The sequence below is a fragment of the Conger conger genome, chromosome 8 (assembly GCF_963514075.1).
Source record: "Conger conger chromosome 8, fConCon1.1, whole genome shotgun sequence".
Classification (NCBI taxonomy): Eukaryota; Metazoa; Chordata; class Actinopteri; order Anguilliformes; family Congridae; genus Conger; species Conger conger.
The window spans coordinates 16688538-16803891 of NC_083767.1; the positions used below are offsets into that span (position 1 = coordinate 16688538).

General features: G+C 44.2%; 1 protein-coding gene across 5 annotated transcripts; it reads right to left on the reverse strand.

The window, feature by feature from the left end:
* Positions 1–25778: 25778 nt before the first annotated feature.
* On the reverse strand, positions 25779–98981 carry tmtc2b (transmembrane O-mannosyltransferase targeting cadherins 2b). 5 transcript variants are annotated; one of them, XR_009709447.1, is made up of 13 exons: positions 98612–98981; positions 63714–64317; positions 51810–52644; positions 49162–49276; positions 48400–48485; positions 47077–47261; positions 46286–46364; positions 44525–44646; positions 41093–41174; positions 40125–40239; positions 35143–35206; positions 28750–29148; positions 25779–27961 (listed from the first exon to the last, which is right to left on the reverse strand). XR_009709447.1 is itself a non-coding variant. In XM_061253118.1 (12 exons), the coding sequence occupies exons 1-12, from the start codon at positions 98692–98694 to the stop codon at positions 28969–28971; spliced, it is 2550 nt and encodes an 849-aa protein (XP_061109102.1). In that variant the 5' UTR covers positions 98695–98981; the 3' UTR covers positions 25779–28968. The 5 variants fall into 5 exon arrangements, 1 of the variants encoding a protein (XP_061109102.1); XR_009709445.1 differs by having other exon boundaries at positions 28708–29148; XR_009709446.1 differs by having other exon boundaries at positions 25779–27581; positions 27774–29148.
* Positions 98982–115354: the final 16373 nt, after the last annotated feature.

Sequence of the window (115354 nt, forward strand, 5' to 3'; positions counted from 1 at the left end):
GAATGTCACAGCTAGACTATCCTCTAATGAGTTGCAGTTCTGACCCAGAGACGAAATGCCAGGGTATATTTTGGTTTGGGTTTGCCAGCAGACCTCTAAAAAGACATATTTTATTCCACATTAATAGAAAAAGAAAAGTAATGATCTGTTTTAGAATACCAGTCCACGAGAATTCAGAAGAAGACCCGACAAAACCGTGTGCTAATGTAGCATCAATAATGGATTAGCTGACGACACATTGCACAGCAGTGTATCTGAGCACTTAGCAATGCATAAATGTTTATAGATGTTTTTCAGAGTTCCTAATAAATCACTATCTATTCAGCTTGAGAAAGGAAGTAAATATCTGGAAATAGGGAGATAAGTGAGAAATGTATTTGCTGGGGATCAAGAAAATTTAAAGAGTGTATTCTCCCTGTTAAAAATTTAGCTTTCCAATGTTGGGGCACTTGCCAGTTTGAAAAGCACTGAAGAGAAAATGTTAATGTGCTTAATCATCAAAGTCAGGCCGTAGAGCAGTCTTGAGCCAAAATGGATGATCACTGCCAGATGAAAAAAAAACATTTCCAGCATGTTAAACACTACCCTTCCATGATCATCCATTTTGGGTCTTTCATATAATCATAATAAATCATTCGTTTCCCCTGAGAATTGTTGGGCACATTATAGAAAACGGTTAAATTACGATTCTGTTGTAATACTGGAGTATAAATTATAACATACATTTCTGGTTGATTTACAGTAATTGAAAGTTGATTTCACTCAAAAGGAGATGACATACAGAGCTCCAATGGTCAAAACAATAAGAAACATTTACACACAAGCAAATATTTATCACTTTCACACTTTCACGGTCTCTGTTTCTCTCTCTTTCTGCGGCACAACCAGAGAATACAGTAACTGCTGGTCTGCCTACGGAGACACATTACCACAAAACGGCACTTACAGTAGTGATGTTAAAAGTCAGTCATACCGTCCTCGGGATAAACTTTGGGGTAAAAGGCTTATGGGGCATCCCATGCTCCACAGTGTGTCCCCTTCATTACGCTCCCAGTGGCTGTAAGATTAATGAGGGGAGAGTGGCAGCAGGGTTTTACCCGCTTGGCATCACTGCACAGCCTCACAGAGAGGAAACAGAAATAAACCCTTTCTCTACAGCACCAGACCACACACGGATCGCACTGAGAATAGCGCACCAAAAAGGTCTGCACTCTGTTTGAGCAGTCCATTCATTATGAGCGGGTGTTTGTGAAGTGTGTGTGTGTGTGTGTGTGTGTTGTACGTGAGCGTGTGCATGTGTGTGCGTAAATGTGTGTGCTTTAGCCAGGATTGTGAAAAATATGGACACTTAAATTCAACTGTTAGTCAAAGTGGAACATTTTGACTGTATCCAGGTCTTATAAAAACACATTGAAATGTGTCATACTGGGTAAAATAGTCATACATATTAATCTGGGCACAATTAAAGCATGGTTACATGTCGCTGAGTTATCCTACATTATTGTCTAGGCACACGCATATGAAAGTATACACGTCTGTATGCTCTGATATCCAATTATTATTCTCATAAATCATTTCCTAAGTAATAATGGCCTTGCCCAATGACAATAACATTCCTGTCAGATCCCAACTGTCGGGTCTGCAAAAACATTAACGATAATTTTGACTTCTGACAGTGTCACTTGTTTTTAATATGCCAGACGAGGTTAATTTACACACAATTTCCTGTGATGTTGTATTTCCATGAAAGTGTTCTATTGAATTAAAACACGACGGCCAAACGGCTGAACGTGCTGTTTGCAGTAATGTGGTGCGTCACCCAGGCGGATCGCTCAGATTTAGGGAGGATTTATTGCTTTATTCTCCTGGACGGAGGCCTGAGGCGGATCCTGCTGAGCAGGCCGAGGGATTACGGAAGAGAACCGGAGATGAGGAGGAGGAGGAGGAGGAAGGAGGAGAGGAAGAGCCTGTGCCAGGCTTTAGCCCTTTCCTGGGACCGCGCCCGGTTTTGTTTTTGTTTGTTTAAATGTGAATTTCGCAGAGCGGGTCCAGCTGGCTGCGTCCTGCCGTACGGCGGGAGAGACGTGTGAGAGGAGGGCAGGGGAGCTGGCAGCCGATCATATGGAGGAACAGTCACCGTGACGACCCCGAAGCTGCGAGCGCCAATCCGGTGAGCGCCATACGGTGCCCGCTGCCTGGCTTCCAAATCCACCGCGGGCTCTGGTCTTTGTTTAGAGAAAGAGCAACAGATGATCCCGGCATCTCTGACTGATCAGAAGTTTTAAAATGGGAGCAGAATTACTGTAGCATGCAGTGTTAATCCGTCTTCTGTTTTATGCAGTGTCTCACTGGCCTTCAACCCTGCAGATGCTTAGATGTGGATTCAATCAATTCCAATTTTACTAAGAACTAAATGAGTATATGAAGCTTAGAATTTGAGCTGGTCAAGATGGTCATAAGCTCGTCAAGCTGGGTATGAGCTGGTCAACTAGCTTGGTCAAGCTGGTCATAAAGCTGTTCTAGCTGGGTATGAGCTAGTCAACCAGATAGTGATGGTAGCCTGGTTTCAAAACATTCAAGCGGTTTCAAGATAGAGGTCAAACCATGTCAAGCTGGGAGCTGGTCTGACCTGGTCAACCAGGTACCAGCGGTTTCAAGCCCTAGCTTGAACTGTTTTTTTCAGCAGGGTTGATTGCCTGGACATCACGTCTCTGAGCAGCTTGGCGCAACTAGGCCAGAGATCACTCTGCAGTTCTGCGCAACTAAGACAGGCCTGCTCACCCAGGAGAAGGCTTCAACTACATAAAGGCTGATTACTTTACAGCCATAACACATTTTACATTACATGACATTATTGGCATTTGGCAGACACTCTTATCCAGAGCGACGTACAGTTGGTTAGACTAAGCAGGAGACAATCCTCCCCTGGAGCAATGCAGGGTTAAGGGCCTTGCTCAAGGGCCCAACGGCTGTGCAGATCTTACCTTAACCACTACGCTACAGGCCACCCACATTTAATGTGTATAGATGGGCTTCACTGAGTACCCCATGGAAAACACAAACATTCTGCCTGAGATTAGCATGACAAAATCAGTCAAATGCATGTTGCACATGACATTGTTTTGCTTCACCGATTCAGGCATTTGACGAATGTCATATGAAAAAGAATCAACTCCTCTGAATCCTGTTTATTCAAAATAAAAGACGAACTGGATATAGTGAAGGAGGTTTCAAATCTGGCCATGATTTACCAGAACATCCATTCGAAAGCATTTGGGTCACCAGATGGGACCTCTGGAACTGAAGTAAATTCTATTCCGCTTTAATTAGCCTTCCAAATAGAAATAAATGTAAATGATTATTTTCAGGCCGGGAGAAGGTCTGGGATATGGGCACAGCCAGCAGATGATGGATCAGGCAGTTGAATTACCTGTGGCAGGCATTGGTTAGATCCTGCTTGAGGAAGAGACATCAGCCTTAAAATGGATGGGCTCAGGAATGTTCTGTTGCCAGGAGACTGTCTGCTGCACACGTAACCTTATTAATCTTTTCCCAGATAAATCTGATCGTATTTCGCTCCGCTGCTGCTCCAAGCCAGCAACAGGATCTAACTCATTCAGAGGTTCATTACAGCTGACGTGACCAACACTACCTGCAGATGCACAGAAGACATTATTGCTGTATCGGGAATCTTAACCATTAAATTTAAAAGGAGTATCAAGAAGATCAATTAATTCCTTGGTTTATTTGTCACTGTCCAGACAGAGCGAATTAAGTATATTTCAGTAGCGATAGGGATGCATCTGATTAAATGCTTATCGCAGTGCTTGACAACGGAAATTGACAAGTTCCTTTAATTCAAAAGGAAGTTCAAACCGTTTTATGCCTTTTCTTTCTTCTTACGTTTACTTCTATTTTCCCCTTTGCTGTAACAGAAACTACATGCTGCCCTGCGGAAAAAAAACAGCTGGTAGCTGGTTGGCCAGTTAAGACCCACTCCACACAAGGTTTAACAAGCTCAAACTACATTTTAAAACAGCTAGCAGCTGGTTATTTCAAGCTGGTCAGAGCTGAACTTTACACCAGGGTGTACTTTCAAAAGCTGTTTGAGGGGGGCTGAGTGTGGGTGAGGAGCAGCGGGTGGCCCTGGCATATGTTAGGGAGCGGGGAGCCGGCTCTGGAGAACAGCGTGAGCTGTGCTGGGGCAGACTGGGCTACCCTCCGCACAGTTTAGCCCAGCGTGAGCTCTGCTGGGACACTGCGAGTAACCCCTCAGCAGTCTAACAGCTCAAACTATGGAGTGCATGTTTAGGGTCACACATGCTTGTGATTGGGATAAGTGAGTTTAGGCATGTAAACAGTGGGCAGATTACAGCTTCAGATGCCACTCCCAGCGGTTACTGTACATAATAAATATTTAGGCTCGGTTCTATCCATCACTGGGGCCCACTGCAGCATAATGAGCACCAGAGCCTTTATATATCACTGCAAACTGCCATCAATGCTAGAGGCCCAGAGAAGGAGCAGGTATAGATCATACACCCACCTTATGGCCCTTTACCCTGAGCCAGGCAGTCATATGAGAGAAACCAAAGAGAGCAAGACCTATCCCCCCGCCCCCCATCTACTCTAAGTACTGAGTACTCTGTACAATGTGGGCACCCCTGGTAAAAAAGCCTTTTGTAATTAATATCCAAGTGAACAGAAGCGATCCTGACCTCTAAATGGTACAACATGCTTCAACATGACACATTTCTTCAAAATTGAAAGCAAGATTATTTTTCATTTTTCATTTTTTAGTTTCAAAATAATACAAAAAGGAAAAAGGCCCTCTGTAAAAGTTTGGGAACCCTGTCAGTTAGTACTTCCCCCTCGGGCAACTATAACAGATTGTAAACGCTTTCTGTGGTCAGCTATGAGTCTTTCAATTCTCGCTTTTGGAATTTTTCCCCATTCTTCCTGGCAGAACACCTCTAGCTCAGAAATATTCTTTGGCCTCCTTGCATGAACGGCCTGTTTGAGATCTCTCCACAGATTTTCAATAATATTATGGGGACTGTGGTGGCCATTCCAAAACCTTCATCCGTCTTTCCTGGAGGTATTTCATGGTTCATTTTGAGGTATGCTTTGGATCATTGTCTTGTGGGAATACCCAACCTCTCTTCAACGTCAATATCTAGCCTCTAGAAATTCTTTATATTTGGTGGAATCAATTCTTCCTTCCACTCGCACAATATTTCCTGTGCCTCCAGCTGCCATATAACCCCAAAGCATAATGGACCCACCTCCATGCTTCATAGTTGGCAAGGTGTTGTTCTCTACAAAAGCTTCACCCTTTTTTTCACAAACATACCTCCTTTTGGCGGTGGCCAAAATGTTCTGTCAGTCCAAAGCACAATGTTCCAAAAGGCTTCAGGCTTCTGAAGGTTTTCTTTTGCATACTTCAGACACCTAATTTTGTGTTGAGGTCATTCCTTCTGGAAACTGTGCCATGATGGTCTTTTTTTGCTTAAAGTAAGTTGTATTGTTGTCCTGTGAACAGCTAGACCCGTGTTTGCTACTTTTTTTTCAGCTTTTTTGCGGTGATGTGCAGGTTCTTCTGAGCATTTCTCACCAGGTCTTCCAGACCCAGACTTGACTTCAACTGTTCCATTTATCTTCGATTTCTAATAATGTTTCTGACAGTGGAAATATTTTTAAACATTGAGAGTTTTTGTAGCCTTCTCCTTCTTGGCGGAAATGAACCATCTTCATTGAAATCCTAAAAATCCTAAAAAGAACAGCAACTGCAGTCGGATACTTTAGAAGGCATGGAGTTACTTCAGAATAAAAAGCTCAGCCCTGGAATTATACTCACATGACTTATTGAAGCCCTAACAAGTAAATCACTGGGGTCTGGGCCTTAGTGATCATATTTTTTACAAGGAACAAAGAATGGGATACATAAGCGTTCCCAAACTTTTGCACAGGGCCTGTTCCTTGTCTTATAATCTATTATAAACAGTAAAAAATGAAAATAAAAAGCAATCTTGCTTTCAAATTTGCAGAAAGGTCTCCTGTTTAACTCAACCATTTACAGTTCAGGTTTTCTTTCGATCACGTACAGATTCATTGTAACATTTAAAGCAGGGGTTTGCACCCCATTTGCACCCCACAGCATTCTACCAGTACTGAGTCTATATTCAGTCAGTACTCAATCAGTGCTGAATCTCTGGCAGGACTCTACTAGTATTCAATGTGTACTCAGTAAGTATTCTACCAGCACTGAGTCAGTACTCAGTAAGTATTCTACCAGTACTGAGTCAGTACTCAGTAAGTATTCTACCAGCACTGAGTCAGTACTCAGTAAGTATTCTACCAGCACTGAGTCTGTACTGTGCCAGTACTCAGCCTCGTTTACAGCACATGTCTCTGGCTTACCCACAATGCTCACATCGGCGGCCAACTCTGGATGCTGCCAACCAGCATCAGGCCATCCAACCACCTCTCAACACCAGAGTAATGAATCGCTTTACAAATACCCGCTTTCGCTTACGCCCAAATCCTAACATATTTTCTGTCCGCCAGTCTTGTGTTCCCTTGGAATACAAAATCCAAAAATTAAAGAAAGCTGAAACTTTGCTTTGAAAAAAGATTGGTTTATAAAAAAATTACCCGCATTAGATCATTTCTGGTCTTTTTTTTTGAAGGACTGAAACATGTGGCTTTGCTGTTGAGTCTAAGAGACTGAGAATCGCTGGCGAACTGCACCCATCGAATGACGAAGAACAAGCATGAACACACAAACTGACGTGTGGTCCACAGCAGATTAAAAACCGTCGCTGATTGGTTTATAAAAATGAGTGGTTAATGAGGCAGAGTGTCAGCAAAGCTTGGAAACAGGTTGGAAACGAGATCACACAGGAAATTTAATTTTTCTGCCCCATTAATGTGACGAATTTATATGGAGAAGTGTGCATGTACATGTATAGTTCTGTTTATATATAATCATGTACACAGATGTGTATAGTTGTGTATGTAAATGTATATGTACGGATTATATTTTTTTTAGATCCCCATTTTCTTTCCAAAAAACCTGAATCAGTTAAGATAATGTAGTCTAGTTTTTCTCAAGCTGCGGTTTGCTTGAGTCCAGGCCCTGTGATTATCTTCCACTTACAAATAAACCTAAGTGCTGGTTTTACTTTTTCCACAAACTCAGTTTGGCAAGTTAAACTTGGTGATCACTGAACTCACCAAAACTGTGTTTGTGGGGGGGAAACCCTACATATTATTGTGAGGATAAAGTTAAGGCTCTGTTTTCGTTGAATCTAGGGCTACGTTCCAGTGAAATGGGGTTGTGAACGAGCTGACCTGGAAAACTTGGTTTACCAAAGCATGGCACGTTGCTTGTGTACATAATCAAGAAGATGCAGAAGTCAGTAGTGTGAAAATATGAACTGCAATAGACTCAGAACTGCCAGCACGACTAATTATATTTCTCTTTGTGTGGTCGTTGGTAAAATAACAATTCATAAATGCGTGCACTTTTTCCGGAAGGGTTGCACTGCGGAAGAGAGGTCACTGAAATATGCAACTCCGAACTCTGTTCTGTACATTTCCAACAGGATGTTGGTTCAGGTCACGTTTTGCTCAGTTTAAATATTTGGAGTGTGTGGGGGGACCTGTGTACAGATATCAGCTTTTGTGTTACTGCTGAATAAACAGAGATCAGACATTCCGGCTCTTTCTCCCACAGGCGCTGTTCTACTGTAAATATATCGGAGCACAATATTAATCAAAATGACCCTGCGCTGGGTTTGTATGAGTGCTGTATTCATCAGTCTGACCCTGTGCTGTGGGTTTGCATGACATGCCCACAGAGCTCAGTTTTAAGTACCAGGATGACCAACATTGGGTGGCGGAAGTTTCCGGAACTCATTCATCTTGATTGATAAGATCACTCTAATCATTTTTTCCTTCAAACTACTGTGACATATGGAAACCTATTTGTGCTTTTGACATACGGTATGGATTACATCTCCACACAGACCCGTGTGTGTGTAATTTACATCAGCTTTAAGCTTTCTTTACTCCTGGTGATATCTGCATGTACTATACATTACCCATCACTTGTGATGAATCTGGTGTGGCCATGTTAGAGATCTGTGCCTACAATATGTGAACTGTAGAACAGTGGAGCCAAGAAGCCTCAGATTCATCAGACATGTGTGGGTTTGAAGGATTATGGGCTGAACAAAGCCCATGATTTATCGTCTCTGGGGAATTCTGGGAAACTGGAAACACAACACACATGGGAGTGCTCTGTGAACACCCTACAGGGGGAGAAGAGAACAAAAATAGCATCTTTGTTTCAATTTAAAGTAAGCTTAAAGCCAAAGGTAAGCACTGTCCTTTGTCAGCACAGTAAAACTATAATTTCTCATTTTGTATGCGTTACACCATGAATTGTCCCCACTGTATAAAGCATAGAACTAAAGGGACACCTGGCATTCCAAAGCGAATTACCTGGAGCCCTGTTTTTTTCACGGCAGTGCCATGGGAGCCCTGTGTTTTCCCTCGGACGGAGTGTCCGTTTTCGGACACGCGTGTGCGCATGTGTGATGAATGAGGGTCTGTGTCCGGCGTGTGCACTTCCTCAGTCATTACACCTGGGAGTTCCATGTGTGTAGGGAGGAGGAGGAAGAGGAAGAGGAGGGGGAGAGGAGGAAGGAGGCCTTTCATCTGCTCAGCAAGAGTAGGCTAGCCCCCTTTGATCTGTTCAAACGAGACTACTGCTTCTATTATCTGACAGTGCAGTTTGTCTGGCTCTGCTGGCTCAGTGTTTGGCTGTGCTGGCTCAATGTGTTTGGCTGTGCTGGGAACAGTGTGTTTCGCTGTGCTGGCTCAGTGTGTTTCGCTGTGCTGGCTCACTGTGTTTGACTGTGCTGGCTCAGTTTGTCTGGCTGTGCTGGCTCACTGTGTTTGGCTGTGCTGACTCAGTGTGTTTGGCTGTGCTGGCTCAGTGTGTTAGACTGTGCTGGCTCAGTGTGTTTGACTGTGCTGGCTCAGTGTGTTAGACTGTGCTGGCTCAGTGTGTTTGGCTGTGCTGGCTCAGTGTGTTAGACTGTGCTGGCTCAGTGTGTTTGGCTGTGCTGGCTCAGTGTGTTTGACTGTGCTGGCTCAGTGTGTTCGGCTGTGCTGGCTCAGTGTGTTTGGCTGTGCTGGCTCAGTGTGTTTGGCTGTGCTGGCTCAGTGTGTTAGACTGTGCTGGCTCAGTGTGTTTGGCTGTGCTGGCTCAGTGTGTTTGGCTGTGTTGGTTCAGTGTCAGTGTCAGCGGGGTCTGAAATGACAGTTTGATTGCTGTGTTGTTGCCTTGGTTACATGGCAGTGAGAGGAAGGTAACAGAAGCCTCTCGGTGAGCGGTCAGCGTCCCGGTCTCGGGTCCCCCTCCCCACTCCCACAGGGTCAAAGGGCACAATTGGAGAGGGGAGCAAATCAAAGTCCTGTGCATATCTCTATGTCCCTGCCTGTGCCATTCTGAGCCCACATTACTGAGTTTGCATGCTGCAGCAAACATGTAAAGAACCACTGATTGCAACACACTGCACAGCACTGACCACAACACACTGGGGGAATCTGCATGTACCCATTTCCTCTCTGCAGGGGATGATGGGATAGATCAGTAGCTCTCATTGGCCTTCCTTTGAAGTGTCCAGATTTATATCCTTGTTTTCAATTTTCCTGGGATAAAATCTACTGGTCTTCTATAAATAAAAACGTGTACTACAAAAAGAGAAATCTAAAATTAAATTCACATCTTGCTTGAAGCAAGTGTTTTAATGTTCACAGAGAAGCACTATGCTATTATAAATTGGATTCATCTGATTCAAGTTTGTGGCATTATGCGTTTCCCTTTGCTGCACTGATTTTTAAAAATTGCCTGTCTCCGAACAAAGCAAACTGCAGAGATAATTTAGCACAGATTATTTATAAGAGCTGGCTAATACAGTATCTGAGAAATGTAGACACTCAGTTAAACCTCTTTGATTGGTGGCGTTCATACCAGAGGTGTCTATGAAGGTTGATATTAAATCAGGTGAATAATTCAGACCAAGTCATTTGGTTATATGTTGGATTTGAATTCATGAGCCATACAACAGAACTGAAGACTTCTGCATGAAAGGTTTTCACTAATACAGTAATAGGAACTGGGAAATGGACCTTTAGCTCACAGAGAACATGTGTGCCTGCTAAGTAAACAATACTTTTTTCACAGAAAACGTGGTTCATTGACAGTTTTTTACTTTGCTGCAGTGGAGATTAAACTCGCAAGTTACAAGAAACTGAAATGTTATGAAATTGAAGCTGTAAGAGTGGTAGTAAGTGTGAAAAATATATATCTGCATGTAATATGCTGTATAAATATAAATATAACAAAGATGTATTTAATACGTTGTAGACACTCATAGGTTTACACACTGCTTGCATACAATTGTGTGAAAGAACGTGTTGTTCTATGATAGAATCATCCAAGTATGTGATCTAAATGAACCGATATCCAACAAGATTGCCTACACTGTATGGAATAACCGCAGGTAGTGCTGTAGCCATACGCCGTGTGTATCAGGGGCATCATAATCATCAGTGTGTCAGAGTGCGTTGTAAGTGCAGTGTGTCAGAGTGCGTTATAATCATCAGTGTGTCAGAGTGCGTTGTAAGTGCAGTGTGTCAGGGGGGCGTTGTGACCGCCAGCGTGTCGGGGGGGCGTTGTAAGCGTCACGGTCGAGAACGCGTAACGGGTCTTTAGAGAAGTGACACGCTGCCCCTGACAGAGACGGATGAGGGGGGTCAGTCAGCCACGCATTCGCCCTGCGTGTGGCGTATTCAGGTCCCATTAGACGCGCCCGTGACAGGCATGCCCGACGCGTCCGCCGCGTAGCAACGGCGCATTCCGCAGGGGCCCCCGCATGCCAGCGACGCTGCGTCACCCGATGAGGTCGTGCGTGAGATCGGGACCGGGCGGTCCCGATGAGGTCATGCAGAAGATTTAGATGAGACGCGCGGGGGATTCTGATGCGTATGAAGTGGACCTGCTCACTCAGGTTTCCTCAGAAAGCGTCACAGTACGCTGACCACAAGCAACGCGAGGAATCATTTTTTGTTGCCATTCGACCAAAATTTTTCTCACAGCCAGAACTGCCAGTACCGTGGTTGTGTAATAAAATCATTGCCACTTTTCCCAGAATGCACATTGATTTTACCCCTTTCACTGGTGTCTTAATGTGCCTAATATCTAAATGGCCAAAAACACTCGTTTTTATTTGACATATGGATTTAATAAATATTAATAACTTACTTGACTGAATCTCCCCATGAGAGTTATGAGCTACAAGTCTAATTTCTGTGAACAGTTTCCTGTGAAATGCTTTACTATGAGCTGAAAACTGTCAAAACTTAGGACAAATCCAGGGCCACACTTCACTGAAACAGTTTAACTCCCTGCTTTATGAATAAAGTTAAACACCTCCCTAAATTTACCAGTCTAACATTACAACTTTCCGTCATGTCCAAGATAAATGGTGGTCTGGCTACAAATGAGACCGATAGCCTTCAAGCTATTTAGGTTGTGCAGTACAGAAAATTAGTTTGTGACCCCTAAAATTATCCGAAAGGTCTCACGACACAAAAGGCCCATAATGAGCCACTAATTATATTTCCAGATTACACAAATTATTTATGTTACAATCAAAGCAGGTCAGCAAATGTGCAGCCAAACACCTGCAAGCGTGCGTACAATGAATTCCTAATTTCACCAAGGACAGAGCCATGCACTTTGACTTGAGATAGATAATGACAGAGGACATTCTCGCTTTAATCTAAACATGGACTGGGAGACTGTTGACTGCCAGGCAGTCATATAACATTAAAAAAAGTTTGTCATTTACGGCTGGATGGAAAGATGTAATATGTTTACATTGTGAAATACAAGATATTTATAACCAAAAGTTAAGAAAGAAACTCAGAATTAAGGCTCAAGTAAATGGCTTACCTGTATTACAAATGCAATCAGTAAAACCATGTGTCAACCTGCGTCTCTCCGATTCATCTTCCCCTAACCTGAGTTAGGATCAGGCTGCCAAACATGACTTCCGCTGTGAAAAACAGTGTCAACAAACACTAAGAACTATACCTAAATAAATAAATAAATAAATAAATACCAACGTCTATTTCCTGACAACTAAGCAAATAATTATGTCACCTGCTAGCTTGCATCCGGCATCCTGCTTTTCAAACCAGCTATAGGTTCGCTTGCTAATTACGTAACAAAAGAAAATCTTAACTCACAACATATTATACAGTACAAACTACGCTAAATAATAATGTAGTTAGCGAACTGCTTACCTTTAAGGTTCAACATGTTTTTGATCTGTGTTGCATCGGAAAGAACCTGTTTCATTGCCTAGGAGGTGTGACAGAAGGGTGATGGAAAATACCACCGTCAGATGGTGTTAATTAGCTACCTGCTGGGGCCCAGGGTTTATAACATAGGAGTTGGCTGCTTTTGAATAACGTATGCGAGGCCTACTAGCCGGCTATTATAGTAATTGTGATTTTAAAAAATATATTTAAAAAAACGTATCATGCTGTAAGTAAGAATTCCGAATTTACATGCTCTTAGGATGGGATGGGTCTTGTTTCTTGTTCTTAATAATGTAGGCTATGTCTTCTGCATCTATCAGGGTGTCAGAACCGCCATATCAGTCAGCAAACCAGCGATGCCAACCCTTCTTTCAGGCCGATCAGATCACTGGCACCGGAATGTAACCGCGCAGAAAAAAGAAAAAAGAAAAAAGAGCACAGTTAAAACAAAGCTCACCGACCATGTATGCCATTAAGTTGTGAACTTGTAAAAAACAATTATACAATGTACAAATATTTTAAAATATTTAAAGAACTCCATATGTTTGGTAAGTTTTAATTGTCTCTCTAAACAACTGCTGTTTTTTATTATTATTCGTAAGGTCTGCGCGGTTACATTCCGGTGCCAATGATCTGATTGGCCTGGAAGATCGGGTTGGCACCGTTGGTTTGCTGGAGGACCCTCTCAATGCACTGAAAGTTTGTTCTGGTTCTTTTCTCAGTGCAGCGCAGCAGACTGTTGATTTACTAAGTAATGTACATTAAATACTACACATTTCTCCCACCCTGGGATTATCCTGAATGTAGCTACTAAAATGCAGTCGAGGGAGACTCATTTAAATCATATTTTGGCCTCAAGTATCATCTGCATGTTTGCCTCCAGAACAAACTGTGACTAAATACAATCAAAATGCTGTTAGAACACATTTATAAGAGCTCAAAAACAATGGCACATCTGGTACATCATTTATACATTAATGGGAAAAATTGCCTGCTGAAGATGCCTTTGAGAACCAAACTTCTGGCCTGGGTTCAACATTTATCCTTAAAATTGACTCAAGTGCAAACATTAGAACTGTAAAGGCAAACAATTTGTCAAATTATATCAAGCTCACCACAAATCATTTGCAAAGACAAAAACAAACCCTTTTGTATATATATATGACACCATGCCCTCGTGAATTAACGCATTGTAGGTGTTCACCATAAAGCCTTTCCTGAGAATACCTGTGTGTTTGTGAAAAACCAAGAATCACAGAGTGCTTGCCTGTGTTTTTATCTTTTATTTCAGTTCAAGAAACCTGCTGTTAAGGTTACTTATGCTAATGGTACATTTGCTGTGCAATTCTGACCCACAGCATTGGGTTGGTCTACTTTAGCCATAAAATGGATACTATCTGGCACTAGTTACCTCTGTTTCTGTTGAATTACTTTATCAAACTCACCCATAATAATCTATAAATGGGTAAATAACCAGTGAAACCCTAAGGCTCAGTATATCAGCACCCCTACCTTGCTTTACTGGTTGGAGTAATTAGTGCTCTTTTCCTGAGAATGCAGCTCTTTGTTCTCTGCTTCTGAAAGTCTGAAAGTGTCTCTGCAGTGTTTAAATAATCACAAAAGCTAAATTTGTGCATCCTGAATTTACCTCCCTTCCTCACAAGACTGTACATTTTCAGCACCTCCCTTTTTCACTAGTCTGGAGTCCATTGACCTCTTTTGGTAATTCTGTTTCTGCTACTGATAGTACTCACCTACTTCTGATACTCATAGACACAAGTGCTGAAAATAGAGCTTTATAACAGGAAGGTCCTTTACCATTTAATAAACCAGCTGTCGACACGTCAGAATCTCAGCATTAAGTTAGCACATCAAGGCATATCCGCCATTCCAAACCGAGTACTGCACATTGGTGAATGAAAGTTGGCTTTTTTTCCAGTCGATCCTCCCCCATTCCTTAATGAACTCATTACCACCCCAGACAAGTGTCTGCAGGTGTCAGGAGTGGACTACCGACGGAGTGTGAGAATAGCGCAATTCACGACTGAAAATGTAAAAATCGAAAAATAAAAGTTGGGCGCAACTGACCCCGAGTTCACCGTTCATTGCTCTTAACCGTCTGGTCGGGTTCACGTGGCACTAACTCTGAAACCTACAATCAAACCTCCAGTTTAAACCCAAACATTCTTTCAAACTGGAATGTTGTTTGCTGGAGATTACAGTTCACTGTAATGTTTTTTTCCAGAAGATTCTCTGCATACTGTATTCTCTCCTTCTCTTCTCAGGCATGCTTTATCAAATGAATGGCTATTACGAAGCAATTTGGTTTACTTTGGATTTTCATTATTCGTAACCATAGCTGACTGTAATTAAAGACTGACAACCCAGACGACCACTTATAAAAACATACCTACCAGCTGCAGGGATAAGAAAATGCGTACATAAATATATACAGCACATACACTTCCAGATTCTCTGAGTGGAACAGTGCACTGGTGTGGATGTATGGGCATGTATTAACGAAAGTAGCATGACATTTACAGCTGTTCCAATGCCCATAGGCCTGGAACAGGTAGCGGTCATGTGTGGATATGTGCGAGTGTTTAATGTTCCAGGGCCCTGTTCTGTTTTGGTGGAAGGGGGGTGTTACCTGTTCCCCAGACTCTACTTGCATATAATTTATCTAATTAGTTAACAATACTAATTGAATTCAGGCTTAACAGAACATCTTAGCCAGCTTGCATGCAGTTAAATAGACGTCTCTTCTTAACAGTTTCTTGTGTTTAATAAAGACCCTCGAGCCTAATAAAGCAAATTAAGAAATATGAGTAGTGCCATTGAAATCAGGCCTCGGGCCACCTACAGTACACTGCCATGCAAGCACACACACACACATACACACATACATGCAAGCACACACACACACACACACACATACACACATACATTCAAGCACACACACACACACACATACACACATACATGCAAGCACACACACACACATATATGCATGCACGCACACACACATGCATGCAAGCACACACACACATACATGCATGCAAGCACACACACACATACATGCAAGCACACACACACACATACATGCAGGCACACACACACACACATACATGCAAGCACACACACACACACACATACATGCATGCACGCACACAAGAAATTAGAGACAGAAGACTTACAGAAGCTTATATTGCTTCAGGTCATGTTAAAGCAGTTTGTCTGTCTGTAGACATGTATTTGACCACTTCCTGCACTTTCAGGATTTCATCCAGAGGCTTAGATTTCAAAGATTCCCAGGAATGTTTATTTTGTTCCCTGATTTGATTACATTAATATTCTACACACTAGAAAAATGATAATATTGGTCTAAGGGAGAGGAGGGGGTAGCTATTTGTGTTCTTGCTAAATACTGCAAAATAATAAAAAAGCATTTATCCCAAGGGGCATGATTTAATTACAGTGATCCTGATCCAGGAATAACTGATGCTGATTTCTGATTTCTCAGTCCGAGCTGCATAATAGTCCAATCGTTCAACTGAAAAATGTCAATTTTGCTCTATTCCTGTTCTATGATTACAAATATTTAGCAACGCTACATTTGAAAACAGCTGACCATGTGATGGTGTAGTGTGAATACAATACAATACAATATACAATAATCTAATGTTAGACAGTATTTTGCCTGTTCATTCTATGTTGGACAGGTCCCTCCCCTATCATATTATCCTCCCCATGGTTTTTGTATGTGGCTATCACGCACTTTCCCCAGGAAGGTGATTGAGCTTGAAGTGAAAGTTTCTCAGCGCTGGTGTCCGGTGGAGGGTTTGAAAGCAGCCTTTGTATGCAGTGGACCTGTGTGGTGATTCCACATGACAGGCCGGAGCGCATTTCAGTGCCGTAGGTGGAGAGGTGAGTCCGCCTTGTGCCCGCCAATATAGAGTTTCACCCACAGAACGGACCTCCTTTCCCCCTCTCTCCTCAGGGCGAGGCTCCGGCCCCAGACGGATTGATTTGGCTCTCGGTGTAACTTTCTGAAGGTCCGGGAAACAAAGCAGAGACTCAGAGGAAGTTCAGCCATCGGAGAAGACGTCTGATACTTCAGGGCTGCCGAACGACTGCGTCTGCTGGCTCCATCCTGCGGACCCGAAGCCATTAATCACCGTCGTTCGCAGTAAATATTACTGTCTGTTACGGCAAAATGGCTTTTTCGCTGTCCGTTGCAATCACTCGCTGGGAAGGCGTGATGCGTGACAAAAGGCATTTAAGTTTGTGAATCGGGAGTCCACATGTTTGTTACGGTTGAAATCAGCCTTCCATATTTCTGCTGAGAATGAATCAATACAGATATACTATAAACAGTCACATGCTTTTCACCCCATGGACAGAAAGGATTTATGGCCTAGCCTATTTCACCCAAATTAAGGGCCTAATCAACATCAAAAAACCAAAAGTAGCGCTGCACTCTTTCAGCACGACTCATGTTTTGAAAGGAAAATAGTTTACACATGCTCACATGAAACATTTTTGAAAAGATCCGGATGTTTCTTGGGCCTATCAGGGGTCCCGGTATTGAACTGTTGCCAGAAGAAAAAGGCTGAGCTGGGGTGCTCCTAATACTCTAACAATATATTACATTACATTACATTACATTTATCCTTACATTACATTACATTACATATATCCTCCTTTCCCCCACTACACCCTACTGAAAACAACCTGCTAGGTTTTGAAATAGCTGGTAGCTGGTTCACCAGTGTAGACCAGCTCCACGCTCAACATGGTTTGACCAGCTCATGCTATGTTTTGAAACAGCTGGTAGCTGGTTGACCTGTTCAGACCAGCTCCACACGCAACATGGTTTGACCAGCTCATGTTTTCTATGTTTTCAGCTGGTAGCTGGTGATTCCAAGCTGGTCATAGCTGGAACCTCATCTCCTATCCTGAAGCATGTGGGGGGAAGGAGGGAAAGTGATGAGAGGAGGAAAGAAGGATACATTTTTCAAATACTGAGAAGCACCCCTGGGAAAAGGAATGCAGTAAGGATGGTTCTGATTGGCTACTGAAATAGGCCATTTAGCACAGACAGAGCTAATTAGCTTGAGCGCCTTTGACACGTTTCATAATGAACTTAGTGAAGCAAAAACCATTTCATTAGGGGAAGGACTGTTATTCACTGAGCCAACTGCTCATTCCGATCATTTATATTAATCAGCATTAACGAGGCGGTGTGCTGAGCCTTGCTAACGACGCGGGGGTTATTCTGCTTATTAAAAGAATCCCTGGAATGCTACTGCTCTTTTCAAAAGAACAAGGCCTATTTTCCAGACCACGCCTCCAGCAGAACTCCCATTAGTATTGTTCGGAACCTTATGAAGAGAAATAAAGAGGCAGCTCGTTTTTTAAAGCTGACTACCGAATGGCATTCCTCTAGGAGAGTGTAGAATAGTTTAGCGCCAACCCTCAGAGAAAGAGTATCTGGGCCAGCCGCCTACGGAGGGCAGAGGGCACTGAGGAAAGCAGGGGGGCTGAGGCAGTGGGGTAATATGACCCCCCGATACAGGGAACGGGGCACCTCTACTAAGCTATCAGCTCCATATTTGTGGTTTTTATCATTCCGTCTAATCTCGTCAGTCGTCCTCTCCCTCTTTTCTGATAGACAGCAGTAATGTGATAGCAGCGTGGTTGGGGGTATGGGAGTGTGGGTTTAGGAGTATGGGCGGTTTGTATTCTGGGGTACTGGCGTGTGTGTTTTGGGGGTGAGGGGGTGTCAGTGTCCCACATTCGCGTGATGGATGATGGTAGATGCTGGCAAAGGCAGGTTGACGTGGCAACGGGTTTCCCAGCTGCATCTCAGAGCGAGGCGGTGCAGCTCTGCTCCTGGGTAGGTGCCCAGTTGCATGCTGGGAAATGTGCAAGTCTCTTTCAGCGAGGCTGTGATGTAATGGAGACTGTGAGACCCGCTGGCAGCCACCATCTGGTGCGGGGGTCAGGGTGAGCAGGGTATGCTTTCCCTCCTAAACCTGAGGGGGCTCTAGGGTAGGGGGAAGAACCGTGTTGTTCAGCAGGTATGCGGTTTCCTCAGCAGGCTTGTCCCAATGTTGACTTTAGGTAATTACAGTATGTGTGTTTGGTGGGCCTTTGGATGGGTTGTTCCAGTGTGATTCACCCTCACAAAATCTTTCAGTTATTTACAGTATTTTAAATAGACATCAATATGCTACCATCTCTGATAATGCACAGTATTTTAGAGGGACACTAATGTCTAGTCTGTGTAATTTACAGTGTTTTAAATGGACATTGGTATCTAGTCTGTGTAATTTACAGTGTTGTAGAGAGATACTGGTGTGTAGTCTGTGTAATTTGCAGTGTTGTAGAGAGATACTGGTGTGTAGTCTGTGTAATTTGCAGTGTTGTAGAGAGACACCGGTGTCTCTGATTGCACACGCTTTCTATGTTTTCCTGATAGAATTCATATTTTGGACAGAAGACAGACTTGTGGCGTCTGGAAGCCAAATCAGCTCTCCTCCGCCAAATCATGTTCTTTTTTTTGTGCCCTGTCCTGTTTAACAGCCGGTTTCTGTTTGCTAAAATTTCACAACTACATGATCTGTAATCGGCTTCATCAATGTGACCTGAGGCTTTTATATTACGATACACAATGTGTTTTGTATCAACATGCATATTCACACCAAATGTAAAATGGGTGAAAGTTAAAGAGTATCTTCTTTCTGTTTGCTGTAGTGTTTATTTCATATGCCTAAAAATAGTTGGGGTATAATCTGTTTAACCGATGGTAAAGTTTGAACCGTGCTTTTTCCCTGACCAAAATAAAACTTTCTAATTAACATTTCAAGTATTTTCTTTGTCTCGCACTTTCAGTTCAGCGAAGACAAAAGCAGCCACAACACTAACGTGATTAGTTTCCTCTGTGATTAGTTTCCTTACAGAACAACATAGTGATAAGAGTGATAGTAGATATTATTCTACAGCCGTCAGCTCTGCCAGCAGGAGAGGAGTAAGAACTTCAAGAGTGGTACAAAGCGATTTATTTCGCCTGAAGAAATATGTTGGCCACACATGGCTGCACGAGGCACTACGGTGAAGGTGCGTGCTTGTGGTGCAGATTTAAAATGTTCGCAGGTTCTTTGCTTGGAGCCCCTTAGCACAGAATCAAAAGCATTTGAATGTTTTAATATTGAGATTATGAAGCTCTGCCTCGCATGCCGTACGCTAAGCGCCGGTCTATGCGGGATAAGCTAATAATCAGCAGCAGGACGGCTGTGTGAGAAAAACATATAAAAATGTTAAAGCCGATAAATCTCCGCCATCTCTTTCATCAGACGGCGAAATTCCCTCCAGCCCCGTGTCCTGGTATAACTCACGAAACTACCGTCACATGTTCCAGAATATTCTAGCTCTGCACATGTTGTGGTCTATCACAACTCCGACCCATCCTTTGTTTGTTGATATGATTTCAGGACATTAGTCACCAAAACAAAACAGGGGAAAATGTGGCATGAGAATGTTGGCTTTGATTATGAGTGCCTGCAGATTGTCCAGATGAAACAACTCTGCTCTCTTCTCTGTGTGCGGGAGACCGTCGGTTTCATACGCAGCTTTCTAACAGAGAGATACGACGCAACAGATTTTGTTGCCTATAAAACAGTCCTGAAGCCTGCCTGCTTGGTCCCTGGATATTAAGCTGTAACAATTGTGGTGTTAAATCTTGGGTCACAAAAATGGTTGGGACAGTTAAGAACAGAGAAATCTTGAGAGCAGGGATGCTGATAGCATATCAACAGTGAGAGAGTTACTGCCATGCTATCAGCATCCCTGAAAGTTATGGATAATTTATGTCCTTGCCAAGCAACATTCTTTGAAACATCTGAATGGCACAATTTTTTGGGGGGAAACTAGAGGAAGTGAGACACGAACAGGGATCAAATGAAGGTTCTCCTCTTTGTCACTACCTGGCTTTTACCCAGTGCATATTGCTGCTGTGCAGTAGTGTTCCTGTGAAGTGCAAAGCTGATCAAAGACCTATTTAGTGATGAGATAATGATAATTTACGAAACCACATACACTGAAGTATTTAAGTGTTCTTTGGCTCATCTCCATAGTTTTTTTATTTAACCCTATAGAAAGTGTGAAAGCTCACAGACTGAACCATTTTTCCTGACAAAAGACCCTTGAACTAGATAGTGGAGCATTTTGGAACTATTTCTTCTGAGAGCAGAATTTCTTACTGAAATAACGAGGAATCAATTAATCCAATGGAAAAATACATGTGTGCAACTCAAGCTTTTTAAATCTGAAGTGACATGGGTGCCAACAGTGATTTTAGGCCCTGTAAAAATGTTTTACATCCCCCCACAATTACAGCAGCGCTTCTGAAGGTCCGTGTCAGTCAGGGTCCATGGAATCTGGATTCAGTGTCAATGCTGGAGTAAGTGCTGGAGTTAATGCTGGAGTCTGTGCTGGAGTCAGTGCAGGAGTTAGTACAGGAGTTAGTGCAGGAGTTAGAGTGGGTGTCAGTATACAAGTCTATAATGTAGTCAGTGCAGGAGTTAGTGAAGGAGTCAGAGCAGGTGTTAGTGCAGGAGTTAGCACAGGAGTCAGGGCAGGTGTTAGTACAGGAGGCAGTGCAGGTGTCTGTGCTGGAGTCAGTGCAGGTGTTAGTACAGGAGGCAGTGGTGGAGTAAGTGCAGGAGTCCGTGCCGGAGTTAGTGAAGGAGTCCGAGCAGAAGTTAGTGCAGGAGGCAGTGCAGGTGTCTGTGCTGGAGTCAGTGCAGGTGTTAGTACAGGAGGCAGTGGTGGAGTTAGCACAGGAGTCAGTGCAGGTATCTGTGCTGGAGTCAGGGCAGGAGTTAGTACAGGAGGCAGTGCAGGTGTCTGTGCTGGAGTCAGTGCAGGTGTTAGTACAGGAGTCAGTGGTGGTGTAAGTGCAGGAGTTAGTCCTGGATTCAGTCCTGGAGTTAGTCCTGGAGTTAGTCCTGGAGTCAGTCCTGGAGTTAGTCCTGGAGTTAGTCCTGGAGTCAGTGCAGGAGTTAGTCCTGGAGTTAGTCCTGGAGTCAGTGCAGGATTTAGTGCAGGTGTCAGCACAGGAGCATATGCGTGACCGCAAAGTTCACATGGAATCTGGAGGAATTCTGCCGGGGCGTTCCATATGGGTCGACAAAATGAGCGGGACTCTCACGCCGATCCGGCACGCTCCACCGCCCCACCCAACGCTTCTGTGGACGCACCGGCCCGGCTGCGCCGTATCCTGATGATATAGGTCAGCCAATGGAACACACATGTTATTTGTTTCCTGTAGCCATGTGCATCGGGGATCCAAGTCTCAGGGCTTAAGCCCTCATAAAGCTCTTCGTTCTCTGATAGCGAAGAAGAGGAAGGAAAAAAGAAAAGCAGATTGCATGCGACGTGGATATGTGTTCACGTGTGTGGGTGTGTTTGTGTGTGTGTGTGCGTGTGTTTCTATGTGCAGTTGTATAAACAGTGTTCTGCTCCCCTGAGTATGAGTGAGAATTTTAACTGCAGGCAGAAGAGACATATCAATCATCGTCTGTATTTTTATGTATTTGACATAACCTTGACCATCTTGGATGCATGTTTTTGTTGTTATTTAATTCAATTATGTTGAAATTAGGTCATTTTGTTTCAAAAAAGAAAATACAGTTTTTACATGAATGTCGTCTCCCAGTAAATATTGAACAATATGGAAATATCAGTTTGGGATACTATTTCTGGCTTTAAAAAATAGCTAAGCTCGTGACATAAAATTATTTTTTCATCCCTCAACAAAGCTTATACCTCATACTCTCAGTGGTAATAACACTTCATCATTCCCTTTCCAGTATTAATTTATTCATTGCAGAACACAATGACATCTGCAACACTTAGACATTATACACAGACTGTAAACATTTATATATTGGCTGTAATGAACTGAATATTCAAGCAACTGATTAATAGCTTTCCTCTGGGGTCCCATGCCGTTTGTGTGAGTCCCACACTTCGAGAAGTGTGAGACGCTGTTAAATCTCGCGTACGGAATTGCCGCTAATTGATTGCCGTCGTTCCGCAGTAAATCACGGCAGACGTAGAAATGAGTTCGCAGCTGTGAAAACATCTGGAGGACAGCGTTTCGGTGCGTCCGCCATTCGTCTGCGTCATCCGGTGCGCGTGACTTTTACAGGGCGTGCTGTCACAATCAGCTGGATTCATATCATAAATACTGACATCTTGTCTGTTTGCAATGTGCATCTCTATAGATGTTCATCTCTATAGCTGATGTAATGTGGAAAGGCAAGTGGCTATGCTGAAGCAGCTGTCAAACTGGAGATGTTTCAGAACCAGTGTGCTGTGGACCAGACAGCCCTGTTGCCTGACTGAAGAGTTGAGACACTGGAGAGGACGGTGACATGCGGGAAAACAGGCGTTGTTGGTGTTTATTAAATTGCGTTCATTAAAAGAAAGAAAAAAACAAATACTTTGCGACTATGAATTGTGCAGGAATTGCATTATTTCCTGTGTTTCCTGTATTTTATGTGTACAATCCCTGAGTGAATTATTTGATTTAAATTTATTTAGAATGTTTAAATGGGTGAAAATTAACTTTAACATAAACATCTGAGTGCTTGACACAGAACACTAGGAGGTTCTCTCATGATGACCTGCTGAAGTCGCAATCCAGAACTCTGGCTGCATTTTTCCCTTTTATTTTTTTCTATTAGACATTGTCCGGAACGATTTAGAAGTGGTGAATAAACACTTAGCATGTTGAAAGGTATACATGCAGTTTTATGATCTGCAAAATGGCTGAGTAAATACCCTGAACATTTGCAGAGATTGCATTTGAAAATGATTGCACAACCGTTAGCTGCTCTGGCAGCTTTAGCACAGCTCAAAAATAACATGTAAGAAGCTTTATTTTTCAATATGAACTTTAATGCACTGTAAACGCATGAAAGTATATACAGTATAAAAGAGTAAAAGGAATGACCATATATGTAGATGAGGTAAAACGTTATGACCACCTGCCTAATACGCTGTTGGTCCTCTGTGTGCCTTCAAAATAGCTCTGACCCATGAGGCATGGACTCTATATACCTCTGAAGGTGCTCTGTGGTATCTGGCCCCAAGATGTTAGTAGCAGATTCCTTCAAGTGCTGTAAGTTGCAAGACGGAGCCCCGTATCCCACAGATGCTTGATCGGATTGAGATCTGGGGAATATGGAGGCCAGGGCAACAACATGAACTCTTCGTCATGTTCCTCAAACCATTCCTGTACAATTTGTGCAGTGTGGCAGGGAGCTTTAACCTGCTGAAAGAGGTCATCGTGGAATACTGTAGCCAGAGGTGTACCTGGTCCACAACAATGTTTAGGTAAAGGAAGGATGTTTAGCAAAGGAACATATTGGTTTTATTATCCTGCCACAATAATGTAAAAACAATCTTCATCTTTTAATTTAGAATTGACCAAATTCTGAATCTATACTAGGCTACACCTATATATTTCTTATTTACCTTTATATTTAACATTTTCACACTGGGGTTGGTAAAGTATTGTAGTTATAAAAATACTGACTAGGTACAGCTCCCTAACAGAGTAGCACAGTCAGTCATATTTGAAACATATTTTAGAACCAGAACTCACAATGCCTATACAAACATGATGGGAACGTTCTGCTGACTGGCTCACAGCAGTCGTTCTTTGTTGCTGCTAGCTCAGAGCTCATTGTACAAAAGACAAAGCTGTTCTTAGGATCACTGTGTGCGGATTTGAACCCGCAGCTCTGCGTTATTCTCCCCCCCATGACCTCCAGTGCCCACAATGTCTCAATTCATTTCTAATTGCTTTGTGCAGAACTCAGTGTCTGGATTATAGAAACTTTGAATAATTAATCTTTTCTGGTTTTGCAGGAGGGAAACTTTCAATCGCATTGGGAGAACAAACTAAACAAGGCGAAGATTGGCAGACACACACAGAGAGTCTCAAAGGTCATTGCCATGGACTTCCCAGAATTACAATTTGATTGAAATAAACCAGCATAGAATATGTGTATATCTAATTAAGATGTATTAGACATAAGGTCTTTCCTTAACAAGCTGCCCAATACTGCAGAAATTTTATTACTCAGAGGATTAAAATTTAACAATGTACATTAACTATTTTTAGAGGCCTTGTAGTTCTTCTGCCGTATTTCAGATTAGAATTATGATTTCCCTTTTTTTTTTTTTACCACTGATCACATTCTACAGCTGTAAGATAAGATGTACAGCTGGAAACACAGAAAAGCTTTATGCAGTCAGACTGTCTAATGAACTCTACTAATACCTCATCCAAGGATTATAACAGGAAACAGACATTCTTGTGTCAGCGTTTACAGATGACACAGCTCCATTCTGTATGGATTGTTCACCCCTGTGTCTCCATCAGTTTGATTGTTTTTGATTAATCATTTTTATATTTAGAATTTGTAAATATAACATTATTGTCCAAAGTCATATGGTGGGCTGGACTGATGGGACCTACCAAGTGAGTGTGCTTCCGTGATGATGATGACTCACTCGCAAAAACCAGGTTTTGCTTCCATCTCCTGACTTTCGTACACAGCTTACACCCTTCCATTTTTACATACAAACCATTAAACCACGGCCGGATAGTTTACTGAAGAACTTCAGGATAAATACATACGGACAATTCATGTGTTACATCTACACAATTTATGTGTATCTTTTACATATATTGTGCTGGAACTGTTAAAATGGCTTTACACACTATAATGTGCATATCCAGATGCCACAGAGAGTTTTTTTTCTCCACCACTTGTGTTGTCTGATAATGAATAATGTGTTGATACTGTACATTTTACACATATTGTGTTAATCCATTTGACACCATTCCAGTGGAAACTTCATTGACACATTGAATATGTTGAATTATACACAGTATGTGTTATCTCAGAACACACATATTTGTGTGCAAGACTTTGATATGGTTTGTGCGATTTTTAACACAAACTTTCTAAGAGTTTGTGTTTTGTGTTAAAAATCGCACAAACCATATCAAAGTCTTGCACACAAATGAGTTTATCGTGCTCAAGTGTCCCTCCTACAGGCAAGCCATCGACTAACAGGCTGAGGTCTATTAGCATTATGCCCCAGATAGCATGTGAATGAGTAGGCAGAGAGAAAACTGGATTATTTAACTGATAGCGCTACAGTTCTTTTGATAACAAAGAGTTCTAGTACTCGAGCCCTGTTCTGATAATGTAATTTAGTAGAAAAGCACAGTATCAGTGGACCATGCAAACATAAACAAACAATGAAACAGAACACAGGAAAATAGTCAGTTTAGGCACAGAGACATGTCACCATGAATTTATTGTGGAAAAAGCAACATTTTGGGGAAGCCTAGTCTGGCGTATGTGTTATTATAATACAAAAAACGGAAATGCTACAAATTTTGATAATTTATTCAAATACAACAGTTTTCAAAAAATAAAACTTTTAATTTAGTAAAATCTCCAACCGCTGCGTGAGCACAAACCTGCAATAGCCCACTGTTTGAAATCCCTGAGCGGAGACACTAAACGAAAGGCTCGCTTCCCTCTGGAACAGAACCTTTACAGAATGCGGTGAGTTCTCTGCAGGGCGAGTGTGGCCCGCTATGACGTCACCCCAGACCAAGCACAGCGGCGCGCAACCATAGTAACCGCACATCCTGCTGAGCTTATGGGAAAACAAAGTACAGATGAGGTCGCACACAGACCACAGGTAAACAGATAATAATGGAACAAAACACAAACGCGTCACACAGTAATCATGGCTTACAGTACTACCAATGACCTTCTGAGGGCTGAGATTAGACTTAGTTCGTTGGCAACATGATATTTTTTTCTTTCTCCCACTCGTTTTCTATCTTCAGGGTAATTAAATGATTGCATGTAAGCATAAAGTCACTTTATTTGCAAATTATTTGTGACAACAGAACTGCAGTTGAGCCAGAAACATTCAGGAACTGTTCCTGGGTACTTTTTGTCCATATGAATCTAAAGGGACAAATCTCAATCCATATATATTATATATGATTGATTTTCATCCACAGCTGAATGTGTTGTTTGTATATTAAACCCATATTTTCTCTCTGATGGTGAGGCAGAAAGAGACAGGGTTAGACCCATACTGAAGCTGGTGACAAAGTAAACTTCAACTTCAAATTATATTCATAATTTCCACACATTCGACAAAAGGGAATATTTCATAAACCAGTTTGCACTGGAGCCATGTTATAGATTCTCTTTTGTAAATATTTCGAAACTCATCACAGTGCCAGCTGTTTTGTTAGCCACATTAACACACAGAAATAAGTTAAGAGTCAAATTAAATCAATTGATTTTAAAAGAATTAAAAATACAAGTAATATACAACATTACTCTTATCTTAAGAAATAGCTTTCTTACTTCCAAACGGAGATTCCTGATACTGTACTGCTGGGCAGTGTTCAGTCCATGCTTAATGTGGCTAAATACTGGAAAATACTCACACCCTACAGTACAACAGTAAGATATACAAATGAAAACACACACGCGCTAAGACTTGGGAGAGGATCGGATATAATAGGGTTATTATCGAACATCTTCTCAGATCACACGGTGGGCCAGTAAAGGGCTTGCGTGTGTACTTCCGTTTCAAACCTGGGCTTGTCTTTCCCATAATGCGATGTTTAAAATATATATTAAAGTTTCTTTATACACGCCAATACAAATGAAATAAAGTATTAAACAAACAAACCGATACACATTTAAAGAATCCCTCACAGATGGAAAACAATGTCTGTGGTTGTGCAGAGTATGAAGGAAGGCAGGTGTTGTAGGCGTGTACATTTGGCTTCTGTTAAACATCCTTGCGCTTCTGGAACATTCTGCAAAATTAACAGGAGATAAGTCCTTGTTACTCATCAAAACCAGCTGAGCAGCTTTCTCATGTTCACTGGACAGGAAGTCGTACCTTAGATTTACTGTATTGAGCTTTCAGAGAGTACAGCTGTTGCTAGGACACAGAAGCAGGGGTGTATGGTGTTCAGATCACTCCCGGGAAGTGAAGGTCTGCGTTTAACCGCCTACCGGACCTACCGTGACGGTGTTCAGCGTTTTCTGGTGAAACGATAAGGCAGAGTGGAGTTCGGACATCTAACCTTTCTGCGCAAAAATAAACAGCCACTCTAAGTAATTTCTTTACCGCAGTAAACACATATTTGGTAAAAACTTCAATGACTTACACATCATTCATAACAGAACATGTAGGTGCACTTGGGCAGGTGAAACATTTCCTACCCGGTACTGTACCTTAAATAGAAAGAGCTACAGATATCAGTCAGAGGAAGTCTGAATGTTTTGATATTGCGTACAGTGTTCGGGGATGAAGGTGTCAGTCCATTACAGCAGAATACACAAACTCAGTTCATCAAGTTCTTTTCTAAATCCACTGTTTTATCCACAGACAAGTCTAGCAGCCTGCTCCCTCCATGTGGAACCTAAGCAGTGAAAAGTAAGAACATATCCACATTAGTCCTCACAGACTCCAGAAGTACCAACACTGGACCATTTTCCTGTTCTGAACGCCTTCCTGGGAATAATGCATATGATAGTGGATGTGTGTGCGTTTTTAATTCTGTAGTTAGGTAGGTAGGTTGGTATACATGTTGGTATACATGAAAGGCTAGGAATGACATCATGAAATCTGTCAACATTTTCATTGGAAACCCTAAAGAGAATGGTGCATGCTCACATCTATGCTGTCAAACGCAACAACACTGTATGAGTGATACACCAACCTAACAACACTGCATGAGTGATACTCCAACCCACCAGCACTGTATGAGAGAACCAAACAGCACTGCATCGGTCTGACACCTACCCAAAGGCACTGTATGAGTGAGACACCAACCCAACAGCACACAATGAGTGAGACACCAAACCAACAGCACAGTATGAGTGAGACACCAACCCAACAGCACATTATGAGACACAAACCCAAATTTCAGTCTGCTGTTCTCACACTGGCCCAGAACACCCGAAATATGCTCTAAACACAGAAAACAGGTTGAAATGTATTTTACTGCCAGACTTCCAGAATGCAGCTGTGGCCCAGGTTCAGGCCTGTGGCAATAATGAAGAGGTCCTTTTGCTTCACTTTTGGACTGGTTCTAAAAAGTGTTCATAGTCTTTCAGAAAGTGGCTAAATTCTAGTGTCTTTGACCTCTGCACTATAAGGAGAGACCTCTGCACTGGAAGTGTAGACCTCCGCACTGTAAGGGCTGACCTCAGCATGTAGGAGCTAGGAGCCAGAGAGATTCACAAAGGGTCGGACACAGACTCCAGGGATCCATCTTGTTTAGAGTCAGGGGCCCCATAGAGTTCAGATTCGAGGCCTCGTAGTGTTCAGTCGCAGGGCTCCATAGTGCTGAGACTTGGGAGCCATGTGGTGTTCTGTCCCGGGACCCCCATAGTGTTCCGATTTGGGCCCCTATGGTGTTCTCACTCAGGGCCCCATGGTCTTTAGGCCCTGCTTCTCCATGATGTTCCACAGCTTGCGCAGGTTGGACTGGGTGATGACATCATCGGGTTTGAGTTGTAGCGCTCGCAGGTAATTGGCTTCGGCCCTTGGTAGCTTTCCGTTCAGGTGAAGGATGGCCCCCAGGTTCATCAGAGCAGCAGGGTACTGAAACACACAAATAAATAAATAGGCAATAAGTAGGCAATTTAGGCAATTAGACACAAATACAGTAATACACAAACAACTACACCCACATATACAAACACATAATACAGAACATAGATACTGTACACACACAATTACACACAAATACAGTAATACACAAACAACTACACCCACATATACAAACACATAATACAGAACATAGATACAGTACACACACAATTACACACAAATACAGTTAAACACAAACAACTACACCCACAAATATACACACACACACACATAATACAGAACACAGATACTGTACACACACAACCGCACACACAGTCACAAACACACATACAACACAGTTATCCACAAACAACTACACCCACGCACACACACATATAATACAGAACATAGATACCGTAGACAACTGCACACGCACACATACAGTCATACACACAGCTACACACACACACAAAAAACTATTATACACAGAAACAGGGATTAACTTGAACACAAACAGTTATACACAGTATATACATAGACATAAAACAGGTATGCTGTGATACACACACAACCACACAGTTACAGACACACAGAATTGTACACGTTATATGAACACAACTACAGTAACAAATAAACACAGTTATAACCGCACACAGTTATACACACAGCATCAAACAGCACGGTGAGAGCAGTAAGAATAATTCTTATTGAAAGTGGACGTAGTTCACTATGGCTGTATACTGTCTGTGCAGTCACAAATTGCAAAGACTACTTCACCTACACTCACACAACAGTATGCAAATACTGTGTATTACTATGTCATGAGTGCTGAAAGGATGAATCCATCTACTGCATTTCTTCATCAATAATTCATAGAAAGAAAATATTTTCAGAGGAACAAACCATAAGCAGATAAGTAAATAATCGCCTCCCCTTCACTCTTAACTCTGCCTCTCTGAATAAAACATTGTTTAAACATTTACTCATTTAACCATTTATATATATGTAATGTACTGTGTGTATGTACAGTATGTATGTATGTATGTATTATTACATTATACTTTATTTACAATATAATAAACGTTAAATATTATAATGACATGCTATGCTGGTGTGATGTTATGTTAGGATGCCAATACCATGTTAGTGTGAGGTTACATTGACATGGTGCTGCTATATTATATTATACACTATATACACTAAGGTAAGGTAGGCCTGTACACCAGCGTGTTAATGAAAACATGTAATCAGCCAATCATGTGGCAGCAACTAAATGTATAAAAGCATGCAGATGTGGTCAAGAGGTTCAGCTGTTTTTCAGACCAAATGTCTGAATGGGAAAGAAATGTGATCTAAGTGACTTTGACTGTGAAATGATTGTTGGTGCCAGACAGGGTGGTTTGAGTATCTCAGAAATTGCTGATCTCCTGGGATTTTCATGCACAATAGATTTTGCAGAGAATGGTGAAAAACATCCAGTGAGCAGCAGTTCTGCAGGCAGAAACCCATTGTTAATAAGAGAGGTCAGAGGAGAAGGACCAGACTGGTCAAAGCTAATATGACAGTAACGTGAATAACCATGTATTACAACAGTGGTATGAAGAAGAGCATCTCTGACCACACAACATGTCAAATAGTGGATAGGCTACAGCAGCAAAATGTTAGTTTATCATTGTTTATTATTGTTATTCTTGTTATTTATTATTTTTCATATTCATGTCTGGTGTTCTGTTTATAGTCATTAGTCTTTGCACTCGTCTTCCCCTGTGATGTCTGAGTCTGAATGTTTACTTGCCCAGCCACTCCCTTGTCTGCGTGCCCCACTATTCGGGTGTTTACGGTAGTTCCGGGGTTCAACCTTCCTCCCAATCTTGCATTCCTTACTTCCTGCTTTCTCTCCATTTCATGTTTGTACATAGCACTAATATACTAATCCCAACTAACATAGAATTTGTACTGTACTAATTATACTAACACACTAATATGTTTGTCAAACTAACAAACTAACATTCACTAGTTTTGGGTATTTGTAATTTAAATCACTTCACTAACTTAATAACGCATCTCCAGCTTCAATTCTGTTCTGTAACTCCGCCTCCCTATTCTATCACTGATTACTTGCTTAGTTTCAGCGAAGTATTCGCACCTGTCTCTCCTTATCTCTGCATCTCCTGATTCTCTGCAATTGTCTACTCTCTTGTCCGGAGCCGTTTGTATTACATGTGTCTTTGTGAATCCAGTCCGCGTTTTCGTTTCCCCCTCGTTATTGTCCTATTACCCTTTCATGTGTCTCACCTGATGTCTATTTGTTAGACCGCCCTCACTCCCATGCCCCGCCTAGTTTGTCTCATTCCCCAGTGTATTTATACCTGTCCTTTTCTGTTGCACGCTGCTAGTTTGTCTTGTCCTGTTTTCTTGTCTGAGCCCTTGATTCCTTCCCCCAGTTCTAGCCTCCTTGCCCTTGCCCTTGCCCTTGCCCTTGCCCTTGCCCTTGCCCTTGCCCTTGCTCTTGCTCTTGCTCTTGCCCTTGCCCTTGCCCTTGCCTATCTGGATTTCCGGTTCTGACGCCTGCCTGCTTCCCTGGACTCTTCTTTGCTTTGTGGATATCTGTACCTCTTCTTTGTTGGACTGACCCCCTGGTTTTTGACCCTGGCCTGTTTTTTGACTCTGTCCCCCCCAGTGACATAATAAGTCTAAAAAATAAGTTTGAATACCTAATGAAGTGCTCACTGAGTGTATGTGGTGTTATTAGCATGATGGAACAAGATCGGTGTGGTATTGTTAGCATGCTGGCGCTAGGTTACTGTGGTGCTGTTAACATGGTGCTGCTATATTAGTGTGGTGTTGCTAGCATGGTGGCACTAGATTAGTGTGATGCTGTTAGCATGGTGGAGCTAGGGTAGTTGTTGTTAGCACGGTGGCAAAGTGCTTCTCTGAGTTCTGCTTTGCATGCGAGTTCACACATGCCGCTGGACTCTTTGAAGAGGGACTCAGGGTTTTATTAGTTTCCTCGGCTTTGGGAAAGGTTGTTTGTTTTTCAGTCAGTAAATGTGAGCTTTGGGAAAGGTTGTTTTTCAGTCAGTAAATGTGAGTGAAAGCCTCACAGTGTCAGGGTAGATGACTCGTGTGTGAGACTTGATGCAGAAAATGAGCTGGCGACTGAGTGTCAGCACACCACGTCCCTGAGACTGAATCACACAGCATAAAGGCAGCTACTGTTGAGACGACAGAAAAGAGTTCAGCCAGCACTGTGCTATGTGTTAGCATTTATCCTGTGAGATCAGTAAAGCCAAGCTCTGTTTGAGAGGAACTTAATAAAGGTTTTATTTTATTTTTATTTTATTTTTTGTAGTTATACATATACTGTATGTGGAATGAATGCAGCCCGAAGCATTATCTAATAACTTAAGTATACTTAGATAAGTACATGGCATAAACATAACATGGAATAGTGCTGGCTTCGTTTAGATGCCCTCCACACACCTATTAAATGAAAATATAGTCTGCTCCATTAAACAAATGAACAAACATAAAAATGAGTTGAAGCGTAGATTAAAGGCTAACTGACCGGTGAAATCATCGTAATTAGTGGTTCTCTATCAGTCACAGGGCCTAATGGGATGATGATATTGCATCTGTTTACGTTTGACATTTGAGGATCGAGTGGCGAGGCTGAATCTGAGCTAATGTGTTCCCACAGGACTGTGGGTAACGCCCGCAGCAGTCCGTACATGCGAGCCCTGCAGGAGGAACCGTGTCAGCGGACATGCATTAGCGCAGAAAGCTCGGTCAGTGTGTAAAGGTCGCCGTCCGTACTAATGTGACGCGGATGACTAGCATCGTATTAGCACATACGAACAGCCAATAACGAAGGCACATAAATCCGTTTCCAGATGGGTATATTAACATATTCTTTACATATCTCTGTATTAATAGTGCTTATATTAGTCTGACTAATTTTAATAAATGTAAAGTTGTTCAGCTCAGGTCAAACTGAAGTGTGTGAACATAATTAAATATTGAAATGCTAATGCTAGGTATGTGTGTGAGTGTAGTCATCGATAACCTTTACCTTTTTACCCCTATGCACTGTTCTAGCATCTTCCATACAGTAAGTGTGTTGTTCTTACTGTCTGGCTCATAAGTGCACATATTCATTATAGGAGTGGTGGCCAAAATGACAGCTGGCACTCAACGCCCAACACTCAGCCCCGAGCACTCAGCCCCCAGCACTCAGCCCCCAGCACTCAACCCACAGCACTCAACCCTCAGTACTGAACCTTGTCCTTCGCCATCTCTTTCTCTCTCTCTCCCTCTCATATTCACTTCCAACACCACAAACTTTCACTCAAATTAGTAAAACTAAATTACATTATCTTGTTTTTTAACCTTCCACTACACTGTAGGTCAAACATCTGAGTGATGTTCAGGGACCAATTTATCATCTCTCAGGAGCCTGACATATGCATTACTTTCAAGCACAGGAGCAAAACCTTGAACAAAACAGTCCTTTAAGATTGAAGAGCGGTTAAATAAGCAAGTGTTCGTATAACATGTTAATATCAAGGGAGGATTTGGCCCAATATGTGAGAACATTAATTAATTATGAACATGAATGAATTAGTTATGATTAACAGCACTTTGCATATTATTGTTTTATGATATTATTATTAGTAGTAGTATTGTTATTGGGGGAGAAATCTGACCAGGGGGGACAAATGTGGCAGGCTGTGTATGGAACGCCAACAGGTTCATAATTCAACAGGTTTTCTCCATGGTCCCTTTGCTCAGATGGCTCGCACACTTAAATAAGAACTTAGTAAGTCTCTTATTTGTGGATCATGTTACGCGCATTTGTGAATAATATTGAGACTAATCTCTCTCCATAAATTTTCTTTTATTTAAATGAGACACCTGGACAGTTTAGTGCCTGACTTGTTCACACATCTGCAGTTATAATGTGAGAACCCTCTCCTCAGAGTAAGTGCCTCTTTTAAACTGCACGTATACAAACATTTTTTATGACTGCACAGAGCTATTCTGCCCAATGAGATCATTATTCACCGACTAAAATCTCAAAGGAAAACAGTCACGATGTCCATAAAATGAATGTCTCCGTTTTGGATCATTGAGCTCTTCCACAATTAGTCCAAGTAGCTTTGCATTTTCATAGTCTTGGTTAACTGGGTTCATAAATCCGGCTGGGAAAAGGCACGTTTCATCATTCGCAGATGACTGAATTTAACCTCTTACACCGAGACGTTGGGCTTCGTCCTTCCGTAGAAACACCAAGGATAGGACCTCAACGAAGGGCAGAATGAGACATCGCAGGGCCGAGTCTACCATCATAAATGGGCAAGGCGCTTTCAATTACAGCAGGGCCCATCCGAAAAGCATTAGATGTTGACGGCAGTGGGAGAGTTGCCAGGCTTGTATCGCCTGTTAAATGAATAATGGCAACCTCTCCCTCTTCACCAGGAAGTCAAATAGGGCAGGTCGCCAGACCCACTCGATTTTCAAACCAAGGGCAAGCGTCATTACTGCAGCTCTCTTTATAAATAGCCCGCCACATAATTGTTCACACCTTTCCTTTGAAGACTTTGACAGATGCTTCGCAAACATGTGGATTTCTTTCGTAGCCAACAATATCATTTTCTACACTTTTTCCTACACAATTTCTCTCGCCGATGAAAGTCTGGGGCAGTGTCAAACACAGCTGCACAGACAATAATTGTGTAGACAGTAATTGTGCAGACAGTAATTGCACAGACGGTAATTCACAGATAGAGTCACGCAGACAGAGATATGCAGACAGACATGTACAGACAGTAATTTGCAGACAGAAATTCACAGTCACACAGACGGAGATGCACAGACAGATACACGCAGACAGATGAGCAGACAGAGTCACACAGACAGAGATACGCAGACAGTAATTGCACAGACGGTAATTCACAGACAGAGTCACGCAGACGGATACACGCAGACAGTCTGCGCTGTACTTACATCAGGCCGCAGGCTCGCTGCTACCCCATAGTACTTCTCAGCGGCGTCGTTGAGACCAGCTTGTCTGAAAAAGAGAAAGCACCAAAAAAACTCACATTTCACAGAGCAGCATTCAACAGAGTGTTTAACAGAGTCGCCGGTTTTAGTCACATGCAATTTTCTGCTCTACTGCGGGGACAGCTAGTGAAAAAAGCCAATTTCTCCACAGAATCATAGTTCTGCCCCAGGCTAAGCAAGGCCTGGCAATACTAACACTTCCTAGGTCGCGACCCTTGGCTCCCGCTGTCAACATGAATGCCCTTTTACTGCCGCCACCGTCGTTAGGGAAACACCCCTTCAGCGGCGTGTGACTTTCCCACTCTGGCCTAAACAAAACGGCAGCTGGGGGAAGCCAGAGATGAGAACCAGGGAAAGGAGGAAACAGGAACACACAGACAGGAAGTGTGTTTCCGTTTGTTTACAGTAATTAAGCTCCGTGATTTACAGCCCTGCTCAAACAGCCTCAACTCCCCCACACACAGACAGCACATGCTTACAGACGCATGTTATGTGCACACGCTTACAGACGTGAGCAATGTGAACTCACTTACAGATGTGTAATATTTACCCATACTTACAGGCTTGTGTACTTAAAGAACACGCTTAGAGAAGTGTGCAATATGTGCACAAGCATTACAGTGTGTGTAATGTGAACATGGTTGCAGATGTGTGTAATATGAACATGCTTACAGACGTTGTGTAATGTCAACATGCTTACAGACATGTCATTTGAACATACTTACAGACCTGTGAAATGTAAACATACTCACAGACATGTGTCATTTGAACACGCTTAAGAGATGTGTGTAATGTGAACATCTGTTTTCTTTGATACAGGAACAAAACAGCAAATGTAAACTGCATACAGATTTAGAGACCCATCGGGATATGCTTATTGAAATGAATGCTAATTTCCTGGATGGCTGATTAAAAAGGAGAGCACGCTACTTTCAGTCAGATCAATTTGCATTTTATTCATAACAGTAACGACTGTATGAGCTCCCATTATGAAGCAGTTAAAACCCCACTGAAACTACAGGCAGAAAAAGACAGAAAAATAAAACCAGTTACGAGTCGTAATTGCAGGAGTATTTCAGTGAGGGGGAGAGGACCACCTGCTATACACTGAGGCTGAACATGAGCACTTACAGTGAAGCAGCACAAAATACATTTTAATTACCAATTTACAAAGAGAATCATTCACTTGTTCAATAACGTACCTTTGTATTCCAGAAACCATAAAACAACTAGAGTCCATGCCACTGTGGAAATGTAAGTATCTTATAATAAATGACCCAGACTCAGCTCACATCTGTTTCATACAGCTAGTATTACATACTGTATGCAGAATTTGCTAATCCCATCCCTGATTAAGAGATTCTAGTTTCATCCCCAGAAGGTAAGTTAATTACTTTCATGGTTATGTTATAGAAATTAAACAAGCGAATAAGTGGCTTCCACAAATGTCTAAAAACTCAACAACACCTTAATATCAACCCTTTCCGTAGCTTTATCGTATAGGCCTTCAATACACGTAAAGGATGGATAAAATATACCTACTTACATTTTAATTTCTTCTTTATATTTGTCATTCATTCATTTTTTGCATTCATGTGGGAGCAAGCGTTCCAGTGTACTAGTTACATGCACCAATAAAAATCTTGACTCTTGAATATGGAATTAATACGGAGTTTGACTTTGAGACACAATTTATGTAAAGCCAACAGTGTAAAGTCACGCTCAGGAGATCTTCAGAGCAGACGAAAGACCTCCAAAATTTGCTGAAGGGAAGTGACTCCTCCTTCATGATGGATGAGAAGCGGTTTGTTTGCTGAAACTCCGGGTGTAAATTTAGACATCTCCTCTGGCTGCATGTTCCCTGTTCCAGTGAAGTCACAGATTCAGGCCAGCAGGATTTACAGTTGAACAAAAGGTGAGCAAGTAGGTTATGGAGACCAAAAGGTGATAGTATATGCAGTATATAAGTATGTGCTCTAACATACTATACATGGGTGCTCTAACATACAGATGTTTATGGTCTGCAAAATGTAGGTATGAATGTGCTCTAACATATCAAGATGCGTGCTATAACTTCCATACTGAATTTCCATACTCCAAATTCCACATTTAAATGACCCAACCTCCACACTAAACTTACACTCTAGACATACACAACTTCCACACTTAACTTCCACACTTGTCTGGCCTTTGTAACTAATAATTACAGAATTTCTTACAGAATGCTTTGAGATGAAGTGCTCTTGGCTGAATTGTATTTTCCAGATGTGTAAAGTGGAACAAAAAGAATGAACGGGCCCGGGGATATTAGGATATTTTCCTCCTGGAACGGGCTGAAGGAAAGGCCATCCGACCGGGAGCCCTGGACGTTAATCCCGCTCTCCTGACGGCATCGCGGAACGTTGCTCACGATAAAACTCACACTGCTGTTCTTGGCTTGCGCTTACGACCTGGTCACACAGCTTTTTCCTAAACATTTATTAAACGGACATTGTGTCAACATCTTCCCTTTGCGGTATTTGCATAACGCACACAGAAAAAAGTGTCGCGAAAATAGAGTTATGGGGTGTACGCACGACATTCGCGGGAGCAGAAACCGCGAGGAAGAGCAGCGACGCGCCAACTCGACACCCGGTCTCGCAGGAGGGGTTGTGTTTCAGAGAGAGCAGTCAGCCTCGCTCCCTGGAAACGGGACACTGGAGCGCGGAGCGCAGCGAGCTGCGCGATACGGACAGCCGTCAGAGGAACTTCCACTTTCACGCCAAATCCGACTCTCTCTCTCTGCCCGCGCCGCTTGGAGGATTGCTGAATGATAAAACGCAAAACCGCCACATTTCCCGTAATCACGTCATTATCGTTTAGTTTAAAACGTCCTCTGAAAGAGAAAAGCGCTGGAAAGCAATGCGACGTGATTCCGCAGCAGTTCCAGGTGCCTCATGCGGGAACTGTAAAGGAAGAGGGAGAGATCCTGTGGGAATCACCTGCGCGTTCTGCGCGGATCGCACAGCTAACATGCTCTTGCATTATGTGCAGCGACAGTTTTGTGTAACTATCACACGCAGCAGGTCGTCCAGCCACAGCTGCGTTTGGACCTGCTGGCTCCGGGCGACGCTAATGGCCAGGGCATTCCCAGAATTCCCCCGAGCTATCAATCATGCGGCTTTCATATCCCGCGGAGCAGCTCTGCGGCGCGGGTGGGGGTGGGAATAATGGGGCGTTTGTATACAGAAGACGAGGAGCGGGAGAGGGAGGGGAAGGGAACCTGTCTAAAGGAGCGTCCTGTGGGAACGCTAAGATCTGAGAGAGCTGGCGTTCATTACTCCTGTGCGCCCAGGACCTCAAGAGTCCCCTTCCAAAATAAACACGCGCGAAGAGCCTGCTGCGATCTGAGACTCCGCCCGCCAGGACTGCAGGGGAACGAGCCTTGAGTCCCGCCCCCGAGAGAGCCATGCTCCACCCCCAATACAGGCCAATAAGGCAGCCTCTACCCGCAATACAGGCCAATAAGGCAGCCTCCACCCACAATACAGGCCAATAAGGCAACCTCCACCCGTAATAAAGGCCAATAAGGCAGCCTCCACCCGCAATACCGGCCTAGAAAGCAGCCTCCACCCGCAATACCGACCTACAAGGCAGCCTCCACCCGCAATACAGGCCAATAAGGCAGCCTCTACCCGCAATACCGGCCTAGAAAGCAGCCTCCACACACAATACAGACCTATAAGGCAGCCTCCACCCACAATACAGGCCAATAAGGCAGCCTCCACCCACAATACAGGCCAATAAGGCAACCTCCACCCGTAATAAAGGCCAATAAGGCAGCCTCCACCCGCAATACCGGCCTAGAAAGCAGCCTCCACCCGCAATACCGACCTACAAGGCAGCCTCCACCCGCAATACAGGCCAATAAGGCAGCCTCTACCCGCAATACCGGCCTAGAAAGCAGCCTCCACACACAATACAGACCTATAAGGCAGCCTCCACCCGCAATACCGGCCTAGAAAGCAGCCTCCACCCGCAATACCGACCTACAAGGCAGCCTCCACCCGCAATACAGGCCAATAAGGCAGCCTCTACCCGCAATACCGGCCTAGAAAGCAGCCTCCACACACAATACAGACCTATAAGGCAGCCTCCACCCACAATACAGACCTATAAGGCAGCCTCCACCCACAATACAGGCCAATAAGGCAGCCTCCACCCATAATACAGGCCAATAAGGCAGCCTCCACCCACAATACAGGCCAATAAGGCAGCCTCCACCCACAATACAGGCCAATAAGGCAGCCTCCACCCACAATACAGGCCAATAAGGCAGCCTCCACCCACAATACAGGCCAATAAGGCAGCCTCCACCCACATTACAGGCCAATAAGGCAGCCTCCACCCACAATACAAGCCTGGAAGCGCTGTGGGTGGACCAGCAGGGGATTGTCTTCTCTCTGGATAAATTACCACCAGCACACAGCACAGTGATGGGAATGCATCTGTTGGAGCCGGTATCTTCTGGATGAGACGTTAAACTGAGGTCATGACTCACTGTGGTCATTAAGGATCCCATGATGATCCCGTCATCGTAAAAGAGTCGGGGGTTCCCTGTTGTCCTGGCTAAATTCCCAACCTGGCTCTTTCAACCTGCCCCCTAATCATCCCCTGATTCAATTGGCAAAAATATTGTTCTCTCGCTCTCCACCTCAGCTGGTGTTTGGAAAATGGTAGCTGTCCATCACCCAGGTGGGTGCTACACATTGGTGATGGTTCGAGGTGAGCTTCCCCCTCATCACTGTAAAGCGCGCTGGATGCCTAGAAAAGCACTAAAAAAAATGCAGTCATCTATCTATCTAATAAAGGCCTGGCTCCACCACCAATACAGAACTGTTGGCCAGGTTCCCCACACACACACACACGTGCAAACACAGGCTCACCTGAGCATGTGTGCGGCATTGAAGACCACGTCAAACTCCCCACTCTCCAGCCTGGCCGCTTTCTCCGCCATCTCGGCTGCTTCCTGTAAGCGGGAGTCTTCCAACAGGAACTGACCTGGAGAGAGGACACAAAACAGATTTAACACTGAGAGGGAAACCAATTTAACAGGGAGACAGGAGGTTGAACACGGACAGAGAGCAAGTTTTACACTAGGTGATGGCAGGTTTAATGCTTGGAGAGGTGTTGGGGGGTGAGTCACAGGCATATGCAGGGGACAGTGAGTCATAGTTCCTGGCAACGGAAGCCCTTATGCTGGACAGATAGGGAGACTGTCCGTATGTGACCGTGGGCAGGAGTGACGCACCAGGAAGGTCCACCGTGCACGACCGTATGCATTTAACTGGCAGTTTGATGTGTGACACCCCCCCAACACACACACACACACACACACACACACACACGTACACACTTCAGTATGTGTGAAAAGGAACAATCCCTGGAAGAAGGTTCATTTCCAGGGCGAATCTCTGCCCCCGCGATCTGCGCTCAGACACGTACTTCCACGCGCTACGCAGCGCAGGGTCACGCCAGGTCGGGAACATGAGAGGCGTGTGTTTGCGCGAACGCACGAGCAGGAGTGCGGTGAACAGTGACGGGAGCCGTCACAAAACCTTCAGGGCGGATTACCCATAACACCTCACTACAGGAAACCCTCAGCAGCCTGTCAGTCTGTCATGACCAATAACCCCAGGAATACATCTGTGACCAGGTGCATGGATGACTAAACTCCTAAACCAACCAATCAGAGAGCTTCACTCCTCAAACATGCAACATGGCACACATCAACTGTACAGCATAGTTCAAAAAATCTAAGCCAGATCACGCAAATAACTGGAAGTGACACACTGGGATGAAAACAGGCACTTACTGTAATACAAATGTAATAATATTTCCATTTTCCACTTACCGTAATGCATGTAGCAGCTCCCCTTGGTAGGATCCAGGCTGATGGCCTTCAGAAAGTACTGTTCTGCTTCAGTTTTCTGTCCCTATAGAAGGAAATGGGGTTTGGCTGTTTTAACATTTACCGTAAGACTTCCACAACACTTGTCATTATCCAAGCAATTTAGAACCGTCATTTATAAATGTCAGGATCGATTGCAAACCAGATGGTCAGAGAAACTGTGTAATGGCACAGGGCTCTTAGTGTAACTGGTTCTAATGGAACTTTAGTGCTCACTAATTCTTGTTTGTAGGTCCCTGTTGGTTTTACCCACATATTGGACACAATACCACAAGGACATTATTTCAGCATATAAATTACATTGGCGCTGATGGTGCTCTTGATAATAATTTTGGCCCCTGTCCTCTGGTGAAAAAAGAACATACATTTACTGGTAATATTGCATTTATTGCAAATTAACCTTGACACAAAATGGAGTGTTATTGGACACTGCCTTATTGGAGTGCTGATGCTGCACCTGCGACTCTGACTAATGAACAGGTAAAAAGGCTCCCTGTGGGCTTACTGTCACAGCTAGCACAAGCAGTCAGATAGACAGCCAGCGTGATTCCTAACTCAAACCGCTATTCACACACGGGTACACGGGCTGGCGTGACCGCAGGGTCATGTTCGAGGCGTGTTCGGCTGTGAGGCACATATGAGCAGCAGGAGACTGCTGTGATGTCACAGGGGGGAGTAGCTGGGTTCACCTACACGCCAGCCTCTAGCCCCAGAACAGTGGCTATGGCAACCGAGGCATCCATCATCCACTGAGGCCATGGTGACCGGGGCATCAATCATCCCCTGTGACCATGGCGACCTGGGCATCAATCATCCCATGACCATGGTGACCGGGGTATCCATCACACCCCGTCTCCTCAGGACCAGCATGGCTGTACATGCTAGAGGCAGAGTTGCAATGCGCAGTGACTGGGACCAGAGATGGCAGTAGCAAACAGCGCCACCCACAGGCCCGGGAGAGCTTACAGAGATAGGGCAGGACCAGGGGGAGGCAGAGCCAGCAGCAGGACATATGAGCCACTGTAGCTTCAATTAAATTCATCAAGGAAAAAGGCAACTAAGCTTAAATAAACCACTCATCTGGCAGATCACTGGAATTACAAGCGGTTGGAAAACCTACCCCCTGTTACTCAAAACCAGCAAGAGAGAAAGAGAGCAAGAGAAAGAGAAATGAGAAAAAAAGAAACCTTGAGGTTTTTTTTTACCGTTTCTATTGTTAAATAATTTAATCGTTTAATACACATAGTCCCATTGTAAATATGCAAGGGAGACTATTGACAGTGCAGCGCTAGTTAACTCATTTAGTGTAAATGTTTAATGTAGCCGTAGGCATGAGTGTAATTGCAAAAGCTGGAAACTGTGGTACATTATTCTTATAAGCTTTCGCTTGACTTGACATATGGCAGCAACAGTGCAGTAAAAAAATAAGATTGAAAAGCCAAACCTGTGCTTCACTTTTAAACAAACGAAACCAGACAGTAACAAAAACACATCACAACCAGCCTGCAACAAAATAACACCATATCAGACTGCCACAGATGCCCATCAGCCAGACTCCAACAAAATCACATCATAACCAGATTGCAACAAAAGCACATCACAACCAGGTCAACAAAAATGAGAGTTCTGTGGAGAATCTCCATTCAAAATTGAATTTAGTCCAGAGGTTTCGGCTTAATTTGTGTCTGTGGAACTGGCCCTAACAGTTCTCTACCTACAAATGGTTATGGGTACATGACTTTGCCTTCTCTTTATGCCCTTGCCTGGAACTGTGGGTAGATGGGCTGGGGTTTCAGGGCAGATTAGTGCCCACTCCTTTAAGGAGCTTATCTTTCTGCAGCCTAACGCAAGATCTCCTCAGCCATAGATCTGACGTTATTCTGCTACACGGACGAGAACTTAAACCCAGTTTCTGCAGTTTTCCATCTCCGGTTAAGCAGTTTAGCCGAGGAAAGACTAAGCCGCAGGACTGAGAAGCGACTGCAGCAGGACTAGAAGAGGGTGGCAGTTAAGAGGCAGCAGCTGCTGAAGATGAAAATCTCCAACCAGCCTCCAATGCTAACGACTGCAGCAATATTCAGGACTCCTCCAGCACAGATAAACAAATCAATTCAACCCTGCACTCTCATACAGAAGCCAATCTAAATCCAACACGCAGCCAATATCGGCCATTTCGCTCCAGGTAAAGCAAACGGCAGCTTTAACACGCTGTCGGTCTGAGCTTCAGGGAGAAAACACTCAGGAGACAGAGAAATCGACACGGCAATCGGGCCTCCATTATAAGGTCTGTGTTTTACGGAGAAGAAAGCAGTAAGCGGGTAATATAACTGCGAAGAAGATTGAACACATCTGCAGACCTCGCCTAAATCCCTTACAGATATAAATATATATGGATTTTGTGTCGTTAATATATGGTTACACAGTATATGATCCCTTTGCTTTATTGCACCGCATAAAGTATCTTTCTCCCGGTGAGCAGTGTCTGTGGGAGGATTAATTACTCATGTTGCAGGTGTTGAGGGCCAGTACAGAGAGCTAACCCTTGCAGTTCGAACAGTAGAGCAGTGCATATTCATATCGGCCATATGGATTAGTCCCTGTGTTTTGACACCTCAGAAACAAAGACAATCCAACCACATTAAACGCTGCGGGGGGAGAAAGCGAGTATTGGGTGGGAGAGAAAGAGCGAGGGAGAGGGAGAGTAAGAAAGGAAGGGAGAACAGGATAGAAAGGGGGAAAGGAGGAGGGAATGGATTTTTCATGGGCTTAATTGTGCTGCTGCTAACCATGTGTCCTCAAACCCAGCTGCAGCTGAATGCTGAACATTCTCAATCTCCCTTTGCACCAGCTGTGGGCCTTTGACTTCACTGGGTTTCCACTCGTTCCAGTGTCCTGCGTTGCTCTGCCTGCTGAATGCCTAAGTGCACATGTAAATGTAGTGGAAGGGAAGGGAAGAACAGGAGCAAGATGGAGAGAAAGGAGAGATGGAGAGAGAAGGGAGAAGAGAGAGAGGGAGAGAGGAAGGAAGGAGCCTATAGCCTAGTGGGTAAGTTGCTTGACTGAGACCCAGAAGGTTGGTTCAAACCCCAGTGTTACCACAATAGGATCCGAGCAGCTGTGGGCGCTTGAACGATGTCCTTAACCCCACATGGCTCCAGGGAAATTGGCCCATGCTTAGTCAAATGAACTGTAATTCGCTTTGGATAAAAGCATCAGCTAAATAACTGTAATGTAATGTAATGATGGAGAGAGAAAAGGGTAGAGAGAGGAGGAAGCTGAGGGAGAGGGAAAGAGAGAGGAGGGAGAGGGAAATGGAGAAATGAGAAGGAGGGAAGGAGAGGAGGGAGAAAGAAGAGGGGGAGGAGCTATGCCCACCATCATAGCCAGGAGTTTTCCGTAGGTGAGGTGGGCGGGGATGTGATCAGGTTTGGCACGCAGAGACTCTCTGTACCAGTGCCCCGCCTCCTGCAGTCTGTTCAGCCTTATATACGCCTCACCTGCGGGGTCAAAGGTCATTACACACAGTTGAAAAATACATCATAATCTGTCAGAGTGGGCTACCCCAACCTAGCCACCTAAACATCCCCACCACAACTAAACCCTGTCACACATGGCACACATTACCTCCTGCAACCAAAATGGCCTCTCTTTGATGTCAGCTTTGAGACTTATGTTTGGTCAGTGTTCCAACTGAAGTCCACCCCTTCTGTCAAGCTTCACTTAGCTCAGTGAATTAATTAGAGGGTTCGGTTTAACAGGAAACAGCAGGAGTTTAATGAATTAGAGGGTTCAGTTTAACAGGAAACAGAGCAGAAGTTTAGAGAGTTTGAGGGTTCGGTTTAACAGGAAACAGCAGAGGTCTAGTGAATTAAAGGGTTCAGTTTAACAGCAAACAGCAGGAGTTTAATGAATTAGAGGGTTCGGTTTAACAGGAAACAGAGCAGAAGTTTAGAGAGTTTGAGGGTTCTGTTTAACAGGAAACAGCAGAGGTTTAGTGGATTAAAGGATTCAGTTTAACAGGAAACAGAGGAGTTTAGTGAATTAAAGGTTTCAGTTTAATAGGAAACAAAGCAGGAGTTTAACGGGTTAGAGCATTCAGTTTAGCATGAAACAAAGCAGGAAACAAAGCAAATGTTCTGTGAATTAAAGTTTTCAGTTTAACAGGAAACAGAGCAGGAGTTTAATGAGTTAGAGGGTTCAGTTTAGCAGAAAACAAAGCAGGAGTTTCATTTGTTAGATGGTTCAGTTTAACATGAAACAAAGTAGGGGTTTAGTGAATGAAAGAGTTCAGTTTAACATGAAACAAAGCAGGTGTTTAGTGAATTAAAGAGTTCAGTTTAACATGAAACAAAGCAGGTGTTTAGTGAATTAAAGAGTTCAGCCCAGAGAGACACCAGCATGTCGAGATCAGCATGACATCAGGACTGTAAACATCTCTCAGAGAACAACACCCTACTGTCTCTGGATTTATTTTAGCTTTTTAAAACACCTGCCTGAAGAACTTTCCTTCAGACTCACAGATCATTTGTAATGTTGCTAATGTTAAGACATCCTCTACTGGCTGCCATGTCGCAGTGCCAGAGTCAGGTGATTAATGGCACTCTGGAAATTGGATCAAGGTGTTATGCTGGATAAGCTACACCTGCATGAATGTTTGCTTTGATTTGGGCACAAGCACATTACCGACAAACACAGCCAGAAGGTCAAAGGTCATTCTATTATTACATTTTGTTTTGTTCTAGCCCAAAACTAAAACACCTGATCTCAGCAACTAGTCATTGTGTTTAATCAACACCCTGATTGATTGAACAAAAGCCATTGGGTAAGTTTGCACACCCCTGCTTGTGTGTGTGTGTGTGTGTGTGTGTGTTGGGGTGCGGGTTTCCATTGTGCAAGCAAATAAAACTAAATAAATGAATCATCTGTTTCTGATGCAAGTTCCTATTTATTAATAAAATAAAATAAAATACATTCTTCGTGAATCGGCACAGGTGCATTCATATAATATTAAGCTGACATATTTTCATTTGTAAGTTTAGCTCCTGAGTGAAGCATCCCCTGAATGGACTACATTACCCACCAGCCAGATATGCTCTCTTAGTGCTGTTCGATCAGTCCCACAGATCACACACTCACCCATCATGTTGTAGAGGCTCTGAGGAGCGAACTGTCTGGGCATTTTCTGCATGGCTTCCTTATATACTGACAGAGCTTCCTGTGAAAGAGAGAGGGGCGGGCCTTAATGAGGAGGGCAGGTCTAAGAGCAGACTGACTGAGTGAATAAGGTCACTGCAGTACCGGCTTATACTGCACATTACTCAACATTCATAATCATCACAGTATGACGTATACCCCAGCTGTCTTGCACCACTAACAAAATAACCAGGCTTCAGTTTTGGCAAAACACTATTCCCATCAAAAGACTATCCCTAGCCTCCGTCTCTACCTTCTATCTAGTCCTCTAATAATATCATCTATTTATTCTCTGTTTTAGCCTTCATATTAAACCAGCTTTATGCTCTGTGTCTTACACCAGTCTCTAGCCTGTACCTGTATCCACCTCTGGGAGAAAACCACCTCCTTATGGCCCTCCCCTATTTGAGACCAGCTCTGTGCCCTGTATCTTAGACCAGCTGTGTCCTGTATCTTAGACCAGCTCTGTGTCCGGTATCTTAGACCAGCTCTGTGTCCTGTATCTGAGACCAGCTCTGTGTCCTGTATCTTAGACCAGCTCTATATCCTGTATCTTAGACAAGCTCTGTATCATAGACCAGCTCTGTGTCCTGTATCTTAGACCAGCTCCGTATATTAGACCAGCTCTGTGTCCTGTATCTTAGACCAGCTCTGTGTCCTGTATCTTAGACCAGCTCTGTGTACTGTATCTTAGACCAGCTCTGTGTCTTGTATCTTAGACCAGCTCTACCCACCTCCTGATGCCCCTGCTCGTGCAGCAGTTTCCCCAGGTTGTAGAGGCAGCTGGTCACGGAGCTCCGGTGGGCGTGGGGGTCCTTCAGGTTCTCGTCGGGGATGTTGGCACAAGTGAGGAACGTCCTCTTGGCCTCGTCCAGCCGGCCCTGGTTCATCAGGATGATGCCCGTGTTCAAGTATGCAGCTACAGAGAGAGATTAATCAGTTCTGGGGCCTGGGGAACAGGCAGCATAAACCAACACGCAACACCAGGCATTTTAAACACCCCCGCTCATCTCTCTGTGGAGTTCGGTACTGTTCCTCCATGTCGCATTTCCATTAGTTATAATGGGTATGACTGATGGAATCTCCCAGGACAACGGCCACACCACAGAGTCCTATTGTTCTTGGAACTCTATTAAAACTTTTCCCATCTTATTGAACATTACTAATATATGCATTATAAAGACGACAGTTTCTTCTCTGGAGACTGTGAAATTGAAAAACATTCAACAGTAGCACATTTACAGTTTCACATTTGAAACTGAGTTATACACCTTTTCAGGATCAATAGCAATACAGGCTTTAAAAATGCTGACTGGAGTTTCGTGTCCCTATTAATCTGTCAAATATAAGCCTATTTGTATGGCTGCCCACATATGAAGCAGATATTCTTGTGAAGTATAATTTATAATGAAAAGCAATGGAATTTCTTACATATCCTACAGTCTTTAAAATAACCTTATCAAGCAGGACAAAATAAGATTCCATACTTAATGGGTGCTGTGCTTACATGTACCAACACCTTCACACTTACTGCACCAACATCTATACACTCAAACCTCCACATACACCATCATAGTGCACCTCTACACATCTATGCCTTAACCTGCGCCGTTACCTGCAAAATGTTTTTTTAATTCTTTTGAATAGAATCTCAAGTATATAGCTTTTCAGTCCAGGAAAGTGATGGATGATAATTTAGTGCAAAATCACATCTGATGTTTTAATAATACGTGCCATTAATACACTAGCTAACTTGTCACTGCTTGTTATGTAAAGTCTCTTAGCATCTGGATTTTAGAGACATCCTCACACCTGCAGACTCGGTGCTGCTAAACCGACAGCGGAACAGAACGGGGGGGAGAGCGTCGGAGAGAAAGGTAATGAAGGATTTCAATTCAGAGCGCAGGAGTGATTCATAATCGGAATGAGTAATAGAGGGTTTAAACGAGTGAAATGACTGGGCTTTGACAATGATTCAGAATTGCCCTTTCATGTGGTTGATTTACTGTGGTAGATGAGGGGGTGAAATGGCCTTTAAAAGAAGCGGCCATACTTACAGGCTAACGTCGGTCTGCTCCCGATGGCCAGCTTATAGTAGTGCAGGGCTTCAGAGAGTTGGCTGCCTTCTTGCAGTAGCAGCCCGCTGGAACAGAGACGAACATTAAAAAACGAGAGAAAGCAGAGGAAAGCGGAGACATGCAGTATCGAGAGACGCGCGGACATTTCATATGGACAACAGCAGACTGAGTCGACTTCACGTCACCTGCTTGCCATATTCCACAGGGCCTCGTAAAATAAAGATATACAGTGAGGAACGTTGTCGGCAATGTTGACAGGGGAGCTACAAGATTCAGAGCCGCCTTTTAGACACCTGTAAAATCCCTGTAGATAACTGGCACATTTAAAAGAAACATCTGTGCAGTTATCTGCTGGAGAAGCGATGTGCATTTAAAATGGGTTCCTTGCAACAAGGTCTCAATCTACCTTTTGGTATCTACTGTAGATGAGTTGAAATTGGTTATTTTTGCACAGAAAAAGCTTTCGATCCAATAAGCTGTAAGCGTTAGCTAAGGTGGGGGACGTGTTGCCATAGGAACTAAGAGTAAGTTGTGGATGATTGGCGGTCAGGGCTAATGCGTCAGGTACACTTCTGCCTCCTTCCTGGGGCAATAGACACAGAGGGGGCATACAGGAGGGGTATATCTTAGCTTGGAGACAAGTACAGTAGAGATACAACCCAGTGATCCAACCAACTAGACAAATAGTGTGGGAGTGACACATACACACCTATTAGAGAGAGATGACGCATTTATACTCACAGGTTGTATAGCATGTCAGCCATGTTGCTACGGTAGTACAGCGCGTTCCTGTAGGCTCTCTCTGCCTCTGCCATCTTGCCTTGGTTCTTCAGGACATTGCCAAGGTTACCCCATGCTGGCAGGTGCAGAGGGGTCAGTAGTATGTCAGTATGTTCGTACATTTTACACATGTACACCCCCTTTACTCAGCACCCCCCAGAGCCCCCCAACCCCCCCAAAGCCATGTGAGAGTCCCAAAGCACTCTCACATAAACACTACAGCCCAGAGCTGCAGTCATATATCAACACAAACATAGACTCTAACAAACACTATTTTCCTTCTGTCAGAATACGCTTGACATTTAAAAGGTACCTTTCAGTGCTCCTAAATGGAAAGTTAAGTGGCCAATTACACTGCAAATGTGCCAGACAGTACAAATATAATATTTGAATTTGACATGCATTCCTTGGGTATGACACTAATGTGAAAATGAAAAGGGCACACCAGTGGTGTGGGGGAGTGTGAATATACGTGCCAGCCATTTTAGGTGGAAACTGAACACACACAGGTGGCAGGTATCTCAGGTAGTATAGAGATAAGTATACAGGCATTGGGCTCTGTGGTACTCCTCTAGGAGCTGATACTGCTTGTTCAGAGGCTATAAAGCAAAAAGCGTAATATACAGGCCCGGAGGCTCCTTCCATTAAAACACATTGACCGGCATCTTCTGCCAAAGGCTCTTTCAACTGAAGCTCTTATTTACTGCAGAGGGAACCACTGGCAGGCTTGCCTTGAATATCTGATTCCCCAGCAGCGTAGCGCCCAGGTGGGATTGCCGTGTAAATTATTTAGACCAAACAGAACCGCCTTTCTCTCACATACTGCTCTCACAGCGAAAGTACTGGTTTGGGAGTCACGGTCCAGGCTGTTTCGGATTTGCAGAAAGCTGCTCGTCTTAAGGCGTGCGTGTGTACGCATTCTAATGTGGCTCTAGTGTGGCAGTTCTGGCCAACTCTGACTATCCAGGATGTTATTCGAAGTCTCTCTTCACGCAATCTTGCAGTGACCAGTCGGCAATCGTTAATCTACATCAGCCAATCAGAGAATGAGACTCATTAAAACCCCGTTGTACACCATCGGCTTCTGACTCCGCAGATCAGGCAGACCTGGTTCTATCACAGCTTCATTTTCCTGAAGCTGCTGTTCCGGAAAGTTCCAAAAAAATCCCTCCTCTGTTGCAGCAATGTGGTATCCAATCCGAGCCCAGCATTTCAGACAAAAAGTCACTGAACCCTTATCAACACCTACCCAGCATGCTCTCTGTTTGACTCGATCAGGCTTTAAAGAAACCGTGTGTCAGAGAGCCATGTTCACACATAAATCTCTGCAGTGCTCATACCTGCTAATTACGGCTATGACAGAGCCAGCGAGAGAATGGTGTGCTCATTAGTACGTGTGACTCTCCAGCTGGGGAGGGGGGGGTGTGATATTAGAATTGCTACTGTATGAACTAACTCCAGAAAGTGTGCGATATAATGTCATTTGTCTACTTGCAGGGTATCCGCTTGGTAAGCGCACGCAAAAAATATTGTGGCTGTATCCAAAAAAACAGAGCGAATATCAGGACATGGACCTGGGCTCTCCTCTGAAGGTACGCCTACAGGAAGTAAAGATAGCGTGCGATATAAAGATAACGTGTCATTCTCATTTCCACTGAGAATACAACAAGGTTTGCCCTCGGGCTCGGCCCCTTACTGATAAAGGAATCACTTTTCTATTAAAAGAAAACACAAATGTCACAGCTATTACAGCTGTTCCCTGCAGGGCAGCCAGTTAATGGGGAACCGGCAGCTCTCCTGGCTCACATGATCCCCAACTTACTCTGCTGTCTCCTTTGCGCTTTTGCCGAATTTCACTAAAATGGGACTGTCAAGTCCCAAAGTCAGCTTTCCATCAGCATCGCGCTGAACCGTTAAATCACACCGTCTGCGGTGGAATGGAACTGCAGGTAAGAAAGAGGCGAGGTGCGAGTCCGTGTTTGTGTCGCTGAGAGACGGAGAATTAAGGAGTACCCGGCATTTTCATCTGCTGTGCAAAGGCTTTTGAATAAAAATGAAAACTAATTCAGTTGGTGGCGAGCACAGGACCCACAAATATAGGCTGCAGAAACACAATAGAAAAGTGTGTTTTCTCCAGAACCGTGCAGTTTCTGGAGAGCCAATGCATCTGGCCCCAAGGTGGTGGAATGACCTTCCTGTGGAGGTCAGAACGGCAGAGACGTTGACCACCTTCAAGCGCATACTGAGGTTTCACCATTTCAGGCTGCACCTCTCCCCATACCCTCCCTACCTCCCTGCAATTTCTAACTAGTCATGTATGTTTTATGATATAATCATCACACTTATGCATAATTATTTTACTTACTGTTAATAGTCGCCAATGCCGTTTTATTGCTGCTTCTTGGTCAGTATCTGATTAATCTAGAAGGCTTCAAGTTGTTATTTATGTGATCACTCCAGCACTTGGAACCGTACTTCCCTCTTGGGTTTTCAATCCATTTACCGGATTTTGATTTGCACTTTATTATACGTCGCTCTGTATAAAAGCGACTGCCAAATGACTGTAATGTAATGTAATGTGATGTAATGTAATTGAGGTCCTGACGCACCTTTAGCGGGGTTGACGGTGATCCCAGACCGGTACAGCATCTCCTCGTTGTGCCAGTCCTGGTTGCGGAGCACCGTTTTAATCCCGTAGAGCAGGACCAGGGCGGCAGTACCGTAGAGCAGCGCAGTCCGGGACGTTCGGCTGCGAAGCCGCACGAATAGCGCCCGCGTTCCCACGGCGACCAGCAGGCAGAAGCCCATGCTGGGAATGTACAGCACGCGCTCGGCGATCACAAAGCCCACGTAGAAGAACAGGTTGGTGGCGGGAAGGAAGGGAACCGCCATCAGGCCCAAAGAGAACACCACCACGGCCTCCGTGTCAGGCAGGGGCCGGGGCTTGGGAGCGTAGTGGTTCCTGGTGCCATTCTCCGCGCTCTTAGCCGGCTCCAATCCGGAGTCTGCCTGCTCCGGGTCCGGGTGGTAGCCGTGCCCGTTGGTGCTGGACTTGCCATTGCCGTTGGAGATGTAGGCTTTCCCATTGGTCTCACGAAGCTTGGCTGGGCTCCTCAGGCAGAAACGGGCCAGCGCCGCCAGCCCGAGGTAGAAGGCAACGCTGTGAAGGTTCCTCCAATCAGACACGGTCCTGAGCAGGGGGAGGGCGTCCATGGACCAATCGAAGCTCAGGGTGTTGGGGCACAGGAGCAGCCACAGGTTGGCCGCAGGCAGATACAGGAAGGTGAGGGCTCTGGTGAGCAGGCTGGAGGAGTCGGCCGCCGGGTTGTCGGAGTTTGAGAAGTTTGGTGGTTTGTTGCCCATCCAGTACAACCGCAGACCCAACAAAATGGCCCCCCAGGAAGCCAGCAGGCTCACGCTGAGGAGCAGGCCCCCATTCTTCCTCTGAGAGAGAAAATAAACACAGAGTCAGAAGCTTCAGTCACCCTGGCAACGCCACCGCAGGCTCTAAAGCACGAGGTGGGAGGGACAGCACTCTTTCCGCTCCACAACCACATTTTTACAGACCACGCATGGTCATCATGTGCTACTGATGCCAATATTCCAGTTACAGTCCAGTTACACTGAAAAGAGATGCTTGACTATGATGGGTAATTATATTAATGAAGCAGAATCACAGAAATACTTGCGCAGCTTGGAACACAAACTGAACTGGATTCAGGCCTCTGACAATGTTTACTTGAAAAAATTGGTTGATTTTCTGGTTGATTTCATTTACTGGTTGATTTAATTTTGATTGCTAAATTGTTTATGAAGACAAGAAAATTTGAGTATAAAACTTGAGTATAATTGTCAGTGTTGTGCTACTGAACTGCATGAGCCAATAAAAACGTTTCTGTTTCCTGCCGACTTGCAATTATTTTCAAATAAAAAGTTAGACACAAAACAACTATACTGTATCACTACCACACTACAACCCTCATAGCTAACAACTCATGCCTAACACAGCTCAACATAGCCGTCCTGTACACATTTTCCCTTCTCTATCCACCATTTCCCTGGAACACCTGGACATGAAAAAATAAACTTAAACATGGCTAAATTAATGTACCCATCAATCATATTACAAGCCTAACATTAAACACATTCAGAGCTCAAACGAGGAAATGGTTATGATGCATTAATGGAGTGTCTGAATCTCTGCTGCCCCACTATGAAAGAGCTCACAGCAGCTGTAGTCCCTGGTTCCCTATAGAGCTCCGTGGGGCTGGCCTGTAAAGTGTTTACTTTGGAAACCTGGCACCACTGTAAGTTTTTACGGTTTCCTTTCCCCAATAAATATAACATAAATACAGAGCAAAACAAGCAGGAGGCCGGTTCCTGTATATGGGCTGTGAGCAAAAATTTATGGCATGATGACATCATAGCTGCTGTGCAGCACAGTGCTAAACCGCTAGCAGCAATCAAGCTCAGTGCTAAAGTGATAGCAGCAGTCAGGCTCCATGCTAAACCACTAGCGGCAGTTGGGCTCAGCACTGAAGCACTAGCAGCAGTCAGGCTCCATGCTAAACCACTAGCGGCAGTTGGGCTCAGCACTGAAGCACTAGCAGCAGTCAGGCTCCATGCTAAACCAGTAGTGGCAGTTGGGCTCAGCACTGAAGCACTAGCAGCAGTCAGGCTCCATGCTAAACCACTAGTGGCAGTTGGGCTCAGCACTGAAGCACTAGCAACAGCCAAGCTCTGTATTTGAGAAGCGATCAGTTCCAAAAGGACAAAGACCGCCTACATTCAGCTGCATTGAAACATTCGAAGCATTTAGTTATTCCAAAGAAAACGTATTTGTCATTTTTATTTTAGTACCTTAATGTATCCTTTTTTACAACAGAATATTTCAGCCCTGTGGATACTGGAAACACCTGTCTGTAGTTTATAGAGAGGGTAGTGTTACAAGACGACTCTGTAAACGTACCTACCCAGCACATTGTAACAGTAACAATTCATCTTACTCCAGCTTACTCTCTTATTCTGCTTTAGTCCAGTTAACTCGAGCTTGTTCTAGCTACATCAGTTTACTCTAGCTTAGACAAGGTTACTCTATTTTACTCCAGTTTACTAAATCTTATTCTACATTACTCCAGTTTAGCTTACTCTAGCTTACTCCACTTTACTCCAGTTTACTCTAGCAGATGGAAGTTTGGCAGGACACTGTACCCCATGGAAAATCAGATGCTCCACGTGAATGGAATGAGGTCGTAAAAGACATTCCCTGTGGAACTTTTAAGGGGCTTGTGGTAGGAGCCAAGCGGAACACCACCACTAAAGAGAAAGACAGAACTGTCCCACAATGCATTGCTACTTCTGTAGCTCAGACAGGACACCAACAGTAAATCACATTCCGCACAGGAATTTGAACAAGTTTAATTTAGAGCAAATGTGTAAAGCATGTATTGAATTATAAAGTAATATGGGTGAAACTGCACCCATATACATGGTCTATGTGTGGTTATCGTTCAGGTATGCTACGGTACGGCTCATAGCAACAAACGTTATCTTGAGATTCCTTATAATGCCTTATAATTCTACATCTACATTCTGCTGTAGTAGACCTCACGATATGTTCCAATCCAGACTCTTCCATCTTCAAATACGGAGCCAGATGTAGACCCATGAAAGCTCTGCACCCAGTTCGGGTTCAGCGTAGTACAAACTCTGGGGGTCACCTCCCCGATGAACCCCACAACAGAGGCAAACAGAACCAGCTGAAAAAGCTGACATGGAATCCAAAAACCAGGTCCAAACAGTAAAGAGTCAGATACCAAAGACAGCTGTTAATTACAACAAACGGTAAGACTGAAGGAACCCCTCATAGACCAGCCATAAAGAAATGCGAATTCGGAACGTAAATGAGTCTGAGAGGCAGGGAAAGACAGGGCCATTACAGTCAGTGGTCCGTACGAGTTTATTTAATTAACCGACACCCAGCGGCACTGAAGTTCTGGTTCTGCTCCGAGGAGAAAAGAAACCTCACAGGGGAAGTGTAAAAGTCCATTAAGTGGAAAATATAAAGCCACACTTTTACAAGCTTTACTCTGGAAGGAAAAAAAGGAAAGTTTGGCGAGAACAGGTCAGTTTTCTAGACTGAACATGTAACATGTTTTTGTTCAGTTTTTGCCCCGGAAGAGCCTCCAATTTCTTTGTTCACCTCGAATCTGGCGACCGGTTCAGACCCCGGAATCAAGTTGAGGCGAGCGAAGATTAATCAACTGCTTTAACTGAGCTATTAAGAATTAAGTAAGAACTTAAACCTACATGCCCCGTGGGCCTACAGGGATGACAGTGAACAGGAGAGTATCCAACCCTGCTTCAAGCCTGAGCTTAAACACTCGTAGTGCCTTCATCTCCACTACATGACCTGGCAAAACCGTTGTAAACAGTGACTAGATGGAAAGAACAAAGCCTGCAGAGAGAATAGATGAGCGCATTTGGCTGGCAGCTGATTGAACAGCCACAGGCTATGACATGAATCAAGGTCTCAGTGAGAGTGAATCATAACTACCACCGTCTCTCTCACAGTGAACAAAACAAACAAGTCAGCATCCATTACATGCCTTCCCATTTATTTGTTCTGGACAGTTTTCTATACTAAATTACAGGGAGTTAGTTAACCATATCAGTTCCACGAGTGCCATATGCCACTCTTGACCTTATACCAAATGGTAAATTGTCTGCATTTATATAGCGCGTTTATCCAAAGCGCTTGATGTTTCTCATTCACCCATTCGCACACACCCACACACACACACAGACACCAACGGCGATTGGCTGCCATGACACACCCAGAGCGGGACTGAACCGGCAGCCCTCTGACTGCCAGACAGTGAGCCTATGTGGCCCCAAATTTCAACCAATTTCAACCAATAAAAAAGGCTGCTACACTATTGTTTTGAGCCCCTATTAAAACCCTACAAAATTCTCTGAACTTTCTCAATTTTCTCAACCAAAGCCAAAACCCTTTGGGAGTCACTTCATATTGGGCTACAACCAAAAGGGTTAAAAGGCAATTCATACAATAATTTAAGTCAACATGGATTTTATTATGAATGCTGACTGAAAGCAGCAGCTGTGAAGAAGCAGCATATTACTGTATATAAAAATACACTGAATATATTTATTTTCAATACAGGCATTAATTCACATGTGCATATTCATATGAGAAATTACATTGTATTTTCAAAGTAATTTCTGTTAACATCTACGCTGTATTAACATTTCCAGCTGTTTGAACGGTATAAGAGATGTTTAAAAGGAAAAGAAGGGGAGTATTGTTCTGAGAGAAAGCTTGTGGAGGACTGATGTGGTGTTAATGTGATTATGGGGGAGAGTAAAGCAGTTTGTTGGCGGCCGTGGAGCTGAAACACGCCCGGTATTACACACGATAAGAGCGGTACGCTATATGCCCTTTCACCGGACGTAAATCAGGAAGAGCTTGACGGCGAGGGATTTCGTCACACTCCCTTCAACCTGATCTGAACTCGGCCTGCCTATCGGCGCGGCTCAGAAAGGGTCTGGCAGGACGTGGGTCCATCTCGTAAAAACACCGGACTCTGCCAAACACATCTGAAAGAAGGTAAAAACACAGATTATCTGGAACACTGTGTACACAGCACACTGGAGCGGACAGCAACAAATGCTTCACATTACACTTTTATGAGAGATTTACTCTGGTCATCTCATGCCTTTATAAGGGATCTGCTGCGGTAATGTCACACTCAAGCTCAACTGTGGTGATCTCACATTTTTATATGGGATCTGCTGTGGTAATCAGATACCTTTGTAAAGGATCTGATGTGGTAATGTCATGCCTTTAAAATGGATCTGATGTGACAAACAAACAACTTTATAAGGGAAATGCTGTGGTAACCTTGTGTATTTTTCAGTGATCAACTGTGGTATCTCGGGGTTTTATAAGTGATCTACTATGGTAACCTCACACCTTTCTACAGGATCTGCTGTGACAATCTAACACCTTTATAAGGGAAATGCTGTGGTAATCTCATGCTTTTATAAGGGATCTGCAGAGGTAACCTCCCACCTTCACACGCTCCATCAGGATTGTGTCCCAGTAGTGAACAAACGTTTATCAGTGTATGGGTAATGCACTCCTCCATGGAAAACATTAATGAATGCAAGCTGTGTAGCAGTGCGTTGATAAATCCCCCATTTCAGAGAAAACAAGATTAACTCCGCTCAACAGGTAGCATGAAACCCACCCATCTTATATAAGGCTTTTTTATTTGGAAAAAGCACATCCTGGTGACGTAACGACGCGTGGGCTAAAGCAGGAACGTAAAATAAAAAACATAATCCTGGGGAATGGGGCTAGTGTAGTCCTTTACCCACAATCCTTTGCTACTGCACCCTTGGGGGCGGGGGGGGGGGGGGGGGGGATGACAGGAGCCAAATTAAAGAGGACAGGTCCCCCAGGGCTATAGTGCTGCTGGGAAATCCAGGCCACAGTTATTGACTACGCCTTTTTGACCCATGGTGCGAACAGCTGGTGACAGGAGATTAAATCGCAGTGTTAGTGTTATGCTGGTTTGGGTTCTCCTCTCTCCCCCCCCCCCCCCCCCCCCACCCCCCACACCCGTGGTGCTGCTGAGCACTCGAGGAAACGTGACGACAAAAAAACATTTCATACCGTTTTAGGTTCAGACCATTTAGTTACGTACTGTTTCACAGCCCAGTATCTCCTGATACAGTTTGGGTCCGTTCCACACACACCCTATTGTTAACATCCAGAACATCAGCAGTGTCTGCTGACCTGGACGGTGACAAGCTTCTCTATCACACACAAACACACGGACACACACAGGAAATGTTTTTCACATCTGCAGCACTGCGATACAGATGTCACTTCTGTCACTAAACGTGTAAATCTGGCAGCTTAAAGACTTTGGATTATCGTTCTACATAAGACTTCTCTATAAGAGGTTTCATACACACACACATGCCGTCTGGATCTGTGTCATATCTGTTTCTCTGTGTTTGTGCTTACATGATATTATTGCTTTGTGTAACAGTAGCTACCATGCGGTCTGTAGTCATTTTTCAGCTACTGGCTCATACAAACCACACAGGTCAATAAAGGTGCTGGAACACATGCTGAAATTTACAGCAGGGCAGTGATCCCAGAACTACAATCACATCAGAACAACAGCACCATAGACCTACAGCAGCCCAGTACTGCAGCGCCCCAGAACTACTGCACCCCAAACCTACAGTGCCCCAGAACTACAGCACCCAAGACCTACAGTGCCCCAGAACTATAGCACCCAAGACCTACAGCACCACAGACCTACAGCACCCCAGAACTATAGCACCACAGACCTACATCGCCCCAGAACTACAGCACCCAAGACCTACAGTGCCTCAGAACTGCTGTTAAATGATAGGTCAACAGAACATAAGCGGGACTGGAACTCTGACACTGACAAAGTGGCTGAATTACAGAGCAGCACTGTTCATTAGGACTGCAGTGACCTCAGAACAGGAAGGCCATGGGTGCACAACCCATGATAGGCCCCTGAGCCCTGCCTGTCCCCAGCTTATCCTCAGCGGTATAAACAGACTCTAAAATTCATTCATAGCTCTATATGAACGTATTGAGCCTGTGAGCAGGGTAAAATCCAATACACAAACAACAAATGCCATTTCAAGTGAGAGGGTAGCCTAGTTAAACTCAGCATCTCTGGTGAAGATAATTCAGCTGTGAACCTAAGAGAAACCAGCAAAACCAACGAAGGAGAGTATGAGTCGTCCATATACAAATGGCGAGCTGTGGTCGTCTCACAGACAGCATAACGGGAAACACTGACACTGAAGCATTAAAGCCCAATAAGCAAACTTTCTAGCAATATTCTCCAGCCCTAGCTCAGTAAGGTCCTTCACGGCCAAAACTCAAGGTGCTTATTCTGAAGATAGATTAGACACCCCGTGCAACAGAATGTTTTAACCTGTGCAACAGAGTTTTCAGATAGCTTGTGCAACAGCGGATTTTCACATAGCTTGCGGAACAGTTTTCAGATGATCAGTAACAGGGGATTTTCGCCTGTGTGAAAGAGTGCTTTTGTTGAGCAGAATACAGGATGGGATTGATTGTTAGCACATGAGAATTGTTGCGGTAAAAATGCTCAATCTTTTAAAAAAAAGGTTACACTGGAAACACTGACTAAGTCAAACCTTGATTAAAACAATTCACATGAAGAGGCCACTCTTGAAATGTTTTCTTATTTTTTCGGACATCTTATTTACATTGGAATCCTACAGTCCACGGCCCTTACAGTCTACAGTCCAGAGAGCTAACGGTCCACCCAGTGCTCTCAGTCTACTTACAGTCCAGATGTCCTATAATGAGAGACTGGTGCGTATTTGGGGAACTAAATGAGATGCTGGAGTTTGACGATAATCGAAAGCGACAGTGAAACACATCACATAATTTCAGTGGAAACTGCTATAGCACGGTGCAGGGAAATTACACTCTATTCTCATGCCCTGCGCCCAGACCTGCTCCCATTACAATGAACGCGAGAGATTAAACTTCCCTCATGAAGGTTAGGGGGATTAAGAGCTGCTGTACATGACAGTGATTGAAAGAATATTTTTGGAAGGAACCAGAGGCGATAACACAGCCCAAATGCAAACCTTGCTGGAATATTGGCAGCGAGTCTGCTCAACACTCCACTGTCCAAGAGCAATTCTTCTAGAAAACGCTTTTCTCTCACAGCGTGACGGCAGCGGTGTTTGCGTTGGCCGCCCTCGCTCTCAGACCTCAGAAACCCAGGGGGGGGCGCCGTGCGAGGATCCGAGATTCAGAAACGATGCCGAAAAATCGCACGCACTGGGATAAGCCAGTCGCGAAAATGAAATTAACATTAATATCCCTGCAACGCTGCAACATTTATTATGAAAACAAATGTGCCTATGTTACTTTGTGAAATTAAGAAATAAAAAGGTGATCTTTGGTGTGTTCTATTGTCTCGCTCTCTCTAAAATTAGCTTACCAAAACAGGTAAACTACCATATGGCCACTTACTGGAACACAAACCCAAAGAAATGAAAAGGGCCAGCCAGCAGCTGATGCCTATTCTCTCCGCAGTATGCAAATCAATGCATGCAAATCAATACAGTGAGCACACATGACTAAACCAAGCGAGCAAATATATGCCAGTGAGGACATGTAAATATACGCCACAGTGAACACATAAGGAAACGCAGTGAGCATATAACTCAAAACCGCAGATCACAGGAGAAATGGATCTGTTCTTGGGGGAGGAGAATTGAGGAGAGGAGAGGGGAAAGAGAGGAGAGAAGTGAAGAGGAGATGAGGGGGAGAGTGGAGAGCAGAGTATGGAGGGGAGAGAGGTGAAGAGATAAGATGAGAAGGGGAGAGTGGAGAGTAAAGAGGGGGAGAGAGGTGAAGAGGAGGATTCTGCTTCTTAGGGGTTAGAGTTCTGTGTAATCCAAATCCAACATGGTAAGTATAATAAGATCTTGTAAACAGAGGTGGTGCACCGACTACACACATGTCTGAAAGCTCACACACACACACACACACACACACACACACACACACACACACACACACACACACACACACACACACACACACACACACACACACACACACACACACACACACACACACTAGTCCACTCCACACGCTCCTCTTCTGAAACAGAACATAATGATTCCCCCTGTGTGATCACAAGGAGATCCTCATATGGGTGTAAATCTACAAGAGGCTCTGGAAGGTTCTGAGATGAAAAGGGTTATAGCTCCTGCCAAAGCTGGGGTTCACTCTCTCTGCTTAAAGATGCTATTACACAACGTAGGAACAGTTTACTCCTGTCTGGGACCTCAGGATGGATGCGTTTTTAAAGCTGCACCAAAACAGCTTGCATCTGTGGAAAGAAGCAGATTTTTCCATCTTTTTTAAAATTCTGGAACAAATTTATTGTCACAGCACTGTCCAAATATTTAGTTTAATTGCCAAACAACAATGCAAATTCTGTCATGGAAAAACCCAGTAATGGTCAAATCCACAGAAATAAACCTTTTAAAACAGGAAGCATACGGCTTTCATATAGCTAAAGCAGCTACTCGCTTGCCAAGTTAGGTGTGCTAATTACATCGTGTTTAAGTGTTTGTTTATGAAAATTAGCCTGTTACTCTGAAATGCACAGGAAACAGCGGATCGTATAATGCACGTTTCTCTTACAGCGGAAATGTATTGGCAGTCAGCGCGTTTAAAACTGTGGGCTGTTTCAGCGTTAGCGTGACAGTGGCTAAGCAGAGGCTAGCCTGTCAGCTTCATAAACAGGTCAGCACAGGCCAACAGACTACAGCTGCTGCCCATGACTACAGAAATAAAATCATATATTAAATGTACAAAAACATGCTGAGTGTTCCTTCCATATATGAATACAAATCGAGCACTCAGGGCAGGGAGAAAGAGCTTGATATGAAGGAATGCAAGAGAAGCCTGAGGTTTTTCCACTGCATACACACAGTATACTAACACAGGCACACAGAAAAACTAACCCTAACCTTAACCCTAACTCTAATACACCTCAGTCCCAGTGTCAACTGCAACTGCCTGTACTGCTGTAATACCTCACTTTAGGGTCTGAAATGCTCCCATTTAGCACCGCAGCTTAAAATCCGCGATGCCACTCCCTATTGGTCAAACCGGCCCGTGTAGCCTCTATTAATCACATGAAATACGTCACTAACCAAGGGAAGCTGACACAAGCTCCGGAGCATTTCAGCTTGGCTGGGTCACTGGATGCTCCGGATGCCAAATGCGTAAACACAAGCCACCACGCTGACTTCATATAAAACAGCAAATCGATGAAATTGGGTTGGACTGCTGAAAAAGCAGCAGTATGAATTGATGGTGATAAGATGTGAAATGCCTTTGTTTCTATGACAGGACAGTGCAGGGAAAAACACACACTGAGCAGACTTACAGACGTGGCACAACACACTTACAGATGTGGCACAACAGACTTACAGACATGGCACAACACACAGTCATGCACAACAGACTTACAGACGTGGCACAACAGATTTACAGATGTGGCACAACAGTCTTACAGACGTGGCACAACAGTCTTATAGACGTGGCACAACACACTTACAGACGTGGCACAACACACTTACAGACGTGGCACAACAGATTTACAGACATGGCACAATAGACTTACAGACATGTCACAACAGATTTACAGACGTGGCACAACAGATTTACAGACAAGGCACAATAGACTTACAGACATGTCACAACAGATTTACAGACGTGGCACAACAGATTTACAGACGTGGCATAACAGACTTACAGACATGGCACAACAGAATCACTCAGCACCGTGGTTATTTATGTACCTTTTCACAAAACACACACACAAACTCTCACATGGAAGAGAGACACTCCCCATTTATAGAGGCATAAATTACACTTAATTACTCCATACAGTTTCATGCATGTTAAACAATGAAGCCCCTGAATACTCACTCACACAGACAAACCCCACAAGTATGCACAAACAAAGTCCAAAAGTCATAAGCACAAATATCTCTGCTAATGTCTTCTTATAACAAACAGACACAGCGTCCTCATGCCAGTCGAAGAGGTAGGCAATTAATCTTGTTAACAAGACAGCCGATCATTAGGGAGTCTTATCTGATCCTGGCAGCCAATCATTACAGACACTTATCTGATCCTGTTTAACTGCTCTCATGTACAGCAGAGCTTCTCCAATATCTGCAGGTCGAGGTAATGGTGCTCTGTACTGTACAGCTGTGCTTCAGGAGAGAGGCAGAGACAGTGAACACAACATTCTCAGGTCAGCCATTGGTCTTAATGGACCTCTGTTCGGGTTATCACCCCCCTATGTCCCTAACTGCCCCCTGCAGGAGGGGTCCAGTACAATGTACAATGTGTTTATTTTCATATGTTCAGGGACATTGTGTAGGGACATATACACACCACCAGTGGGGACTCCATTCAGCAGAGCTTTGTGAAGTTTGGTCAGTATGCTCATATAAAAAATAATGAAATTATCACTCTTCAATCTGAAGTTTTTATTTTGTTTTAATGCTGTTCACTCCCCTCTGCTTTATCACATACATCTCATGAGATATTCCACACTTTCAACAGAAAACACTACGCCTCCCACAGCAAGGTCATATTTCTCATCCTTAAATCAATTATCTTTCAAACAAGGAACCTCCCTACTCTCTTTCTGTCTCTGTCTCTCTCTCACGCTCACACACACACACACACACAGGCACACACAGAGACACACACTTACGCACTTATACATACACACAATACGCAGAGATGCTCACGCTCACTCACACACACACACTCACACACACACACACACAGAGACATACGTGCACACACATACTGTAAAGAGAGGCCATCACTCACACCAGCAGAAAAGCCTCACCTTAAAGAACAGCCCCAGGGCCTGCCGCAGCTTCAGCCGATGGAAGACGAAGACGTCGTAGGCGGCCGACACGGCCAGAGTGGTCACGCCCTGCTCCTTCCACAGCATGCTACAGCCAGCGCACGCCAGTGTCCCCAGCAGCCACGCCCAGCACCGGGGGAGCCACAGCCAGCAGCGGGAGGGCCCTGGGGCCGGCCCGGGCCTCAGGGCGCAGTGCCGGACGTAGCACAGCAGCGACAGCAGGAAGAAGAGCCCGGCCCCCAGGTCGGCCCGGCCCACCACGCCCGCCACCGCCTCGGTGTGCACGGGGTGGGAGGCGAAGAGGAGCCCGGCCGCCAGCGTCCAGCGCCCGCCCCCCAGGAGGAGGCGCGAGAGGCGGGCGAACAGCCCGGTCACCACGGCGTGGAGGCTGATGTTCACCAGGTGGTAGCCCCAGGGCTCCAGCCCGCCCAGGGCGTGGTCGAGGCGGAAGGAGAGCGTGCAGAGGGGCCGGTATGACTTGTGGCTGCCGCTGTGGGTGAGCAGGGTGCCCCAGAAGTCGTTGTAGAAGATGTTGGTCCAGGGGGTTTCCGGGAGGAGGTCCTGGTTGGATTTGATCGCTCGGCTGGAGGGAGAGAAGGGAGGGGTAGATTAGAGCACAGAACTATTACATGACATCACACATCATGACGTCATACAACATTACAACATTAGAGTACTACTGACTCTCACTGTAGCAGAAAACCAAGTGAACGAGTGCATTAGAAAGCACCACTCACAAGCCATTCAGCCTGGATTCAGCTATACAGAGCATAAAGGGGTCACTCCAGGTCAAAGTGAAGAGGATGATACAGTGGTTCTGTTAATTTGTTTTCTGCCTTACAGGCTCACTCTTACAGAAACCGGTGTAAGGTAAAAGGACACAGAGAGAAAAAATAACTCCACACACAGTGAGAAAATAAGTACACAGACAGAAAATAACTCCATACACTGTGAGAAGATAACTCCACACACTGTGAGAAGATATCTTCTCACACTGTGAGAAGATATCTTCTCACAGTGTGGAGTTAACGCCATACAGAGAGAAAATAATAACTCCACATCTCCCAACCTGTGGCATCTTCCTTTACATTTTCCACTTCTCCTCCTCTTCCTACATGTTTTCCTACACCTCATCCCAATCCTAAACCTCCTACACCACCTTCCCCTGCATAGACACCTCCTCAATCACCTCCAGGACCACACGAAGACTGAACACACACAGCCTAGCTCAGTGCTTCCAAAGGTCCAAAATAAACCTTGCGTTTCAAAGTTGAGGGGAAAAAAAGTGAAAGAAAAGGCCAGTGAACTGGCCCGAGGGGAGATTTTCCGCTGTATGAAAACTTCACGTTTGATATTTGTTTGAATTGCGGTTTTACTAAACGTCAGGGAGATTCTGGCCCGTCGTGCGCATGGGCGAGTCCAAACACTCGCTGAACTCCGCAAACTGGGACTGTACCCAAAAACAGCCCCGCGTTTACCGCTGTGGAGGAAGCCGTGCTTTCACGCCACATTTAAAATGACCTTTCCCCAGACAGAGCGACCATATGATCCTTAAACAATATGGCTTAAGGGGTCAGCTTTAAGATTTTAAAATGCAACTTCCTGTGACCGTACCAAGAGGCAGCCACCGCATGTGAAACGCATTGACCTGGAGTCAAAAAACCAGGATAAATTTGACAAATTAAATTTACGTTTTTACCAGTTTCAAACATCCTGTATTTGTCACATCTGGTGAAGGTTATATTTGTCTTTTGTGAACTTCAGGACAAGGTTATACAGGTCTAACTTTCTGTGTGAAAGTACATAGTGCACTCCATCCTCAGACCTCCTCACTGAATCTCATCACATGCCAAAAATAAACCCACCATTCCAACACTACTGACATGATGCAACACTGTGCAGAACTCGAACAGCAGGGCCTACAAGGTCCACTGTGCAGACCTTAAACAGCAGGAGCTGCAGGTTGCACTGGCCAGAACTCAAACGGCAGGGCCTACAAGGTCCACTGTGCAGAACTTAAAACAGCAGGAGCTGCTGGCTGCACTGTGCAGAACTCAAACAGCAAGTCAAGTCAAGTCAACTTTATTTATACTTTATATACAACATTATTTTTTACTGCTGTTGACGGTACAAGTTCTGTTCAACTTCAATAAAGAAAAACATATAAACACCGCAGGTTCCTCTGGCTGGGTTGTCCTCAATAAAATAAAACAATCCTGGGAGACTGTCGACCAGGTTGGCAGGCGTCAAACTTAAGGGCAGATCCCCGCGGCAACGACTGTCCGTGGAAAAACAGAGAAAAGCACTGCCTTATGGCTGTGCACCTAGCAGCTCTGCCATTTTATAAACACACAAGCCACTACTCATCCACATGTTATTACACAGTGTGTTATTACACAGGGTCAGTTGATTTCAGATGATGACGGACCTTACTTTAGATCAGACCAGGGTCACATACACATCTGAAATACTTTAATGCCATAAAAAACACCTGCAAATTACTGATAATGTGAATAAAACATGGCTCCGACCAAAACCAACAATCCACTGAAAGTTTTTTCTGAATATTACAGAAAATGGGCGTTTCTTTTAAAATGAGTAATCTGTAGGAATTGTACTGGTGTATTTTTAAAAACAGTACTTGGCCCAGGTCTGCTGCAGAGTTCATTTCTATTGGAGTAGTAGCGCCATTCTTGATGCAGTGAAACAAGCGCCATCACTCTTCCTTAAGGCCATAGCCTCTGGCCTGAGCACACAGTCATTATTCTGGGAGATGGGGGGGGCAGGGGTCACGTGAGCCCCTCCCCAGCTCAGACCAGCACTGTCAGCGCTGAATGCCTCCAATCGATGTGACACTTGGGATTAATAAAGCTGTTCTACAAACCCAGGAGAATTAACCTGATTACCGGCTGTGACTGCAGATCTTTTACACTTTCATACAGCCAGTGTGCGTGCGTGTGTATGTGTGTACACGCATGTGTGTATGTGTATGTGTGTGTGCGCGTGTGTTTGTGTGTTTGAGCACCCTGGCCAAACACTAATCATCGACAGGACTTTCTTCTTTCAACTGACTGGCTGGCTGTCTGTTTCCAAAGTGCAACATTTGTTCAAAGTTATGATTTTATGGCTCCCATGAAAGAAAAAGTATTAAATGTTGTGTGAAGATAAACTGCGGAAAGTAAACACTCTTCTCTCTGACCGGAAAATAATTAGATGTTGACGGTTTTCATTTCGCTCACGATCTGACTGCATCTGCCACACAAACAAAAATAATTGCCTCTCGCCCCCCTAGCACCATACCCTACCTCTTCTTCACACACCACACGGCTCAGCATGTGCCAATGCTAACACTAATGCCATTCTGGGTACCACTCATTTCCGCCCCCCATGCACCATAACCCACCCCTTCTTCACACACCACATGGCTCAGTATGCACTAGTGCTAACACTAATGTAATTCTGGGTACCACTAATTTCCGCCCCCCTCGCACCATAACCCACCCCTTCCTCACACACCACGCGGCTCAGCATGCCCTAGTGCTAATGCTAATGCTAATGCCATTCTGGGTACCACTAATTTCCGCCCCCCTCAACTTCACAGGCTGTTCAATTCAGCCTCAAGACTAAGTTGCCAACATGCCAACACTTCTTCCACTGGGATAATTCTATTAGTGTTTAGCCTAAGAAAGCAGCAGAGACTGATTTACAGCACCAATTAAGCAGGGAGATCGCAGGTTGTCAAATGCTGGCGCTTGACACGGAATTACTGTCGTCTCTGAAAGGAGAGGAAATCGCTCACGGCGCGGAGAACGGTCCCAGGGACTCACACCTGAAAGCCGCTGACATCACACCGAGCCAAATTAGGCAACGCAATTTCACCTTCGTGAAAAGACAACAAATAGAACAGCCCGAATCTGACACCAGCTGGATAACTTCTCATTACACCATCTTACATTTCCTCACCGAAGCCTTTCATCGCTCAGCCGCAGGGATGGATGCAGTTTAACCTGAATACAAATTCAAACGAGTAAACCTCCATCAAGAAAACCCTGAATACTGCACCCTGATATAGCAAACCTCAATTCAGTGAACACAAATATAGCAACACCGATACAGTGAACCCTGAAACACCATGGGGGTCCCTTTCACTTGTGTCCACTGCACTTCCTGAAGATATCCTGCTCTCACATTGTGAGGATTAATCACCCATAGGTCCCTCAGGAGGTGCTTTCTCTCTCTACACTCCCATGTTCAGTCAGTTCTGGAAGGCAAACCACTTAGTGAGCTCTCACTGTGTCAGCAACCGGTCCTTCAGCCAGCTTCATGTTATTCTTCATGTTTAAACTAGACAGGGGCCCATGTCATTTCCTGCAGGTGATATGCATATAAAATATAGATAAAATGAAAACGGTTCTGGGAGGTGTAGTCAAAGACTTCCAGCCTCTGGACTACAGTGTTTCTTATAAAGGTAGCTGGGTTGGCATTCGCCGCAGATTATGAGCTAATTGTCAATAAATGTTTCCCCATGGGTATTACAGTACGCAGGACGGTAACGACTGAGTTAGTTGTAACGCTAAGCCACTACAAGTGACTACAGCACGTACATGCGTGTCTACTGTATACATCCAAAAATACAATATTGTATTATTTAAAAAGTCAAAGTACATAATTACAAAAACCTATCTTACACCCAATCACAAAGAACCCTCTCCTGCCCATTCAGGCCGTGTGTGCCGTAATTAGCTGTCCGAAGCAGGTACAAAAACCAATTACTCTGAGTTTGCGCTTCTGCAGGCAGGACCTGCTGATGCACACGGATTATCACATCTCATAAATCTGTCAGCATGTAGCTGCTCAAACACTTACTGCCACCGCCACGACCCCCACCCATCCCCCCCCCCCCCCCCCCCCCGGTCAAGTGGTCTGAGCCGAGGGAGGTGAGTCCCCCAATCCGCCGCCCTCCCAACCATGTCTCCTGCGGGATCCCAGGAGACCTGCACAACATCCGCAGAATCACACACACATAAACACACATGCGCTCAAAGAGACTCTCACACACTCTCACACACTCTCTCACACTCTCTCACACTCTCTCACACTCTCTCACACTCTCTCACACACTCTCACACACTCTCACACATACACCGACACCCAGACGCTCACACATACAAACCGACACACACAGACGCAACAACCACACAGACCTCGTACATGAGCATTCTGGGTCAACATACACAGACAGGGAGGGCTCAGCATTGCTGTAGTAATGACTGTTCTATAAATTACTTATTACATAAAAAAATTAGCTTATTACACTACTACTCTGATCACCAGGGCAAAGTGTCAGCATCCAAGGAGCAGTGGTGTGAACCACATGCATGGGTCCAGTGAAAAGCCTCGGATTAATTAAGCCTTTGACAAGCCCACAGTAAATTAATAGTTTAATAAGAGCTGCGCTTTCTGTTCTGACTGTGTATGATCCCTGCTGGTTGCTGTAAAGATTGTGTATGAATCAGCACTTATCAAGCCCCGCTAACCTCTGGCTTTAGAGGACGAGAGCGACTAGTATGAAATGTTAGCGTGGCTAGCCTTATTTCTCAATGCACAAGGCATACTCAGTAGCAACCAACACACACACACACACACACACGCACACACACACACACACACACACACACACACACACACACATATCCACATATCCACACACACACATCATGGATTTCATATTCATGCATCAAAAACACACATCATTTTATGTTTGAGTACATAAATATGCATTCTAAACTGTCCGTTTCAATTAACCTAACCCTAACAGAGTTGGGTGTGCATTTAATGTGAAAATGATGTCAGTTTCCAGAATGTTCTTTTGAATGATGTCACAGCAATGTGGTTGGGACAGGCCTCCCACGCACCCATGAAGTAGGCGATGGCGAGCAGCGATCTGTGAGACCAAGTTTGGGACAAACTGGGAGTTCAAGCCTTGGAGAATCAGGCTGAAACCAGCAGCAAGAAAGAGAGACCTGGATATACAGGCAGGTAAGAACAGAACCATTGGAAACACCATATCATAACCAGCATATTTGTACCATTTGTATTAGCTACCACAACCACTAAGCAAATCTGCCCTTTCATTTTATCCAAGAAGTTTTTTTCTTTTACATATTTGTGAAAGCTGGCAAGCTAAAACCTTGAAACAGGCTTTTGAAATAAAGAATGCCCCACCCCCGCCCCCCACCCACCCAAAACCAGCATAATGAGATCTCCACATGAGACGAATCCTGTCGTCTGCTTCGGGCATTCACTGAAACAAACAAAAACGAAACAAATGGCACCACAACCTCCCCTGCCACCCTTGCGTGAGACCGGAGGCCCTGGCCGGCCCTAAAAAACCAGATCTAAAACCCTAAAATAAGCATTTAACCACGTTTCAAGACTTTGTCTTCCACATGGTGTCAATTTGCATTTTTGTGACAGAGCTCATTACACGTTTTAGATTTTATTGTGGCCCAATCGCCCAAACCGCACGCCCCTCCGGCCCAGCATCGCTGTTTTATAGCTTAGTGCTTCCTCGTTTGTTTTTTTCCATTGTTTTAAAGGCTGAGCACTTCCATATCAAGATTAACACAAATATGTTATTTAAATCTTACATTTAGTAAAGCTAAACGAGTATGAGTATGAGACTGAAAACTATAAAGATAAGCTGTTTTATGATGCCTAATGGCAAACACATGACCAAAAATATAGATTTTTTGCTAAACCTATTAGCAATTCATGCCCTTCATCTGGGGAACAGCTTTCCTCTTGAGCGACATTCCACCCTCAGAGCACCAAAGCAGAGACCCTCCCTCAGAGCACTAACACAGGGAGAACCCCACCCTCAGGGCACTAACACAGGGAGAACCCCACCCTCAGGACACTAACACAGGGAGAACCCCACCCTCAGGGCACTAACACAGGGAGAACCCCACCCTCAGGGCACTAACACAGGGAGAACCCCACCCTCAGAGCACTAACACAGGGAGAACCCCACCCTCAGGGCACTAACACAGGGAGAAACCCACCCTCAGGGCACTAACACAGGGAGAAACCCACCCTCAGGGCACTAACACAGGGAGAAACCCACCCATACAGCTGTAATACAGGGAGAAATCAGATCATACAAGCCCAGGATCTGTCTGAGGGAATCTCACACAAGCTGCACACTAATATTTCATGGCCACCCTGCAATATTATCTCTCTTCTGCAAATTTCACATCAAACAAGACTCTCTGTGCAGCCAAGATTTATATTCATCTCCCAGCACCAGAGCCTGCATATGACCCCCTCACTGAGCTATTACCCCCAAAGACCTCCACTTTCAAATCCGATCTGTGATACACCATCACTGCATCTGTAGTCCTGTATCTTTTCCTGCATGTTGTGTATCATGAGACCATAGACAATATGTATTTTTTCAAATGTTCTCACTTATACCTTAACACATTTAATAATGTCAATGCATTGACACATCTATAACCCATGAAAGTAAACTGGGCAACTGATATTTTTTCAGTTTTTGTGACTTCCATGTTCTGCTTATGTGAATTTCTGCAAGTAGCCCTTTCGACTTCAAACGAGGCGGCAGTTCCCCCCATTGTCTGAAGTTCTGCTTTGAAGTGCTCATAGAGTCTACTTCCTGATTAGCAACAGACCAACAGGGCCAGCCCACACCAAGGCCATTCTACAGGAAGGGAACAGAACAGTAGAAACAAAATCAGTCCTACTGTACAGTCACCGCTAACGCTAACGTCAGCTTCCGTCTCAAGTCACGACAGCCCCCATTCTCACGCGCTTGCAGATGCAAACCGACGAACCGCGTGGTCACGGACCAGCCAATCACAGGCCCTCCGCGGCAGCCCCACGGTGGAACAGACTTCTGCTCACGAACACGGACGACCATCAATAAAACATGTTTCATCAGAACTTAAAAGGTTCCTCTTCAATCTTTATAATATGGGCCTTCTTCTAGAAGCTTCTGCTCGGCTGGGCCTGTGGATGCTTTTAGCCGGCCCGTCTTCTGCTGCTAACATGTTTTACGGCCGTCTGACACTGAGGCAGGCCAGCCGTCCCCACAGCAGGTTTGGAAATTAAGGGGGCCTCCGCCATCATGGAAAAGCCCGGAACATGCGTGTGACACTTCAAACGGTTTCCTCTTTAAAGAGCAGACCCGGCATTAAGCCTCTCACATGTAACCCAGATTTATGTGTGCCGCGTAATCCCTAATAAAAGCAAGAAATTAAGGCAAATGCATTATGTTGCAAAATAGGAGACGTGTTTATAGAGGAATCCAGACTTCTCAGGCCCCAAACGATACTTCGGGTTTTTTTCCTTAATTAGAAACCAGATAAATGCTTTTTTAATCCACTAATTAGCTTTCCTGTGGTGAATTATATAGGTTCGGATTCATTCTAAAGTATATATGAGCTCATCCAGAACATAACGTTAAGGACAGGGATTTTGTTTAGAGACTGTAACTTTTCATTTTACTGATCACAGGCGACAACATACTAATGCTGCAAATCAATCACACCAATGACATCAGGTTTTAGTCAGTCTGTCTGTCAGTGATGGCTATTTCTGTTTCTTGTGCTGTATTTGCCAGTGGCTAGCAAATAAAAGAGAGGAATAATTCAAACCAGATATCCAGGACACAGCTTGGACCAACAGAAAGAAAGCAGTGGAATTCCTTTAGTTTGAACAATGCCAATTTATCTACCCCATACCTCAACCCCACTGTCAGCACGTCACAAAACCCAAAAAACGTGGACTCCAGAGGCCCTCTGTGAAATGGCTCTGTCTCAGAACATTCGAAACCCACGGAGCGAACGGCATTCAGCGCATTTCTGAAATAGCTGCCGGTGACAGATTGTAGTTTGAGAGCAGAAGGCTGAGGGGGCAGGGGGGGGCGGGGGGTGACCTCTGACCTGCAGCACAAAGGAGTGGGCAGGGCTCTGTCTGAGGCCAAGCCTGTGAGTGGCTGAGACAAAGCCAGGCCTGTGACTGCCAGCACTGGATTGGCTGGGAGAATGAAAGAAGGGAGGGGGAGGTAGACAGACGGGAGGAGGGGGAACACAGGAAGAGGACAAAGAAAGCATGAGAGAAGGACAGGAGAGAAAGAGAGCGAGAAAAGGGGAAAAGCAGACTTGGAGAGAGGGAGGCAAAGAAGGGAGAGGGAGGAAAGGGAAGGAGAGAGAGATCGAGAGAAAGAGAAAGAGAAAGAGAAAGAGAAAGAGAGAGAGGGAGCAAGGTGAAGCCCACCTGGATACATTTTTGGGTGCAAAAGGCTGTGTGTGTGTGTCTGTGAGTGTGTGTATGTGTGTGTGTGTCTGTGAGTGTGTGTATGTGTGCGTGTGTGTCTGTGTGTGTGTGCGTGTGTGTGAGTGTGTGTGTGTGTGTACGTGTATATGTATGTGTGCGTGCATGTGCTCGTCTGTGTGCAAGTGAGAGTGTGTGCGCGTGTGTGTGAATGTGTGTGCGTGTGTGTGTGTATGTGTGCATGCGTGTGTGTGCATATGTGTGTGTGTGTGTGTGTGTGGTCTTTCCCCCACACTGAGATGGCAGTGCTAAGGGCCGGGAGGACAGTCTCCCCATTCAGTGGCCGAGGTGCTCCAGCCCCTAACCTCCCCGGTGTGGGTGTCTCCCTTCACATGGAAACAGCATGAGTGACATGTGAGTGACAGGAGTATGACACTGGGGAAAAGGACCAGGTCAGGGAGGGGGGCTCTTTTATTTGGGGGACAGGAGCACATGTGCGTAAGTAGGGAGGACCATTCTGAGCAGCGCACAGCTGGAGTCTGTGTCAAACAGACTGACGGAGCAGATTTTACAGAGGTGGGAACACAACAGACACAGAGAACCACTGCAGACACACCTTCACCCCCCTCCTATCAGGGGGAACAAAGAGAACACAAAGAGAACACAAGGAGAACATAAGCAGAACACTAAGACGAATGGACCAACACCAAGCGAATGTAAGGAGAACACAGAGAATACTAAGAGAACACAAGAACACAAAGACAACGCAAGAACAACACAAAGAGAACAATAAGCAAACACAAGACAAGAATGAGAATACGGAGGGAACAGAAGGAGAACAAAAGGAGAACACAGAGAATCCTAAGGAAACACAAGAACACAAATAGAACTATAAGAGAAAGCAAGAACAGTAAGAGAACAAAAGAACAGAAAGAGAACAAACAGAACGAGAACACAAAGAGAACACGCTCTGCCAATCATTCAGCTCCGTATAAAGTGGCGGCATGTTCACTCTTTAGTGGCGAGCACTAAAGCGTGAACGGCCAGAGGTGCATCATCATCCACTCAGCTGCTGTTCCACCCCGTGTAATGAAGAGGTCAGAAAAAGCCTTCAGAGAGAGTGACAATCAGCGGATGATGACAGATGGTGATTATCGGCTTCCATTTCTTTTATTCCGAAAGGTGAGCGCGAGATGACCTGAGCGTGCGCACACACTCAAAACGCTTAACAGATTCATTGATTTTTCTCCCTCTGCCAGCTGCGGCTGGCAAAGTGATTAAGCCGCAGGTGAAAACCTCCACTTCAGATAAATTAATGTTTACTCAAGAGACTCAAATAAATTATGAAGCTTTAAAACAACATTGTTTACGCCAAGAAAGATAAATGCAGTGGGAACCGGAATATAGCCATGGACCGCACTATTGTTTGCATATCCACAGGGCTCATTCCAATCGCTTATTTTTCATTTTTCTTTTCCTTGCTCCGTTTCCTGCTTCTATCTTCACCCATCGGGAGAGGCGAGAAAAATAAGTGAAGAAGGGGAAATCAAGAAAAACATGAATTAGACAAATGGAATGTCCTTGCTCCTTCAAACGTCAGTTCGAAGCCACATCAGTTACAGACGTGGCAGATGCATGGCAGATGGGGAGCGGTGGACCCACAGGTCAATCATTTATACATCACATTTTCCTAAAAAGTTGCTAACTTCTACTTCTTGCTCCTAGAATATATTTAACATTACATTACATTATTGCCATTTGGCAGACGCGCTCTTATCCAGAGCGACGTGCAGTTGATTAGACTAAGCAGGAGACAATCCTCCCCTGGAGCATTGCAGGGTTAAGGGCCTTGCTCAAGGGCCCAACAGCTGTGCGGATCTTATTGTGGCTACACCAGGATTACAACCACCGACCTTGGTGTCCCAGTCATTTACCTTAGCCACTACGCTACAGACTGCCCCCAGGACGTTGATCGATTTCCGCATCAAAAGCAAGGAAAAGAGAAAAATATGTGATGGGAATGAGCCCAATGTTACACATAGGCTAATATCTGCACTGAATATTTAGAATAATACATATCAAACACTGTGTACTGTATATGCAAACAACTGTGTGGTCCATATTCCTGTTTCCACAGTTGCAGTGCTGAAGGGTTCACAGTAAAATATTCAGCAGTGCATTCTGGGAACAACCTGACAGCATTGTGATAGGACAAGAGCTTAGAACAGAGCCAGTGTTCACACAAAGCAAGACTAATACAATAAAGCCACTCAGCCACTGGGGAGGGCAGGCTGTCGTGACCTAACAACTCCAAACCCCCGTTCCCCTCCGCCCTGAGAAACACACCGTAAAATCAGCTCTCGGAACAGAGCTGGTGAATTCAACATCTGGCAAATCAAAAACAGGAAGAATTTCCTTCCTCCACACAAAGTACCCTCAACATGAAAGTGCCCTTGAAGGTCTGCATATGCATTTAGGAGGCAAGTGTGCCCGTAAATCTACAGGTAAATGTGCTCCTTTCAAAGGAAAAAGATGAAACTGTGTGAAAGAGCTGATCCAGCATAGCCAGCAGTAAGAAGCCAGTAAATGTCTCAGCTGTTCAACCTGTGTGTGGATGGCCACCCACGTGTAGCATCTGCAACACAGCAATTACACACTGCCAACTGAACGCCACGTACTCAGCCATACCGCAACCGTTAGACACACCTGCTTCACAAACATCTCGTGCACTCCATGGACCGACCTGTCTAAGGCTGCTGAACACCACCTTTAGTCTTTAGCTGGCATCTGCCTGACCAAGCAATCAGCTGACCTCCACCTGGGCAGCCAATGAGAGTGTAGTCTTCCTCTGACCTTCACTAGAGCGGCCAAACAGAGCCTCATCACAGTAATTAATGAGGCTTCCAGACTAAAATGAGTTCTGATGGTGAAGAATGCTACAGCCTCCTTTTCCCCAGAAGTTGAGTGTATCAGAAAAAGTTCCATGACAAGAGGAGCATCACAAAAAAAATATGTCAACAAAACAAAGAGCAACACCCAGCAAAGATTGACTTAGAGAGACACCCAACACCCAGCACCAAACAAAACAGAGCAACACCCAGCCCAGCCCTTACACAGGGCAACAGCCTGGCTATTTGCTGGAAAAATGTTTTGTAAAGCAAAACCATTGGCCAAAGCCATTGTACATCACTTTACCATTTTGAGGAAAAAAAAGTAAAGTGAAGAAAACATATAATGCATATCAATTGAAGAGTAAATGAGGGAGCAAGTTTGTGTATATGTAGAGTAAGAACGTCTTGATAAGTAGCAGATGTTTTCAGCCAATACTTCTCATTCAGACTTGCTGTAAGTTTTCTGCTTCATAAAGGGGGCCTTACACACAAGCACAGTCTGTACTCCAGGTTCAGTCCTCTGCCAACACTGTGAAAGATCTGGGTCCTATAGCCTGGGGATTTCTGCTCCTCCAGAGGAAACGAGCACCCATTGGCTGTTGCCCAGCTAAACCCGGCCCCTACTCGGCCCCTACTTCTTCTCCTGGGTTAGAGGACTATCCCCTCGCCCCACCCCACCCACCCACCCACCACCATTAAAACCTTTCAAATCAGGCAGCTACTGAAAGTGAGACTCTGGAGATTTCTAGCAGAGAGTGTGGTTAATAATGAAAAAATGAATAATAAGTTATTTCAGACAGACACTGAGGTAGAGACAGGTTACCCGCTTACATCAGAAATATGCAGGCGAAAAAGTGATGTGAGCAAGAATTTAATATATATGAAATATGTCTCGATCGAATAAAAATGTTCTGCGAAGGACTATGACAGCATTAATACAAGCTGTGTTTCTGGTGAGATGGTGCCTTGTGTGTGGAATGACATTTTTGGCGGTCAATTTGCAAAACCAGCTGTCCAGCGGTCTCCCTTGACAACAGCAGAGCAATGAGTGTTTGGCTTATGGTTGTTATTGACGCTAAAGGTTCGAACAACCTTTGCGTTAAAAATTGTCTGCTGCCGGGCTGTATTGAGTGAAGGGAAATGAAGTGAATGCTTCCGATTATCAGCCAGCGGGAGATGGGAAAACAAAAATGGGACAGGCCATGGCAGCTATATCACTGTTAAAGATTACTTTCACACATAATATTCCAATCAGAATCAAAGCAATTCTGCATACATTTTGTGATTGTGAACAGCTTAGATGCAGAATAAATAGTGTCTCTCTCACTCACACACATGCACACGGTCACACACACTCATACACTCGCGCACGCAGACACACATGCGCACACACAGCTCGGTCTGCCTTCAGAATTTCAGTGAAAACGCAGATCTGTGCTGAGACGTTAAGAATAGATGGTGAAGACAGATGTTCCTGGTTCCTGTTGAAAAGTGAAGAAAACCAACAGCCCCGCAGTGTTGAAAGAGCTTCCAACGTTTCCAGCGAAGCGACCTGCGGACATACCCTCACGCTACACACTGCACAACACAACTACCGAGGCATAAATAACCTGTAAAGGCTGAACAGGCACTTGGAACAGCATGTCATTATGTGAGTAGGACTGCGGACAGATGGGTGGCACAGAGGACTTTTCCAGCCATATTACAAAATGGCACGGTAGCAGTAAATGACGTCATCGCTCCAGCTGAAATTGGGGTCCATTCTAGCCTAATCTCCAATCACTTTTCAGACCTGCGATTCAGCGATTTCTAGAAGCTTCCGTGATTCGTAAAACCAAAGCGGTATATGAAACGGCCTGGAGACATGATGCGACGACTTCTACTGATGATTCAGGCTCCCGCGACCCAAACCCAAAACACAATTTTTATGCCATTTTTACACAAATAATTGAACATTTTCTTCACAGGAAAATGGTCTGGCAGCCAGAACACCATCCACACAGTCTCCATGGAATTCCCTAAACGCAGGTAACATTCAGCAACAGGGTAAGTAAGTGCTACGCACACCAACCAACGGCACAAGAGCGCATTTGATCATAAAGACCGGGCGGAACAAGGCATGAATCGCAGCTTACTTTTCCGAATAATGCAACATTTTGGCCCCCGCCTAGAAGCAGGAAAGCCTCTTCAATCCGCCTGAATTACCCACATGTTAAACCCCTCGGTCTGGAGTCGGAACGGACAGGCCAAATCCCAGAGAGATAAGAGGAAACGCTGTTAAGTCAGAAATCATTCCGTTTACGAGCACTCAAGACGGCAGCTGCATTTATTTATAGAGCTAATTCTCTTATCTTTCCGGAGCTCAGGTGTTCTGGGAATACCGGCCGCCGGATCGAGGTCCGTTCTCGTCGGGCAGGGAAGTGTGTTTTACTTAATTAAACTCTAAACGTGTGCTTAATGAATGCAGGGATTTAAAAAACGTTCTCCGCCACACATGCGCGGGATTACTGCCGCTGCATTGGCAGACGCGCTCGGCTCCGTCCGACAGCAGCTGGGAGATGTGGACTGGGTCTATATGATGTAATGGTGTGTAATGGAGGACGCGGTTTTCACGAACCCTGAGGGAGAAGGGTGGACCCCTGCAGTCTCACAAATAAAACTATAATGTCGAGACATGGTCATTTGGCTCATTTCTGATTGAGCAACATATAACAACAATTATACAGCCATAAAATAACCAATGGCTGGAAAGGAGATTTGGCAGAAATGAGCCATGTTTTTCAAATATCTTTTTTAGGGCTTTTTCAGCTTTACAAAACAGTACAATGTAAAGAGATTGGGAGAATGGGAGCGAGAGAGAGGGAAGAGATATGGAACAAAGGTAGTGCGGCCAGATTCGCTGACATCACGGCTCACCATGAGCATGTGGACAGTGCTCTACAGGCTACGCCACCGGCCACTGGAAACTATCAATGTTCTAAATGTTCTGTGGTCTGGCCTCATCTCACAAAATGGCCGTCCTTGTGTGCGTGGGACATCGCTCAGTACTGACTGACTGGGGGGGAGCAAACTACCCATTTATTTGGCTGCAATTAATGGTAACCTAGCATGCACCATGACAATGTACCTGGCTGCTGTGAAACTCCACTTCCAGGAAAAAGAAGTCAGGGTGAGAGAGTGAAGGCCAGGGCATGAATTATTAGTTTACAGATAAAATATGAATAAATGGACTGAATCCCAGAAGGCCTCACTTTGGGGAGGGGCAGTGTGGGTAATATGGAGGTGGTTTTAGAGTGGGGCAGTGTGGGTGATATGTACGGAGGTGATTCTTAGACAGGGCAGATAATATGGGGCAGGACAATTAAGGTGTAATGGGATGATTTTGAAGAGTTGTGTGCTCCAAACACCCTGGACTCTACAACACTGCCTCGTGTGGACAGGAGGACTACATTAACAAATTGCTAAACATATCATATCAAGTTGTTATTTAATTTATATATCTGTGTACTTATCTCTCATCAAAACACTCAGGAAAGGTCGATCTGCAATCACCAGAACTGAGAATGTGCAGTACAGTTAAAGATAGAGCACGTAATGTATGTAAGAGTACAACTTAATCTTGTCTGCAATCAATTTGCTCAGTCATGCCCTTTAGTATGACATTCATTTTGAATATGAATTATGAATATTTCTCTAAATGGTTTATCAGCTGCCTACAAGGGCATTTCATTTTGCGCTACCACGTAAAGAGACCAACCTAAAGTGTCCCCTCATGTAGACTTGCTCGCCCTGACTAGACTCCCTGTCAGGTAGAATTAATGGCCGTTCATTGAAATTCATACAGCATTTCATGACCTTGATGCATCTCCGAATGACAGCAGTTAAACACCTATTTTTCATCCTTGTGTTTAACCTCACAGTCCAGCACAGCACTGCGACAGCACTTAACTGTGCAGGATCACAGGAGGCTTCCTGTACGAACACTCACAGGAGCGTCACAGCTCACAGCGCAGTGACACACTGCCTTTAGCACCCACATCCATCATTTTATATTCCACTGTCTAACAGCACTTTTTTTTATTTCTTTTCCTTCTTTTCGACTGCCCTTGTTCACACCGTTTCCCCCAGTCTCTCGTTCAAGTCTGGATTCAAGCAACATGTAATACATACAAATCTTGTTTGCTCAGTGAAATACTGGTTCTTTGAACCTGAGTATGCGGCGTATTCAAATGGTGTATGAAGAAGCTAAATAATACTGCATTCAATAGCAATTTGACGGACAAATGTTCATTGAGTCTTATTCGAAGGACGAATGCCAACCGCATCCAGGTCTACATTCCTACCACCCACCGATCAGCCAGCCTGTACAAAGCTGTCCTTCACGGAGATATTCGTTCGCCCCCGCCCAACAGACAGTCGTGCCATCACAGCGCAGACCTGACACTGAACAGAAGAAGACACAGTTCAATTCTAAAATGATTCCTGCTGAGGATTAGAAAATAGCCATTACACCATCCTTCACGTCTGTGACCACATCTGTTTGAAGGACACATCTGGGAAAAGGCATTTCCGCAGCTTAGATACATTTCGGTTTCAAAGCAACAGCACAGGCAGATCCAATCACAAAATTACCTGTGACACCGAGAGATGAGGATGAACACAAAAGAAGCTTTATTACAGTTACCAAAAACTCAAAATGGGTATGTTTGCACTTATACGGTCACATTGTGTGCTTTTGTGCAAAGGATTACATGCATGCTAGCACAAACTACAACAAGCTTTTATCATTTTGTGGGTAATAAAATCAATTCTCAATTTAACACTAACCATAACCCTCTCCCTAACCCTAATCCTGCTCATCAGCTCTTGTTCACTGAGATTCCCACAGTGGATTTCCTCTTACTGTACATCACCACAGAACGTATTACTCTCTTCCTGACCTGAAAAAACCTTGCTAGAAAGCTAGAAAAACCTTAAGGCAAATACAGTATGTTATTGTCCTAGGCTTGATATCATAAATGAGTTATATCTTGACAAGAATATGTGTAATTCTAATGTATGGTAATTATTTAGCAGTCATGAGAATGAATAAGCAAGTTCATATGTGTATGTTATATTCATAAATGTTAACACAAATATCATCATAAATAAAAAAGAATATATTAATAATATTTATAATTCATTTATTTTATGACTGTGCTTGATCTACAGTACCATTGCTCACAGTCTGTTGTAAATTAAGTGAACAAGGACAGTGCTGAGGTCAAAAACACCTCCAAAGCGCCCTGAAAACTGGGAATCTAAAAACAGAAATGGGAACACTGCAACAGTGATAGTCACCATGACGACCGAGTGAATACACCGCAAGGAATCCCCCCCTTGCCCCCAATACGGCCGTGCCGGTTCGCTGCTATAGGAGGGAGCCCGTCTGCCCGAAGGGCTCTGATTGGCTGCCGGTAACAAAGGATTCCACAGCCGGAACAGCCAGCGTGAGCCGCTGAGATATTCCAGCAGACATTCCCGAGCGCCACCTGAATGAACTCATCATCTCCACTCCGTGGCAGCTCTTCCACGCGGCCTTCTGCAGGTCAACCGCTCCATAAAACCCGGCAGAGAAAAAGGATGGGGAGGAAACGCACTCATCCCTCCTTCCCTGCTCCCTCTCTGTGAGGCCGGCTCCTTAGACGACACAACACAGCGGTCACAAATGTTTCATTTCTCAATTCACCAATTCTCATATTTCTTACCTGACTCTACAGCATGAATTAAGCACTAGATTTTGCTTACTTGTTTCTGTGAGGCCGGCTCCTTAGATAACAGAACACAACATTTACATTTACATTTAAGTCATTTGGCAGACGCTTTTAATCCAAAGCGACTTACAAGTGCATAGGTTCTACCATAACTCAGAGCATCACATCCAGAAACTAGCAAAATACACATGAAATGCTGTTCTAAACATAGTTGTCATCAGAAGTGCATTTTTTTTTTTTTTTTTTTTTGGGGGGGGGGGGGGGGGTTAGACAAGGATAGGGATATCAGAAAGGAGGGGCAGGGGAAATCAGGAGGGAGGACTAAGGTAGAGTTTGAAAAGGTGGGTTTTGAGTCTGCGTCGAAATAGGGGGAGGGATTCTGCTGTTCTGACAGTGGTAGGCAAGTCATTCCACCACTGAGGAACCAGAACGGAAAACAGGCGTGAACGTGCAGCTCGACCGCCAGGTGCACGTAGAGAGGGAACGGTCACAGGGCTTTCATCTCTGAACAATTCACCAATTCTCATATTTCTTACCTGATTCTACAGCATGAATTAAGCACTACATTTTGCTTACTTGACTCTTTGAGGCCGTCTCCTTAGATAACAGAACACAATGGTCACAAGAGTTTAATTCCTGAACAATTCACCAATTCTCATATTTCTCCTGATTCCACAGCATGAATTATGCCCTACATTTTGCTTACTTGTGGACCTAAGTTGGCTGAGAGAACAGTTTTATATCAGAGTAAGTGAGTATCAGAGTATATGTGTTATGCCGGGGGGAACAGAGGAACCAGAAGCAGACGGGGGTGCAGAAAAATGGCGATTTAATAACAAAAGGGGCAGACAGAGCAGAGTCGAAAAACATGCCAGGGTCAAAACCAGGGGGTCCGTCCAAAAAGGCAGAGGTACAAAAATCCAAAAAGCAAAGAAGAGTCCAAGGAAGCAGGCAGGGGTCAAAACCAGAAAACCAAATAAACGGAATCAAGGGCTCGGGAACAGAAACAGGACAAGACGAACTAGCAGCGTGCAACTGAAAAGGACAGATATAAATACACAGGGGAATGAGACAAACTAGGCGGGGCATGGGAGTGAGGGCGGTCTAACAAATAAACTTCAGGTGAGACACATGAAAGGGTAATGGGACAATAACGAGGGGGAAACAAAAACACGGACTGGAATCACAAAGACACACATATAATACAAACGGCTCCGGACTAGAGAGTAGACAATTTGCAGAGAATCAGGAGATGCAGAGATACAGAGAGACAGGTGAGAATACTTCGCTGAAACTAAGCAAGTAATCAGTGATAGAATAGGGAGGTGGAGTTACAGAACATAATTGAAACTGGAGATGCATTAGTAAGTTAGTTAAGTGATTTAAGTTACAAATACCCAACTAGTGAATGTTAGTTTGTTAGTTTGACAAACATATTAGTGTGTTAGTATAATTAGTACTGTACAAATTCTATGTTAGTTGGGATTAGTATATTAGTGCTACGTACAAACATGAAATGGAGAGAAAGCAGGAAGTAAGGAATGTAAGATTGGAAGGAAGACTGAACCCCGGAACTACCGTAAACACCCGAATAGTGGGGCACACAGACAAGGGAGTGACTGGGCTAGAAAACATTCAGACTCAGACATCACAGGAGAAGACGAGTGCAAAGACTAACAAATATAAACAGAACACCAGACATGAAAAAGAAAAAGAATAAATTACAAGAATGATGATAATAAACAATGATAAACTAACACACAGAACACAGGAACATAACAATATGAGAGCAATAACATGCCTGAATGTTCACGGTAACCAAGGGTTACGCTATAGTTAGAGCATTGTTAATCAATTATAAAATGCACGTTATTCAGCATGATGCTAAATAATGCAAAAAAACAATGTTAACTTAATCATGATGCGACTCACTAATGTAAAGATAAAAGCCTACAATAATCCTACTTCTTATTTCAATCATTCCACATAATGAGTAAGACCATGGATCCCAGAGACCAGTTACAGTTGCATGTGCATAAATACTATCCTCTTTTTTAAACATAGGTTACCAAATTTAAAGTCCCAGTCTTATTTACAAACAGTGCTGTTCTGAAATACAGGCTTTATTCACAGCCAAGCTGATACTCGCCCACAGCCGATCACAAAGTCTAACAAATCTGAAAGCAATTATACAGTTTTGGCAGAATTTCTGAAAATATATTATATATTATACCCTTAGCTGTGAAGAGAGAACACATTCAGTCATAAACATATGCCAAATGCCCAGTACCCAAAAATGGCTGACTTTTGCACCATTATGAAAACTGGACCACATAGTAGAGCAGACTACTAAAAGAAATGTACTTCTTTTTTCAACGAAATATCCATGACAACGCATCGTCATTATCTGCGTGCTGCAAGAACGAGATTTCCAAAACCGCACATAATGTGTTTTTCGTTAAGGGGCGACCGAGTCCTCTTCGCAGTCTTACGTTACGGGGGCAACCTGTGGAAGTGGGGTCTCCGCTCTGCCCCTATCGGGTTACCGGCTGCCGACGCGGCGCGTTCCCCCAACCACAGACGGTCCCCAGCGAAAGATAATCTGCTCAAGCTGCTGATTAAAGCGAGGGAGACTCGTGATATAAAACAACTACTTTCATTCCAGCTCAGGGGAAACCAGACACGGTGAATAAACGTGAGCTGCTGCAGTTACAGTGGCGGCAGGTTTCAAGGGAAACCGTTATCCCAAGCAGATCGTTGTACTATAAATCAGAAGCTACGGCAGTGCTGAAACAACGCGAATCGCTTGGAGGTGTTGGGAGACTCACAGTCGCGGTATTAAGTGTTCCTCTGACACGCTGCAGCTGTAACATGGCTTACTACTCACTTATCCAGTCTGAATATCAGACCTGGGTCAAATACTTCTTTAGTTTAGTTACTTTAAAAATCCTTCAGACACCTGTAAAATTCTGGCGTAAACTTACAATCTTAAAAGACATTTCTGCTTTCACCAACAACATTCACAAACAGAAATTCGACATTCAGTGTGAATTCAACATCATTGCAAATTTACAAGGATCTGCGGTGCCGTTTCAAAATATTACCAACATCTAAAACATGGTCATTTTCCAGTAATTACTATGACTGCTGAGGAGCAGAGAGCTGATAATTATATGCTATTAAGTTTACTGGAAAGCCATCTGATGGACCTCTCTGTGGCTTGGTCAGCATTAGACTACTGTTCTTTCTAACATGCTGTTTACTGTGCTGAAGATATTAAGCTTCAGCCTGATTCTTCCATGTTAAAGCGCCTCACACTTTAAATCAGAGATCCTCCGTCCTCTACTGTGTGTAGTACCCCTTGCAGATCTTCTCTAATCCTCAGCAGAACACGTAAGTCCCTGTCATATATGGACTCCCCTATCCGAGCTGCCCCCCTTCCCCAATCCACCAGTCCTGCCACCCCAAAGTGCCAGCTTCAACCCCAACCTCCCCACCTACCTCATTTCCACAGCGAGGTTACAGAAAGAGGGCACATAGCCAGCCCACCCCCACCAAAAACACATCAACAGAAATAACAATAATCTTCCCCCGCAATCAGAGACCTCCTCCTCCTGTCCCTAGACTTGGCTGAGGGTGTATACAAATTTGTATACAAAGTTGTTGGTTAAACTTTTGCTACCTTTTTTATTATTCAGTGAGGACACAGTGCTTCACTATCTACATGCCATTACTTCCTCAGACTTCATCACCAAGGTCCTCAGACTCTTTCCTCCGTGTTACTCAAGGCGTGGCTCACTAAATGCCATCTTAAATACACATTTGACACAGGTCTGGTAAATAGGCATGGTATCACATATGTGTGTTCATAAACTCATACACGTGGTAAGAACAGTGTTTTCAACTGCAGCGTGATCTCAGTGTGCTGGGAGCTGGTAACCAGCCAGTGGAGGAAGGCCATGCAGAATACCACTGTTTTTACAGAAAGAGGAAACGACAGCCGTTTGATTCCTGCATGGCTAGTCCAGCGCTCCCACACCTATTCCAAAAAAGTAGAGCTTTTCCAGGCGTCTTCCGACGTCCCATTCCGCCAAATTCAAGGAGCCATAAAATTAGGCTGTCACATGCCTCACTGACCATCATTAAAACAAACATAAAAATAACCTCAATATTTCTACTCACCCAGAATCACATCTTTCATCCCCAATCCAAGCCCAGTCATTTTCCATAAAAAGTGGATTTGGACCCAGTAGCAGTGGAGAGAGGCCTAATCCACGGACATTTCAATTACTGCCACAGTGCTATGGCTACACAGCACTAACAATACACAAGGCTAATGGTACACAAGGCTAGCGTTACACTCCTCCCTCTCCAACCTGCGAATGCAGGACATAACACCATACTGAGGAGCTCAACACATCAGATCCAAGAGCTTACTCAACAGAACACTAAGGACCAGTTTCACAGACACAGATTAAGCTTAGTCCTGGACTAAATTGAGTACAGGGCATTGCCCGGACTAGGCTTAATCTGTCTCTGTGTCTTTGGAGGAAAACCACATTCCCCTGATTGCCTTGTGCATTTCTCAACAAGCTCTTGCATAATATAAACCTGAGATTTTCAATGTGGCAGCACGTTGTCAGTTTTACATGAGGTGGAGATGCTAAAATTCTGAATTTATCCATACCTCGTGAACATGGTCTTTCATAGAAATAAATATTAACTGAGTAGTCCTGTGTCAGTATCCTGTAGACTGTCAAAACAAAGTGAACATGAGTGAGTACGAGAGTAAGCGAGTGAGTGAGTGAGCAAGTGAGCGAGCACTAAAAGTAGATGCAGAAAACTGAAAGTCTATTTGAAAAACGAGACAGCCCAATTAATAGAATTGTATTACAGGCATTACTTACTTGGATGGATGTTTTATTACACAGCCGGGGAACATCATTAATAATGCATTAATCATGACTAAGATCAACATCTGGGTCACACTGCCGCAGCTCTACAACAGACTCTCAGCCAAACTCTACACGGCATTACTGTCACAAATCCCTATTACTCAGGACGAAACGGCAGCGAGAGTACAGCACGTTCAGCTCCGGGCCTGTGATCTGCAGGGATCCACTGTGGGCCAACGGCCTTCAAAAGCCTTCCTGTATCCTGCAGGGACCCACTGTGCAACTGTAACAGAAAGCAGTTTCTGTCCTCACCAAAGCCCTTGGCTCAGACACAATACTTAGTTAATTGGGTACAGACAAGCGCATGAGCACGTATCCGAAAAAACATATTGCCACGACAAATCAAAGCGTGACAAACCTTTAGGTGCGATTTAACATTCTGAATGTTCGGCCGGCTTTTGTGCGTCCTTTCTTTCAAACAGATTTCACCGTTGTTCATATCGACTGTATCACAGACCATCCGAATGCCAAAAACACAGGGGTTTAATTTAAAGCACTTACATTTCCAAACACAGATGAAAAGGCTAAGGATTGAACTAAAGCAGGGGCTGTGAGTGAAGCAATATGTACAGCTGAAACAATCGGGGGCCAATCAGCAGCCACATTCTAAGGCCAGCTCAGCCTGAGGGCCAATCAACTGTCTCTTTCTAAGACCAGCTCAGCCCGAGGGCCAATCAGCCGTCTCTTTCCGAGACCACCCTGAGTTGCCCGAGTGAGGCAGCCTGGCTACAGTCAGTCGGCTCATTCAGAGTCTGTGTTAATTAAAGCCTTTTGAACGCATGGCCCACTCCAAACAAAGAGTCAGTCATATTTACATAAAGCATAATTGAAACTTTCATACATAATTGCAGTTACCGCGGCGACCATTTGATGCATTTCCAAGGCCTTTTCACACAGACGCGTGTGTTTTTGGACACTATGGGGGGAGGGGACGGACACACACGCGCACACACACACAGTATACACACACATAAACACACACAGGGACCTTGACATAGGCCCCTGTCCCACACCAGCCGTCATACCCCACCCTCCCACCCACCCCAAAAACCCTCACACCAACTCTCATAATGCACAAAAGCTTGGCCTGCTTGGCCAACCCCCCCTTATCCAAACACAAGCAGTGATACGCAGTGTCAGGGAGTGAAAGACTAGTGGGGGGGGGGGGGCTGCTTTATTAAAGTGCCAGACTGTAGCATCCTTGTTTTGCCAACAAGGGAGTTTTTGTGTCTCAAGGACTGGGCTCCACACGCTCCAACTGGCAAACCCCATGGACATTTCTCTGCACGGCTTTTTACTCAAAACAAAAAAGCAATAAACAAATACTGTACTAAGGATTAAGGCTCAGATTTAACCATTGTTTGTCCTGAGTTATGAATTAACATAGAAACCAGCCATAGCAAGGTCACAGGTGGATCAATGTTTGGGGTCGGGTTGATTACGGACTGCATGAACATTCATGAGAGACTGAGATGAACGACAGTAGAGGTCTGGCAGCCATCCGTTTACAGGTGGTGAGGTGGCATCACCTGGTCAGAGACAGTCCTGCAGAAATGTAGCCAGCAGCCCCGCTTATGAAGAGAAGCATGCCTTTGACCCATGGATACAGTGAAATGAGATCCAGCCAGCACACTGCTGAATACTCCATGGGGATACACCACTGGAAGCACTAACCCTTCCCCTGCTGATGGGGTCAGGCACATAACAGTGTTTATACATAACAGTCACTCCACTTTACACATCAGTCACGAATCATCAATCAAACTATCACCAAAAATATTCCTCAATGTCCAAAATCATGCCATACTTCATACACAGTAAATGTTCGATGTTAAATGAACTCTTGACAGGTTAGATTTTAGTCAAAGCATATTTGAGCCATCTGGGATAAACTTTATTAGAGTTAAATCAACAGCGAATAAGTACATTTACTGGCTGATGTTTCTCTTTATGCACATTATTTGTAATATGAATAAAGGGGGTTGAGGTTGAGCCACTCATTAGTAGACTTTATCAGAAACCCTTATCTTCATCCACTACTGCGTTGTTAAAATGAGACAAAACGAGGTGAACCTTGCAACTAAAGCTCTTCTTGTATATCCTTCAGGCCAAACAGCCACCTGTTTCTCTTCACCAGCCAGACGAGCGTCACACCTTCTTTGCGGATAAAGGGCTTACAGCACATTAGCGGGAGTTTACCGCAACGCTAAATTGTCAGAGATGACACGCTCGGCGTGTGTGGGATTTGTGGGTGGGATTATTCAAACGTCCATCATTACAGTCGAAGGGCCGGTTTTGCAGACACACACGTTAAGAATATCCATTGAAAATTGAATTTAGATTAATAGTAGGTTTAACCTGTGTCTGTGAAACTGGCCCTATGATTATTACTCATCTTATTTTTTTAAATGACATATAAATAGAAAATATAGTAATAATGAAGGACAGAGATGACACTGAGTTAACAGAGATAATCTTTGTTTTTGTTTCAGACATGTGGAGATATCAGAGATCCTCCCTCTTCCTCCTGTGTATTCAGCACCTCATGCCGATTGTCTCTAATCCTCAGCAGAACGTGTTGTAAATCCCTGCCACATATGGACCCCCCAACCCCACCTACACCCCCCCCCCCCACCCCACCCCATACACTCAAAACTACCTGCTTCAACCCCAACCACCCTACCTACCTCATTTCCACATTGAGGTTACAGAAAGAGGGCACATAGCCAGCCCACCCCCACCAAAAACATATCAACAGAAATAACAATAATCTTCCCTGCAATCAGAGACCTCCTCCCCCTGTCCCAACAACCTCTCAGGCCCCCCTAGACTTGGCTGAGGGTAACCAACCCCCCTCTCTCCCACCCACACCAATACCAGCCAAATCCCAATGATCAAAGCCTGGAGGTTTAGTTCCTCCTGGTGCTTCCCAAAGCAAAACAGTCAGAGATGGAGACCGTGGAGGGAAACGCCCGCTAATTTCGCCATCCTGAGACTTTTTGTCTAGACACCATCTGGCCCAGGGACGCTGTGGCTATCTGGTCGCCTCCACCAAAGTTTTTTTTCCACGTTAGATGCCAAATATACGGAGCCCACAACAGGCGTCTCGCACTGCCAAACGCACACTAATAACTGCCGACTGTAAAGCCGGTATGACAGCGGAAGGCAGCGTACGCCTGTAATTTTAAATACCGAAAAGTGACAGACCCCACAAGCGAAGCCCTCTCCATTCATGAAAAGACTCTCTCTCTCTCTGGGTGGTGAAAGGTCCGTCTCTTTGGCGGCTCTCCTGCTGCTGTTCGGTGGTTCAGCCTTCCCGCTGCTCTTCCAGAAGGAGAAACCAGGGGGTGTAGAACGAGGACAGGGGGAGGGGGGGTATCCTTAAATACTCCGCACAGCAGCGACCCCAATCAGCCGGAACTGCAACCCCTCACATCGCCCCCCGAAATGGAAAGTAAATGTCACCATGCCAACGGTCGCCCTGCCGACATTAGCTGAGGACTCCTCTCACCTGCGCACTGCAGTGAACAAATGGATCAGGCTGTGACTGGAATGCGTGAGACACTCCAGTGGTGGAGCTGAAATGAACATGCTTATGGAGCCTTTTAAAGCCCGTCCACACCAAGAACTATAACTATAAGAGAAACAATAGCTATAGCAATAATGATGTGAGCATCCGCACCAATGAATAACGTTCTGCAAATTGTCTCTCAGCCATGTCATCTTCCATTATGAACGTGACGGCCAGTAATTTTGGATCGAATTTGATTGACTGTCTGCATTATCGTTTATGCGGCTGAAAAAAAAAAATTCTGAAGGTGAGTCCAACAATATTGTTAATCACTGTTGTTGTTGTTATAGTTGTGGTGTGGATTCACCTATTCACCTGAGTTAGAAAATTTTTTAAAACAACATATTTATTAGTTATTGGTATAGCTATCAGCCTTTTTGCTTTGTATATATTTTTCACTTCAAATTTGACTGTACTATAGTTGTTTGACTGGATAAAATTAATTCAAAAGGTGAAATTAAATGTGTCTTTCAGCATTGAAAGAGTAGAGCTCAATGGCCAATGCCTCAGGCAAGCATTGGAAGGTCCTTCTGGTAAAAGTGCTGACACTCGCGTGTAAACCTCATTTGAGGGCACTCTGAATTTCCCCAAATCTGTCACACACTTAGTGGAGTGGAACACCGGCGTTGCCGCCATGACGACGCGGCACATACTCATTCAGTCCTGCCACACCACCAACCGTTAAATTAATCCCAGGATGCTCTGCAGCACGAGCAATGCAGGGATGGGAATGTGGCAGGCCAGGGCTCCTGTGTGTACGTGTGTGTGTGTGTGTGTGTGTGTGTGAGTGTGTCCAGGCTTGTGTGTGTGTGTGTGTGTGTGTACGTGTGTGTCCAGGCTTGTGTGTGTACGTGTGTGTGTGTGTCCGGGCTCCTGTGTGTACGTGTGTGTACATGTGCGTGTGTGCATGCGTGTGTGTATGTGTGTATGTGTGTGTGTATCCGGGCTCGAGTGCGTATGAGTGTGTGTATCTGGGCTCCTGTTTGTATGTGTGTGTGTGTGTGTGTGTGTGAGTGTGTCCAGGCTTGTGTGTGTACGTGTGTGTGTGTGTCCGGGCTCCTGTGTGTAAGTGTGTGTACATGTGCGTGTGTGTGTGCCTGTGTGTATGTGTGTAAATGTGTGTGTGTGTGTGTATCCGGGCTCGAGTGCGTATGAGTGCGTGTATCCGGGCTCCTGTTTGTACGTGTGTGTGTGTGTGTCTCTGGGGGTAATTACAGGCTCTCTCCCTGAGGGGGAGGGTGTGGGGGTGGGGGGGTGCTCAGCCACCGCAAAACCAGCCTCTGACTCCAGCCAACCACGCCCTAGGCAGCGATCTGCCAAACCGAGACACCGTCACCGCGGAAACCCACCGGCCTCCGTCCGCACGCGGCCGTCCCAGAACCCCCCGGGACGAACCGTGGAAGGCGGCGCGAACGTGAGCGGGGAAGGCCGATTCGGCCACTCCGGGAACCCTGCCCGCGTCGCCGCTTTAACGAGGATTTGAGTCGGCTACGTTCGCACCCACACAGGGAGCGGAGGAACAGGGGAGACGAGACTCAGCCTCCCTCCCGACTGTCACACGTTGATTTATGGCTGTGTGCAGCGCACAGACCAGCCCACTGTAACGAGGCAGTATTTATAAACAGCTTTTCTGTTCTGCCCCACTCAAAATATACACACACATGCACACGCTCCCTCCGGCCAAACCAAATATCCTTCGCAGGGCTGTTCTGGCGAATGAGATGTCTATTATGGCCGTTACAGTTGAGTAAAAATGAGCCATACCAACCCATATCATGTGACAAAAAGACCATTTACTGCGTGACCTATCAAAAGCCACTGCAAACCGCGTTCAAACTTTAGCGAAGACCAACTTTAGCGGTTGCATAACTCCACTTGCAAAATGCAAAATGATGCTTTTGAAAACAAGACGAGGATGCAGAAATATGCTACACTGGTCTGTTCATGAGAGGTTTTAGCTCAGAGTAACAATATGAATAAAATTAAAATGTATGAAATTCAAAGACCAACACAAAGTACTTCCACTTCTCTGTTGTCCAAAAGCCCCCTTTTGAATGCTAATGTACTGCAGAACATTACAATTGAAAATGTCTTTTTCAAACTGCCGCACAGTATTGAGCACAAACCAAGCTCGAGATCCAAATTGCGTGGCGTCAGTCAGACTCCCGGCTCCATTTGCATTACAAATAAAAGATCTTTAAAAGCGCTCTCAAATAGGAGCGTCAGCAGTGTTCCGGGAGCTCATCGTTCAAACGCATAAAATATCACATCTATTAATCAGCCATTCGGACCTGCCTGACAGCACTGCCGTTACAGCGAATTACCTCCAGCACCTAAAATATACAGCACAGATAAAGTTATAAAGCTCCACCCCCTCTGCCCTCCCTCTCCAACTCCTACCTCCCTTTCTCCCCCCTCTCCCTTCCCTCCCCCCTTCCCCCCCTTCCTCCCCTTCCTCCTCCCTCCCTCCCTCTCCCCCTCCTACCTCTCCCTCCCTCCTCCCATCCCCATCCGCCCTCCTCTCTCCTCCCCCTCCCTCTCCCTCCTCCTCCCCCCTCTCTCTCTCTCCCTCTCTCCTCCCCCCTCCCTCTCCCTCTCTCCTCCCCCTCCCTCTCCCTCTCTCCTCCCCTCCCTCTCTCCCTCCCTCTCTCCATTCCCCCGTTCCACCCTGCTCCTTTCCCGCCTCTCTCCCTCCCTCCCTTTTCCCCCAAATCTCCCTCCTCTCTCCTTCTCGTTGTCTCTCATCCAGCAGTACATTGGCTTTAATCCTTATTAGAACATTGCACAACAAAAGGGAGAGCTGATAATATGCACAGACCCGTCGCAGTGTTGTATTATTGTTAAAGAGCTAAGTTATGTGTTTACTGGAAGGGTCCGGTAAACACATACGCTTTCAATCATGTCAGTTAAACAGAATAAGATTGTCATGAGCCTTTGTGAGTGTCGGTCCCGGGCTCAGTCCTGACATACGCACTGTAGTGAATTTAATCTCATCTTGATTTCCTGGTAGAATGAGTGAGAGTTGGTCCAGTGAGCTGGGTTTAAATCCCGCAGTCAGACATTGGATCAGTGCTCCTGCATCCAGCCCTTCATAGGGGTGACAGCACGCCGGGCCCTAAAAATACTCTGGCACCGTGCTCAGGACACAGGGTGGGAGGGAGCTTTTCTCCACACGGATCCAGAGGACAGAGTATCAGCTGGTTTATATATAATACCATAAACCATCCTGATCCCTCTGTCCAATATAATGAACTATAATATGCCAGAAGTTGTGATATCAATTAACAAGAGGATTTTAGGCAGCAGTGTAGTGTAATGAATAAGGATTGTAGCTTCAAATCCCAGATGGTCGACTGACATTGTACCCTTGAGCAAAAACTACTTAACTTGAATAGCTTGAATAAACATACGACTGCAAATTAACTTTAAAAATATGGTAAATAACTGCATAAACTGTCAGTTGCAGCAAATAAAACAAAAAGACCTGGGTCAATTACGTAATTACTGTGGATTCAAATAAATTTCTGTGCTCGACTGATCTTGCCTGATGCAAGTGAGTCAACCAAGAGTTTCAGAAGTCAAGTAAAAGCAAAGCATAGAAAGGTATCTGAATCCAAAACAATTACTTATTCGACCTTGTTTCTAATGCAGTTGCAAGACAGTAATAAGCACTAAGACTCTTTTAATGTGTGTAGCGCTCTGGAGTGACAGAATTCCGAGACTTCGGCGTGATGCCACCAGTTTGGCACCGGTTTCCCACAGACAGGGTGACGGTATGCCTGGCGCATCTCCAGGTCTGGCAGCTTGGCTGGCACACAGCATAACGCCCTTCACCAGGACAGATGTGGAAGAATAGCTCCACCGCAGGCCATGGTAGGAGCCTCCTATCTACAGCCTGTAGCTGAGTCCAACAGCTTTAATCCAGCCTCCATTTTGTCATACTAACCCAGGCCAGAGCTGTTCTAATAGGGTTTACAAGCACTGATGTCTGTCCCACTGAAGGAGAAGCAGAAATGTGTGTTTGGCGAGAGACAAACAGGCACACTGCTCTGCCCAGATTTACACAGCACACAGATCGAAGCACTGCTCTCCCCGCAGTCAGCCAATCAGATCTCTGTACACAGGCTGGTTTGTTCTTTATTTACAGTAGCTTGCATCACTCCTCCTGTTCAAACTCAAACTTTCTCTGCTCAGGTAGGCCAGCCAGAAAGGGCCTGGCCAACTGCAACGGGGTTGGGCTTAAGTTTACTTCCTTTACAAGCTGTAAGCACGGCAATGTTTCCAGAGTGTTGCCGGTGTGTGTAGCTCACACTGTATCCCATTAGCCTGCCCATATCCACACACCTTTATAGCCACTGTAATGCAGTGAAACAAAAGCACTGAGCCACTTCCTGTGACAGTAATGAGCCAGGCGTGATCCACCATGTTTTACTTTATTCAGACACAAGGTACTATGGTTTCTCTTAAAGAAACAGACAGTAACTGCTAACACTCTGACTGGTTTCCTTCTTTACTCAGACTCTCAGTAATGGGGCTCAGTTTACTCAGACACTCAGTAACACGGTTTCTTTTACTCGGGCGGAAGTCTGGTCGAGGCCGGTCCCTTCTCACACCGGCTGCTGTTCATCTGTAATCATTAACGGGGTTAAACCACAGCACTCAGTCTTTCCCCGGGGAAACGGCACAACCCGCCCCTCAAACACAACAGAAATCAATACACCAACTCCACTGGGTTTGCTTGTTCAGTCGTTGGTTTCACAGAATTTTTTCCACCATTAAAATGTGCCGCAGGACCATGAATTACAGTCCTTCAAAGAAATTGTTCAGTATATCTGCATAAATATACATTTTACACATGTATGTAAATATATATTTTCATATGAAGGTGTCATACATCTTTTCCCATTTTGCCTGTCAAAGAGAGAGCATTTGTAAAAGGGGGGGGGGGGGGCTAGATTCCGCAGGTCACATGAAAGGTCAAGATTTTATCTGCCATATTACAAAGGATATGGCAGATAAAATGTCCTTGTCTCATAACTCCTTTGGGGTGGGAGTGAGGGGGCGTATCCATTTGCCTAGCACTGTTAAATAACAAACGCATCTTTCTTTGCCAGGAAATGCTGTTTAATGCTCACTTTTTCCAGCCAATCTCATCTTCTGAATGAAGTGTGTATGTGTGTGTGTAATGGTAGTGGCCAAGTGGGGGGTGGGGGGCACAAAGCTGTGAGCAAAGAGGGACACTTCTGTCCACCAATGAGATGGCTTCACCAGCTCACCCTTGTTGAGTACCCCAGTCTGAATAGTGCTTTGTGTGTAACTAATATGAAGAACATGCCAACATTGCTAAATCTGCGCCAGAGAACATGGTCCTTAAAAAGAAGGTCACTCCGACTACAGAAACTCAGAATGCCCATTTTTCAGCTGCAGGAGCACAGTACAGCAATACACACTTACAGTGGGCTGGAAATGTATGAGTGGGAGTGTAAAAACTCTTGTCAAATCGAGAACACGATTCAAAACAGAAGTGCAAAGTATCTCGTACGAGTTTAGTGTTAGCGTACAGTATGCTCGCAGATCTGAAGGTTTGAAGGAGACCAGCTTCAGCATACACTCTCAGATCCAGAAATCTCTCAATCCCAACATTACTGCTTTTTGGTTATGTGGAAAGGCTTACGGGTAACCATGACAACCGATCACGCTTCTGCAACAGAAGCAGAAAAATCACATCCATGCTACAGACACACAAGTGGAGTTTCATGCATTGCTTAATACTTGGTCCTCAGATTGGCATATTTAATTAAGAATAAAATTGATCACATTAAAAAAATATCACCGTTTTTATACTTCATTACTGTTTTTCACGCTAAATGTGTGACAGGAATAAAAAACTTCCCAAATGTCCAACTTCCACAAATCAAATCAAGACACAATCGCTGTAAGAGCATTGACAAAAATTGTAAATTAAATTTCCATTTTTTTAAGAATAATGTACTTGTGCAGGACACCCGATATAGCCCTATTAAAATGCGTGTTCACTTTTGGCTCGCATTTGATTGGCTTTAGGCTGTAGGGTGTTGGAACAAGCGGGAAAGGGTTGGATTTAGGGGCAGTTCCAACATGGACACTCGATACGGGCCCTCTCTGAACACCATTTCCAGTCCTGTCACACCTGCACTTCCTCCTCTTAACTACAGCAGGAGAGCACACTGTGACATCACTAAGGACTCATACAGTCCAGCTCACTATTCAGTCGCAGTAGAACTGCAGGAATACAGCGACATGCTAAACTGCCACTGAACCACAGCAAATACTGAACACACTTTATAAAAGAAAACCCAACCGATTTTTATTTGTCCCAACTTTCATGCATCCACTCAACATTAATAATATCAATTAAAAATGCAACTGAATGAATCACATTAGGCACAATTGCAGTATAAAAAATAAGCTGTTCCTACAAACTTTATTTAAAAAATAAAAGTTTGAAATAAACGTAAATAACGGACTCATATTTAAGTAATTGGCTCATAAGTGCATGTTATGTTATGATAAATACGGGTTCATTCCTTCATGAGGTTGTACTGAACATATACACTTGTAGTAGTCTCCACATTCACCAAAAGTGGTGATTTTAAGTAAACTGATAGAGGGCCACACTTCCATGTACAAAATTAGTGACATTAAAATGGTCAGTCTTTTTTAAAATCCAACTCTCACTACAGACTGCAAAGCAAACGTTCATCAATGCACGAGTAAATCAAAATATCTTGAAACTGCCCTTATATCATGTATGTGACATGTATGTGGCTGTTTAGTGCAATATAAATATTTTATAATATAATTATTACAATTGTACATATTTTATCATGATGATCATATTAATGTGTAAACCAGAAAGTTTTCATTTGTAATACAAGTATAATCAAAGAAGGCTATATTGAATATATATATATATATATATATATATATATATATATATATATATATATATATATATATATATATATATATATATATATATATATATTATTCAGGACCCCCAGGAACTGCCTTAGAAACCCCACAAACCAATTTGGGGGAACCGCTGTGAGCTGAGTGAATCTAAACCAAGTTCATCTTTTTACAGATACCGAGCAGTGAGCTCACGGGTGACCGCACGCTACACACGATTCAAAATTATTTGTCTGCATAAACCAACCTGCTAAGAAGAACAGGCTTACAGTAATGGCCTGTCCACAAATCAGATTATATGTCAGACACAGGTTATGGGAGAACGGCACTGAACTGCACAATACTTTAATTTATTGTGTATTTTTTTCTAATTTCATCCAGAACCATAGGCCTTCGTGTACAGCGAGTTTTAGTTTCGATAATTAATTTATATGTATTATTTGAAAACACAGAGAATAACAAAATATTCAGAGCCGTCAATAATAAAAAAATATTTAGCATAACATTTTGGGTATTTAGCAGGCGCTCTTATTCAGAGCAAGTTTACATTTTAACGGGTGACTTATGTTTGTAAACTATGGAAAATAAAACTTAGGGTAGGTTATAAGCTGCAGTTTACATCGAAAATGAAACATAACCGCCATAAACATGCATTTTCCCCGCGATATAGAACCAATGGAAACCCACAAATGCACATGAACTTATTGGACATTCACTGATTCACAATAAAGCACGGACATTTACCGATACCTGCTGAGTTCCCCATTTTAAAGAATGCATTTTAAACTGCGATATTAATTCCTCGAAAAAGGGGCGTCTTTGTACACGCTTTCCAATCTGAAGGAGTTAGAAACACTGTCTTGATCATACGTTACAACGCCGAATTTCACGTGTTGTGGAGTAGCACTTTATCGACCTTTTATAGCCTATATTTACCACTTGTTAAATTTGTTCGGTTTCTATTGTTAGTGAGAAATTAATATATTGTGGCGAGAAGGTCACAGCACATTTGAGTGAAGGCTTATAACTCCAACTATGAATACAACACTCGTGTAATGTAAACGTAATAAATGCAGTTTATCCATCGTTTGGTGAACCAGAGATTCACCTCATGTGATTACTGCTATCACGCAGCCACGGCGTTTAAGTAGCTAATTCTCTCCGTTTAATGGATACACATGAAATAACGAAATCGGCGAGCTCCTCCGTTTTCACGTGTCAAACTTCGGCAGGACGCCGTGTTTACTGGCAGAATGGCCCGCAGCTGCGCCGAATTCAGCCCTAAGAGAAAACATCCTGAAACCCCCAACCGACCGATAACAAATCAATAGTATTGTATTTTCTGAATGCGCTTACCATACATCTAAATTATTTACGCTGGTAAAACGCATCGTGGTACAGCAGTTTATGTAGTGAAATATGAGAAGTTAAGAGACAGGTGGAATAGCGATTTCTGTACCTGTCATCGTAGCAGAAATCAGCGCCCAAGGTGTTCAGATAGAGGACCAGAGCCACGGCACTGCACACCAACTCTGCAATCATTTCTCAAAAAAGGGAAAAATAAAGAAAGAAAATGGAAGAACAGGGGATACAAATCAGTTCCCGTCTCTATTTTCTTTCTTCTTTGTCAAGGTGCCTCTGTAAAAACTGAAAATCCAACTCCCCATCCTCGCAAAGTGGAGAGACCGAACAATCCAGACATTCTCTCTCTAACCCATTTTGAGTTTATGGAGGTCAGCAGTGATCCGAAGGAGAAGAAGACAAACGAACAGAATTTACAGTGCGGCTGAGCGCATTTGGACGGCTCCGCTCCCTGTGCCCAGCTGATGAATTCTGGTCACTGGATAAACGACTGATTGAGCCGCATGTGGTAAGGACTTCTACGCGCATGCGCACGTCTTCTCCAGCGCCGTGTGTTGTGTTGCATTGTGCAAACGAGCAGATAGCATTCCGTGTCCCGAAGCGATGTGTGTCTAGCTGGATTTCTCGTATTCCCTTAACCATGTAACCTATACGTCCGCTAAAATCCGTAATGCATAACTTTACTAGCAACATGATAACATGTAGGCATAGCTATTGAACCATAATTTGAGTATTCAGAATTCGCCATAGATTTCCGCGCGCACATTACGAAGGTGCTGAATCTGACCCAATGACAATCTTGGGGAATCGCAGTATAGTTCTCTAAAAACTGAAAAACATGTTATTTTACGGAGTAATATTTGGTGCTACAGCTCTGAATTTAGCGCAAATACCCGCTAATCCGACCCTAATCCCCTGAGTGCGAAGTGCATTAGAGAAAATAGGCCAACAGTGCTCCATTAGTATCCTCAACACAACCCTGTGCAATTTGAACAATTGGCTAATCCCTTGGCATCTTTTCGACACCTTTTCTTTTGAAATATTGAAATTTGTAACAGGTTGTATTTAAATGATACATTGTTTATAAAATTGAAAGCATTCTGAAAATAAAATAGTGTGAAAATAAAAGCATGTTTATATCCTGTATATGTCATTTAGCCAATAGTTCCAATCACATTATTGATAGCACTACTGATGATAGTAATATAGTTGAATCAGCGGTCACTGCTCCGTAACAGAAACAAGCTTGGTTTTATCATTTACAGTGAGTAACCACTGCAGTAGTGACATGCGGCAGTCTGGAAATGTTTTCTTTTCTCTGCAAAGAAACTGAATTCATTGTAGATTCTTGACATGGTCCATTCTGCAGTGTGTCTGTCCATTTATTAACCAAGAGGCACCTGTCAGGGTCTAATTCTTCTGAGATCTAATATATAAATATAACCTTTATAAATCCACAAATCCCATTAGTATTGTATCATTGCTGCTGTTGTTTTTAGGAAGCCTGGGCAGAACAGATACATATCTCACATGGGTTTAATATAAACGTTCATTTTACTTGTTAGTATGTTGAAAACAGAAAGATAATCTTCACCAAGTTCCGACAAAATTGGGCTTTCGTCTGTTTCAGCATGACAGTGACTGTAATATGGTTACATTTAATATAACACATTATTTACTGTTCCTGGTGAGTATCACAGTCTGCCTTATTTAATCTGAGTAGTGCTGTACCAAGCGTCTAGTCATAAGGCATCGAGTGGTGTGTGAGGGCTGTTCACTGCCGAAACAGCCGTGCAGTCTAAAACCAACCAGTAGAGGGCACTGCGCAAACAGCTCGCGGACTAGAACACACACTTCATGCTGTGGGAAGCCATTTACACCAACATGTCTAAAACCGCATCATTTATGCATAATGTTAATTTTTAAAAGCAGAACCGCTCCCGTATTAGCTTCAGGGCTGAGCTGACTCTCCGCGGTCCCACCAGAAGTTTTTCCGTGTGCGCTGGAGGGAACTGGAGAGAAGAAAAGACTGGATCTCGGAGCTCTTCTGTTGCCGCAGAAACAAAAGCAGCAGCCGGGTCCAGTGCATATTGATGCAGCTCTGCTTGAATAGAAAGACCTGCTTTACCCAGGAACACATCAATGTGTCCATTCACTGAGCTGCAGCTCGCCATGAGGTAACGCGTTGCAGGAATGAATTAAACTGATCAGACGACTGACCCGGACTGCAGGCAGTCAGCTTGCTAAAGGAGATGTGTTTGGAAAATACCGAGGAATATGTAGATCTGTGTGAGGCTAAATTTGCATAGATTATATACAATTATCGTGTTCAGTGTGTGCTTTGTTGTTGGCATATCTAAGAGTCACAGAGTAATATTGATATGTAGTTATCTCAGATTTAAAAAATGATCTCAGTCAAATATTTACAGTTAAAAAATATGTTCAGTGCCACTTTGTAAAAAAAAAAAAACCTGTTGCAAAAACAGCTGAAAATGCAATAAATATTCATGCAGTTTTAATGAAATATATTTTCCCAGTTAATATGAAAATCCTAAACAACGATCAAACTTCATGCATCACAGATGCCTTTTTCACTCATTTCAGGTTTGGTTGCAGTTACCAAGTTTAAGGTTTTACCCACTGTTTTATTTGGTTCATTACTAGTCTACAGATTATACATATAACAATACAAGAGGTAGAAATTAAAAGGTAATATCTCCTCAGACATAACTCAAAACATTATCTGTCACTCATAAAAGGCAAATACAACATGTAACAGGGCCCAGTCTTCATAAAAGTTTTTTTTCGGGCAAATACAACATGTAACAGGGTCCAGCCTTCAATATTTTCTTGTCATGCTGTGTCTGGCATTGTGCTTTGGAAGAAGAAGAAGAAGAAGAAGAAGAAGAAGCAGAAGAACCCTCCTGTTGCGTGTCTGACCAATAGCAGTGAGATGCCTTTGTATTCACACACAGATAATGTTGCAGACCAGTATTAGACACCCCTCAGTCACTCCACAGTATTCCTTCCTGACCTGGAATACTGCCCATCAGGTGCAGCTGGAGATGGTGTTTGTTCATTCTGTCCATCTCTTATGGTTACATCCCAGACTGCAGAACCAGTAAAGCACACAAACACAAAAACATACGATCTTAAGGTTACATTAAACCTAAATGAAGAAGATGCTTTAACGTATTAAAGCTAAATGGACTGCATTTATGTAGCGCTTTACAATTATTGCCTATTCACTCACACACCAGTGACAATAGGCTGCCATGCAAGTCCCCGATTAGCTCGTTGGGAGCTGGGGTTAGGCTCAGGGACAGAAGAAGTTGAGCCGAGTAGCCTGTTTGTCTGTAAGACTGTGAAAAAGGAGCTGATTGGCTGTAAGACTGTGAAAAAGGAGCTGATTGGCTGTAAGACTGTGAAAAAAAATTAATAAATTGCATTCATTTTAACCTGCTTCTTGACTTGCACACATAGCAGTTTAGAGTCCTAACAGACACACAATAACAAGTGTGACAAGTGCTCTCATAAGATACATAATTGTAACATTGTAGGCTATACAGGCCAGAGGCACGTTCATGTCACAGATAGATAGCGATCGTATAGAGCCACATTATTCTGCTGTTCCTTTTGTTGAACTGTTAGAACAGAGGAGTGGAAAACTAAACTTTTTGGAGTCAGATACACAAGCAAATATCTAATTAACCCTGTACTTTAACCCTTACCAGTAGTGCCTGGGAAGACTACACACGTTTCCTTTGACCCTCTCAGATACTTCCGCTTTTTTGGTTTATGGGGGGGGGGGGGGGGGTTCCTACAAGCTGATTGGCTGTAGGACTGTGAAAGAGGAGTTGATTGGCTGTAAGACTGTGAAAGACTGATTCTAACCCCAGCTAGACTTCATATCCTGCCCTGTGTCCCCTGCTCATCAACAAAAAGTAATTCTGTTATTTTTCCTCCTTTCCCTCATGCCCTTGGGGCCAGGCAGTTCCTCAATGAATTCCTGAGTTATTGCTGCCAGTAGATCCACCAACCTGGCTTGGATAAGTCATGGATAAGTCATGGAAACAAAAACTCTGGAACCTCAGTCTTCTTAAAAGAGAATGTATTTTTACTCTCAGGTCAGCTAGGCATATGTGCTAAACATGTAGCGATGGGGGGATCTGTATCTAGATTTGATAATATCTTTTAATATCATATTGATTAAATTTTGTATCATTTATTTATGACCCATGATCACCCAGTGATGCTCACGGTGCAGAAACCAGTAGATGCATTCACAGTGTAGACACGCACACAGTGCAGAAACATGTACACGCATGCACACAAATGTTCACAGTGTAGACACACACAAATACACCCATGCTCACAGGCTGGGTTAACTTATATTCAGGGCTACAGTGCAATTTCTGCATGGTGGAATTACAGTCATAGATCACTCTGTGTTATGTCTAGGGACAGGGGTTACATACTGTTGTATTATGTGCCATTCTGCACAGCTTGGTTTTCATGGTTATTCATTAAAATAGACATTTAATGTTTACGTTTTCCATACAGCAGTTTAGATGTAGGAATATTGCTTATTGTTATATACTGTACTGGACTGTTTGTCATTTGCAATATAATATACAATATAAAAATCCTTCCAAGTTTCATAAAAATATTAGTTGCTGGTATGTCAGTCACTGAGTTGGGTTGTTTTATTTACCTCAGATTGTGGCTCAGATAGAGCACTTATTTTAATCTTTGAGAAACTATAGTTTATTTATTATTGTGTTTTTTGCTGAAAATATACATGAAAACTTGTCCCAACAATCTTTTTTCCCATCCGTCCGGTAGAATGTATGTACATGACACAGAGTGTTTGTTTTCATACGATATTTAATCGTATGGATTATTTCAGCCCGACTCACCAACATCACTTTGGGGTTGTGTATTTTTACTGGAGATCTTTCATCCGAACTTGCGAAAACACTCAGGAGCCGGGAACAAAATCCCAGTCGTTTGTTTGCACCATTGCTGTCTTGTGTGAAAACACAGTCTACATGATCTAGCACATTAATCACAAAACAACAGATATGAGGGATTTCATAAACAGGCAAAAAATCTTCTTTTTTTCAGCAGTCTGAAACAACTTATGAAGTTCTGTGAGGAACTGAAGCCGGAGTCTGTGGTCTGTTTGTGTGTAGATCAGGTCAGGTCAGTTTACACTGGGTCTTGTTCTTCCAAACCCAGAGGGGCACAGTTTATGAGCATGGTTGGCACGGTGCATTGGTGGTGTATGGTTGGCACCACACATGGTTGATATGCTTCATGGTTGGCATGGTGTGTGTCTGGTATAGCACGTGGTTGGTACAACACATGGTTCGCATGGTCCAAGTTTGCATGGTGCACTGTCGGTTAGTGTAGTGCATGGTTGGTTGTTGGAACAGCGCATGGTTGGGGCGGCACATGGTTAGCATGGTCCAAGTTTGGCATGGTGCGTGTCTGGTATAGCACGTGGTTGGTACAACACATGGTTAGCATGGTCCAAGTTTGGCATGGTGCACTGTCGGTTAGTGTAGTGCATGGTTGGTGGTTGGAACAGCGCATGGTTGGGGCAGGCACATGGTTAGCATGGTCCAAGTTTGGCATGGTGCGTGTCTGGTATAGCACATGGTTGGTACAACACATAGTTAGCATGGTCCAAGTTTGGCATGGTGCGTGTCTGGTATAGCACGTGGTTGGTACAACACATGGTTAGCATGGTCCAAGTTTGGCATGGTGCACTGTCGGTTAGTGTAGTGCATGGTTGGTGGTTGGAACAGCGCATGGTTGGGGCGGCACATGGTTAGCATGGTCCAAGTTTGGCATGGTGCGTATCTGGTATAGCACGTGGTTGGTACAACACATGGTTAGCATGGTCCAAGTTTGGCATGGTGCATGGTCAGTTGGTGTAGTGCATGGTTGGTCATTGGTAAGGTGCATGGTTGGTGCGGTACATGATTGGTACGGCACATGGTTCCAACCACAATATGAAGTACTTGCATATGTACAGTACCTGAATGTAGTACCTATGTGCTGGATACTTTTGGATGGTACAGTACCTATACTTCATGTGTGTTGGGTACTTTTGGATGGTACAGTACCTATACTTCCTGTGTGTTGGTTACTTTTGGATGGTACAGTCCCTATACTTCCTGTGTGTTGAGTACTTTTGGATGGTACAGTCCCTATACTTCCTGTGTGTTGGGTACCTTTTGATAGTACCTGTAGTACTTACTATGCTGCTCTTTCCACTGATGTACCTCTGGCAGTGACCTCAGCAATAAATGAATTAAAACTATAAATTGTACTCTCATGTGTACCTCAAGGACATAATTTAGCAAAGTAATGTACGATTAGAAATATGATGATGAATATTATGTATAAATTATGAAGTAGCTAAGCTAATCATCAGATGGTGTTTCATGTACAGTGTGTGCCATTTAAATAGCTGGTAGTAATGTCTAATGTATGTATTAGCCTGAAGCTGTGATCAGCTCTGTTTTGCCTGTGAAACAGCTGTGCTTATAGTACATGTAGCTTTAAGGTCCTGGTACAAAACCCTTAATTTTCCCAATTCACACTCTTTTAACCCTTTCTGTATCTACATACTGTACAATTTAGAGTGTCAAAGGTCTGCTGTTGAAGGTCTGCTGCTTTTCATATAAAATGAAATATTCATGGTGCAAAAGGAGGATGAATAAAATATGTTAGGTGCAGAAGTTCTGTATAGAAAAAAATGTACTGTATAAAAATAATCTAAATAAATGTATTTTTGGACTTTAACTCCGCAGTTGCACTTGGAAGACAGCCAACGAAATGCTGTTACGTTTTGGCAGCAGAAAGGGGCCCTTTTGAGATGGTAAGAGTGCGTGTGAATGGATAAGGATGTCTGTTGCAGGGGGACGGGTTTCCAGCCCCTCCTCTCCGCTGATGCGTCTGAGAGCAGAGTGCAGAAAGAAGAGTCACAGTTCCCAGGGAGAAGTTATTCTTAGGCCACAGACTCCAACACTTCTCCCAGCATCCTGCACCTTTTTCCTTTTCTACAAACAGAACACGCAATCAGGAAGTGGCAGACGGTGTTTACGGTGCACTGGCGTCTGTCCGGGCTAGTGTAGCGTGTGCACGGAAGAGCTGGTACACGCCAGGTCACGTGACTCAGTGAAGCCATACGCCACGATCTCTGTTTGTCCGAAAACAAAACATCTTGAAGTGTTTAATTCCATCAGGCCTATTATTCACACTCCCACTCCCTCACAAGCGACAAGCTGTCGACACTCCCACCCTACAGCCTAAACTAGAGCAGGACCACATGGGCCAATCAGATTCCTTGTTACTGTATGACAAAGCCCATAGGGGCCAATCAGAGCCATTGTTACTGCAGACCATGGCCCAAGGAGGCTGATCGGAGCCTATGTTACTGCAGGACAGGACCCAAAGAGACCAATCAGTTCCATGTCACTGCAAGACAAGGTCCAATTAGGCCAATCAGAGCCCACAGGGGCTAATCAGAGCTCATGTTATTCTTACATATAACTGTATAGCTGTGTGTTCAGAATGGTCCCTCTGTACTATATAGTCCACTATTATAGGGGATGGGCCATTTTGTAGGGTATCAAATTTGACACCCTAAACTCAATATTCTCCACAATGCACTGCAAAATGTACACTACTTGATTACCGGAGAGATTTTTGTCAAGATGGCGACGGTTGAGCCTACTGTGATTATTAGTTATTAATCACAGATAAATAATTGGTGCAAGTACACAAGAGGCAGCAAAACCCTTGTTAAAAAAAAAACAGTTTCTTGTTTGCTCACCAAGCCACCGGCAGCTGACGCAAGCGTTGCACGTTGCTAAGTAACCTGCTCAGAATACAGTGTCCGAAATCATCTCCTCTTTTCACTACTGAATCCCTATCCAGTAGTAGATTTCCCAATGTAGTGTGCAGGGAGGGAGTGAATGAGTGAGCCATTCCAAAGGTAGCCTATGTTTCTGATAAATGTCACATGTTATTTAAAAATTATCTTGTATCTTCAGGAGCTTTTCCAAACAGCCAAAACATTTCAGCCACTGGAGCATTCACACAGACACTCAGACACATAACTTGGTCTGTGAGAATCTTATCAGCCGTAAACCGATGCACAATGTGCAATAATATTTAACGGTGAGAGAAGAATGTGTTCAGAGAGAATGTGTGCTGTGAGAAAGGAGAGATAGTGCCCCATCCGGGCGCATAAACGCTGAGCTCTGCAGAGAGACACAGGTGTGCTGAAGACTGCAGCCAGGAGCGCTCTCAGGAAGCTTTATGAGTGATGTGTTTACGGCTTGGAAAATTATCTCAGCCAGCAGCTTTCTCTCCCAGACCAAACAAGCCCACCTTATGGATCTAACAGCCATTTAACGTGGGGCCTTAGACACCAGTCAGGCCAACAGTCTCAGACTTATATTCAGCCCAAACTCTCAGATCCAGCCCAAATTCTGAGATTCAGCCCAAACTTTCAGAGCCAGCCCAAACTCTCAGATTCAACCAAAATTCTCATATTCAGCCAAAATTCTCTGATGCTGAGATACAGCCCAAAATCTCTGATTCATCCCAAATTCCCAGACTCAGCTCAAATGTTCAGATTCAGCCCAAATCTCATCAGCCCAATTACTCAGATTCAGCCCAAATGCTCAGATTCAGCCTACACTCTCAGATTCAGCCCACATGCTCAGATTCAGCCCACATGCTCAGATTCATCCCAAAAGCACCTCTGCCGTGCAACTTTGGGAGGAATGTTAACCAGGCCGCAGGGAGGCCATGCACATTGTGACATCACAGCGGTTCACTTCTAATTCCACGGCTATAATATCCCAGGAAAAACTATTTTACTCTCAGACTTTCCATGACAACATGACCACTCGATACAAATACCTTTTTCTGCCAAATTGGAACCAAATGTGGCTCTGGGATAGTGATGACAAGACAGGATGATGAGGGAGGGAGAGAAGGGGTGAGAGAGGGGGAAAGGGAGAGAGCGATTACTCTGATTATGGGACAAATGATCATATATATTTTTTGAACAATAACTGCAATATTACATAACTAGATATACAGTAGGTCGAACGTACCGCATGTACATTTTTCAATGAATTTTAACATAAGTGCTCAATCTGAGCCAAGTTCTTGGGGAAATGCAAAAATGCAACTTAGATACCAGGTTGAGGTGAACATTTTATTTTTCTATTACGCTATACAGTATTGCAACTGACAAGAGTTAACCACTCCTGTACAGTATACAACAATATGCAATATTCCTATATATAAGCTGTTTGCATGTGAAATGTACACATCCAAATGTCTATTTTACTGAATGGCCATGAAGACCAAGCTGTGCGTAAAGGCATGAGACAGTATTTCTGTGGTTCTCATAAATAAAAACCCCTGTCCCTAAACATCATACAGAGTGATCTATGACTGTAATTCCACCATGCAGAGATTACACTGCCCTCCTGACTATAAATTAACCCAGCGTGGGTATATGCTCTGTACACTGTGAATGTGTGTGTGTGTGTGTGTGTGTGTGAGAAGTGTGTTCTTTCTCATGGCAAAAAGGCAATTACTCTTAGGGAATGATTTCATCTTTTTACACATGTGTATATGCGTGTACGTATTTCTACACCGTGTGTGTCTACTGTGAACGTATTTGTGTGTGTGAGTTTGCGTGTGTGTGCAGTGGGTTTTTTCTCATGGCAAAAAGCCAATTGCTCTTAGGGAATAATTTGATCTTTTTACACATGAAACGGTGCATCAGTGCAACATGTCTTGTGTTTCTGGGTTCATATGAAATCACTTGAAATAAGAATTACCCAGAAAACCCCAGAAGCTCTCAGAGATGTAGACTGTATTGGCATGAGGTCAGAACATTCCAAAGCTCCATGGAGTGTATGCTTAAAGTTCCTGATTCTCACAGCCTTCCTGATGCAAAGGAACTCCGCTCACACCTCTCACCGCCAGAGCAGAACCACCTGAATCCAGCCAATGGCAGGACCACCGGAATCCAACCAATCACCTGAATCCAATGGTAGAATACCTTAAATGCTTTAAAAAATTGTTCACTGAATTTGTTCACCGCTACAACCCTGTTCCCCGGCAGCCGGAAGGAGATGGACATGCCTTCTTCAGGCCGTATCATCTTGAGCTCCGTACTGTGATTCCGGGAGAAACGGGTGCTTTCCGTATGCGGTGATCCTCCCTGCCATGCCTTAGCCATGTGCCACCATGGCATGCCCATATTTTTGTTCTTCAAGGCTGAAATTTCCCAAATGTACCATGAAAGTACATGAATCTCTTTGGGTACGAATAAGTACTTTTTCCAAGCAAAAAACATACAAATTATTTATTGTTGGCTAGGGGTACAAGCGGCTAGCGTTTGTACCTTTTTTGGCACTTTTCCAGCCTAGTCCTGCATAGTCCAGTTCTGATCCCAGGACTGCCACAGGGTTGGGACACAAGAGGCAGACAAGCAGTATGTAGGCAGCCTGAAAAAACGCACACATTTCGTTTCAAAACATGCTGAGGGCCATAGTGAGGTGTCCTGCCCCCAGACCTGATCAATCTTCAATCTTCATCATATGATACCTTTTCATGGAGTAAGAAATTAGGTTCAGGGTTCAGCGGGCTCCACAGAAGAGTTGTGTAACCGTTAAAACCTTCAGGATGTCATCATATACAAGCCTAGCCCAGCACTAAGCAAAAGTTCTCCCTGTGCAGCCTTTTCACTTAAATACAAATTTAATCTCTGTGATAAACAGCAACACATTTGGAACTAGAGCATATTTTATTTTACAAACTTCAGGAAGTATTGCCCGACAACAGTTCATTTTTAAAGACAATAAACTTGGCCCAGATGATTGCCTGTCAGCACATTTTCCATTTCAGAGCCCCTTGTAACAGATGGATCTGGGAGATGTGTCCTGTTATTGGTTCATTAGTCATTTCTGCTGTTGTTTCCTGTGGTTCTATGGGAAAACCTGAAACTAGAGCGTGTCTAATGCATGTGCTAACACCATAATACAATTGCCTTATGTAATCATCTTAGAAATCATTTTAAAAATGAATATTCAATTATGAACAACTCTACAACTGCTTGTGCAATTTGCCTGGCAATGGAAGCTATTGCACATGTTTAATTTAGAACTTTAGAGCTATTCAATCTAATTTCTTTACTTTTTTACCCTTGGAAACTAGAATAAGCAGGCCAATAAAAGAGTTAAACACGATTCCCCTTCCCCTTGTTCTCATAAGAGTTGGAACAGGTTTGTGAGAGGGACAGAGGGGGGCATCCAAACATGACAATACAACACTTCCACAAATAAATCAGCCATTCCCATTTGGAAGAAAGGCATGTTTTAAACAACAGGGGACTTCATAAAAGGGGGAGACACCCCACCTGTGTTTTAGGCAGGGGACAGTGCGTGACCCTGTCAGTATTCATTGTGACAAAAAGGCCAACAGGGCACATCGTGATAGATAGCAAACTTCATTTCTTTACTCTCACGCCAGCTTCGGGAGAAACATCTGGAATAACAAGCTGTAGATTTACACATCTCTCCGTAGAGCGGAGAAATTCCTCCCAGCCCCCCACCCCCCCAGTAAAGGATTATAACTCCAGATTTATGTCCTAAGAAGTTTGGAGCCTTAGTCTGCCAGGAAGAGCAGCCTGTTTTCCAGATATTACAGTATTTCCATGATGATCCGAGTACGACATTAACGGTCAGAAATGATGGATAGACAAGCCAGACCCTGACAGGCACTTACCTGAACACTGTTTGCGGAAGGGCAGTGGGTGGTTAAAACAGCTCATCCGTCGTGATGATTTAAAATCTGTATTCCTATATGCAGGTGCCTTGGATGGCTGATTATTGCACATGATTATTGGACTTATGTAATGCTCAACATGCGTTTTTAACATTACATCACTATTGTGGGGTCAGCTGCTGGACGAGGCTGTTTTTCTAACGTGAGTCAGCTCATATGTCTGGTTATTAAACAAATTAATAAAAGTGAAGTAAAATACATTTCAAAAGTAATTCTCAACTGACAGAAACTGCTAGACTGGAGCATTGGAACCAAACAGGAAATGCGAGAATCCTGCCACCTGCACCTGTCTGCTTTAGCTCTGTCGATATGCGCTCTGTCTGCAGTATCACTTTTTGCATTAGCAGTGTCTGTGTTAGCTGTGCATTTATTAGCCCTGTCTGCATTAGCCCTTCTGCATTAGCCCCATTAGCACCGCGTGTGTTAGCATTGTCTGCATTAGCCCTTCCTGTTTAAGCAGTACCTGTGTTGGCCCTGCCTGCTTTAACCATATCTGCATTAGCCTGCTCTGCATTAGCACTGTTTGTGTTAGTCGTGCCTGTGTTAGCCCTGTCTGTATTAGCACTGTTAGCCCTGTTTGTATTAGCCTTGCTTGCATTAGCCCTGCCTGCATTACCTCTGCCTGTATTAGCCCTGCCTACCTAAGCCCTACCAGTGTTAGCCCTGCCTGCTTTAACCCTATCTGCATTAGCCCGCTCTGACCTGTCTCTAGCTTAATTCCCCCTGGGGTGTGACGCCCTTCTGGCTGTCTGTGAGGTCAGGGTCCATCATCTCCAGCTCCTGTGTGGTCCCGCAGATTGGCCTGCTGCTACGTTTATCTTTCTGAAATGTCCTTTAATTTTTCCCTCAAATTTGGAACCACCAATTACCAATCTCATGTTCCTGCTGTGCCACCCACTCAGGTGAAGCACAAATACTCCTCCATTGTACTCACCTGTAACTAGTGACCCTATAGGCCACATAGTATTACATGAGAGCCAGGGACTATTTTACACCCTACCAGGCACACACACAAGCCAGGGATTACTTTAAGCAGCATTACTCTATAGGTCATACAATATTACACAAGAGCCAGTGATATTACATACCTTACAGGCTACACACAATGCTATAGGGGAGCAAGTGACTATTTTACACCCAACAGGCTACATACTGTACAGTAGTGGGTGTGTTAGCAGGGCTACTTTTCCCTGTTAATGCATATGCAGTTAAAGTATCCACAAGACTGCTAAAGCACAGTTAAAATATGTGCTGTTAAGGCATGCACAGTTAACCCTCCTATTATCTTGAGATTTTATGACCGCTTTTATGTTTGGGGTCTAATTGAGTCTGTTTAAATAAACACACAATTATTGTAATAGAAATATTTTTACACTTTGGTTGTCACCTTCTTGACGAGCCTTATCCATAAATATGAAGAAATCTGAGATACAAATAAAACTGGTTGTATATTTTCTTACATTTTATACAGTTACAGAGAGTCGAAAGAACCCCACACAACACATTTGTATGCAAAGTTGGTAGATGACTTAGCATAGCAGTATGTTTATTGCATGTTTACCATTTAATCCCACCAAATTATAAAATTATAAAAAACATACAGTATCAATATGAAACAAGGTTAACTGATTTTTAAGAGAAGTCAAACACTACATAGGGTCAAATTGACCCCAAAAATAATTGGAGGGTTAAAGCAAAGGCAGTTAAGGCAGTTAAAGCCCCTGTTTGTACGCTGACATGTGTAAACATAAGAGCCAAGTTTGAAACTGCTCTCTGCCTCATCCCTTCCACATTCTTATGGTCAGCCATAACAACGTCAGTCCTTTAAAATAAACGCAGATCCAGACTGCTCAGAAATGATTCCATATAATTGCTTTAATTGTATACAATTCAGCTGCATATGCTAACATCTCTATATAACAGCTTCCAGTATATTGAGATATCTTACTTTGTACTGTAGACCATTGTGCTCAAACCCCTAGTACTTTGTACCCCCCCCCCCCTTCCTCCGCCAACTTTTTTTTTAGAAATAACTAAATTCATAATGAACACCAGCTGTGATTGGTCAGCTCCTCCCTACTGATGACCAGCTCCTGCTATAGCTACTTCTGTCCTCCCTGCTTCTGAGCAACAGGAAGTGCAGGCTGGTAAGAGGAGCTTCTGCTGCTGGATCACAGTACACTATTCAACATCCATTGCCATAGCATTGGACTTGGCATCCAGCCGTCCACCCATATTGAGTATTCAGAATCTGCATGAAATTGAAATTTTCTGGCCTCAGTGGTTTCATTGTGGAGAATATTGATCCAGCAGACAGTGGAACGGAATCAGGGGTTTAACGGCAATTTCTTTTTTTTTTCTGAATAAAACTGAACTCTGTAAGGAGGAAGTAACAAATAAACACACATGCATTCCCTGGTTTGGGCTGATCCGAGAGCAGTGCATTCCCTGGTTCTGGCTGATCCACAAGTAGTGCATTTCCTGGTTCTGGCTGATCCAAGAGTAGTGCATTCCCTGGTTTTGGCTGATCCAGGAGCAGTGCATTTCCTGGTTTTGGCTGATCCATGGTCAGTGCATTCCCTGGTTCAGGCTGATCCAAGTGCAGTGCATTCCCTGGTTCAGGACAATCTAAACCACTCTAGTTGGGGATAATCAAACACCTGTACAGGTGTAAATGACACCTGATTGCAGGCGACAGAACCAGTGCAGGGACACTCAGCTCTCTGTGGTACTGTCAGTGTGTGCAGAGTCCTGGATCAGGGATGACCTGTCTTGCTAACAGACCTGCTAATAAAACACACTTAAATTTAATATCTGGCCTTTTACCAGGTCTTCATTATATAAGGCCCTGTATTTCTGTGGGATACTTCGGTTTAATAAAAATTTGAAAAGTCTACTGGCAGCATACTTTCTTATCGCTCAAATGATGCGTCAGGGTTCTTCCAGTGACATGTTGTGTTGAGTCAGATTCAGAGTTCAGAGGTCAGAGGTCAGACATCACTGATGTGTGGGGAGGAAGAGCTACTGGTGGCCGACACCCCCCTGCCCAACCTCTCATTTCTCAGTGTAAATTACACACTACAGTCCTGCTGTGGTAGGGTAGTCCTCAACATCACATCTTCTGGGAAACCTGCCACTGCCTTCACTACACTACAACAAATCTTAATCCTTGGTGAAATATGTTTCCCTTTTAAGATTTCATTTTTAAAGAGACAGCTGTGGAAAAATACATTTGCATACCAGGAATTCATTTAAAATGATCTCCCCTACTTTGTCCTCGGGGCATATTTTACAGTGAGCTGGGAAATTAACTCAAATATTTATGTTGAATAAATAAATAATTTGTTTCAAAATGTTGACAGTATGTATGCAAATTTGGTTGTTCATAGTTTGTATAAACTGACCTGTTATTTATCATTTGTACATTTGAAATCCAAACAAGAAGAAACAAAAACAAAGAAAGCAACACTGACAGCATCGTCCCATGACCAAGTGAACTGCGTTTCCCATAATGCAGTCTAACTTTCAAGAGGGGGATAGAGCCGACTCAAAGGCAAAAACACAATAATACACTGCTTACCATTTAGCAGCAGTGTTTTTAAAAAACCTTTCTCATGTGTTTCTTCCAAGCTGCTTATGTGGATGTCACATTATCTGCAAAACAGAAACAATCCAGAAGACACAATGGCAGCAAACAGACTTGGCTCTGCATTGCAGGAAATGACAGAAACGTTTGTTTATCTGTGTGCTTCAGAGGAGACGCCAGTGATGCTGTGTGGAGTTACAGGCTGACAGACAGCACTAAGGACTGGCCCCTCAGGCTGACAGACAGCACCGAGGCCCCGCCCCACAAGCTGACAGACAGCACCCAGGCACCCCTCAGGCTAACAGACAGCACTGAGGCCCCGCCCCACAAGCTGACAGACAGCACCCAGGCACCCCTCAGGCTAACAGACAGCACCCAGGCCCCGCCCCTCAGGCTGACAGACAGCACTGAGGCTCCGCCTCTCAAGCTTACAGACCCCACCGAGGCCCCACCCCTCAGGCTGACAGACAGCACCCAGGCCCCGCCCCTCAGGCTGACAGACAGCACTAAGGACCCGCCTCTCAAGCTTACAGACATTACATTACATTACATTACATTACAAGGCATTTAGCTGATGCTCTTATCCAGAGCGACGTACAACGAAGTGCAGATCAAACATAAGCACAAGTGCGAAGAGGACCTGAGAGGACAGTACAATTCCGAGTCCTGGTGTAACCATACAGATACAATCGGAACCCTTGAAGAATACATCAACTTCCAAACCAGCATACCACAGTTGGCAGCTAGAATACCCCGCGTACAACAATACAATAGCTAATACAAAAAAAAAACACAATATCTGTACAACTATATAAGTGCCATTACAGTCTATGGCATATATAAGGCTAATTGTGATGGTGGGTTAGGGAGGGAAAGATGTAGCCTGAAGAGATTTGAGTCTTCAGTCTGCGCTTGAAAGAGGTCAGAGACTCTGCCGTTCTGACATCCACAGGGTGGTCATTCCACCACCGTGGGGCCAGGACAGACAGCAGTCGTGAGCGAGAAGTGCAGGTGTGGCAAGGGGGAGGCGCCAGATGGCACAAAGTGGCAGAACGGAGGGGTCTTCCTGGTATATAGGTCTTGATAAGTGATTGAATATATACAGGGGCTGATCCCTTAACTGCCTGGTACGCGAGCACCAAAGTTTTTAATTTGATGCAAGCCATAACAGGCAACCAGTGGACGTCGCTGAGCAGGGGGGTTACATGAATGTCTGGGAACATTGAATACCAGAAGGTACCCAGGCCCCGCCCCTCAGGCTGACAGACACCACCGAGGCCCCACCCGTCAGGCTGACAGACAGCACTAAGGCCCTGCCCCTCAGGCTGACAGACAGCACCAAGGATCCGCCCCTCAGGCTGA

Excerpts from the sequence above, each read along its gene's own strand:
- tmtc2b (XM_061253118.1), bottom strand. The coding sequence starts at position 98,694 with ATGATTGCAGAGTTGGTGTGCAGTGCCGTGGCTCTGGTCCTCTATCTG. Across the intron at positions 48,486-49,161 it reads GCTGACATGCTATACAACCT|CGGGCTGCTACTGCAAGAAG; the intron begins GTGAGTATAAAT and ends TCTCTGTTCCAG. Across the intron at positions 44,647-46,285 it reads GAGCCTCTACAACATGATGG|GTGAGGCGTATATAAGGCTG; the intron begins GTGAGTGTGTGA and ends TTGACCCCGCAG.